The following is a 144,179-nucleotide window of genomic DNA, read 5'->3' on the forward strand; positions in this document are numbered from 1 at the left end:
GTAGAAGTTAGTAGGCTATCTACCACACCTTTGTTGCATCCAGGGCCGGTTTCTGCTATAAGCAATATAAGTGGTGGCTTAAGGCCACAACCACTAGGGGGGCCACATCAGAGCATGGTTGTGCTGGGAGTGTTAACTGTGCCAAAATGCAGTTTTCTATATGCATTTTGGGGAGTTTGACTCCCCTAAAGATTTTCAGCCCTGGATGCAGCATTGATAAGTTTGCGCACCTGTCCTGGATGAAGTATTTCAGCTTTTATGTAGATCAGGGGTCTTCAATGTTTTTACGGCCAAGGACCTATTAGCTGATAGAGAGATCAAGCAGGGACCCGGACCCCATACTGTATATACGTATTTCTTAGAATGCTTTCCATTCTGTCATACAGAAATGTGAATGGTGCTTGCATTGTAGCCTTGCATAGAACCTTAACATTCTGTGCAGCTCAAAACCCAGACATTGTCATTGAAATTGTCAGCCAGCTCTGTGCAGTTAATTTGGAGAAGTAAAAACTCCTGACTAGATACATAACTTAAAAATGCGTGACAATGTAAAATCTATCAAGCCTCAGAATGGTGAAGTAGAGCAATGTGTTCTTCACAGCTTCTTCACAGCTTTCATGACATCTGACAATTCAGCACTAATTTCATTGGCAGCGACTGACTTCCTAGTCCCTGTGTAACATGCAGTTTAACCTGGGACCTGTGTAGCATGCATTGCCTCCATCAGGTGCAGGTGCACATATTGTAGGGGATTTAATGGATCCTCATAGCTGATGTTGGAGCAACAGCTAATGTTCCTGGGGTCCATATAAGAAACATACAAATATCCTATAAAAACATGTAAATACAAAATTACAGTGCATAATAAAAATAATAAAAAATCAAACCCAAGTGAGCGGTGGTGCGTGTGTGTGTGTGTGTGTGTGTGTGTGTGCGTGCGTGCGTGCGTGCGTGCGTGCGTGCGTGTGTGCGTGTGTGTGTGTGAGAGAGAGTGTGTGTGTGTGTGAGAGAGAGAGTGTGAGCCATACTTTCTCATTCAGGCTGCCACTGGTATTGCAGTTGATGCTCAGGGCAGGCTAGACTCAACAGCACCTCTCTCTGGTCACCCAGAGGTACTCAGGCTACATACACTTCAGGCTACATACAGACACACACACACACACACACACATATATACATACACGGATACACACACGGCCACGCTATGGAGACGGTGTGACCACCGTTCAAAAATCAATGACGGTTGCTCTCCACCCTGCTCTCATTCAATACAATGTCTGTAGGTTAGGTTGCTTTAATTTCTCATTCTGATAAGTCTGAAACCGTTTTATCGGTTGAGCATGGCAGTCTCCATTGTTTTTGTTAAAACTAGAGGGCACAAAAATATCAAATTAAGTTTTCAGTAGGCTACTCTCAACACTTTTAAAAACACGCAGCAGAAGAAGGAAAAGTTAACGTTTCTCAGACATATTTGGGTGTGAAGTGTGGTTTACATAGGATATTATGCAAGTAACACTCAAAAGTGTGAACTTGCTACTGTAGGTTCTTCTTTTGACAGTCTTTTTAACACATTAAACTATCAAAATGATTAGGGCTTATCTGTGGATCACTATCATTCATTTTCATATTTCATGATTTTTATTCAGCCACAGCCAAGAGGTGTCCCTGATTTTCATCTCCAGGAGTTCCGGCATGAACTTCAAGCCACTTTCACCCCTGGTTTTGGGGGCCACCAAAAGAAATCTAGCTTAGGGCCACCAGGATCCTAGAACCGGCCCTGGTTGCATCCGCTATGTCGTCAAGCATTCTCGTTGCTGTCTGACCAGCGCGGAAACCTAAAATCAGTAGCGTTTTACCAGAACCTGTGGGTATACCTGAACATGTGAAACTGAACTTGGCCTCATTCCAAAGAAATTCTTACCATCACCATTCAGAAATGCCATGGCTTACACTGTAGTGCAGACTTGGCATACAAGTGCTGTGTCAGGCTTTCCTCAAGATACTGTCAAAGATTTAAAGTTGGGACGTAATTATAAATATTACACTTAAAAAAAAAAAAAAAAAACATCAGACAACACCAGCTAACCATAATGATGACCTGCTCCAAGTCTATGAAAAAAACAATGAAAAAACAACAATGTTTTGGCTCAGAAGGGAACGCAGAATTTGGAACGAGTCATATTTTTCTTTGACTCTATGGGCATTAAACACGTGGGCATTAGAAAAAAGTGGCACATCACTTTTATTTGTAGCATTGAATTGCAAGTGAAAAAGAATTAAAATGTTCTATAAGGTCAACTGATTAAGAAAATGTTGTGCTTGACTGTTCAGCCAACACTTTACTAACTGTAACTATATTGTTTACCTCTAGTAATCATTTTGGTGTGGAATCTGAAATCCACTTGCTTGTTGTAGGCCGTTAACAGTTAAGAATAGATTTAGAATAGTTCAAAGAATTTTCATCAAATATGATTTCTTTGCTGTGGTTCTTTGCTCTGAGACATACCCTGAGCACTTATTTCCAAGTGAACAGGTGGATAATTATGTGAATTGCATAGTAACTGTTCCTTTGTTGCCCTAGGAACAAAAAAACAAAAAAGTGCAACACTGAAGCGCATACGAAACCAAGATGTATACATGCGTGTACATCACAAGCGCAACTCTGTCACACCGTAGCACATAAAAGAAGTCAGAGCTTCCTGGGAGTAACCAGAGAAGAAGTGACTTGCCGGGCAGCACAGTTGTTCAGAGGTACATGGGATGTCTCTGGGTTTTACCATCTCTCTACACAATGATCAACACCTACCACACCAGCGTGGCCCCTCCACCCATTACTCCACGACTCAACAGGATGGACCAGGTCTTCATTCCAGGTCCATCCTATGGACACAGCAAATCTCTCCTCAGGTTTCTGGTTGGGGTAGCGTTGCTCCATTTGGTGCTTTCTGCCGGTGGATTATTCTGGTTGTATCACATTGGAAGGAAGGTAATGATCAAATCTTTTCTGGTTAGAAAATACTTATTGTCAGAGTATAATAAGGCCTATGAAGTCATTTATTCACACCAGCTGTTTTCCCTTTCCCCACCCTGTAAAAAGGTTAATGCGATGCTGATCAGCGGTAGAGTGAATCTAGGAAAACAAGAAATATGTTGTTTTATTTTATTAGAAACCAAAGTGAGAGGAAAAAGCTGTTTCCTAGACATAATTTTTAACCATTGCTTAGAAAGAACCTATTTCATTTTTAGTTAACCACAGTCAGTTACTTAAAAGGCCAAGAGTTACTGTAACAATTTTGCACAAAAGATGTGTATTTCAAAATGGAAATACACATGTTATTAAATGATAGTTAAACTACGATCTTGCTATCATTCAAAGAACAATTCATCTAAGGAAACAAAAAAAGAAAAACCTTTATACTGTAGTGCCTGTAGTTATGAGGAAGCAATAACTTTTTTTCCTCTTTCCTTTTTACAGAAGGACATATTAACCTCAGCTGAAGAGAAACGTATGCAAACATTTACTTACATCTGATATTTTTGCAGTATGCTTCAAGAACACGTGAACAACCTCTGCACACATACAGTGTCTGACTTGTCTGTTCCCTTTCAGCTGCTTTTGTCTCTATGGAAGCGTCTACTCACGATATCATGGCGAGCATGATAGTCAAGCATCCACAAACGTCAAGCGACAATCCACAATGTAAGAATCTATAGATCATACTTGTGAATGAAGCACCCCAATGATAAATAGCCAAAATATAACAAAAACAAAACACACACAAACACGCACACGCACACACACACACACACACACACACACACACACACACACACACACACACACACACACACACACACACCACACACACACACACACACACACACACACACACACACACACACACACACACACACACACAGCAACAGCCTAACTGAGAGTGATGCCTTAAAGTGATGCATTTCCTTTCCTCTCACTATAGCCCCGGGATACCTGTCATGGAACATGGACCAATCGGACCTCAGGGGCATCGGTTTCTCCGACTCCACCTGGGTGGAGGTGAAGCAGTCTGGTGTCTACTACGTCTATGCCAGGGTCAGCTTCTCCAAGGGTTCCAAGTTCTCGCTGGCAAGCAGAATCAAGCTGAGGGACAGTGAAAGTAGCAGCAAGGAGAAGGACATAGTGAAGACCTACTGCAGCATGAGGAGCGACATCCCTAACATGTGTACGGCCTCTGGGGGACATCTGATCCCTCTGAAGGCAGGGAACCAGCTCAGTGTCTGGGTGCAAGACCTCTCCGTGGTGGACTATGAGGAGGAGGCCACAACGTTTGGAATGTACAAGCTATAGGACACATCAAGCATCTATATTGGATCAATTGGAGGCAAACCTAAACCAGAATGTTTAGCTACATATTCTCACAAACACCTCTCACAAACATAGCCACCACGTCGAACAAACGTGAAAATTTCCCACTGTCCACATTTTAAACATGCCACTCTTTGAACCGCATTTATTTCAATTTAACAAAATCTCGCCTCACGCAGAGCAGCCAGTCCTGACAGAGTATTCTGACCATTCTGGCCAGTGCTGAAACGTCAAAATGATCATCAGAGTATCAAGTTACAGAGGGAGGGGGGGGGGGGGGGGAGGGGGGAGAGGAGTTGAGCAGAGTAGAGTATCGAATTACAACAGAGGGGTGTGTGTGTGTGTGTGTGTGTGTGTGTGTGTGTGTGTGTGTGTGTGTGCGTGTGCGTGTGTGTGCGCACGCGTTTTTTTTCCCAAAAATGTTTTTTTTCAAAAAACTTTTTTTTTCTCAAAAAACTTTTTTTTTCTCAAAAAACTTTTTTTTTCTCAAAAAACTTTTTTTCCCTCAAAAAACTATTTTTTCTCAAAAAACTATTTTTTCTCAAAAAACTATTTTTTCTCAAAAAAAGAATTACCCATATTTGGCCATTACACACACCACACTGCCGCAACATGGCGGTGAAGGCCGCACAGCGGCCTGAACTCTAGACTTTCGCGGCCGCAAACTTCTAGTACGATATCGTGGATGGATGTAGGTCATAGAGCAGGGGTGTCGAACTCATTTTGGGGTGAGGGCCGCATTGGATGAAAGGTGACTTGATGAGGGCCGCAACCAGTCGCGGATCGGATGGCATGCACACTCGCGCACATGTTCGCTCTGTTTTTCTTCCTGTCGTCTCAGCCACTGCTATAGCTAGCAGTATAGCAGTATATCATTTTACAAATTGTGTTCATTATTAAGTAAAATAGCTACTTTCATTATTGGTATTACAGTTGCAGTTAGGTACGAGAGATAATATTTGTTTAAAGGAGTAGTTCATCCCCAAAATGCTTTTTTTTTTCTTCTATTACTCACGCCATGGAGACTTGAGTTCAATAATATATTTTTATTTTATTTGTCGCATTACTATGACAAAAATGTGATAATAGTACACTTCGGATGGGGACCCAAATGCATTTCCAAATGCATTTGGGTCCCCATCCGGAGTCCCCATCCGGAATCAATAGGCATGCATTTTTTTAATCAAATTTCTGTTTTAGGAATGAGTCTCCATTGGCTCCATGGCATTTTGGGGGTGAACTACTCCTTTAAGAAGTGCCAATAAGAATAAACCATTTGATAATAGAATAATTCAATTCCTGATAGTCTCTGCTATAATTTGTAAATGGCTAAAAAAATATTATTGATGCAGGACAATAATTATTTTTATTGTATTTTATAATAAAAAGAATAAAAGTAATGAACAATAATGGCATATTCAGAAAATATCTGAATAATAAAACTTTTACATTTTATTATTATTATATTTTTTAAATAAGTTATTTTCTTAACAACATTAATTTCCATGTCTAATATGTGTAATCTTTGAGTACAGTTCGAATATTGTAGGTATGTTCAGGTATCATTCATAGCCAGACCCCCCACCCCATTCCTAGCAATGCTGTCATCTTCAGAGAGAGAGAGAGCTGGTCACTTAACAATCAATCAACTCAATCACGGCCAGCTGGTGGGACAAACCTGCAATTCTTAAAACAATCATAACTCTTGACAGGAATGGGCTAGAGACTTACTTTTTTTTGCTCTACAAGCCTGGGGCCGGATTGAATCATCTCGCGGGCCGGATCCGGCCCGCGGGCCGTATGTTTGCCGTATGTTTGAACCCTCTATGACATAGAGGGTTCACCTCAGCCACCATGGAGAGGATCCAATGCCCTTGTGGATGCCTTGAAATAGGACAGAACCACGGGACTTGTAAAATGGATGGAATGAGCAGTTTTGATGGTTTTGCATCTTTAATGTCAAGAGACTTCATTGTTGAACTATAATTTATTGCAGCAGAATGGGAAGTATACCATCTGGTTGAGGAGTTCTGGATTGTATTTATTGATTTAAATAGACTATATGTAAAATGTGTTATATTTAAACCAAAGCAATGTTTCTTTCCCCTTCTCAGTCACTCTATTTTGAGAGTTTGTCAGAGATAGAGAGACAAAAATTTGAGATGACATTATTGACACTCAAATTATTTATATCGTTAGATTTGTGTAGCACAAAGGGACTTGCAGATGTTTCCGAGACAGACAGGGGCCCCCAAAATCAATCACAGTGGGCATGTAGGTCTTTCCCCTGAAAAAAGTACAAATAAAAAATAAGATAAGTCAGTATTCTGAGTAGACATGTCATTATTTTTGAGCGGTGCTACCCGCTCCTACATCTGGCTTTGTCGGTTTGTCCCGGACTGTGATTGGTCAATAAGTGTCTGTCTGTACTAGGTCACATTGGCCAAGCTTCCCCAGACGGTTTATGAAATGAACTCATAAATAGTTAATCACTTCACACTGGGTGTGATTTTTGATGTACTAAGTAATTATTTTGTGAAAGTTTCTCATTATGATATATTAAAGGGATATTTCACTTTTTTTTAAGAACTTTTGGTCATTTTATAGTCTACTTTATAGTTTTTAAGTTGCTCAATTCAGTATTTAGATATTTGATATTAATTTTATCAGACACGCCCCCTTCCTATAAAAGCCCCTTGTAACTTCAAACAACATTTTAACCATGATAAATTCATAGAAAACACGTCCTTGATGCTTGTGACATAGAAAAAAATAAAAAAATAAAAAACAAAAAACAGTACACAACCAAGGACAACCATGATCTTCACAGGTTGTCAAGTTGCTTCTATGCTAAAATAGATATATTTAATTCACACCACAACTAACAAACTAGCTAGAGCCAATAAACGAATGCCCCATTTTAAACTTTGACAGTGGCAGCAAAAAGTAGTAAAAATAGCCGATCTATAAGCTTGTAGCTTCCATGGTAACGTAATCAGAGGCAGAGCAGCGGTCTGGTATTCAGAACAGTGGCCTGCTTTCAGGAAGTAACAGTCGGCAGAATGCCTTGATTGACCAGTCAGAGTCGAGTATATTGAACAAAGCACTATAATAAAGTAGTAATAATAAGAGAAGCAGAGTGTATGAGAAAAGGGAATTTTCTAAAATAAATGACTTCAAATGTCGAATGCAGATCGCATAAGTCCATTTTCTGTACCGAGTGTGTAACTGATTTTCCTGCACTTTCTTTCTGTCCAAGTTCAATAGGTGCTTCGTTGCCTTCTGGAAGTGCAGTGAGGAACCCGGGTCTGCCCATGGCTTTAACACCCACCAGAGCAGCAGAGAGGTACCCCCGACACCAGGGACACAGACCTTGTGCCTGAGCCCTGCCCACAAACGTGCTTCCCTCAAGTCCTTACAAACCCACAGGAGCCTTGGGAACCCTGCAAACAAGAAGGAACATCACACCCGGTCCCTCATTGTCCACTACACTCCATGATGGTTCTCAAAACCATGCTTTAGAAAACCATTACATGCACCCATGTTTGCCTTCTATCTGTTATGGCTCAAGACTCTGCCAATGGTTTTACCAGGCAAATGAATGTCACATAAAAAGCCTTTAATGTTTGCAAACCCTGAATGCTCTATCAGTGCCATGTTGTTTCTGATGCTGAACTATGGGTTTATCCCAGTAGAACCTGATAATATGAATTTGCGGACTTATTTTGGATGTACTTCCTGTCAGTATCAGACTTCTTTGTCTTCAGAGATGTTGCCTTCCAAAAAGCAGAACATTACATGAGCACAAGGATAGGGCATTGATGAAAACATTTTTTTTGTTATTGATAATTGTTGCGACCGAAGGTCGCAGTTTACCATGAGAACTGTCACAGCTTGTCTCTGTGTGTGTACACATTTTTACAGTCTATGGGTTGGTTCCCTTGACACATCACTGTGACATCACAGGTGATATCACAGGTGACATCACCTATGTAAAAGTCCATATATGGGTATTCCCCAGAATCCCTTCAATGCCCATATATGAAGATCCCTGATGTCATCGATATTCAATATATATCACTGGCCAGATGGCCAAGACATGGCCCATATCTGTGTGGCTGGTTCAGATAGGGATCTCCATATATGGGCATACAATATATTGTATGTCTGACAGAATCCATTTTATGCCCATATATGGAGATCCCTGATGTCATCAATATTAAGCCCATTTCTAACAGGACTTCAAATGGGAATGCCTGCCCATATATGGAGGAAGACAGCCCATATCTGTGCGGCTGGTTCAGACAGGGATCTCCATGTATGGGCACAAAAGGGATGTACTATATACAGTACATGGATCTCCATATATGGGTAACTGATATACATCACTTGCCAGATGGCCAAGACTTGGCACGACATCGCCCTTTAGGGTGAGGTTGCATGTCGCCCTGAGGCGTCTTACTAGTTATATTCTATTACCTAAAGAAAGTGTGATTTTATGTGTCTGTTTTTAAAATGTTGATAAATCAAAGGTGAGTTAACAGTAATGGTGTATCACTACCTCACACTGTTAATGCCAACACGGGTGCCACACCATGACGAGAGTAGATTAATTGAATTGAAATGAATTGAAGTGAGTCTGATGAACATATCTTTAACCAGATACAATCAAACAAAGCCACCAAAAGATAATCCTTACCATGTGATGTCGGTGTCGCCTGCAGTGCCCCTGGAGCTAATGAGGGTGCAGTGTCTTCACTCTGCCCTCTACCAGGCTTATTCAGGCCTGTCCTTGTCTTAGTCCGAGCGTTTCAGGCAAAAATTGTGCACTTTATGAAAGAAGCATGAAATTTGGCACACAGTTAGAACATGCTATATGGAACATTTTTTGCTATAGGGGCATCGCAGATTTGTCTTGGGAAACTCGTGGGAGCCAATCAAAGTTGGGCTCTCATAAACTTTACTATAGAGTAAAATAATGCAAAAAATTAAGTAGCATGTGAGGGGTCAAACTATGTATTCTGAATCCAATGCAAGCATTTGTTTTGCACGAAAAACATTCCTTTCCGAGAAATGGCCGCAACAAAACTATGAAAAGTGATGACTCATCACTAAACCATAGTTTTATAGGGTCCATTTTTAGCCCAAGGAATGTTTTTCCTACAATCAAATGTTTGCATTGGATTCAGAATCCCGAAAAACACCTAGTTTGACCCCTCACATGCTACTTAAAGCATATTTATTTTTTGTATTATTTTACTCTATAGTAAAGTCTATGAGAGCCCAACTTTGATTGGCTCCCACAAGTTTCCCAAGACAAATCTGCGATGCCCCTATAGCCAAAAATGTTCCATATGGCATGTTCTAACTGTGTGCCAAATTTCATGCTTCTTTCATAAAGTGCACGATTCCATCAAAATACTGCCCGAAACGCCTGGACTATCTGTAGTTGCAACTGGTTGGAAAAAGCAATTAAGTTGGATTTAAGCACATTATACCCTCCTATCTTTTTTTATGCATGCTTGAATATACATCAATTTCCCTCTGGTGTCACTTACTTATACAGTCCACCCCTACGAGCATTTGATTATATTTGTAAAAAAAATAAGCACAGGGAGGGAATGACATTATGGCAACATCCGTATACTGTACTCCACAGTAACAAAGGCGGCTCCAGTTTTCAAAGTAAATGTTACCAACACAATGACATTGTGACACAAATATATGCTACAATCAATTTGGGAAAATCTCGATACAATTTAGGGAAGACCCAGATCCAGAATGTCACAAAGAAGAAGAAGAAGAAGAAGAAAAAAAAAAGAAAAAAAAGAATGTTGATCTGTGGGAATAGCACCTTTTTATTGCACTTTATTGTTAGAGCAAAATGTCAATCAGTACAGATGAAGGATTAATTGTTTGACAACAAGTGCAGAGGATCCGGGTTTTAATGTTGTTTGCACTGTAATCTATTACTGAATCATAGGACAGCTATTTGAAGTGCCACATAGATTTTGTGGCAACAGACTGAATTGTAGCTAAAAACAAAACAAAAAATGTAAGTTCTACCACTTTTTCGAGTCACGTGTTCAAATACTGGATTCTGATTGGCTAAATTCCGGAGGTTATGAGAGGACAACTGCCGCAAAGTTGTGTGTCCGAGATCAATGCGCCTCAGTGTACATCCGGGGACTTCAGGAGGTAGTCCCCCAACCAACAAATGAAGGTCGCAGCGGTCCTATGTTTACTAACGTGCGTACTATCGTCGCCGATTTATTTGGATCCAATGCAATCCGCCAACTTTAAAGCCCCTTTTCTCTGAACCTATGCCTTTCTGGAAGCGAACAGCCTCTATTTACGGCCGGAACGGTGCTTTTAACTGACGTTAGCTTAGCTGTAAGCTAGACGCATGGATTAGTATGGAGTTGGCGCCATCTGTTGGTGAGTAGAAGATGTTGTTGGTGGAACTATCTGCTGTCTCGCGGAAGTTTTATAGGCAATAATGATTGTAACTTAAGATCCTTGCAAGTTACAACTATGTGTTTTCTTTCATGTATACGGGAAAAAGTGGTAGAAAAGCTATTTACCACTCGGGGTCGGACATTATGCTCTCATAATGTCCTGAGTGAGTGTGTTATCGGACTCGGCTGCGCCTCGTCCGATAACACCCTCACTGCGGACATTATGAGAGCATAATGTCCTCTCACTCGGGGTAAATTGCTTACTTAAATTTCCTCACAACTACTACTACTATGAAACCACTAGGGGAAGCTAATAGCCATTGAAAATGATACACCTCCAGTGCAATATGAACAAGTACAATCATGTACAATTCATGTTTCATGTCGCTTTAGCAGTTATTTAAGCAATTGATGAATATTGTCTAGTGACAGTCTGAATGTGTACAGTACGAGTATAAATTATCAGTTATTTTTAGTTTAATTTAAATCCTTTAATTTTTTCTCATACCGGTATGTTGTAGCCAGGAAGAACTGAAGCATTTTGTAAGTCAATAGTCAATTTTGTGCACTTTCTTCTTTTAGAAATGTGCTGTAAAAGGTGTTTTTGTTTTTCAAAAGGAAGCACCAGCGATGGCTTCCTAGTAGCTCTGGTCCATCGCTTTCACCTCCCGCATTGCTCCCGGTGAAGCTCTGACAGACCCGTCGGGAAACGCATGGACTCGAGATTGTCGGCCCCGCCGAGCGCTCAATACTAGTGAAAATAAACAAAACCGTTTCACTACTCACCAAACCAAAGGTAGTTTTGCGTTGTTGAAAGTCTATTCTCCGCGGTGGTAAACCTCTCAGCACCCCACCTACTCTGTAAAATACATTATTTTTGTCATGAAATAAAACGCACACACCTCAGGCCACCTAGCGGCCACCGCAGATACAATGGTTCACAACCCGGAAATAAGCGGCGGTCGAGTTCGATGCACTTTATTTCATGCCAAAAATAATGTATTTTACAGAGTAGGTGGGGTGCTGAGGGGTTCACCACCGCGGAGAATAGACTTTCAACAGCGCAAAACGACCTTTGGTTTGGTGAGTAGTGAAACGGTTTTGTTTATTTTCACTAGTATTGAGCGCTCGGCGGGGCCGACAATCTCGAGTCCATGCGTTTCCCGACGGGTCTGTCAGAGCTTCACCGGGAGCAATGCGGGAGGTGAAAGCGATGGACCAGAGCTAGCTTCCTAGTAGGAGATGACTTCGTTTACATATTCTCATTGTAACGACCTGCATATTTTGTCAATACATTTTGACTATAAAAGTTATGTCAATTTTTTTGTATGATGTCATTTATTTTCTTTATTTGGGAGTCAGAAAGTCACCTCTGTGTCGGAATGTCCCTGTGCAAGATATTTTATAGCACCCGGTATTAATAGTTATTAATGGTAATAGTAATTAATGTTAAAGAGTACAAACTTCATATATATGCAAATGTGCAGTAACAAACACCCCTACCACAACTAAAGAGGACTAAATTAAATTATAATTAATATTTCCAAAATCTCCTGTCCTGACAATTCTACAGCAAGTTAAATGTGATTGGATGTGTCATTTAGTCTTTTAAATTAAGTTTTGTATTTTGGTCGACTAAATGTACAGTTGATTTTGTCAACAAAAAAAGGTTTTTGCCTTGATGGTGTCGTAATGGCTGATTTTACACTTGGTTGCATGATGAAAATAGCAGATCAAAAAGTCCACACTCCTATATCTGCTATTTTTAGAGCGTGACATCAGGGCGCAACCGAACGTAAAGTGACTTGTCTTTTACTGGATTTCATACATTTTAGTCATCATAGCTTAGTTTTTAAATAGTTTTCGTTGGTGAAGAAATTAGTCATCAATATTAAACCCATATCTAACAGGACTCCATATGGGAATGCCCATATATGGAGGCCACATCAGCCACATACCACACTAACAGAATCCATATATGGCCAAGACAGATGGCCAAGACAGCCCATATCTGTGTGGCTTGTTCTACACACATGTATGGGCATAAAAGGGATTGCATGTATGATGTCAGATGTCATAGACGTCATAGGACTTTCACATAACAAACAACTGAGAAAGCATGTTTGGGGTCTCACAGCATATCTCCATATTCAGTACATGGATCTCCATGGTACCAGGGGTCTCCATATATGGGTAGCTGGTCCGATATACAGTACATCACTGGCCAGATGGCTGGGCAAGGTCGCTTGTCACCCTTAGGCGTCTTACTGGTATATAACTGTTCCAGCACCATTGCACATAACAGTCCATTAATGCTACTGTATTTTCAACATTTATTTTTTTAATCGATTAGTTAGATTAACTGTTGCACCCCTAATCTCATCCTCTCTGCCCCCATTCACAGCAATTTTCCTGTCTACCAAATGTCTCACTGTTATGGTGAACTTGTATTGATTGAAGGCAGGGTTCTCTCCACACTAAAATAGAGTTGCACGGAAACCATCTTTGCTCGCTAAAAGACTGGTTGATATTGACTCATTGTGCAACCAAGCTCAAGGTAAAGTAGAAGTAGGCTATCTACCACACCTTTGTTGCATCCAGGGCCGGTTTCTGCTATAAGCAATATAAGTGGTGCATGGCTTAAGGCCACAACCACTAGGGGGGCCACATCAGAGCATGGTTGTGCTGGGAGTGTTAGGTATAACTGTGCCAAAATGCAGTTTTCTATATGCATTTTGGGGAGTTTGACTCCCCTAAAGATTTTCAGCCCTGGATGCAGCATTGATAAGTTTGCGCACCTGTCCTGGATGAAGTATTTTAGCTTTTATGTAGATCAGCTAGGGGTCTTCAATGTTTTTACGGCCAAGGACCTATTAGCTGATAGAGAGATCAAGCAGGGACCCGGACCCCATACTGTATATACGTATTTCTTAGAATGCTTTCCATTCTGTCATACAGAAATGTGAATGGTGCTTGCATTGTAGCCTTGCATAGAACCTTAACATTCTGTGCAGCTCACAACCCAGACATTGTCATTGAAATTGTCAGCCAGCTCTGTGCAGTTAATTTGGAGAAGTAAAAACTCCTGACTAGATACATAACTTAAAAATGCGTGACAATGTAAAATCTATCAAGCCTCAGAATGGTGAAGTAGAGCAATGTGTTCTTCACAGCTTCTTCACAGCTTTCATGACATCTGACAATTCAGCACTAATTTCATTGGCAGCGACTGACTTCCTAGTCCCTGTGTAACATGCAGTTTAACCTGGGACCTGTGTAGCATGCATTGCCTCCATCAGGTGCAGGTGCACATATTGTAGGGGATTTAATGGATCCTCATAGCTGATGTTGGAGCAACAGCTAATGTTCCTGGGGTCCATATAAGAAACATACAAATATCCTATAAAAACATGTAAATACAAAATTACAGTGCATAATAAAAATAATAAAAAATCAAACCCAAGTTTGAAGTGAGCGGTGGTGCGTGTGCGTGTGCGTGTGCGTGTTGTGTGTGTGTGTGTGTGTGTGTGTGTGAGAGAGAGAGAGAGAGAGTGTGTGTGTGTGTGAGAGAGAGAGAGTGTGAGCCATACTTTCTCATTCAGGCTGCCACTGGTATTGCAGTTGATGCTCAGGGCAGGCTAGACTCAACAGCACCTCTCTCTGGTCACCCAGAGGTACTCAGGCTACATACACTTCAGGCTACATACAGACACACACACACACACATATATACATACACGGATACACACACGGCCACGCTATGGAGACGGTGTGACCACCGTTCAAAAATCAATGACGGTTGCTCTCCACCCTGCTCTCATTCAATACAATGTCATAGGTTAGGTTGCTTTAATTTCTCATTCTGATAAGTCTGAAACCGTTTTATCGGTTGAGCATGGCAGTCTCCATTGTTTTTGTTAAAACCAGAGGGCACACAAATATCAAATTAAGTTTTCAGTAGGCTACTCTCAACACTTTTAAAAACACGCAGCAGAAGAAGGAAAAGTTAACGTTTCTCAGACATATTTGGGTGTGAAGTGTGGTTTACATAGGATATTATGCAAGTAACACTCAAAAGTGTGAACTTGCTACTGTAGGTTCTTCTTTTGACAGTCTTTTTAACACATTAAACTATCAAAATGATTAGGGCTTATCTGTGGATCACTATCATTCATTTTCATATTTCATGATTTTTATTCAGCCACAGCCAAGAGGTGTCCCTGATTTTCATCTCCAGGAGTTCCGGCATGAACTTCAAGCCACTTTCACCCCTGGTTTTGGGGGCCACCAAAAGAAATCTAGCTTAGGGCCACCAGAATCCTAGAACCGGCCCTGGTTGCATCCGCTATGTCGTCAAGCATTCTCGTTGCTGTCTGACCAGCGCGGAAACCTAAAATCAGTAGCGTTTTACCAGAACCTGTGGGTATACCTGAACATGTGAAACTGAACTTGGCCTCATTCCAAAGAAATTCTTACCATCACCATTCAGAAATGCCATGGCTTACACTGTAGTGCAGACTTGGCATACAAAGTGCTGTGTCAGGCTTTCCTCAAGATACTGTCAAAGATTTAAAGTTTGGACGTAATTAAAAATATTACACTTAAAAAATAAAGAAAAAAACATCAGACAACACCAGCTAACCATAATGATGACCTGCTCCAAGTCTATGAAAAAAACAATGAAAAAACAACAATGTTTTGGCTCAGAAGGGAACGCAGAATTTGGAACGAGTCATATTTTTCTCTGACTCTATGGGCATTAAACACGTGGGCATTAGAAAAAAGTGGCACATCACTTTTATTTGTAGCATTGAATTGCAAATGAAAAAGAATTAAAATGTTCTATAAGGTCAACTGATTAAGAAAATGTTGTGCTTGACTGTTCAGCCAACACTTTACTAACTGTAACTATATTGTTTACCTCTAGTAATCATTTTGGTGTGGAATCTGAAATCCACTTGCTTGTTGTAGGCTGTTAACAGTTATAGATTTAGAATAGTTCAAAGAATTTTCATCAAATATGGTTTCTTTGCTGTGGTTCTTTGCTCTGAGACATACCCTGAGCACTTATTTCCAAGTGAACAGGTGGATAATTCTGTGAATTGCATAGTAACTGTTCCTTTGTTGCCCTAGGAACAAAAAAACAAAAAAGTGCAACGCTGAAGCGCATACGAAACCAAGATGTATACATGCGTGCATGTGCATCACAAGCGCAACTCTGTCACACCATGGCACATAAAAGAGGTCAGAGCTTCCTGGGAGTAACCAGAGAAGAAGTGACTTGCCGGGCAGCACAGTTGTTCAGAGGTACATGGGATGTCTCTGGGTTTCACCATCTCTCTACACAATGATCAACACCTACCACACCAGCGTGGCCCCTCCACCCATTACTCCACGACTCAACAGGATGGACCAGGTCTTCATTCCAGGTCCATCCTATGGACACAGCAAATCTCTCCTCAGGTTTCTGGTTGGGGTAGCGTTGCTCCATTTGGTGCTTTCTGCCGGTGGATTATTCTGGTTGTATCACATTGGAAGGAAGGTAATGATCAAATCTTTTCTGGTTAGAAAATACTTATTGTCAGAGTATAATAAGGCCTATGAAGTCATTTATTCACACCAGCTGTTTTCCCTTTCCCCACCCTGTAAAAAGGTTAATGCGATGCTGGTCAGTGGTAGAGTGAATCTAGGAAAACAAGAAATATGTTGTTTTATTTTATTAGAAACCAAAGTGAGAGGAAAAAGCTGTTTCCTAGACATAATTTTTAACCATTGCTTAGAAAGAACCTATTTCATTTTTAGTTAACCACAGTCAGTTACTTAAAAGGCCAAGAGTTACTGTAACAATTTTGCACAAAAGATGTGTATTTCAAAATGGAAATACACATGTTATTAAATGATAGTTAAACTACGATCTTGCTATCATTCAAAGAACAATTCATCTAAGGAAACAAAAAAAGAAAAACCTTTATACTGTAGTGCCTGTAGTTATGAGGAAGCAATAACTTTTTTTCCTCTTTCCTTTTTACAGAAGGACATATTAACCTCAGCTGAAGAGAAACGTATGCAAACATTTACTTACATCTGATATTTTTGCAGTATGCTTCAAGAACACGTGAAAAACCTCTGCACACATACAGTGTCTGACTTGTCTGTTCCCTTTCAGCTGCTTTTGTCTCTATGGAAGCGTCTACTCACGATATCATGGCGAGCATGATAGTCAAGCATCCACAAACGTCAAGCGACAATCCACAATGTAAGAATCTATAGATCATACTTGTGAATGAAGCACCCCAATGATAAATAGCCAAAATATAACAAAAACAAAACACACACAAACACGCACACGCACACACACACACACACACACACACACACACACACACACACACACACACACACCACACACACACACACACACACACACACACACACACACACACACACACACACACACACACACACACACACACACACACACACACACACACAGCAACAGCCTAACTGAGAGTGATGCCTTAGAGTGATGCATTTTCCTTTTCTCTCACTATAGCCCCGGGATACCTGTCGTGGAACATGTACCAATCGGACCTCAGTGGCATCGGTTTGTCACACTCCACCTGGGTGGAGGTGAAGCAGTCTGGTGTCTACTACGTCTATGCCAGGGTCAGCTTCTCCAAGGGGTCCTCCAAGTCCCCGCTGGCAAGCAGAATCAAGCTGAGGGACAGTGAAAGTAGCAGCCAGGAGAAGGACATAGTGAAGGCCTACTGCAGCCTGAGGAGCGACATCACTAACATGTGTACGGCCTCTGGGGGACATCTGATCCCTCTGAAGGCAGGGAACCAGCTCAGTGTCTGGGTGCAAGACCTCTCCGTGGTGGACTATGAGAAGGAGGCCACAACATTTGGAATGTACAAGCTATAGGACACATACGATACAATACAGTATCGTGGATGGATGTAGGTCATAGAGGTTCACCTCAGCCACCATGGAGAGGATCCAATGCCCTTGTGGATGCGCTGAAATAGGACAGAACCAAGGGACTTGTAAAATGGATGGAATGAGCAGTTTTGATGGATTTGCATCTTTAATGTCAAGAGACTTCATTGTTGAACTATAATTTATTGCAGCAGAATGGGAAGTATACCATCTGGTTGAGGAGTTCTGGATTGTATTTATTGATTTAAATAGAATATGTGCAGTAAAATGTGTTATATTTAAACCAACGCAATGTTTCTTTCCCCTTCTCAGTCACTCTATTTTGAGAGTTTGTCAGAGATAGAGAGACAAAAATTTGAGATGACATTATTGACACTCAAATTATTTATATCGTTAGATTTGTGTAGCACAAAGGGACTTGCAGATGTTTCCGAGACAGACAGGGGCCCTCAAAATCAATAACAGTGGGCATGTAATTCTTTCCCCTGAACAAAGTACAAATAAAAAATCGCACCGGTGCGAAGTGAGCGGTGCAAAGGCGATTTTCATTATGCATGAACCTTAATAGCGTAATCAGACCAGAACCCCTGGTCAGTATATAAAATGTGAAAATTGAGGTTATATTATTCCACTTACAAGACAGAGACATATTATAGAAGAAGTGCAACTGAAGAGAGGGTTATAAAGCAATTAGGCGATAGAGGGAAAACAGACAACTGTGCCTGTTTAGCGTTCAGACAAACAGCCTGGCCATTACACACAACAAACTGATGAGAATAAGCTTTACCGAGAATATGGAACCCAGATGCAGGAAAACTCCTAAATGCCTCATACAAACTGTCTTAAATCCTGGTTGGTGTCGGATCTCTGCCTGTTTAAGGTTCAGACAAACAGCCTGGCCATAATCTGCAAGTGTAATGTAGTGTGGCCGCTGTCTTGAATGAGTTTGTATGCATAGAGCCAAATAAAGCTTATTGAGGTTTATAAAGCAATTAGAAGACAGAGGGAAAACAGACAGGAGGGCAACCCAGCACTTCTTGGCATTGTCCGTCAGTCAAAGTTAGAGTGAAAAGTCTGACCAACCCAATATCCTGGACCTTTCCTAAACCTTAAAGTGATCCCTGGCTATACGACAAATATGCCTTAATACATTATAATTGTCCTCTATAACTACAATGTAAAATTAAAAACACCTTAAATATTTTATTTCTTCTAGAAATAGCTAATCTTTCACTCAACAGGGGAAATGCCTGTCGCAAGTTGATGATGTCATAAATGTCATGTGTGATCTATCCCTATGGAATTTATGGCATGCATGTGCAAATAAAAACAAACGTATACTTCCTATGGTTAATATGAGCATCAAATCAATATTTCAAATGTGTTTTTTGCACATGCATGCCATAAATTCCATAAAGATAGATCACATATGACATTTATGACATCATCAACTTGCGACAGGCATTTCCCCTATTGAGTGAAAGATTAGCTATTTCTAGGAGAAATAAAATATTTAAGGTGTTTTTAATTTTACATTGTAGTTATAGAGGACAATTATAATGTATTAAGGCATATTTGTCGTATTAGCCAGGGATCACTTTAAACTGGCAGATTGAACAACACACAGGATTCGAAACTAATCATAGCCTGCAAGGGTAATGTAGCGTGGTTGCTGTTTCGAATCCTGTGTGGTGTTCAATCTGTTAGTTTAAGGTTTAGGAAAGGTCCAGGATATGAAACAACCTGGCCATTATGCCTTCTATCCTGAGTCGTGTTAGATCTGTGCCTGTTTAGCGTTCAGACAAACAGCCTGGCCATTACACACAACAAACTGATGAGAATAAGCTTTACCGAGAATATGGAAACCAGATGCAGGAAATCTCCTAAATGCCGCATACAAACTGTCTTAAATCCTGGTTGGTGTCGGATCTCTGCCTGTTTAAGGTTCAGACAAACAGCCTTGCCATAATCTGCAAGTGTAATGTAGTGTGGCCACTGTCTTGAATGAGTTTGTATGCATAGAGCCAAATAAAGCTTCTTGAGGGTTATAAAGCAATTAGAAGACAGAGGGAAAACAGACAGGAGGGCAACCCAGCACTTCTTGGCATTGTCCGTCAGTCAAAGTTAGAGAGAAAAGTCTGACCAACCCAATATCCTGGACCTTTCCTAAACCTTAAACTGGCAGATTGAACAACACACAGGATTCGAAACAGTAATTATAGCCTGCAAGGGTAATGTAGCGTGGTTGCTGTTTCGAATCCTGTGTGGTGTTCAATCTGTTAGTTTAAGGTTTAGGAGAGGTCCAGGATATGAAACAACCTGGCCATTACGCCTGGACCTTTCATGAACTTTAAACCGGTCTCAAGTGCAAGTGTAATGGCCAAGACAGATCTAAATTAACATGAACAACACAGCATTTGATTGGTCTGTTCTGTTTGGCTAACACATGTCGTCATGAGAACGGTTTCTGATTGGTTGATTCTAATGTTTAGTTACTCAAATAGCCAATCGATGAAGAACTAGAAGCAGCGCTCTTCCGAGCACTGGTCTCCTCCAGGCCAGGCGTCCTGGTGGTGCTACTGTATAATAGGCCAATGTAAAAAGGGTGGCATATGTTCCTCACCTTAGATCTTTCATGGCAATCGGACGCTGCATGCATGATTTGAAGCATTGTGTTCCAAAAATGTGTTTTGCTAAAGTCTACCTGCTGGTGGCGCTATAACAGGCCAATGTGAAAAAGGTATCATTTGTTCCTTGACCTAGTGGGAATATGTGTGGCAAATTACACGGTAATCGCAAGCTGCGTTGATGATTTGAGGCATTTTGTTCAAAAACGGAGCAATCCTGCAAACTTTGGCAGCCAATATTAGCCAATCAGGGTGGAATATGAAATATCAGACGGATCGGACTTGATCACATGACTATAGAGATACTGTGTACCGATTTGCGTGATCTTTGGATAAAATCTCAAGGAGTAATATCCAAAAATGTGTTTTACATAAGTCGGCCCAAAGGTGGCGCTATAAAAGGCTGATGTGAAAAATGCTGGGCAAAGGTTTATCCTTAGCCTCCAGGGAGTGCGCTTACAAAGTGGTGGAGTTATTGGTAAAACCACAAATCGGCCTGTTATAGCGCCACCATGAGGCTGATTTAAAAAAAATTAAGTGGTATTTCTTCCTCGGCCTAGTGGGAACGTGTTCCTCGATTTCATGATAATTGCACTTTGTGTTTGTGATTCGAGGCATTTTGTTCAAAACTGCTCAATCCTAACAACTTTGGAAGCCAATCTTAGCCAATCATGATGGAATATGCAAAATCAGACAGATCCGTGTCGATCACATGACTGTCGAGATACTGCCTACCGATTTGTAGGATTTTTGGACAAAATCTGTAAGAGTAGTGCACAGAAATGTGTTTTGCGAACATCGGCCACTAGGTGGCGCTAGAAAGGGCCCATTTGAAAAGATGGGCCGTTTCTAGGCAGAGGTTCTAGATTGGCATCCAGGGAATGTGTGTGCTCACTTTGGCAGCGACCGGGCTAGGCCTGTGACGATTGACTTACCTCCCGATTCGATTCGATTTCGATTCATAGGGTGACGATTCGATTGTATCACGATTATTGCGTTTTCCTGCGATTTGCGATTCGAAACACGATTATTGCGATTTTTCCCCAAAAATTACAGCTTTTTTATATTGAAACATTTTAAAACAATTCTAAACAATATAAAACATTAAAAGTTGAATCATATACTTCAAATCAATGCAGCCAAATAAAGTCAGTCAATCTTTCTGACATTTATTTCAGCCAAAGTGCCAGTGGTACAACATTACAACAATATGTTCCTGGTCAAGATGCAGGAAACACAGAACACAAGTTGTCATAAAAAAAAAAAAAAAAAAAATCGCTGTGCTGCAGGCCTACAGCACTGTGCTAGCTTTAGCCATAACATGACATCCTCATGACCTAAAACTGTTCCTTTAGGACCTGTACTTACTCTGACTGAAAGTGGTTATTTCACCTTCAGGTTAATTTCGCCTTTTTTTTTTTATAAATAAAATCGGGAAAATCGATTCTGAACTTTGAAAATCGATTAATTGAATCGCCGGCATTAACATCACGATAATATAGTAAATCGATTTTTTTGCACAGGCCTAGACCGGGCCAACGGCGACTGAGATTAGGTGCACACAAACTGCGAGGACACACGCACGGACGCACGGACGCACGGACGCACGGACGGACGCACGGACACACGGACGGACGGAGGGGAAAACATACTCTCCCCCATGCCTTCGGCTGGTGGAGACAATGAAAGAATCGTCCCGTGCTAATATGTTTTAACTAAATAAACCGGAAGTGAAATATAGGAGCGGTTTGCACCGCTCAAAAATAAGATAAGTCAGTATTCTGAGTAGACATGTCATTATTTTTGAGCGGTGCTACCCGCTCCTACATCTGGCTTTGTCGGTTTGTCCCGGACTGTGATTGGTCAATAAGTGTCTGTCTGTACTAGGTCACATTGGCCAAGCTTCCCCGGACGGTTTATGAAATGAACTCATAAATAGTTAATCACTTCACACTGGGTGTGATTTTTGATGTACTAAGTAATTCTTTTGTGAAAGTTTCTCATTATGATATATTAAAGGGATATTTCACTTATTTTTTTAAGAACTTTGGGTCAGTTTATAGTCTACTTTATAGTTTTTAAGTTGCTCAATTCAGTATTTAGATATTTGATATTAATTTTATCAGACACGCACCCTTCCTATAAAAGCCCCTTGTAACTTCAAACGACATTTTAACCATGATAAATTCATAGAAAACACGTCCTTGATGCTTGTGACATATATATAAAAAAAAAAACAGTACAGGACAACCATGATCTTCACTGGTTTATCCTATCACTGCTATGCTGATGACACTCAACTGTTTTTGTCCTTCCCCCCTTCTGCCACCCAGATGGAAGAACGCATTGCTGCATGTCTGGCCGACATCTCACAGTGGATGTCAGCCCACCACCTTAAGCTGAACCCGGACAAGACGGAGCTACTCTTCTTCCCAGCTAAGTCTTGCCCTAGGCAAGATCTCACTATTTCCATAGATAATACATTGGTGACTTCGGTTCCTACTGCTAGAAACCTTGGTGTGGTCCTGGACAGCCAGCTATCATTCAAGGCACACATTGCATCAGTCACCCGGTCCTGTAGGTTCACACTCTATAACATCCGTAAAATCAGACCTTTCCTCACCCAAGAGGCAGCCCAGCTACTCATCCAGACATCTGTCATATCAAAACTTGACTATTGTAACTCTCTCCTCACTGGTCTCCCGGCATGTGCACTTAAACCTCTCCAACTGATCCAAAATGCTGCGGCACGACTGGTCTTCAACCAGCCTAAGTTCTCACATGTCTCTCCCCTTCTCCGCAGCCTCCACTGGCTCCCGGTTGCGGCCCGCATGGAATACAAAACACTGATGCTGACCTTCAAAGCAGCCAAAGGCATGGCTCCTCCATACCTCCAAAACCTGATCAACCCGTACACCCCCACCCGTGCACTTAGATCAGGCAACACAGGGATGCTGACTGAACCCTCGCTAAAAACCCCAGGGCAAAAATCCACTCGTCCGAGACAGTTTGCCCTCCAGGCCCCCAAGCTGTGGAATAAACTCCCTGTCGCACTTAGAACAACGGACTCACTCGCTAGCTTTCGCCGTGGACTGAAGACTCACCTTTTCAGACTCCACCAAAACCCTTAGCACTACTGGAAAATCAATGTCCATACATGAAGCTAGTTAGCATTTGTTTTTTAGGTTTTTTAGAAACCTTTTTTATTTTGTTTTTCTTTACAGATTATACTGTTTTTCTAGATAGATATTCATTTGCATTTGTTATATTGCTGTTGATGTACTGACATTTGTTTATTATTGTGATATTTGATCTGCTTATTGTAAGTCGCTTTGGATTAAAAGCGTCTGCTAAATGCCTAAACTGTAAACTGTAAACTGTCAAGTTGCTTCTATGCTAAAATAGATATATTTAATTCACACCACAACTAACAAACTAGCTAGAGCCAATAAACGAATGCCCCATTTTAAACTTTGACAGTGGCAGGAAAAAGTAGTAAAAATAGCCGATCTATAAGCTTGTAGCTTCCATGGTAACGTAATCAGAGGCAGAGCAGCGGTCTGGTATTCAGAACAGTGGCCTGCTTTCAGGAAGTAACAGTCGGCAGAATGCCTTGATTGACCAGTCAGAGTCGAGTATATTGAACAAAGCACTATAATAAAGTAGTAATAAGAGAAGCAGAGTGTATGAGAAAAGGGAATTTTCCTGCACTTTCTTTCTGTCCAAGTTTATATTACTGAATCATAGGACAGCTATTTGAAGTGCCACGTAGATTTTGTGGCAACAGACTGAATTGTAGCTAAAAACAAAACAAAAAAGTAAAGTTAAATTTCCTCACAACTACTACTACTATGAAACCACTAGGGGAAGCTATGAGCCATTGAAAATGATACACCTCCAGTGCAATATGAACAAGTACAATCATGTACAATTCATGTTTCATGTCGCTTTAGCAGTTATTTAAGCAATTGATGAATATTGTCTAGTGACAGTCTGAATGTGTACAGTACGAGTATAAATTATCAGTTATTTTTAGTTTAATTTAAATCCTTTCATTTTTTCTCATACCGGTATGTTGTAGCCAGGAAGAACTGAAGCATTTTCTAAGTCAATAGTCAATTTTGTGCAATTTCTTCTTTTAGAAATGTGCTTTAAAAGGTGTTTTTGTTTTTCAAAAGGAAGCACCAGCCATGGCTTCCTAGTAGGAGATGACTTCGTTTACATATTCTGATTGTAACCACCTGCATATTTTGTCAATACATTTTGACTATAAAAGTTATGTCAATTTTTTTGTATGATGTTCTTTATATTCTTTATTTGGGAGTCAGAAAGTCACCTATGTGTCGGAATGTCCCTGTGCAAGACATTTTATAGCACCCGGTATTAATAGTTATTAATGGTAATGGTAGAGTACAAACTTCATATGCAAATGTGCAGTTACAAACACCCCTACCACAAATAAAGAGGACTAAATTAAATTATAATTAATGTTTCCTAAATCTCCTGCCCTGACAATTCTACAGCAAGTTAAATGTGATTGGATGTGTCAGCATGGTAAGAAGTGTTCTTACCATGCTGATTTAGTCTTTTAAATTAAGTTCAATTTAGTTTTCAAAAAAGCATCATATTTTAGTGATCAGAAAAGTTTTGTCTTGTTTTAGTCGACTAAATGATATTTTAGTCTTTTAGTAACTAAATGTACAGTTGATTTTGTCAACAAAAAAAGGTTTTTGCCTTGATGGTGTCGTAATGGCTGATTTTACACTTGGTTGCATGATGAAAATAGCAGATCTAAAAGTCCACACTCCACAACGTATATCTGCTATTTTTAGAGCGTGACATCAGAGCGCAACCGAACGTAAAGTGACTTGTCTTTTACTGGATTTCTTCTCCACCGGTCCCTCCCAAACATTTTAGTCATCATAGCTTAGTTTTTAATTAGTTTTCGTTGGTGAAGAAATTAGTCATCAATATTAAACCCATATCTAACAGGACTTCATATGGGAATGCCCATATATGGAGGCCACATCACCCACATACCACACTAACAGAATCCATTATATGGCCAAGACAGATGGCCAAGACAGCCAATATCTGTGTGGCTTGTTCTACAGACATGTATGGGCATAAAAGGGATTGATGTCAGATGTCATAGACGTCATAGGACTTTCACATAACAAACAACTGAGAAAGCATGTTTGGGGTCTCACAGCATATCTCCATATTCAGTACATGGATCTCCATGGTACCAGGGGTCTCCATATATGGGTAACTGGTCCGATATACAGTACATCACTGGCCAGATGGCTGGGCAAGGTCGCTTGTCGCCCTTAGGCGTCTTACTGGTACAGTATACCAGGTTGAAATGGTTAACTGTTGCAGCAACATTGCACATAACAGTCCATTAATGCTACTGTATTTTCAACATTTATTTCTTTAATCGATTTGTTAGATTAACTATTGCACCCCTAATGTCATCCTCTCTGTCCACATTCACAACAATTTTCCTGTCTACCAAATGTCACACTGTTATGGTGAACTTGTATTGATTGAAGTCAGGGTTCTCTCCACAATAAAATAGAGTTGCATGGAAACCATCTTTGCTCGCCAAAAGACTGGTTGATATTGACTCATTGTGCAACCAAGCTCAAGGTAAAGTAGAAGTAGGCTATCTACCACACCTTTGTTGAATCCAGGGCCGGTTTCTGCTATAAGCAATATAAGTGGTCGCTTAAGGCCACAACTACTAGGGGGGCCACATCAGAGCATGGTTGTGCTGGGAGTGTTAGGTATAACTGTGCCAAAATGCAGTTTTCTATGCATTTTGGGGAGTTTGACTCCCCTAAAGATTTTCGGCCCTGGATGCAGCATTGATAAGTTTGCGCACCTGTCCTGGATGAAGTATTTCAGCTTTTATGTAGGGGTCTTCAATGTTTTTACGGCCAAGGACCTATTAGCTGATAGAGAGATCAAGCAGGGACCCGGACCCCATACTGTATATACGTATTTCTTAGAATGCTTTCCATTCTGTCATACAGAAATGTGAATGGTGCTTGCATTGTAGCCTTGCATAGAACCTTAGCATTCTGTGCAGCTCACAACCCAGACATTGTCATTGAAATTGTCAGCCAGCTCTGTGCAGTTAATTTGGAGTAGTAAAAACTCCTGACTATACATAACTTAAAGATGCGTGACAATAAAATATATCAAGCCTCAGAATGGTGAAGTAGAGCAATGTGTTCTTCACAGCTTCTTCACAGCTTTCATGACATCTGACAATTCAGCACTAATTTCATTGGCAGCGACTGACTTCCTAGTCCCTGTGTAACATGCAGTTTAACCTGTGACCTGTGTAGCATGCATTGCCTCCATCAGGTGCAGGTGCACATATTGTAGGGGATTTAATGGATCCTCATAGCTGATGTTGGTCGGAGCAACAGCTAATGTTCCTGGGGTCCATATAAGAAACATACAAATATCCTATAAAAACATTTAAATACAAAATGACAGTGCATAATAAAAATAATAAAAAATCAAACCCAGGTTTGAAGTGAGCGGTGGTGCGTGTGTGTGTGTGTGTGCGTGTGTGTGTGTGTGTGTGTGTGTGTGTGTGTGTGTGTGTGCGTGTGCGTGTGTGTGCGTGCTTCTCCTCTCTCCAAAACAAAACACTGTGTGTGTGTGTGTGTGTGTGTGTGTGTGTGTGTGTGTGTGTGTGTGCGTGCGTGCGTGCGTGCGTGCGTGCGTGCGTGCGTGCGTGCGTGCGTGCGTGCGTGCGTGCGTGCGTGCGTGCGTGCGTTCGCGCGCGTGTGTGTGTGTGTGTGTGTGTGTGTGAGAGAGAGTGTGAGCCATACTTGCTCATTCAGGCTGCCACTGGTATTGCAGTTGATGCTCAGGGCAGGCTAGACTCAATAGCACCTCTCTCTGGTCACCCAGAGGTACTCAGGCTACATACACTTCAGGCTACATACAGACACACACACACACACACACACACACACACACACATATATACATACACGGATACACACACGGCCACGCTATGGAGACGGTGTAACCACCGTTCAAAAATCAATGACGGTTGCTCTCCACCCTGCTCTCATTCAATACAATGTCTGTGGGTTAGGTTGCTTTAATTTCTCATTCTGATAAGTCTGAAACCGTTTTATCGGTTGAGCATGGCAGTCTCCATTGTTTTTGTTAAAACCAGAGGGCACAAAAATATCAAATTAAGTTTTCAGTAGGCTACTCTCAACACTTTTAAAAACACGCAGCAGAAGAAGGAAAAGTTAGTGTTTCTCAGACATATTTGGGTGTGAAGTGTGGTTTACATAGGATATTATGCAAGTAACACTCAAAAGTGTGAACTTGCTACTGTAGGTTCTTCTTTTGACAGTCTTTTTAACACATTAAACTATCAAAATGATTAGGGCTTATCTGTGGATCACTATCATTCATTTTCATATTTCATGATTTTTATTCAGCCACGGCCAAGAGGTGTCCCTGATTTTCATCTCCAGGAGTTCCGGCATGAACTTCAAGCCACTTTCACCCTTGGTTTTGGGGGCCAAAAGAAATCTAGCTTAGGGCCACCAGAATCCTAGAACCGGCCCTGGTTGCATCCGCTATGTCGTCAAGCATTCTCGTTGCTGTCTGACCAGCGCGGAAACCTAAAATCAGTAGCGTTTTACCAGAACCTGTGGGTATACCTGAACATGTGAAACTGAACTTGGCCTCATTCCAAAGAAATTCTTACCATCACCATTCAGAAATGCCATGGCTTACACTGTAGTGCAGACTTGGCATACAAGTGCTGTGTCAGGCTTTCCTCAAGATACTGTCAAAGATTTAAAGTTGGGACGTAATTAAAAATATTACACTTAAAAAATAAAGAAAAAAACATCAGACAACACCAGCTAACCATAATGATGACCTGCTCCAAGTCTATGAAAAAAATAATGAAAAAACAACAATTGGCTCAGAAGGGAACGCAGAATTTGGAACGAGTCATATTTTTCTCGGACTCTATGGGCATTAAACACGTGGGCATTAGAAAAAAGTGGCACATCACTTTTATTTGTAGCATTGAATTGCAAGTGAAAAAGAATTAAAATGTTCTATAAGGTCAACTGATTAAGAAAATGTTGTGCTTGACTGTTCAGCCAACACTTTACTAACTGTAACTATATTGTTTACCTCTAGTAATCATTTTGGTGTGGAATCTGAAATCCACTTGCTTGTTGTAGGCCGTTAACAGTTAAGAATAGATTTAGAATAGTTCAAAGAATTTTCATCAAATATGGTTTCTTTGCTGTGGTTCTTTGCTCTGAGACATACCCTGAGCACTTATTTCCAAGTGAACAGGTGGATAATTCTGTGAATTGCATAGTAACTGTTCCTTTGTTGCCCTAGGAACAAAAAAACAAAAAAGTGCAACGCTGAAGCGCATACGAAACCAAGATGTATACATGCGTGCATGTGCATCACAAGCGCAACTCTGTCACACCATGGCACATAAAAGAGGTCAGAGCTTCCTGGGAGTAACCAGAGAAGAAGTGACTTGCCGGGCAGCACAGTTGTTCAGAGGTACATGGGATGTCTCTGGGTTTCACCATCTCTCTACACAATGATCAACACCTACCACACCAGCGTGGCCCCTCCACCCATTACTCCACGACTCAACAGGATGGACCAGGTCTTCATTCCAGGTCCATCCTATGGACACAGCAAATCTCTCCTCAGGTTTCTAGTTGGGGTAGCGTTGCTCCATTTGGTGCTTTCTGCCGGTGGATTATTCTGGTTGTATCACATTGGAAGGAAGGTAATGATCAAATCTTTTCTGGTTAGAAAATACTTATTGTCAAAGTATAATAAGTCCTATGAAGTCATTTATTCACACCAGCTGTTTTCCCTTTCCCCACCCTGTAAAAAGGTTAATGCGATGCTGGTCAGCGGTAGAGTGAATCTAGGAAAACAAGAAATATGTTGTTTTATTTTATTAGAAACCAAAGTGAGAGGAAAAAGCTGTTTCCTAGACATAATTTTTAACCATTGCTTAGAAAGAACCTATTTCATTTTTAGTTAACCACAGTCAGTTACTTAAAAGGCCAAGAGTTACTGTAACAATTTTGCACAAAAGATGTGTATTTCAAAATGGAAATACACATGTTATTAAATGATAGTTAAACTACGATCTTGCTATCATTCAAAGAACAATTCATCTAAGGAAACAAAAAAAGAAAAACCTTTATACTGTAGTGCCTGTAGTTATGAGGAAGCAATAACTTTTTTTCCTCTTTCCTTTTTACAGAAGGACATATTAACCTCAGCTGAAGAGAAACGTATGCAAACATTTACTTACATCTGATATTTTTGCAGTATGCTTCAAGAACACGTGAAAAACCTCTGCACACAGTGTCTGACTTGTCTGTTCCCTTTCAGCTGCTTTTGTCTCTATGGAAGCGTCTACTCACGATATCATGGCGAGCATGATAGTCAAGCATCCACAAACGTCAAGCGACAATCCACAATGTAAGAATCTATAGATCATACTTGTGAATGAAGCACCCCAATGATAAATAGCCAAAATATAACAAAAACAAAACACACACAAACACGCACACGCACACACACACACACACACACACACACCACACACACACACACACACACACACACACACACACACACACACACACACACACACACACACACACACACAGCAACAGCCTAACTGAGAGTGATGCCTTAGAGTGATGCATTTTCCTTTTCTCTCACTATAGCCCCGGGATACCTGTCGTGGAACATGTACCAATCGGACCTCAGGGGCATCGGTTTGTCACACTCCACCTGGGTGGAGGTGAAGCAGTCTGGTGTCTACTACGTCTATGCCAGGGTCAGCTTCTCCAAGGGGTCCTCCAAGTCCCCGCTGGCAAGCAGAATCAAGCTGAGGCTGAGGGACAGTGAAAGTAGCAGCCAGGAGAAGGACATAGTGAAGGCCTACTGCAGCCTGAGGAGCGACATCACTAACATGTGTACGGCCTCTGGGGGACATCTGATCCCTCTGAAGGCAGGGAACCAGCTCAGTGTCTGGGTGCAAGACCTCTCCGTGGTGGACTATGAGAAGGAGGCTACAACGTTTGGAATGTACAAGCTATAGGACACATACGATACAATACAGTATCGTGGATGGATGTAGGTCATAGAGGGTTCACCTCAGCCACCATGGAGAGGATCCAATGCCCTTGTGGATGCCTTGAAATAGGACAGAACCACAGGACTTGTAAAATGGATGGAATGAGCAGTTTTGATGGTTTTGCATCTTTAATGTCAAGAGACTTCATTGTTGAACTATAATTTATTGCAGCAGAATGGGAAGTATACCATCTGGTTGAGGAGTTCTGGATTGTATTAATTGATTTAAATAGACTATGTGTAAAATGTGTTATATTTAAACTCTTTCCCCTTCTCAGTCACTCTATTTTGAGAGTTTGTCAGATATAGAGAGACAAAAATTTGAGATGACATTATTGACACTCAAATTATTTATATCGTTAGATTTGTGTAGCACAAAGGGACTTGCAGATGTTTCCGAGACAGACAGGGGCCCCCAAAATCAATCACAGTGGGCATGTAGGTCTTTCCCCTGAACAAAGTACAAATAAAAAATAAGATAAGTCAGTATTCTGAGTAGACATGTCATTATTTTTGAGCGGTGCTACCTGCTCCTACATCTGGCTTTGTCGGTTTGTCCCGGACTGTGATTGGTCAATAAGTGTCTGTCTGTACTAGGTCACATTGGCCAAGCTTCCCCAGACGGTTTATGAAATGAACTCATAAATAGTTAATCACTTCACACTGGGTGTGATTTTTGATGTACTAAGTAATTATTTTGTGAAAGTTTCTCATTATGATATATTAAAGGGATATTTCACTTTTTTTTAAGAACTTTTGGTCATTTTATAGTCTACTTTATAGTTTTTAAGTTGCTCAATTCAGTATTTAGATATTTGATATTAATTTTATCAGACACGCCCCCTTCCTATAAAAGCCCCTTGTAACTTCAAACAACATTTTAACCATGATAAATTCATAGAAAACACGTCCTTGATGCTTGTGACATATAAAAAAATAAAATAAAAAAAACAAAAAACAGTACACAACCAAGGACAACCATGATCTTCACAGGTTGTCAAGTTGCTTCTATGCTAAAATAGATATATTTAATTCACACCACAACTAACAAACTAGCTAGAGCCAATAAACGAATGCCCCATTTTAAACTTTGACAGTGGCAGGAAAAAGTAGTAAAAATAGCCGATCTATAAGCTTGTAGCTTCCATGGTAACGTAATCAGAGGCAGAGCAGCGGTCTGGTATTCAGAACAGTGGCCTGCTTTCAGGAAGTAACAGTCGGCAGAATGCCTTGATTGACCAGTCAGAGTCGAGTATATTGAACAAAGCACTATAATAAAATAGTAATAAGAGAAGCAGAGTGTATGAGAAAATGGAATTTTCTAAAATAAATGACTTCAAATGTCGAATGCAGATTGCGTAAGTCCATTTTCTGTACCGAGTGTGTAACTGATTTTCCTGCACTTTCTTTCTGTCCAAGTTTAATAGGTGCTTCGTTGCCTTCTGGAAGTGCAGTGAGGAACCCGGGTCTGCCCATGGCTTTAAGACCCACCAGAGCAGCAGAGAGGTACCCCCGACACCAGGGACACAGACCTTGTGCCTGAGCCCTGCCCACAAACGTGCTTCCCTCAAGTCCTTACAAACCCACAGGAGCCTTGGGAACCCTGCAAACAAGAAGGAACATCACACCCGGTCCCTCATTGTCCACTACACTCCATGATGGTTCTCAAAACCATGCTTTAAAAACCATTACATGCACCCATGTTTGCCTTCTATCTGTATGGCTCAAGACTCTGCCAATGGTTTTACCAGGCAAATTAATGTCACATAAAAAGCCTTTAATGTTTGCAAACCCTGAATGCTCTATCAGTGCCATGTTGTTTCTGATGCTGAACTATGGGTTTATCCCTGATAATATGAATTTGCGGACTTATTTTGGATGTACTTCCTGTCAGTATCAGACTTCTTTGTCTTCAGAGATGTTGCCTTCCAAAAAGCAGAACATTACATGAGCACAAGGATAGGGCATTGATGAAAACATATTTGTTTTGTTATTGATAATTGTTGCGACCGAAGGTCGCAGTTTACCATGAGAAATGTCACAGCTTGTCTCTGTGTGTGTACACATTTTTACAGTCTATGGGTTGGTTCCCTTGACACATTGTGACATCACAGGTGATATCACAGGTGACATCACCTATGTAAAAGTCCATATATGGGTATTCCCCAGAATCCCTTCTATGCCCATATATGAAGATCTCTGATGTCATCGATATTCAATATATATCACTGGCCAGATGGCCAAGACATGGCCCATATCTGTGTGGCTGGTTCAGATAGGGATCTCCATATATGGGCATACAATATATCGTATGTCTGACAGAATCCATGTTATGCCCATATATGGAGATCCCTGATGTCATCAATATTAAGCCCATTTCTAACAGGACTTCAAATGGGAATGGCTGCCCATATATGGAGGAAGACAGCCCATATCTGTGCGGCTGGTTCAGACAGGGATCTCCATGTACAGTATGGGCACAAAAGGGATGTACTATATACAGTACATGGATCTCCATATATGGGTAACTGATATACATCACTTGCCAGATGGCCAAGAATTGGCACAACATCGCCCTTTAGGGTGAGGTCGCATGTCGCCCTGAGGCGTCTTACTAGGTATATTCTATTACCTAAAGAAAGTGTGATTTTATGTGTCTGTTTTTAAAATGTTAATCAATCAAAGGTGAGTTAACAGTAATGGTGTATCACTACCTCACACTGTTAATGCCAAGTTAACACAGGTGGCACACCATGACAAGAGTAGATTAATTGAATTTAAATGAATTGAAGTGAGTCTGATGAACATATCTTTAACCAACCTTACCATGTGATATCAGTGTCGCCTGCAGTGCCCCTGGAGCTAATGAGGGTGCAGTGTCTTCACTCTGCCCTCTACCAGCCTTATTCAGGCCTGTCCTTGTCTGTAGTTGCAACTGGTTGGAAAAAGCAATTAAGTTGGATTTAAGCACATTATACCCTCCTATCTTTTTTTATGCATGCTTGAATATACATCAATTTCCCTCTGGTGTCACTTACTTATACAGTCCACCCCTACGAGCATTTGATTATATTTGTAAAAAATAAGCACAGGGAGGGAATGACATTATGGCAACATCCGTATACTGTACTCCACAGTAACAAAGGTGGCTCCAGTTTTCAAAGTAAATGTTACCAACACAATGACATTATCCATGGCCAACCAAAATCACAAATATATATCTTTAATGTATCATGGGTTGTCTGCTACAATCAATTTGGGAAAATCTCGATACAATTTAGGGAAGACCCAGATCCAGAATGTCTCAAAGATGAAGAAAAAAAAAAGAATGTTGATCTGTGGGAATAGCACCTTTTTATTGCACTTTATTGTTAGAGCAAAATGTCAATCAATACAGATGAAGGATTCATTGTTTGACAACAAGTGCAGAGGATCCGGGTTTTAATGTTGTTTGCACTGTAATCTATTACTGAATCATAGGACAGCTATTTGAAGTGCCACGTAGATTTTGTGGCAACAGACTGAATTGTAGCTAAAAACAAAACAAAAAAGTAAAGTTAAATTTCCTCACAACTACTACTACTATGAAACCACTAGGGGAAGCTATGAGCCATTGAAAATGATACACCTCCAGTGCAATATGAACAAGTACAATCATGTACAATTCATGTTTCATGTCGCTTTAGCAGTTATTTAAGCAATTGATGAATATTGTCTAGTGACAGTCTGAATGTGTACAGTACGAGTATAAATTATCAGTTAGTTTTAGTTTAATTTAAATCCTTTCATTTTTTCTCATACCGGTATGTTGTAGCCAGGAAGAACTGAAGCATTTTGTAAGTCAATAGTCAATTTTGTGCAATTTCTTCTTTTAGAAATGTGCTTTAAAAGGTGTTTTTGTTTTCCAAAAGGAAGCACCAGCGATGGCTTCCTAGTAGGAGATGACTTCGTTTACATATTCTGATTGTAACCACCTGCATATTTTGTCAATACATTTTGACTATAAAAGTTATGTCAATTTTTTTGTATGATGTTCGTTATATTCTTTATTTGGGAGTCAGAAAGTCACTTATGTGTCGGAATGTCCCTGTGCAAGACATTTTATAGCACCCGGTATTAATAGTTATTAATGGTAATGGTAGAGCACAAACTTCATATATATGCAAGTGTGCAGTGACAAACACCCCTACCACAACTAAAGAGGACTAAATTAAATTACAATTAATGTTTTCTAAATCTCCTGCCCTGACAATTCTACAGCAAGTTAAATGTGATTGGATGTGTCAGCATGGTAAGAAGTGTTCTTACCATGCTGATTTAGTCTTTTAAATTAAGTTCAATTTAGTTTTCAAAAAAGCATCATATTTTAGTGATCAGAAATGTTTTGTCTTGTTTTAGTCGACTAAATTATATTTTAGTCAACTAAATGTACAGTTGATTTTGTCAACAAAAGAAGGTTTTTGCCTTGATGGTGTCGTAATGGCTGATTTTACACTTGGTTGCATGATGAAAATAGCAGATCTAAAAGTCCACACTCCACAACGTAAATCTGCTATTTTTAGAGCGTGACATCAGAGCGCAACCGAACGTAAAGTGACTTGTCTTTTACTGGATTTCATACATTTTAGTCATCATAGCTTAGTTTTTAATTAGTTTTCGTTGGTGAAGAAATTAGTCATCAATATTAAACCCATATCTAACAGGACTTCATATGGGAATGCCCATATATGGAGGCCACATCAGCCACATACCACAAAACAGAATCCATATATCGCCAAGACAGATGGCCAAGACAGCCCATATCTGTGTGGCTTGTTCTATAGACATGTATGGGCATAAAAGGGATTGCATGTATGATGTCAGATGTCATAGACGTCACAGGACTTTCACATAACAAACAACTGAGAAAGCATGTTTGGGGTCTCACAGCATATCTCCATATTCAGTACATGGATCTCCATGGTACCAGGGGTCTCCATATATGGGTAACTGGTCCGATATACAGTACATCACTGGCCAGATGGCTGGGCAAGGTTGCTTGTCGCCCTTAGGCGTCTTACTGGTATATACAGTATACCAGTTTGAAATGGTTAACTGTTAATGCTACTGTATTTTCAACATTTATTTTTTTAATCGATTAGTTAGATTAACTGTTGCACCCCTAATCTCATCCTCTCTGTCCCCATTCACAACAATTTTCCTGTCTACCAAATGTCTCACTGTTATGGTGAACTTGTATTGATTGAAGGCAGGGTTCTCTCCACACTAAAATAGAGTTGCATGGAAACCATCTTTTCTCGCCAAAAGACTGGTTGATATTGACTCATTGTGCAACCAAGCTCAAGGTTAAGTAGAAGTAGGCTACCGTACCTACCACACCTTTGTTGCATCCGTTATGTCGTCAAGCATTCTCGTTGCTGTCTGACCAGCGCGGAAACCTAAAATCAGTAGCGTTTTACCAGAACCTGTGGGTATACCTGAACACGTGAAACTGAACTTGGCTCATTCCAAAGAAATTCGTACCCACATGTAACCACACCATCACCATTCAGACGTACCATGGCTTACACTGTAGTGCAGACTTGGCATACAAGTGCTGTGTCAGGCTTTCCTCAAGATACTGTCAAAGATTTAAAGTTGGGACATAATTAAAAATATTACACTTAAAACATTAAATTCAACATCAGACAACACCAGCTAACCATAATGATGACCTGCTCCAAGTCTATGAAAAAGAAAAACAATGAAAAAACAACAATGTTTTGGCTCAGAAGGGAACGCAGAATTTGGAACGAGTCATAGTTTTCTCTGACTCTATGGGCATTAAACACTTGGGCATTAGAAAAAAGTGGCACATCACTTTTATTTGTAGCATTGAATTGCAAGTGAAAAAGACAATATGCAATTAAATTGTCCTTTAAGGTCAACTGATTAAGAAAATGTTGTGCTTGACTGTTCAGCCAACACTTTACTAACTGTAACTATATTGTTTACCTCTAGTAATCATTTTGGTGTGGACTCTGCAATCCACTTCCTTGTTGTAGACCGTTAACAGTTAAGAATAGATTTAGAATTTTCATCAAATATGGTTTCTTTGCTGTGGTTCTTTGCTCTGAGACATACCCTGAGCACTTATTTCCAAGTGAACAGGTGGATAATTCTGTGAATTGCATAGTAACTGTTCCTTTGTTGCCCTAGGAACAAACAAAAAAAAGGAAAGTGCAAAGCACATACGAAACCAAGATGTATACATGCGTGTACATCACAAGCGCAACTCTGTCACACCGCAGCAACATAAAAGAGGTCAGAGCTTCCTGGGAGTAACCAGAAAAGAAGTGACTAGCCGGGCAGCACAGTTGTTCAGAGGTACATGGGATGTTACGGCTGCTAGGCCTCTCTGGGTTTCACCATCTCTCTACACAATGATCAACACCTACCACACTAGCGTGGCTCCTCCACCCATTCCTCCACGACTCAACAGGATGGACCAGGTCTTCATTCCAGGTCCATCCTATGGACACAGCAAATCTCTCCTCAGGTTTCTGGTTGGGGTAGCGTTGCTCCATTTGGTGCTTTCTGCCGGTGGATTCATCTGGTTGTATCACATTGGAAGGAAGGTAACGATGAAAACTTTTCTGGTTAGAAAATACTTATTGTCAGAGTATAATAAGGCCTATGAAGTCATTTATTCACACCAGCTGTTTTCCCTTTCCCTTTCCCCTTTAGAGTGAATCTAAGAAAACAAGAAATGTGTTGTTTTATTTTATTGGAAACCAAAGTGAGAGGAAAAAGCTGTTTCCTAGACATAATTTGTAACCATTGCTTAGAAAGAACCTATTTCATTTTTAGTTAACCACAGTCAGTTACTTAAAAGGCCAAGAGTTACTGTAACAATTTTGCACAAAAGATGTGTATTTCAAAATGGAAATACACATGTTATTGTTTTAATACATTTTTGATTGAGCTCTTAAAATATCAATGTTGTTATTAGATTGTTGTTATTAGATGTGTTAAATTAAACATATTGTTAAAAAAAAAAAGATCTTGCTATCATTCAAAGAACAATTCATCTAAACAAAAACAGAAAAACCTTTATACTGTATTGCCTGTAGTTATGAGGAAGCAATAACTTTTTTTCCTCTTTCCTTTTTACAGAAGGACATATTAACCTCAGCTGAAGAGAAAGGTATGCAAACATTTACATACATCTGATATTTTTGCAGTATATGTGAAAAACCTCTGCACACACATACTGTACAGTGTCTGACTTGTCTGTTCCCTTTCAGCTGCTTTTGTCTCTATGGAAGCGTCTACTCACGATATCATGGCGAGCATGATAGTCCAGAAGTGGCCACAAACTTCAAGCGACAATCCACAATGTAAGAATCTATAGATCATACTTGTGAATGAAGCACCCCAATGATAAATAGCCAAAATATAACAAAAACAAAACACACACAAACACGCACACACGCACACACACACAGCAACAGCCTAACTGAGAGTGATGCCTTAAAGTGATGCATTTTCCTTTCCTCTCACTATAGCGGGATACCTGTCGTGGAACATGGACCAATCGGACCTCAGGGGCATCGGTTTCTCACACTCCACCTGGGTGGTGGTGAAGCAGCCTGGTGTCTACTACGTCTATGCCAGGGTCAGCTTCTCCAAGGGGTCCAAGCCCTCGCTGGCAAGCAGAATCAAGCTGAGGGACAGTGAAATTAGCAGCCAGGAGAAGGACATAGTGAAGACCTACTGCAGCCTGAGGAGCGACATCCCTAACATGTGTACGGCCTCTGGGGGACATCTGATCCCTCTGAAGGCAGGGAACCAGCTCAGTGTCTGGGTGCAAGACCTCTCCGCGGTGGACTATGAGAAGGAGGCTACAACGTTTGGAATGTACAAGCTATAGGACACATACGATACAATACAGTATCGTGGATGGATGCAGGTCATAGAGGGTTCACCTCAGCCACCATGGAGAGGATCCAATGCCCTTGTGGATGCCTTGAAATAGGACAGAACCAAGGGACTGATGGTTTTGCATCTTTAATGTCAAGAGACTTCATTGTTGAACTATAATTTATTGCAGCCGAATGGGAAGTATACCATCTGGTTGAGGAGTTTTCTGGATTGTATTTATTGATTTAAATAGACTATGTGCAGTAAAATGTGTTATATTTAAACCAAAGCAATGTTTCTTTCCCCTTCTCAGTCACTCTATTTTGAGAGTTTGTCAGAGATAGAGAGACACAAATTTGAGATGACATTATTGACACTCAAATTATTTATATTGTTAGATTTGTGTAGCACAAAGGGACTTGCAGATGTTTCCGAGACAGACAGGGGCCCCCAAAATCAATCAGAGTGGGCATGTAGGTCTTTCCCCTGAACAAAGTACAAATAAAATAAGATTGCCAGTTTCTGCTGACATTCAAATAGAGTTCACTGCTAAACAACCAGGCTTGCCGAGTGCCTGCTACTAGCAAAGCAAGCTATGTCTATACTTTTCAATTGCAATTAAAAATATCTTAAGTACATATTAAGCACATGAGAACATTTCTCATTATTTTGATGAACTAAATCATTATTTCTATAGTCATTATTTTGAGTCAGTATTCTGAGTAGACATGTCATTATTTTTGAACGGTGCTACCCGCTCCTACATCTGGCTTTGTCTGTTTGTCCCGGACTGTGATTGGTCAATAAGTGTCTGTCTGTACTAGGTCACATTGGCCAAGCTTCCCCGGACGGTTTATGAAATGAATTCATAAATAGTTAATCACTTCACACTGGGTGTGATTTTTGATGTACTAAGTAATTATTTTGTGAAGGTTTCTCATTATGATATATTAAAGGGATATTTCACTTTTAAAAAAAAAGAACTTTGGGTCATTTTATTGTCTACTTTATAGTTTTTTAAGTTGCTCAATTCAGTATTTAGATATTTGATATACATTTTATCAGACACGCCCCCTTCCTATACAAACCCATTGTAACTTCAAACAACATTTTAACCATGATAAATTCATAGAAAACACATCCTTGATGCTTGTGACATATGGAAGAAAAAAATAAAAAACAGAACCAGTACAGAACCAAGGACAACCATGATCTTCACAGGTTGTCAACGTCAAGTTGCTTCTGCTAGAATAAATATGTTTAATTCACACCACAATTAACAAACTAGCTAGAGCCAATAAACGAATGCCCCATTTTAAACTTTGACAGTGGCAGGCAAAAGTAGTAAAAATAGCCGATCTATAAGCTTGTAGTCTGCTACTTTTGAAATGTTTGTAATGCATGAACAAAGGCAAAATATCCTAAATGCATTTCTGGCCTCTTGGCATCAAGAAGGGTACAAAGAAAACACCTGCACATTACAGAAAATAGTTGTGCCATTCTATTGCAAGGGTTCCCAAACGTAAAATAACTAATAATAATCATATTTGAACCGTGGACCACCCCCAAACATAATGACATTTGAACTGGGGATCCCCCCACTCTGACTCTGAACTGTAGGCATTGCATTCAGTCCCGACCCCCAGTTTGGGAACCACTGTTTTACTGAATGCAAAGCAACGGTGGAAGTTATGTTAATTTGGCTTGAGATGAAGTTTTGATAACCGCATTCCAAAATGCTGCGCTATGCAAAATGCTCCGATGCCACACAGCCTACTGCTGCGCCTCAGCAGCCATTGTCACAGCATGGAAAGTGTGAATGTTTAATGTACAGCATGGGGCTGAGTGTGGAGGACGCCCGCTCTCACAGGATGTCTGTTTCACTCACTGCTTCCATCCTGTCACAGGGCTCTCGCTAGCAGATCTGCATAACCCACCGAGCCCAGGACATTCTACTTGTGTGTGCATGTGTTCCTGCTCATATACATACAGTATGTGGAGAACACCGTCTTGGTGGATTTTCCAGTAAGAATAAGTGAACAGAGTAAGTGATAATGTGGTGTGGAAGCTGCGTGTTAACAGTGTTATGGAATTGACAGTCTAGTGAGATCTTCATCTGCCACGTGTCTTCTATTACGATGGGACGCTGAAGGAGGAACATGGGAGGTGGAGGCAGGGGGGTACACATTTCCATTCCTAAACCTGCCATTCACACTGCCATTCCTACGGAGGCAGTGACCACCTAAACCAAAGCCTAACACAACCTCAGTAGGAATGGCAGTGGGTAGGAATGGAGAACTGTCCCCGAGGCAGGGTTGGGATGACACGCTGCATGGGGGCATTTTCATCCTTTCATCCTATGTGTGACTGCATGTATGTAACTTTGTATGTAGCATGAGCTGCAATACCCCTGGGTGACCAAGTGGCGCTGTTGAGCAGTACAGGCACACGCGCACACACACTTTTAGTCCCCAAGGAGGAGGGGGGGTGGGTTCCCAAATCCACCGCTCACTTCAAACTGGGATTTCTTTTTTCAGATAGGACAGTGAACAGAGAGACGAAAAAGGTCGGAGAGAGTGGGGTGACATTATACAGGTGGGCCAGGTTCTGTTAAGAGAAGGCCTCATTTATGTGGCATGCGCTCTTAGGGAGCACGCCAGAATTCTCAAGATTCTAACTGAAAACGAGAAGCCATCTGTCCCGTCTGTCAAGACTACAGCTACAGGAGCATTTACAATATTACACTTTTTTTTATTAAAAAGAATTGTCGTCAACATAACATGGAAGTTTGCAGCGTTTAGAAAAGGAAAAACAAAAACAAAAAAGCATTACAATATAAGAATGATACAATTGCATAGAACAATATTTCAAAATGAAAACGCACAATGGCCCGAAGACACACGTCTTCATTTCACTGCCAAGTGCTCAATGAGGCCACCAGGCATTCAAAACGACAGTAAAATAAGACACTTTATGAAAACAATTCAAAGAGCAACAGCAACAATCGTAATCTCATCAAGTAAAAACAAATATCCAATGAGACAATGACATACATCTGTACAGGTAGATGACATGCAGAGCGTCTCTAATGCTGATGACCATACGGTGAATACAGCGGTAGGTACAGTATATTTCCTATAGACCTGGCAAGGCAACTGAAAGATTCCAAGGACTTCCAAGTGTCTCATTTGTAAATACTGATTAGGGATCAGCTTGACCTTTAAGGTTAAATCAATGTGAGCATACCGTAACTGGTCTTTAATCAGTCTCCTATAGCGAGAGGCTTCATTTAAGTACAAGGCAAAGGGGGGGCAGAACCGATGGCTTACCTACGTACGTACAATATGCTGAGGCCACACAGCACGCTCTGGCATATTTTGGTTACGGGGGAGTGTGGGGGGGTACCATAATCAAGATAACATTATTGCAAGTGTTTTTAATAATAATATCCGGCCTACTGTGTGTGACCGACACAGAGGTCAGTCACCAAAGCAGTCACTTTTTGCGTGTCGATAACAGCCCCGCGCTAGTGCTGTGCAGCGAATGCTGACATCAGTGTTAACAGTGCATGCACTTACACCCTGTTAGCACACAGAGCTCTATGTGCCCCTTGAAAAACATTGCATTGTGACAAAAAACAAACGATAAAGCCTTATGAAATGTTAGTCGGAACCCAAGAGATACCCATCACATATCCATGTTATTACTATCTGAAACCCTTTCCCCATCATCATCTAGTCATTTTCACTGACATATTAAAGTGAACCACCAGTTTAACTTTCAATATAACACGCTACTCTAGCTCTTAAATCTCTTGCGAGGCTTGTCAACGATCAGGAGGCACTTGAATAATATTTTCCTCTCCTTTACACAAACAAAGAAATCCATCATTGGATCAGCTACATAGGATCCTGCCAACCAACCGTACAGGGTATGGGTTCAAAACGCAGAGCATGGAATTCAAGTCAGCCTCACTTTAAGGCTAAATTTCACTAGTCAAGCAGCCCCGTCGCCGAACGAAAATACATTTAAAATTATCTTTCAGTTAAAAGAAATGTATTGTTTCCCGTTGCGCCACGAGGTATGAATTAGTCCTTAAATCCACTGGGATATTGTACTTGCACTTGTTCTGCCTCTACAACGTCAGTGGAGCCCAACAAAATCCCAGAAAGTGGAAACAGAAACAAAACACATCTATACACTCAACACAAAGAAATGCTTGGAGGAACAATAAATAAACAATACTTGTTTAAAAACCAAAATAAAGCAAAGCTATACCATTAGTAAATATTAAAATGTTATGTGTACATTTCTTTTGTATGAAAAGTATAAGCAACATCCTCACTTCTGTGTATTCTATACTACATATGATACACATAGTTTTTTAAGTCTTTTCTAGTCTGTTATGCATCCCTGATAGCTTTGGACTATATATATATACAGTATATAGATAGTTAATAGCTAGATTATCACATTTCTAATGCAGTATATTATACTGTAGAAATACTGTACATTCATGCAGATGGTGGACACAGCTTAGAGAGCTGCATTTGGAACTCTGGGACCACAGCTTTGATATCAGCTCAATGAAATTTGTGCTGGCCTATTTTGATAGTCAATGTAACCACTTATGCTTTGTCGCAAGATGAAAAACAAAAACGGACGACCTACATCCTCGCAACCCGTTTCACGTGTAGTGACATGCCCAAAATAGGGACGTCAGGTGGAAAAGTGGTTAAATGTGAAATGTGTCTAGGCCTACAAAAACAGCTCAGAGATTTTTAAGCCTCATGTCTACAATGGTAGAAAGAATGAATGCCAAACACATGCTCGGTATAAAAGCTCGATAAATGTCTGTTTCCCAAATGGATAGCAGTGGGTCCTCTGAATAACAGATGAAACACAATAAAACGACAAAAAAAATGCTGTAACAGTCATGAAGGAAGGGGAAACCACGGCGAGAGCCAAGTTCCTTGGTAAACCAAGTGCATGCAAACAGAAACACCTATGATGGCTTTTATCTCCTTTTGCATTTCCTATCATATGAAAATTGCCTGCACCAGATCCCCCACTGGACATTGTGTACCATAGTCACTTTAGTTCATCATTATTACCACCAGTGTACCATAAATATCTTGTATGACAACTACACTATGTGCTATTTAATCTATTTGTATCCTTTGCTTGGAGCTTTATTACATGCCGCTCTTGTTTTTGCTTATCCTACAGTAACTTACTGAGGTGCCCCTGGAGTGCTTTCCCTTATCTAATAATATAAAGGTCAGGTCTGTTGGTTGAGGGGCAATCACAGTGCCTGGTAGCCATTTGATTGGTCTCTTGATTTGCTGGGACGATTTACGGAAGAGTCAAAACCGCAATGAGTCAAAACCTGCAATGTCCTTCAGTGAGGTTAGATCAGGAAGACAAATTTTACGTCTTGTGACAATGTCGAACAAAGGGTCCAGTATATGAAGCCAGGGAATTGCAAAGCAGTGCGCTGAAGGGAATCCAACTCTGGTATGTCAAGGGACTGAATGGACAGCTGGACACACAACACAGGCTCAAACACAGAAAGACGTGCACGTTCGTACACACACACACACACACACACACGCACGCACGCTTCACAAGCTGGTTTACACAAACATCCCCAACACACACACGGAACAGCCCACATTAGGAGAACGTCGAGTGTAGGAGGCGTGTTCAGTGTGCGGCGTCCTCCCAGGTACAGTCATTCTTCTGTTTGGCCAGTTTCCTGACCACCCTCTCCAGCTCCTTGCGAGACTTCTGCTCCTCCTCCAGGAACTGCTTCATCCACTTGTTTTCCTGCATTGGATGAACGCGACAAGACACGGCTCAACACGACTCACACCCATCGCCTGCCTGCAGTGCATGCCATTGCCACAAACTGGCAGTAAAGACCAACTGGCCTGGCAAGTTAAAGCATGGGCCCACCCCAGACCAAGATATTGATATACAGGACATTCACCTAACACATGCTCTTCACGTATTGCACTGTAATACCCCCCCGCGCCTAATGATGGCACTGAACTGAATATAGAAAACTCCTATGTTCTAGGAGGCATAGGACCTATGACGTACCTTTTTCAATTCATGGACCTCGTCCTTTAAAGCGTACACTGCGTCAACCAGACTTCTATGAAAGGAGAAAAAAAAGAAAAGAGTTCAAAGAGTAAAACCTGGAGGATAACACACTGCACCATCTTTACACCCACAAAGCAAACAAATACTGTAACAAGAAAGACCAACAGCTAGAATCAGAAGAATCTGTACTGAGTATGCTATAGACTGGCATGTTTTCAGGGAATGGTGGAGAACATCGATGACGTACTATACTGAGGATTACTGTATGGCCATTGCCAAATCAGAAGCTGTGGATTAACCACTTTGTGTCCCCCAGGGGTCTTCACCACTTTTTTCCCTCTACACCAAATCTCGCAGAAAATCTACAAGCTCACCACAACGGTTTGTATGCTTGTAGATCGTCTATTTTCACTGAATCTCTCCATGGCCAGAATAGGGATGTTATTAACAAAAAAGTGCATGCCAAGCTAAAAGCAAGTACCGCTGCACAGTGTGTGTAGTAAGGACTCTAGACAACAAGCCAACGAACAGAGTGTTGATATCAAATGATAGGGAACTTTGTTGTAACACTAGCTACAGCCGACTCAAGGTCGTTTCTGCAGGGTGATTCACGCTCCTCATCGCCATAAACAGATCAATACTACAATAGTGTATTACTCTGATGATGGGGCACCAGAGTGCATCTAATTACAGACACTGATCCAGGATCAGTACAAATGGCGCATGCATGTTGCATCCATCAGCATAATCATACGTGCTCTCCAAGGCTCTTACTTTTCCTCAATCACAGTCTGTCCATTGCTCCTCATCTCCTCCACGATGATCTTCTCTTCCTCTGGTAGCAGCACCTGAGGGACGCACTCTTTCCTCACCGCTGCACACACGCACGCGCAAACATGAACAGACAAACACACATACAGACAAAAAGAGTTAGCTTAATTTAGAAAGTAAAACAGTCTGGATTTTTGTACATGCACAGTGGCACACAAATGACAGAAGAGTTAGTTTGATCAATGGCTATGGCTTCCTATCCAAGGGCTGTTGATAACAATAATTAGTGTGGTTCCCCCTGCAGGGCAACCAGACTACAGTTTGTGACACGCACTAACTAGGGCCATACTGTATGTCAAATCGTCCGGCTTCATCGGGAATCGAATCCTTGCCCTAAAAGGTGAGGTCGCAATCCTTGGCCATCTGGCCAGTGATGTATATCGGACCAGTTACCCATATGGAGATCCATGAACTGTATATAGTATATCCCTTTTATGCCCATACATGGAGAACCCTGTCTGAACCAGCCGCACAGATATGGGCTGTCTTCCTCCATATATGGGCATTCCCATATGAAGTCCTGTTATATTTATTATATATTTGTCTCTGGCACAACACACTTTCAGATGAGGGTCCACAAACACATCTTTTTGCGGGTTCTACTTGACATGAAAAAGTTTGAGAACCACTGTTTATACACAAGACGTAACACAGGTAACACACTACCTGCGGTGGTCTGGTGTAGACTGGCCCCGGTGCAGTATGCCTCTATCACTTTGAGGATCTGTGCGTCTTCCTCCAGGGCGGCAGTGCCTGTGGATCACAGCCAAACAGAAGCCAGGGGTTATCCTTCATCTGCATACGTTGGCCACACACACCCACACATATAAACCGAGGGGTATGAATTATCACATAACTGTGGCTTTGGGGGAAGTTTGGGTTAGTATGAAAGACTCAAAACGTTTTGTTGCGTTTTATGTGGTAGTTCCACTCTGCTGCAAATGAGATTAAGCCCTCCACACTAACATAGTACCAACATACCGCCTAACCACCCACCCATCCCCCACACACCCCCTCACCATGACTTTAACTGTCAAGTAGAAACACATCAAGGTTACAACATGGTAATGTTGTATTTAAAGTAAATTTGTGCAATTTTGTTTTTGGTGTCCCATAAACGATGAGGGTCGTGCCTTGGGAAGAGACACGAAAATAACAATTCATTCATATACTACATCTTAAGTATGGCCATACATACATCTGCTTCAGTTTAGTTGTGCTTTTCCTTTTTAGATGAAAATCCTCCGGTTGATTTGAGTTTGAGTACATTTCAAGTTAAAATGTAACAGAGGATTGCAAAAAGATTGACAATTTCTAATATTAAACATATTAGAAGTAGCAGAGTTCACCGTAGTATGATTTGTAATCTCGTTTCACACTTACTCATGATTCTCATCATACTGTATATATACATATGACACATCATCACTGCCATACAACCTACTTTTCCTGAGAAGAACGTCATCGTCAGACGGCTTCCGCTCCTTCTTCCTGTTGCCAGGCAGGAACTTCTTCATGGGCCGCGGGCTCTTGCTGGAGTCCTAGAGGAGTGTGACAGAGAGTGTAACAGCACATAGCTAACCCATACACTGCTGCTGCTGCACCAAACCCAGCAGTGCTGCAGGCCCAGTGGTGGAAAAAGTACTCACATTTTTACCGATTAAGACCCGAGGCTGATTCTACAAATGTCTTCTAAATCCTTCTAAGGTTTTTGAAAAACATGTTTCTATGATCAGTGGTTCTTCATGTCAAGGGCCCCCAAAATGATATGTATTTGGCTGCCGACCCCCATCTCAAAATATTCTGTTCCAGGGACCCCCCAGAAGCAAAGATTTTGGAAAAAAAAAGCGTGGCACTCAGTGATGCACTATGAGCTTGTATGCTATTTTGGAATAGCTCAAGTATAAAATAATGGTTAAAGTGCTTAAAGGATAACAAGGGTTACAACAAGGATTACAACAAGGGTTCACATTTTAGATTGTAATTGGAGAAAAGAAAAAGCGTTAATCTTTTCATTTACTTCATTCTATCGTGTAAGCAATTTTAATTACCTTGATTTCAGTGGTTGGGGGCATGCATGCAAGTGGCTAAATATGTCTTTTTAGACACAATAAGCCGGCAATTTCTTTACAGTAACACTACCTGCCCCCATAAGTCACATCTGCCCATGAAAGATTGTGGTGCATCTTGGGAATGGGCTTATTGTGTCTAAAAAGACACATTTAGCCACCTGCACGCATGCCCCCAACGACTGAAATCAAAGTAATTAAAATGGCTAAAATGATATAAAGGAGTAAATAACACATTCCCCGCCATTTAACAATACCTTCGTACTCTCCCCTGCCTCTGTCTCCATAGATTTCCATGTAATTCATAGTGCACGGATCATGCACACCCATGCCTAGATAATGCACCACCTGTCTGCACATTGCTCACAGCTTTCAAACAAAAAAATCCGAATGGAAATCCGTTAAGGCATTCATGAGATAGCAGCCATTATGTTTTCCTAAAATGTAAACAAAGATGGCTGCCGTGTTTGAAAGATGGGGTTGCTATGGGGGTTAAACATGCAATTTCGCGATTGCTATCATGCCTACTAAAGTTTAAAACATTTTTGAATTTTTTTTTTTTCTTCTCTGGATTATCGGGCCTGGCGGGGAAAGACATTGAAATAATCTCGGGACTATCGGGCCTGGCATGCAATGAGTTAACACTCATCTTTTCTTTTCTCCAATTACAATCTAAAATATGAGCCCTTGCTGTAAAAAAACAAAGTTGTCCTTTAAGTAAAAGTATCAATTTATATGAACTGACTTTATTTTTTTACTTGCGTAGAGAGAGAAATATGAGGTACTCATTATGCAGAATGTCAAGTATAAAAACCTTTTGAAAAAGGAGGCGATTTTTTCAAATGGCAAAAATGTATATAGTGGTTAATGTAAGTTTTGTAATAATAATAATAATCCAAATCTACAAAGTAACTAGTAACTAAAGTTTTTAAATAATTGTTGTTGAATAAATGCATAATATTTGCCCCCGAGATGGAGTAGTCAAAATGCCTCAAAATTGTAATTAAGTAGAGTACTTCAGTAAATGGACTTATTTACTTTCCACCACTGTGCAATCCCCCCACCCACCCCCCACCCTTAAACGAACAAACAAAATATAAAAATGTAATAAAAAAGTACATGAACAAGGCACCAAGCATGTGGGATGGAGGTAACCAAGGCGACCAGGCATTTGGTACTGCATGTGAAAAAAAAAACAGGTCTTTCCTAAGTTTGTGGTATGACATTTGACTCAACTTCCAATCAAAGCCACTTCTTTATTGTGGGCAAAACGCATGTAGGACGATTACACATCTCCATTTAGAAACATTGCCATTCAGAAGATTGACTTCCATTATTCTAAATGGAGGTGTATCACCTAACCTTAACCATAACCCTAACCTCAGTGGGGGTATTTCTGAATGGGGATGTTTCTAAGTGGGGGTGTTTATGTATGCAAGTCTGCCCCGATGTAGGCCGTAGATGATGTGAATGTATCTGTGCTCTGAGAAAAATCATTCTTTACCCTATTGTGTTTAATGAGTAATACGAGTTGTACAGGACTATAACTTAACCATATATGTCTGCTTATGTACCACTGACAACACTTTAGACAAAAAATAAAAATATATAATACAAATAATGACCTAGAGATACAACTACTCTCCTGAAGTGCAATGGATGCAAGTAATGAGAATGATCTAATGCGAAAAAAAATTAATGGATAAAATATCCCTAAAGGCATCCAGGTGCTCTCCCTTAGCATCTCAAGCCACACTATCTCTTAACATAATCTTCGAACGCTAGGGAAAAGTTGAGAACCGGAAGCTATCATCAGCTCTTCAGACCGGAAGGGTATTCAACCAATCACGACTACAGCGTTAAAATATCTTTTAAAATCTTCCATTTTCCTTTCTGCTATGCAGCAAGCTAGATTAAGCTTTGACTCATTTGGTTTCCAGTTGGAATTATTTGACATCACATGTCTGACTTGAGAGACTAGATAAATCAGGGATACGTTCCATGATGCCATTTATGGTCTTGCTTCATCCAATGAATAATTTCAGGTGGTAAAACTCAAACATGCGCTGACGATCATGATGTGCTTTTAGTCACTGGCATTCACTTGTGATCGCCACATACTGACAACAACAGTACAGGAGGTTGGGATATTTCCATGGCTGGCAAAAGGACAAGGCAAGCTTGCACAAACAAATAAGCAGCAATTAGCAAACCCATCCATGTAGCTTTTGTTCAATATGTCATAAAGTCACACGTAGACACTGAATTTACAACAATAAAAAGAGCACTTTACCCATTTTCAACGTTATCTTCATATAATTGGACTTCACTAATGCTTATTATAAGATGGCACCATTTCCATGTACCCACTCTGCCTCTCATTGATGGTTATAGACCTGCCTACCAATGACATTATCGATGAGGATTCCAAGAAGCCAATAGAAACTACAGCATTTCTCTTCCTGGAAAGTTAGCCATTGTTCTTGAATTATAAAAAGAAAAATAGCCAATCCTGCCTACCAATGATGTTGATTGCAGGCAGGTTTCTGAACCGCCAACAGCCCTCCTCTGAGACACAGAGCGAGTAAACAGAAACTTACAATGAGCATTAGAGGGGACCAATTGTATGAAGATTAGTTGAAAATGGGTGAAGTGGTCTTTTATCCACCTAAACCTGACACAGTCATACAACCAAGGGAGCCAATCTACAAGCTCACAAGGCATCGCTATGTGCCGTGTTGTGAACTTGTAGATTGGCTATTTCCGCCGCTCAACACAGGCGTATAACTGTGTCATTTTTCTCAATAACTATAGATAATAATAAACTACTTTCTGCTGAATGCAACACTGAGAGGCTCTGAGTGTATTGGATGAAAAGAGTACAGAACAGGAAACAGAGAAAACAGCAGAATGAGCAGCAGCATGCCACTTACACATACAAGTAAAACACACACACAATGCACATTCACGCTTTCCCCTTCCCACACACAGAGAGAGGAAGAGAGTTGGCTAACCTTACCTTCATGATATAAGACATCCTCTACAGAAGAAAGAATGGAAGAGGAGAGACAGAGAGGAAAGAGAGGGAAGATGTGCATGAGAAATATATGATGTGAAAGAGATGTGACAATGTGAATGGTCATTTATAACCCCCCCCCAACCCCACCAATCCTCATTTAGTGATAAAGAATAGGGAGATAAATTCGTCTAGAACAAGAAATTAAGTATACTAAGGATGGAGAAATGGTTTACAAAAGAACAAGAAAAGAAGAAAGAATAGACCCTTGGGTCTATTCTCATGCAGGTACTGGAAACATGTGTATTAGGTAGAAAAATGGCAACAGGTAAGCAGTACTTTTTGGATAACTGTTGCTAAAGGGCAACTAAATGTATGACTCATGACCCTGACCTATATGTTTCTGAATGCCGCAGCACGCTAATTGTGTCGTGGGACTCTAGTAGGTGATTATTCTGCAAACGTTTTATGTGTGTGTGTGTGTGTGTGTGTGTGTGTGTGGGGGGGGGGGGGGGTGATTTACACAATGCCAGAGCGAGATTAAATATGATGCATTTTACCACTGCTGGTACAGCCTACTGATCAGAGGACATCAGACAAACGCTGCCTTTTAGGTGCGTTTTCCATCGTAATGACAAAGGCACTTGAGTGAGGGATATACTGAACTGGAACAACTCATTGTTGCGCTTATTAACCCCCCCCCCCTCCCCCCCATTGTTGCTCAGACAAAGATAACTCTATAGACAAAGATGACTCTGTAGGTTTGAGCTGCTGTGGATCGAAGGGAAAAGAGAGAAAAGGGTGGTGGGACTTATTGTGGTTCGTCTCCAGGTTGCGTTCTGACTCACTGGTGGTTATGAGCATCTGTGGTTATGAGTGTAATGCTGAGATGGCGTATTGCAGGGCTGCTGGGTGATAGGACTTCAAATCATTATCACGAAACTTTTGCTTCGATTTCGATAAAAAGAAGAAAAAAAAGGGGGGGAAAATCTACAAGCTTGTATGTTGCGGTGCGTTGTGTTACATACAGTATAAATGTATTTATATTTTTTTGAATTGCTATTTTTGTACGCCACCATTGTAAAATAAAGTATAATACAAGTTTACGTGGTTAATAAGATTCCAATCCATTACAAAAATATATTCAAAATGTTCAGTGTCAATTTGTTGTTTGTTATGTGATATGGACATCGAGTTTGCAATATTGGTTAAGATTGGATTATAGTCCAGCCCTGGTGTATTGTATGCTTGTCTTGTCTGGACCCCCGTACCTCTTTGTATCCCAGTGCAGCAGATGGTTTGAGGGGAGGTGCGGGACGCAGGCAGCTGAGGGACCAAGGCTTGCTGATCTTGGGTGGCTCCAGGGGGCCGCGGCTCCCAGCGCTGAAGCTGCCCAGGTGGGACAGGTGAGAGGGGGCACCAACCATGCTCAGAGGCTTGCCCTCCGCAGGCTGCATGCACACACACACACACACACACACACACACACACACACACACACACACACACACACACACACACACACACACACACACACACACACACACACACACACACGATGAGAAGTGTGCGTTAATCATCAGCCCACTGTTTTGACACTGCAGAGTGTGAAATCTGTGAAAAGCCTCCTCACACTTAACCATGTCAAAGTTCACAGTTCTTCACTTGTTTGATGCAGCAGTGAGTTTTCCAAGGCACACAAAAGGGCAAATTAAAATCTCATGGCACAACTGTATCCTTGCTAAATAGGCTCTAAAATATATATTATAAACGTACATTATTTGTTTAGGGAATAGAATAGAATTCTAGAACCATACAAGTGTATAGAATTTTCCTCTGTAATGGGAAATGAGTGCACACAAATTACTGATCTAGTAAATTAATAGATAATTCATAACTTTTTGTACAAAGTAGGTTGGGAGTGGCTTATTGTCGGTATCAGCTGGTAACACGCGGGAGTCTGTCCCCGTTACAATGCGCTAGACCCCTGGGAGATGGACTGCTGAGGTGGAGCGCCACACCTACCATCAGCTCCCAGTACTTGCCGCACAGCTTGCCAAGCCATGCTACTCATACGCCGAGTTGGCGGTGCCCGGAATCGAACCCATGACCTTGTGGTCCAAAGGCGAGAGCTCTACCGACTGAGCTACCCGGGCAGTTGGTACAGTTGTATACAGCTGCATGTTGCAACAATAATGTGCGGTCATCACAAAATCTCAAGGTACACTGTTTGTGAATGACTGTGTTACGTTTTGTCTCCTAACCTTTAAGATGGTGCCCACAGGGCTGCCTCCTTTGGTAAATGGCTGAAGATGTTCCATCCACTCCTGTAACTCCTGGGGGTTACTGCAGAACACTGTGATACGGTCGATCATGGTTCCTGCGAAACGCACACACATGCTTACTTCAACGCTAGCTCACCGTCCTACTCACTTTCCATTCCTCCTACACACTTTTCACTGGGTCTTTGCATCCATATACGACTCAATGCTGACTAATTTGACTGACAGTGCCAACTACACTTTACATTATTATTCCTCAGGGAAACCAACACTAGACCAGACATTTACACTCAACACGGCCTGAATTTCAAGTCGGGGTTGTGGGAATTGTACACATTATATTTGGCACTCATAATGCTTCCTGAACAGATTTACAGCTATGTTATTAATATAATCGTGCCAACGTGAATGCGGAAACACTGGATCATTGTTGACTGCTTTGTATGCGGCCTGTATCTCTACAATGAGCCCCCTCTGCTGTAGCCAATCTAGCCATACAAAGATTTGTGAATCCAATGTTGTAAATGGATGATATGCAAGACAAGAGCCGTCTGCCGTCTGGTCGGAGCAGAGACAAGAGGTAAGAATAAGGCAGGAATCAGCCCTGACTCGATGTGTAAGAGTTACCACAAGGTCAAAATCATAAATGTGTCGCCCAACATGCCACCTCCTCACGTGAGCACACAATCTGAAAATGTTGGAAATTATGAGCAAGAGTTAAGTAGCTTTAAATAACGAGGCCAGAATGACCGTAGTCATTGATACTCAATTACTCATTGCTGAAATAACACCAGTATGAGTTATCTCAGTAAACGTGAAGTCATGAATTAATGGGGGGAGAGAGTTCAAAGCAACACAATAAAAAATTGCCTTTGGTCCTGTGCTTGCGGTTGTCACTTTCCGTGTTTATCTAGTCACAATCTCAGTAATGTCATCAGTATCAATCAAATTTCCTAACACTTCCAACTCATCAAAAGAGGAATTTCTCAGGTCTACTTCAGTGTATGAGGCAAAGTCAAACCTGTGATGTCATAGGCATAGTGGCAGTTCTCCACGTCCTCTGCTTGCCTGGTTACAGTGGCACCTGTCAAAGGCAGTCTTCCCTGAGGAAACGCACAATGAAAAGAGAAGAAATGTGAGACGTGACATGGAAATAAGACACTCAGATCTTGTAATTGCTTCAGGATATGAGGTGAAACTGAGGAGACACCAGCGGTGGAGCTCGACTTTCCTGAATATAATGAAATAATATTCTATACCAAGTCTGGGCGATATTAGGAAAACCTTCGATATCGATATTACTCACGATATTTGTAAAAACAATGGCATTATATAGTTTTTAATGTTTTTCTGCTTTAGGTCCACTGCCTGCCTAACCCAGATCATGAATAGCGTACCCATGCATGCACATTGCACAGTACACATAGAATAAAGAAATGAAATGCCTTATTTTCATTTTCCAACAATGATTTTATTGAAATAACCACACCTGGTTACAGATGGACTGCTTTTATGTATGTGCTACATGCATGTATAGTGTGTCTGTTAATCAATTTGACACATACACCAATACCTTCATTTCAAGCCTTCTTCGTCGATATGTATACCTCGCATGTTGATACCTCGATATAGGTACATTTTCTATATATTGACCAGCCTGATTCTATATCAACTATAATAAACTCAACTATAATATAGTCTAGGTTAAATTGTAAATGGAATTGGTGATATATACACACACAGTATACAAAACAAGAAGGGTTTATTGATAGGAGGATAGTCTGTTATGGTTCTTAACATTTATTTTACTTTTCCAAAATATATTAGTGTTTTATAAAACAGGCTAAATTCTAGGGCATTGTCTCACCTGATAGATGAAGCCACTCATCCTGGGACTGGCAGACAGCATCACCAGCACATTGGGGAAAAGCATCAAGTAGCGCTCCTCTTTTTCCTGTAGGACACGGTCACATGAACACACACGCTAAGTTGGTTTTGCTAACATTTGGGGACATTGAGTTGGTTCAATATCCATATGACAGCAGTCCAAAAATGTGGCTTACAGTATGTCAGTAACGAAAACACTTAAGCACACACACCATTAGTATTAGTAAGCTAAATTAAAGAGGTACAGGCCAGTACACACACCAATGAAACCCCTTGAAACCATTATCTCCAAATGGCACTGTTCTGCAACTGGTCAGTCCAGACCGTTGCAATTTGCCACTATTTGCATTGATGTGGACTGGGCTTAAAGGACATCCTCACCACAAGGCTATTTGCAGATCTGCCAATCTTGGGAAAACGTTTTGAGTACCACGCACACTCGCATGGCACTTTCATGCATGCCGCTGGAATGGCATGCAGGTGGCCGGTTGTTCAAATAATTGGAACAATCTGCATTTTATTCATGATCTATGAACTGTAACTTGGCCAATTTCATGAAGCTTGGACCTGCCAGAATGTGTGTGTCATTGAGGACAAGTTGGGCCACAGCTGAACCTTTGTCTGGTTTTGCCTGACGGCTGTGTTTGTCATGCATATATTAGCAAAACCTGGAGCTGCGGTTACAGTAGCAATATGCTAACTCAAATCCACAAACACACAACAAAATAGTGAAGAGATGGGTAAAACCAGTCACACTTTAAAGACCACCACATTGCAGTGAAACCGGAAATACATTAAGCTTAGAAGCCTAGTCTAGACCACTCAATGTGGTAAGATGTCTTCCCTGTATACTTCTCAGTTTCATTTTGTAAGCGGCAAGCTTCTCTGGCAAATCGATGTTGAATGTTGCAACACTCAAAATAATAACGTCACGCCTGATGCAAATGCACTTCAACAGGCAGGAAACGTAACACAAACTTCCTGATAATATGTGTACAGTCCTTACATGTATAACGCTATTTGTTGCAGCTGTCAAAGTTAGACCAACATTGTTGTAATGAAGCAGTTTTTAGTAATATAAAAGTCACTATTTTCATTTGGCAAAGCAGAACGTACGAAAGCCTCTTTGCACGCTCCTAGATGATTGGCGAGCAAGTTGGGAGAGCACAGACATGCTCACGGACACCAGTCTAAATGAGAACCTCTGTTACTGTAAATGCCTAAATTGTAAAACTATGCCCAAATTTGATTACATTAATTTCTACACATCATGTAATGCTGTTGCATTCTAAGAAGCCAATCTAACTGTTAACTCATTCACTACCATAATAAATACATAAATAATTCAGTCACTGCCAGCTAAAAGCGTTCTTTCAACTAATAACTAGTCACAGAATATTTATCTTCAGTCTGATGGAGCCCCCGATCGTTGGAAAACAGAAAGAAAAGAAAATCTAGAGACCGAACTCCACCGTTCTCTAGACAATGGCCATTGAATATACCCCGTTTCTACCAAAAATCAAGGAAGTAACAGGAAATCAGAGAAAAGCGATTTTTTCCAAATCCAATAACCTGGAAGTGAATCGGGGATTTATGTTTGCGATCACATCATTTTGTGTTTCAATGCGTCACTGAGTGTCAAATGTTGACTCATATGTTAGCGAGGACGCTATCTAGTGAAAACTGAAAGGACGTCAGAGACGTCATTGGCGATCTTGACTTCCAAAAGCTTTTGCTCGCAACGCATGCCATAGTTATTGTAGATCTACAATTTTCAGAGAGCAACACCCGAGCGCAACCAAACATAAAATGACTCACCTCAGAGGCTCCGTTCTGCATGTGGACCTGGGACATGTAGGACACCAGGCCCAGGCTCTTCATGCCGTCTCCCTCCCATCCCCTCACCGGCTCTGACAAGATCTGAAGCTCCAGGTTCTTTCGCTTCCTCAGGTCCTGGCACTGAGTCTGTGCACATACACACACACAGACAGAAGCACACATGGAGTAACTGTTGATACACTACACCAGTGTTTCTCAAACTTTTACATTTCAAGGTCTCCCCTTAAAATCACAAATTGAGGCTGTTGTTGTGGAACAGAAAGCATGGTTCCCCGATTCAAAACTAATTTCCAATTTCCATTATATTTCAATGACAAACTTGGGTTGTTGTTTTTGTGTCCGGCCAATGCAACATAATGTAAGAATGCACCATTCTTACACACAGACACACCTCTAGAAGGTGACCGGCTCTCATCAAGATATAGAAGATGGCTAGCTTGTAGCTTGGATAACCTAATATGAACTGCGATAGATATACAGACATCAAAACAAGTTTTCTAGGCACTGAACACATGAATAGACTTTATTTGCCATTTCAATATTGAGCTCAAAGAGGTTAAGTTCAGGTTCTACTAACATTGCAGCTTCCCTGTACAAGCTGTACTGTAGCTACTGTAGCTAATGTTTAGGAAGTTACTAGATGTCATCATGTGCAGTTTGTGAATGCTTCCAATTCGGCTTTCTTTCCTTTCTTTTCTTTTTCTTTTTGACTTTACATTGCACTCAGAAATATATGAGAAAGCTGAAACATGCTATTGTTAGACAGAACATCGCTCAGGTACCAGGTGGGGGATTCCCCTTAAACAATGCAACAATGTCATGTTCCACCCTACTGTGTGCACTGTAGGAACTTAAGCAGATGATTCACTACAGGAACATTATAGGTGAGTGTCTGGGGTTCCAAGGTCAGTATAGGTTTTCTTTTTGAAACCTGATTGTTCCAGGCTGCTGCCATTTAATCACACCCACAATTGGAACTACATAAATCACCAAGGACAAAGAGAGAAACAGGCTAATAGATTGATTCATGAAAGGTTTTCCAGCCAGGCCGTATGAAAGTGTGAAGCGTTAACCGCAAAGACCATATTATAATAATAAAAACCCAATTAGAAGGTAGTTTTCTGAGCTCATTCCTCACTTGAGACTAGATTGAGTGTGGGTGTTTTATCAGTCAATCTATGCTCGAAACACTTTACTGGTCACGTGAGAGCAACTCTCGAGGGAACCGTGCAACATGCTGTTACGGTTCAATTAGATAACGTTTTCTACTTTTACAAAGACAACATATAAATCACAATATACTGTAAATAAATATATAAATTAACATCTCTCTCTCTCTTGCTCTCAGATAATTACTACATTTTAACCACTTACATTTTAATGCCATACCTGGAGATTGACATAATTAACTTGACCAAGGTCAGTGATGTGCTGCTGCTGATAATGAAGAACAATTCACAGTGCTGGGGCACCCTGGTGGCTCACCTGGTAGAGTGCATGCCATTAACACATCGGGTGCCCCTGGATTGCCCCATTTATCCACTCTTGCTGCCCAGGCCCACCACCATTGTATTGAATCCGGCCCTGCTGCGTCAATGCATGCGTCATGACGTCACTTGGTCACATGAGCGCAGACAGGATGTTATTGTGTAACTTACTGTATGGGCCAGTGTTGATCATAGCTGTTCATTGCCGATCAAAATTTGGACATTTTGCCGCACCACGCCACAGTTTTAGCCATAAAACAAACATCATAGATAAAGGGCGTTAAAGATGGGGAAATGCATTGGAGTATACGGAGAAAAACGGCCGCGCGATGCTCTCAGCGTCGACTCGAAGCAACTAGCGGCTAATGGGCTACATCCAGGCGCAGCCCCAACCAAACGGTGAGATTCAAAGTTAATACTGTAAATACAGTAAACACGTCAACGCGTCGTGGGCCTCCAGAGACATCAAAGAGTTAAAAGCTCAGTCCTTGCACAGCCGGGCCAGGTTCAAATTGCCCTTGCTGCATGTCATTTCATCATCTCTTGCTGCACGTCATTTCATCATCTCTCTCTCCTGCCATTTCCGGTCTCTCTGCACTGTGACTATCAAATAAAGCCTTGAAAATGCCCCCAAAATAGAAAGAAATGCACAGAGCTGGTTCAGAGTGTGGTATCAGACCTACCACAAGGTTCTTGAATGCTGCCGTCGCCTTTAAAATGTCAGTGTAGTCTGGGTGGGCCTCCTGCAGACAAGCGCACATAAACAAGACAATGCGTTAGCTCAAATTTTATACGTTACAGCCTATATCACTGGTTCCCAAACAGTGGGTCAGGACCCATTTTTATGGGTCTCTTCATTTTTTGTTTCCTATTTTTTGTTTTTAATTATTACTATTTCAAAACACAAAAAAAAAAAAAACATTCCCAAAAAAGAAAAAATGTTGTAAAATAATAATAATAATAATAATAATATTCAATGATAATATTCAATGACTCAACGTGGCGTGAAGCAAAATGTGAGCTTGTAGATCTCCAATTTCTCTTTTGGGTCTTGAGCTAAAAGGTTTGGGAACCACTGGCCTATATGACTTCTATATGTTCAGCAGCAACAACTAGCGGTAATAAGAATCCAGAGGAGAAGGGGATGCACACCTCCACGTGTCTCTCCAGCTCCTGCAGCAGAGTGGGGTATTTGTCCAGCCTCATGAAGGGTTTGCTTAGACTTGTTGTCAGTGTCAGGATCCCCGGAACACTGGCTCCCTGGCTCTCCATGAACTTGTCCAGCTCCTCGCTGTTCACACACAAGCACACATGTAATGCTTGTTAGCCCGTGTTTGGAAAAGTCTCTTGAGTACACTGGTGTTCATGTTACTTGTGGTAATTCATCACAGTAAAGCCACATACATGCGAGTAGCATATTGAGAGGCGACCAACTAGGTCTAAGTATAATGGATACTTTGTCTCATTGACTTGTGGGCACTGTCCTCTCGTCATGTTCGTGAGGAGTGTGCGTCACGTTAATGTGAGAATGTGCACTGTATTTTTGAGTCGCTTGAGCAAACTGGTGTTCCTGTTACTTGCCGTAAACGAGTAAAGGCACCTCCACCGTTAATCCAGTAACACTGCAAAAATAACACTGATACTGGGATTGGCTTGATAGGTCTAAGCTGTCAAATACTGTGACTCTTGAGTAAAATCAGAGTATTAGTTTAGCTATTTTAGAGTATTAGTTTAGCCCTATTTGACTTGTATTTGACTAGACTTGTATTTGACTAGACCACAAAGCTGCATTCCATAATATTGAATGTACTACCCGGGAATTCGTACATGGCAGATCCGATCTGATAACTGCTGAGTTGAGACGGGGAAAGCCTGTTTGAGCTGAGGAGCTATTACACTCCCTAGACATTTTCTAATCATTATTGAAGACATATTGCTTTTGAGCACAGCTAAGTCTGGCACCCCAAGACCATAGATTCCGCCTCACCGTTTTCTGCAGTGCATATTTTAACTTGTATTCAATTGCTGCATGTATTTGTTTTATATTTTGCTGTGTCATTGTTTTTCTCTTGCTGTGTTGTATAGCACGTTGGGGCATTTTAGAATGTGCTCTGTAAATAACATTTTAGTTGAGTTGACACTTGGGAGTTGCATGCAATACCTCTTATCAGACCAGAGGATAAACATTTCTCAATAGAAGAGCAGGTGGACAAACTTCAACCACCACAGTTGTGTTAAAATGTATTGTATGAACATACCCGTACAAGGATTGGAGTTTGAGAACAAAATAATGTATGTCACCTTAACTTTTATCTGTCTGAACCCTACCCTTAGTTCCCCTTCTCCTAAATTAGTGTGGGAAACAGTTGTTTGTAACACTTTTATGGCTTTACCTCGCTATGGGACAATTAGGTCACCACAAGTGCATGAGAGGAGGTAGAGGAAGAGGTAATGATATACAGGAAGGAAGTTTACAGTACACCAAAACGAGTGAGTAGGGCAGTTTAATTTTAGTCGCGCTCAATTACCATATTTTGTTGATTTTAAATAGGTCCATAGTGTTCATTTAACCCTGAAAAGGTTTTAGAATATGAAATAGAAAACCGTTCGCCTATTTTGACATGGCCAATGTAGGGAGCCAGGTTGAACGTGGTACTTAACACTGTATTTTACTATGTATTGATTGCCCATATTTCAGTTTCCATGATCTGCATCGTCAAACACAGCCTTTAATTCATACATGGATGATGGGCATTGGGCAACTGGCGGCCCCCACCTTCACTTAATGCGGCCCACAGGTTAATACCGGAATACTAATATATTGTTGCTTTCAGCTGTTACAATTCCCAAACATGACCTGTTTTAATTCCGTCAGTCTATATTAGTATATTTGTATTTAGGTTCATAAAGATTACATGAGTATATAACACATGCGTTTGAAATTAACTCAAAATGTTACATTTCAGGATTCCATTTAAAAAATGACAAAAAATAATTCCAGATTCCAATTCAAAAGAAGCAAAAATAGCCGATCTACAAGCTCAAAACGCATCGCAGCACGATGCGTTTTGAGCTTGTAGATCGGCTATTTTTTCTTCTTTTGTATGAGTTACTAGAATGACAAAATAGGACGTAGCAATACGCAATGTGGCCCTCTGAGGTGAAGGTGGAAATATAGTGGCCCTCTCCATCATCAAAGTTAACCACCCCTGCTTTAGTTGCACCGACATGTATCATTTGCCAGAACGTAATGTAAAGAGAAAGGCTCCTTTCTGCACACAAAAGATGAACACAAGCTTAATGTGAGAATCAGATCTGCCTGTCAACGTTAACCACAACAATACATATCCTGTCAACAGGCAGCTTCCTGTGTGTGGAGTTGCATTTTTAAACTGTAGCAACACTATTTACCCTGACAACTGACAAACTGCCACTGCAATACTAACAGAGATCACATTGGCACCGTGGCTAGGGCTGTCACAATTATTACATAATCGTCTAATCGTGATTATTTGACATTATCGCAATTATTTTGTCATAATCGTCATAATTGTGAATGTTGAAAAATTTCAGAAATAGTGGAAATAGCAGATCTACAAGCTCACAACGCGTCGCATCGCGACGCGTCGTGAGCTTGTAGATCGGCTATTTCCACTATCAATGTTATTTTTTAAGTAGTAAGTTGTCAAATATGTCAGTAATGTATTTGTATATTTAGGTTATGTGTCATATCTACCATATGCAACTTCAAAGCCTAAAAGCCAAACAGAAATGTAATTATCAACGACAAAAACACAATTAAATCGTTAATCGCCAATTATTTGAGTGACAATTAATCGTCATGTAAAATGTCATATCGTGACAGCCCTAACCGTGGCCTTTTACTTTGTTTCCCTATTACTGAGACCTATATATCACATCACTCGACACTAAAGCCAGAGTTGTATCTAGTTGTGCGTGGGTGTTGCACACTGAAAATAGCCAACTTACGAGCTCTTGATGCGCTACAGCTTGTAGATCTGCCATTTTTGGTAGAAGCTTGCAGATCTGCCATTTTCAACAGAAGCAAAGCACTTTGGTTTATCTAAAATCACGCTGGAGAAGCGCCTGAAGTGAAGTATTTGTATATCTATTATTTACTAATGCAAGAACGTTTTGTGAAGTGAAAAATAACATGCAAACAAGATGCACTTTGACATGCAGCCAGGAGGAGCTGGGGATTGAACCGGGAACTCCAAAAAAGCCGCTGCTCTACCTCCATAAAAGTACCAAGTCGCATTGCACAGCCCTGATTATGTGAGAAGGCATATGAAATGGAAAACCTCCTCTTGTGTGCTACATGTGTAAAAGGGCCTACAGGTATGTGCCCACCCTGATTCCCCAGACATTTGCCATAGTTTATATGAGAAACAGAGTACAGATTTGCATTTGCGTTTTTCTTTCTATCTCAATTCCATGTAGACAACCCAATGCGGAAACAAATCTTTTTTTGCACAATTCTCCCGTGGCAAAATCCACATGTGTATGGAATTTAAGCATCTCTTACTGAAGGCCTGCCTCTATTCTTCTGTAATAAAAGTTTAGCTTAAGTTGCTACTTGGCATTTACAGAGAGAAAGCCTGTCACCTAGTGGCTTAATGAAGAACTACACTATAACGGTTGCATCTATATAAACAGAAGCATTCGTTATAGCGAATAAATGAGGGAGGTGGTGGGTCAATATAGAATAAATCAAAGGTAATTAGAAAAATAGCATTAGCTGAAATTAATGAATTAAATTAAATTAAATAAATAAATAAACAAATAAAGCTTCAAATAAGAAAGTGTTCACTTACTCAAAATTAAATAATAAGTCCTCAAAAAGGTTCAACTAAAGGGAGCTCTTGTCCAGGCACTATTGATAATTCCACTTAAATATCCAAAAAAGAAACAAAAGCAATTCAGTCTGTGTGGTGGGGATGGCAAATCCCCCCTTACCACCTCTTGACCTCAGATTCAAGGTCTGTATAATAATCCTCCATAGAACTGTTCATTCATCCAATGGAATAGGGAAATCGAAAAGATCCAATATCCTTCAGTGGTCTTCCGTAGTCTTCATAAGTACTAGCCACTAAACTACAATAATGTCTTCAGGAAAGCAAGAACTTGGGAAAAGCTCCTCTTGCTCATCTGCTGTGTTCCAATCCAAGAGGTTACAACACCAACACCAATGCCATTTTCAAAAGTCCAATGGGGCTATATTCTGTCCGTCCTACATGTTGTCAACTTGTCACATTGTCCAAATTCATTGCTGCCATTGCACTTTTTTTTATAATTTTAGTTTTATTTCTTTTCTTGGTTCTTGAATTTTAGGATTTTGTGGTCATTTATAGGCTGAGAAAGTCCTCTAATCCAGGAAATCACTCTGAACAAATCCACCTATACACTGACACCCGTTTCCAATACCATCCATATTTTTGTGAAAATCTTTAGGAATTCAACTGCTAACTGTTTCTTTGACTCAACAGTGCATGGCTGTAGTGTGTGATAAAGGGGAGAGCCTTATCAGATTAGCTCAATCTGCTTGCTATGTTTCCTCTGTCTTGGCCATATATGGATTCTGCTAGTGTGGTTCTCCTAACAGGGCATCATCTGGGATACGATCCCTTGTATGCCCATATATGGAGATCCCTAACAGAATGAGAATCCCTTTTATGCCCATATATGGAAATCCCTGTTCTGAGTATCTGACATCACTGTGATGTCACCTGTTTACGCCCATATATGGAGATCACTGCTCTGAGTATCTGGCATCTGTGATGTAATCTGTGATGTCACAGTGATGTGTCAGGGGAACCACAGTGTCAGGCGTTACCCAGACGTCTACGGACAAAATGGTAAATGGTGCATTTATATAGCGCTTTCATCCAAAGCGCTTTACATAGATTGTGCATTACATTCACCCATTCACACACATTCATACACCGGTGGCGGAGGAAACCATGCAAGGCACCAACCAACCTACTCACCGGGAGCAATTAGGGGTTCAGAGTCTTGCCCAAGGACTCTTCGACATTAACTCAGGGGGAGCCCGGATTCGAACTGGGAAAACTTTGTGCTCTAATAACGGTTTCTCTACCCCTGAGCTATGCTGCCCCATGCTTTGACGGTTCTGACAGTAAACTGTGACCTACGGTCGCAATTAGATACTCAGGGTGACTCAGTGGGTCAACTAAGTTAATGTCACAGAAACAAACACAAAAGTTACCGGTGCCAGGCAGTAGTCACAATCCCAAAAAAATCTATCCGTACACGAATCATGCTTTAAAGTTTAAATGTATTACCGGTAGTTTCCACCATTTGGAACTTGGAAGTGACGTTTCGAGCATCACTGGCTCGTCATCATCAGACAACTACTTAAGGTCTCAACATAATAATAAACAATTTATAATGTAATTTCCATTCCTTGTTGTCACTGTGCATTAGCACACAGAACATGACATTTGTCCTGTGAGTTTATCCATCTTAACTATTATGCCCGGGAAGCAGTGAGCGGATAAGTCTTGCTCAGGGAAACGTAAGACTGGGGCGAGCTATGGCCGTCAACAACATTGTGGATTTATTCAACTCCCAGCTCAAGGGCCTGTGTTGTATTTCATCCCACCGCTTTTGTCCCATCGTAACAAAGCAAAAATAAATATTATCTAACCGCAAACAATACAGATGTGTGACATATCCTGACTGTACGAGGGCTGACCTGTGATCAGTGAGGATGCAGACGGCTGAGGGGTGGTTGGAGCAGTACGATAGGTACAGAGTTCGGATCTGACAGATGAGGTTTAGATAGCATCCTGCCACACGTTGCAGGCCTTCTGGAACTCTGAAATACCATACACACAGAGAGAGAGAGACGTAGAGAGAAAGAGAAACACACACACACAGATAAGTAGGGGGGCAGTGTCAAGAGAATGAGTAAAAGGATACAACATATGGAGTAGAGCAGTGTTTTCCAATCTTTTGAGCTCGAGACCCAAAAGAGAAATCTTCCAAGTGAAAATATCCAATCTACAAGCTAACAATGCGCTGCTTCGCAACACGTTGCGATTTTCACTTTTTCTTAAAAGTTACATTTGTTGAATTTATGTTTAATTTTTTTTATTTTTTTTTTATTTATATGCTTTTGAAAAAATGTTAGAATTAGTTTTTATGTATATTAAACTGTAAAACATTTTGAAACTCTTTTGAAATAATAATTTGTAAAACAAAACAAAAAAATAGGGGGATTTGTAATCGTCTCGTGACCCACGAAAAAATAAAAAACAGTCCGCAACCCACAAATGTGTCCCGACCCATTGTTTGGGAAGCGGTGTAGTAGAGAATGAAAATGACTTGAACAGTAAAGTCTCGACTCTGCTGTGATTCAATCTGCATTTGGTTCGTTAGAATGTAGAAGCTTGGAATCATATCCGACTGAAATGCTCAATGCCAATTTTCATTTGCTCAGTAACCACAAGGGGTCTGTGAACATTCCCGTTGGTCAGGACGTTAAAGATGCAGTGCCATGATTATTTTCTGCCCTAAAACATGATGATCAGGTATTATGATTATACTAGGAGGAAGATTCTTTCAAAAAAAGTGTACAGAAAGAGTTAAAAATCTGTTTTTATGTGGCCACACCCACCAGTTCATTAGGTAAAAGGGGAGGGGATGATGATACAAATACACTGGGAAGACAACTCTGCACATTATAACCCCACCCGGTAGCCTATTATTAGAATAATGTTAACTTCATAGACACATATACAAAACAGAAAAAGTACAAAACTATGGCACCACCCCTTTAAACAACATGCATATGAACAGAAGGTGCAGGTTCAACTGGACATACTTGGTGCATTCTTCCAGCGCCGTGCACAGGCCCTGTTGGAAGGTGAGGATCTCCTCTAGGTTCCCACACAGACTGCTGCTGTCTGCACTGCTCAGCCTGCACACAAAGCAAGACCAAACAAGCTGATTGCTAGCCACAGAGCTGCCGTCATTTATTCAAATCATATAATCGCTTTATTGTCAAGTATGAGGTCTGCAGTGATTTGGCATGTGGCTAAGCGACACAACCCGACATTAAATGCTTAATGTAAGACTACTGACAAAGCACAACTGTATGTACAACATAAAGTGATGCACGCGTTAACATTTTTACTGTAGCAAATATATCATTTGCGCAATGAGGACTCTGCGTCTCCTCCTTGTCACGTGACCCTTACTTGTCGCTGGCTTGCAGGGGTCGTAGGTAACAATTCAGCACCGTCTGAAGCTCTTTGACGAACTCCCGTTCATGGTCCAAGATGTCCTGTACCACCTAGGAAAAGGTATCAATAATTGTTTAATGCTTTTAAAAACACAGGGTCTAAAAATAACAGGCTGACCATTGAGTGACAAGTTAAAGCAGCACTATGTAACTATCCTCTTCTACCCTGGATTTGAACCCGGTTTCCTACGCAAGAGCTGCTTGGGGGATAAATTGAATCTTCTATTAGATCTAAATTCATGTCAGATCCTGTGTCCAGGTGAGACATGACCTTTGACATGATCTAAATGTCCCAATGGAAGAGCAAGGAGTCAAAATACAACCTCCCCAATTCATGGGTTGCATTTGTAGTCATAAACAGCCATGTTGAATACTAGCACAGGTGTTTAAATTTGTCTGATTGGCATAAAACTAATGTTCTACGCCAATCAGAACACCTGTGTTGGTCCTCAACATGGCCGGTGTAGGACTACAGTACAAATGCAACCCATGAATTGTAAAAGTTATATTGTATTAACATACTGTACTCTACTCCATGCAGATTGGACAACATCTAACTATCTAATCTATCTACTGTAACTATTCATTTACCGAATGTCTGTCTGTCTGATGTCTGTCTGTACTCTGAAGTCAGTACCGATGTCACAGACTGGCCTGGACACGGAACACCATATATGGGCATAAAGTAGAGCCAGACAGACAGAGATAAGAGATCTCAATATAATGTAGGTATACAACGGGTATTGCAAAACTGGAAGTCAATGGTGACTATTCTGCCCAACGGCCACCGGTCTAGTTACATATTATTCATAAAAAAGGTTACATAATGTTGGCATCTATAAATAAGAGCTCCATTATAACTGTCCTGCGTAATGCCTACTCACCACACTGTAGTAGTTCTTGGTGAGCTGAGTTCCTTTGGGAGACACTGGTTTATCTGCAGGGCCAAGAGAGGAACAAGATTATTGACAGCACATAATAGACAATATAAATGCATCAATCGATACTACGAACGTATGATTATCACTGTTCTAGATCAACCATATTACTGTGGAAAGCAAAACGTCCCGAGTGAAGAATTTACAACCGACGGAAGAGTTGTCAGGCACAGATACGAACACAATGGTCAGTAATATAATGGAATACGGAAGCACCCAAGTTATGTAGAGCAGTACTTCCCAAATGTTTTAGCTCAAGACCCAAAAAAGAAATTAGACGTGGCCCGTGAAACCGTGATGTAGAGGTCTAAAGCGGTCACACTTGAATGAAAATGAAATGACAAGTGTCAGCACCCTTAATGCAGCACTCACCGCAGGGCTTGATCTCGCGGACATAGTTGCTGGGGAACCAGCCGGTCTTGCCACCGATCGAGCCCTCCCACCAGCCTCCCTCCTCCTGCCGCGTCACCACGATCAGGTCGGCCTTGTTGAACGACAGCTCGTCTTCGTTGTTCTGCTTGAAGTTGAAGCGTGCCTTCACCACCACCTGCCCGCCACCACCACTGCCGTTCTCAGACATCTCCTGTCGGGCAGAGAGGGAACAGAGGGCGACTTTAATGAGGGCCCTTATCCAGCTCAGTGGCCTTGTGGTTAGAGTGTCCACCCTGAGACTGGGAGGTCGGGGTTCGATCCCCGGCCGGGTCAAACCAAAGACTCTGAAAAATGGGACCCAGTGCCTCCCTGCTTGGCACTCAGCATCAAGGGTTGGATAGGGGTTCCCTGCGACATACTAGCGTCATGTCCAGGGGGTGTACTTGTACGTCAAGCTGCCTCACGCTACAGAAACAGGGGGAGGGCTCCTGCCCTATGGGGCCTCATGGCTCGGCAAGGCTTATTTTAGTTACTTATCCAGAGTAACTCTCAAAGTCTCAAAGATCAGAGAGAATGGCGTGAACCCTTGTCAACAAACAACAGCATCATGTACTGTAATAGAGTGCAAAGCCAAAAAACTATTCAATGCTAAAAAGCACTGCAATTATTGATTTATTTTCTTAGCGGTTAGCCTATAGATCACTCGAAAAGTATTTTATAAAATGTATGATTATTTTTTTATAATCTATTAAATCGATTAGTTCAATTGGGCAACATCAAACCTAGTGGAGTGACAGAAGCACAGACCGACAGAAAGACATTAAATGTGCATGTACTGTTTGTGTGAGAGAACGTACCGCTGGCTTAGATTGTCTGCGCAGAGAGCCTTTGGATTTGGCAGAGGATGGTGTGTGTGAGGAGGTGGAGTGACTAGGAGATGAGGCACCGGACTGCGGACATGATCTCTCAGCACCACAATCTGTGGAGACACACACACAATGATATTTGGCTTGTGAATCACTGACTGCTACTATGAGACAGAGACACATGTACTGTACACAGCAAGGGTTCTCAAACGGTTTCACGTCAAGGTGGACCCCCATCTACAAAATATATTTATTTATTTTTGAACAGTGTAAAATATGGTAAAAGTGGTTAAAATGACTGTGATGCTATGTTAACTTATTATGCTGGGGGACCCCCTGGAACCCACCCAAGGAACCCGGACCCCACTTTGAGAACCACTGCTGTACACACACAAGATTTGAAGCAGTTGCATAATGTTTTACGAGGACGACAGCTTGATGGCCATTCATCTGCGGATGAGCTGCTGTTCTGCTCAGCCCCAGGGACAGTGGGAGCATTAGGGGCTGACACACACACACACACACACACACACACACACACACACACACACACACACACACACACACACACACACACACACACACACACACACACACACACACACACACACACACACACACACACACACACACACACACACACACACACACACACACACACACACACACACACACACACACACACACACAAAAATCGCATCATCTAACACAGTATATAGCACCTTTATCCAAGGCACTTTACAATGATTTTCACACACACATTCATACACCAAAATGATTGTGTGATGCTATCTACTGTATATTAACTACTTTTGGTGGTGACCCACCCGGAACCCCCCCAAGGGGTCGGACACCACTTTGAGAAGCACCAACCTAGACAGCATGACAAAAACATTAAATAACGCATCATCTAACATCCACTGAATACTGCTCTGTGCCAGGCGAGGGCTAGAAGTAGAATACCAAGGACCACTGGTCAAATGCCCATAAAATGACAAATTGCGTAAAATTAAATGATGTGCCACAAACCTAAAGCAGAGGGCTATAAAAAAGGACCAACTACTTGAAATGGCTCTGTTTAAGAAACTCACTCAACCCTACGCCTCTGTTCAGTGCTGTTCAGTGGCTCTGTGAGGAAACACTCATTCATCAGAAAATTGACATGAAATCTGCTGTACCAATATCCGTGCCAACACTCGGCCATTGCAGCAGAGGGGGGCGCTGTATGTACTGTAAGTAAACTAAGTACTATGTATATAGGTATAGGGCCAGGTGCTGCAATGGCAGGTTTGCAAATGGAATGACTGATGGTTCAATATTTGTTACCAGCACTCATTCGCAAACCCTAAGCTGAACACACTCACTCAGACATGACGCTCAGTACAGCGCCTTATACAGTACGTATATGAACACGGTAATGCTATTTACAGGAGGACTATATAAAAAATTACAGTAACCGTCAATCTGTTGTCCAACATTTACATGCAAATTAAGACGGCTCAACAACTTTGCCTATAATCTGAACTGGACCATTAAACAAAGACATTTTACCAGTACATTTTTATCAGTGTATCACCCTTCAGTATCGTTTTCAGTTACAGAGAAGGGTATTTCCACAAACAAAGAGACATCCCAAAATATGTTATTCGAGATGGCCTCCTAGTTAAATGTCTGAAAAATTAAATTACTAATCTGTCATAATATTCAGACAGACCAGAATGTAAACATCAGGATTTTACCCTTCACCACGCTAAACAGCTGCTGCAAGCCTGCAACTGAAAAGGGTACAGCTGCGTGAGCCACCCTACCATCTGGAAGGTACGACTAACTGGACACAGTCCGAGACCAAAAACTAGTAGGGAATCAATGACCACTTTTACAATGCAGTCAAGGACACAGTAGGCACACAGGGCTGCGTTTGCCTGCATGCTCTGCTAGGAAAGCTCAATGGTTCCACATCGCTACTCCCCAGAGGATCCCAAACAAGCCACTTTCTGCCAGCTCCGTGGCCAATGCAGGTTTCTGCAGCTGCAATTGAAAACGCACACAGACGTGCATATAGCGTTTCAACTGTAAAAGCATGACAGCATTTTCTCGCAGAGTCGAATACATGCACACAAACACATTATAGTCACACTAGGGATGGGACGATATGAAAATTTCATATCACGATTATTGTGACAAAATAAATCGTGATTTACGATATCGCGATAATCACAGTCCATTATCCTGGGAGGAACATTTGCCAACAAATAGCCGATCTACAAGCTCATAACGCGTCGCGGGTCGCGACACGTTATGAGCTTGTAGATCGGCTATTTTTTGGCAAAGACATTTGATATAGAGTGAAAAAAAGACTATCATGTATGTATATTATAAGCTCAGCAAATAAAAGGTGAATTTATCCCAGTGCATGATGGAGGGTGATATCACGATAAATAAAATCTCAAAGTGTTTTTTAATTTTATCACAATATACGATAATATCGCTTAACGTCCCACCCCTAAGTCACACACACAGACGAGCGATAACGAAGATGATCCTGCCAGAGTATCACGAGTAAAACACACAGTCACACACACAGAGGCCCATCATTGTCAGTGATCAAATTAGCCGACTTTAACCTGGGGCCACTTCATTTGGAAACACTTCAGGAGCCGGTAGAACAGCTTCAGGACATCTGCAGCTATATTAGACTTGCATACAAAGCAGAGACCATGTGGGTCCACTTCACAAGCAGTGGAATGCAACCTTGACTTCACACAGACTTAAAAGATATAGGCTAGGCTGCCTACATTAGAAAGTGACAGTTATTTTACAACGGCATAGAAATTTAGGAAACACATTATGCAAATAGAACATGCATTTATTGTTTTATTATTTTTTAGACGAAGGAAATGCATAATAACGTGTCATCTATAGCAGTATATCAAACATACAGTGACAAGCCTGAAGGTGGAGCGGGCTGCGTTATGACTAGAAGGATGTTGATTAATTTCCTAGGTTCTGCTGGATGGTGCTGATATATTGCTACTGTGAGGTAAGAACAGGAGGGGGACAGATATCAGCTATTTGTATTTAATGTCCACCCACAACACTGCCAAAGTGTCTCAACTGCTCTCATTGCGCTACACCGTACTATGATGTTTCTGACGGGGAACATGCAGAACAACAAAGGCCAGTTAAAATGGGAATGTGCATGCAAAGTTTCTCAGAAATCAGACGCTGCGTTCATGATTTGAGGCATTTTGTTCAAAACGGGCCCCTCCTGCAAACTTTGGACACCAATCTTAGCCAATATGGAATATGAATCGGAAAGGTCTGACAGATCTGCCATGATCACATGGTAAAGAGATAATGTGTACCGATTTGAATGACGTTTGGCTGTAGGGGAAAAAATCTGTAGGAGTAATGTAAAAAATGTGTATCAAAAATCAGTCTCCTGGTGGCAAAAAAAAACATTTTGGGCAGAGGTTTTTCCTTGGCCTCCAAGGCGTGTGCAATGCATACAAAGTTCCATGCTGTGAGCGGTCCAAAGGCGCCAGAGATTAGCTGCTCACAGACGGACAGACATGTGGACTGACAGGGGTGAAAACATTGTCTTTGGCTTGGTGGAGACAATAATACAGGGTCCAGGGTGGCAAAGAAATAACCTATGCCTCTGTGTGTTTCTCTGTGAAATGTTAACGTCAAGTAACAATGACGCCAAGGCAAGCACGTTGTTTCACGTTATCGAGCATACGGAATGTATGCCTGATGATAATCGGTGATGTTTCACTTTGACTTAATTGTGTAAAAACTTTGCCTTGTCATAACCTTAAAGCCGTTAACTAACATGAAATCGTACTGTAAATGCCCAAGCATAGGGTACTACTAACTGGATATGAATTGTGCGGACACTGGATGCTCTATTATTGACCGTGTGTAAACATGGAAAACAGCGTGACACCAACACACACTAACACGCCAGCTGGCCTTGAGCACCACACGCCGTTTAAATTCACAGGGGTTCCCAGAGCCAAGCCAGCCGGTGAGAAATGACAAGACCATGCGCACACATGCATGCCTCGACATGCGCACGCACGCACACACACACACACACACACAGGGTAGTGAGCAGAACTTTAATCTACAATGCCAGCAGTAGAGGTTTCAGGTTTAAAGTCTGTGAAATGATCACAGCTCGTTTATTAAAGCGGTTACAACCTCTGACAGCAGGGGGTTGAAGCATTTAAAACACAGATCGTACTGTATAGTGAAGTCTATTAAAATGCTGTAGTCGTAGCTTGGGAGAAAAATAATCTTTCCGGCATTCCTTTCTGCCGGTAACGTGACTGACCGACTCGTTCAGAATGAGAGCCCCGGGGCTGCAGACAGATAATGAGAGATCATAATGAGAGAGAGACAAGAAATAGATAGAGAGAGCGCTAGACTGTTTCTCCTACCTTGAGTGGCAAAGTTGACAGCCAGCAAAGTGGTCAGGACCTTGCCAAAATTCTCCCCAGTGTACAAGCACTCTGGTTCAAACCCCTGGAAAATAAAAGCAAAGCAAACTTAAAATCCAACTGCAGTCCCCCCCAAAAACCTGACACACACTCACAGCCAGACAGCCACTGACAAAGACAATTCGGTTGAAATTCACTATTTCTACTGATAGTACAAACAGTGATGTTGTAACCAGAACAGAAGCAGATGTACTGACACACACGTACTGACACACACACACACACACACACACACACACACACACACACACACACACACACACACACACACACACACACACACACACACACACACACACACACACACACACACACACACACACACACACACACACACACACACACACACACACACACACACACACACACACACACACACACACAATCCAGAGATAAAAGCTGTTGAATGACCCATATTCTTCAAACTTCAACAATGAAAACAGTTTCCTACTCATTTGCGATGTGATGCACAAGCACAAGCAAACACACCTTGTCTGTGTCTCTCCCTTGCTCAACCTGCCTCCCCCCCCCCCCCCCCCCCCACACACACACACACAGAGCTTGCTTCACTGTGTCTCAAAGACAGCTATCCTCTTTCTGCCTGTAGATAAGGTTTCACATTTTAAATAAAACATCTTAAAATTTGAGTTTGAGTAGTAAAGCATTACTCATGCATTCTGAATGCCAGTGGTTCTGAAAGTAGGGTCCGGGGACCCCAAGAGGTCCTTCAGGGGGTTCCAAGGGGTCCCCAGCAAAATGCAGAACAATTGAGCATTTAAAAGTAAAAGTGTTAGATCGCAAACATGTTGTAACAATGACATGTACATCTGCTTTTTCCAAAATATTTTCACAAATATTCTCTTATGGGACACAAAATGTTTAAATAGGGGTTCGCCGCAAGATCCATATCAATTTGGGGGTCCTTTTTATACTTCGTATAAAAGTCATCGCGGGGGGGTACCAAATAACCATATTAACAAAGTGAAGGCAAATAATGTGTGAAAAGTATGGACAAAAGTATGGTTTATGTATTGTACACTTGGTATCATGGTGATGGTGACTGGTCAGCATCGTGCAGGAGGAAAACCATTCCATCAACAAACTCAACCCATGGGTTTAACAGGCCAAAACGTTACTATAATTAACTTGGATTAGGAACAGCCACTACAGATGTTCTAGACCGTGGGCAGAGGCTTACAGTTGCAATGACTCACACTGTGTTGTTACTGTACCTCACCGACTCTATAGTTATCTATAAAAACAAGCACAGCACACTCATATATATAGGATATACTCCTGTATAATTTATGACATGTCCAAAAAGCTGAGACCGTTGCTGCTGCTTCCCCTTTCCAGCACAGAAGTGAAAGCGGTATGACTGCTTTCTTTGTGCAGTCACATGACGGACAGGCACTATGTGCATAATTTGGCTGTGGCTAAAAGGAGAGGAGGGAAAAAAGTTTTCTAACCATGATGATCACATCACTGACCAAAAGGATGGGCAGGGCTGAGTGCAGAGCCACAGCAAACCCCTGGATGAAACCGTGTAGTGCCTCTCCAAAGGCCTTCTGCCCCACAAGCTACTGCACTGCCACAAAAAAAAAGCCTAATTATGGACTAGGGGATGGATGGTGGATAAAAAGGACCTCCCAAACATTAAACAGCCAACCAGGCAGAACTACTGAACCACTCGACTTGCAGCTGGCCAGCCTGGATGACTCAATTAGCCATTTAGAGAAACCAAATGATGTGATTCAAGACCCCAAAAAAGAGTCTATTTATAAAGCTCGTGGAGTGAATGTCCAGTGCAGCAGCCACAGGCATACTGGTACAAAGAACAGAACTGAATTTAGTAGTCCCTCCCTCATAATTTGAGACATAAAGCTCTATCTAAAATATATGTCTTTGAATGTCTTGTCTATATGCCTCTGTGAGGATTTTCACAAGCCGCAACAAAGATAAGTCTAACAAATTATTACTGCAGCCAAAATGAGTGCTAGAAGGGAGCTAATAACATTCTCTAAGCTATGGGCTGTTGTGAAAACAGAGGCACTAGTCATACGGACCAACAGTTCCCCTTCTGTCTGTTGGGTGGGGGTGACTGACTGACTGACAGCATGCCTGTTTATGAAGACTAGCCCACTCCACATGGAGGTGTGACAGAAACATATGTCACTACTGGACGGGGAGGGAGAGAGGGGGCGCCTGATCATAACATACACAACACAGCAAGAGTGTTCAACTAAGTAGCCAGGCAGTCAATTTTAAGAAGCTTATAATCTGTATGGATAATAACAGAATAAGAAGGTCAGCTCAAGTCAAAAAGTCAAGATCAACACACGACTTGTAATCATGGAATTAAACACTCATCGTTTTGACGAGTTGAGACAACTTACCTCTACTTTCAAGGACGTGCATCCTCGTAAAAACTCTCTTATATTGGCAATGCAGTCGGCTTCGGCTCTCGGCTCCTGACAGTACTAAACAAACACAGGGAAATGAAATAAATAATAAACATACAGCTCGGCTTACTGTGCCAGATAGTCATCTTAGGCAAAATAATACTCATCAAACGCTCCAAAAGGTCTATGCCGGTGCTATTTCAGTATTAACACAGTAAGAAAAATGGCATCAAGTTAGAATGGTAATCGTCCCGAGCGTTGTAACCTACAGTTCACCAAGTAATAAGTGTGGATTCCTCCTGCGTCTTCTTCATTGCATACATTAGAGCACTGACAGAAGGGGGCGGTCGCACCGAGAAGACAGGCTTTCTGGAGGAAGTGACGAGCATACCGTCAACCCAGACCCCATAGCCCGAAAGGACGGTCACACTTGTGATTGGTTATGTCGGTTGCCAGGCAACCGTTGACGCGGAGGGATGATAACGCTGTCAAGATTGTACAATGAATGACCGAGTTTTACATTACCTGCACAATGTTGCCAGTTAATTTGTATATATTTAATGCATTCTAAATAATGGCTATTCTGTTGTGTGTACCCCCTCCAACTGTATGTTCCCCATTTTCAACTGTTTATGTTTTGAAACTTGCTTTGGCAATGTAAACGTATGTTTTCTCATGCCAATAAAGCTCATTTGAATTGAAAAAAGTGTGTGTCACACTGACATAAGTGGAATATGACAATGTAACATATTTCGTTTGGACAAAACAACATTTTAAAGGTTTAATAACTTTCTAATAGCCTCACCCAGCTTCAACTTCTTCCAAATAAAATAGGCTACATGAGAATATAAGGCAAGCCCATCAACATCCGTCGCCAGGTGATGGCCACTTGTGTGTGTTGGGAGTGGACAATGGAGTGGACACTGACAGGTGCGCGAGATGTTTACCATGGAAACCAGAGGCACAAGCTGCATCTCATATGACGCCAATACCTCTCTAGGATGTCTCCATTCATGTAAGATTTTAGACAAAACAGATACCCAAATAAGGAACATTCCTATCTAGGTGACAGGCCTAGACAAGGGCCTCTAGATAAGATGTGAAGCTTCCTAATGTTAGAGCCGAACGTCCCCACTGTAGTTAGTTGCTCGCGTTGCCTGGCAACCAACTAGCCAATCAACAGCACGAGTGTCCTTCTGGTCAATAGAATCTCTAGACCATTAGTTATTTATCGCTCAACTTCTGTTCAGAGCAAATTTGCCTGCAAAGTAAACTCGATGTTAAAAAAATAAAATAAAAAACGCTTATATCACTTAGGTTTCTTCTAAACAATGTGTGAATATCGACGTAAAGATGTATTTATTCTGCTTATGACGCAAATATGCACTGAATTCCATTTTTGAGGGAGGACGGTGTTATACTGTTCGCACATCTCACATGTCAAGAATGCGGAACATTTGTATTCGCTACAAAGTACATCCAGGAAACATGTCTTCACGATAAAAATATATATATATATTTCACCACGTGCGACTGCACGTTACTGCTACGCCTTATTCTCACACACAATGCAAACCTATTCAAATTGAGAGGCATTGTGAAACGTAGGCCGGTTATGTAGATGTAGATGATTAAAAAGTTAGTATCTTTTCACCAAACCCCTCCCCTCTACGAACGGGCGTCGATCATTAAAATGTTCATGGCAAATGTGTTGCCTAAACGCAACACATGATTATATAACTTTCACTAACATTGATCCACTTACCTTTGGGACAAACCCAGGTACAAGCCGCTCCATAAGCTTGCACAACACGACCCCATCCTTGAGAGATGTTTTCAAAAAGTCCTCCGGATCGGCTATGTTCTTTTTAGGTGAGCCGAGTACTCCTAGTGAGATCAGCCACGTTACCGTCTGCTCCTCTGGATTCATTGCTGCTAATAATTCTTCTCATTTCCTAAACCTAAACATCCATTTCAAAACAGCAGACGGCCTTGTTCCGTGTCAATGTGCGATGCACATCCGCACTTCTGCAAAAAAAAAAAAAAACACGACGACGCGGTTGTAGACACGGATGATCACCCCTACTGGCTACCAGGCACCTTGACAATAGTTATAGATGGGATTATTCGTCTAATATGCCATAAAGTAATTCATACGTTTCTATCAGCTCTATTCTCTCCCCAGCATAAATATACACTTATGTATAGGTTAATCTAATTGTGAGACTGCTGACACATTCACCACATGATCCACCTATTTTAAATAACTTTAGAATATCCACACCTGGGCACAGTGGGCAGTAGGCCTACTGCAGACCTTTAATAGATCAATTGAAATGCCTACATTAGTCAAATATCATTTTCAAATTTAGTTTGGGGTAGTTTCAGTATCCAAAGCTCCTTCAAATATAATCCAACTAATTCAGCAATGCACAGAGGTGCTAATGTTAACAAACATACAGTGTTCTGGGTGGTTAATTTATAAAACAAATAAAGTATGCTTGGTTATTCAACATGAATATTAAATTAAATCACTAATAAAATAAAGAGGTGGCAATCAAAACTACTCCATGTGGTTCATTGAAAATAACCTTTACAACGAGAAGCATAAACTTGGCCAGCATTGCTTGAGAAAATGTTCTGCAGCTCAAACACATTTAGATACCCGTTTATATTTAATATTTTCTTCATACAAAAATATTCACCATGATCACGTAGAGAACAATGTCATTCACAACAACAAATGTCTTGGTAGGATTTAAGTATATATCTTTATTCAAAAGATCATAAATTCCTGTGAACAGAAGCCATTCCTCAGCCCGTGTTTTCTCCAAGAAGCCACTCCTCAGCCTGTGTTCTGTCCATAGCCTGTAAAGTTCCACCAGCAGCAGTATTAACAGACCTACACCAGGAACTGAAGGGAAGAGGGGAAAACACACACACAAAAACACATTTTAAGAAGTCATTGCAAGTTCATTGTTCAATACTCCTAACGCGATTGTGGCATGTTTTGAGAAAACGTACAAACTGCCATATAGCTTTAATCTAACGAAGAATCTAATGGAGAATTCGATTGTCAAGATGCAATGATTTTATTTCCGTTACTTTTTTATCCTGGCATTTCAGATTTCAGCATTGATATTGATAATCGCCTAAGGCATGTCAGTCCAGATATTATCGATATGCAAGTATGCCATTGTACTTAAGGACATACCTCTTGGGTAGCCTCGAATGGTCATTGGAGCATTGTGAAGACATGTCTGGTATGTTGTTAGGGGTCACTCATCACCACAGCAGCCATCCTCATCCTGCAACAAGGAAACCAATGTTAATATGATGCCTCTCTCTCAGTTAGGTACTTTCAAAACATGAAAAGGAAATCCTGTAATCCTTGGTCCGACTGCGCTTTTCGTTTTTCGCGCTTTAACGATTCAGTGTCCAGTTTGGCTGGTTGGATCGGATGATGTTCTTCCAGAGGTCTCCATTATCAGAATTGGCATGCTTGCGGAAACGGTTCGCACTGAGAATTTGCTTTCAAATAAATAGATGCCTTTACTTTTTTAAACATAGAAAAATGCTGGCAAATTCCTTATAAATTACCCTAGACCTTTTCCTACAATAAAAAAAACATTGTTGCCAATTATTTTGTTATAAAACTTGGGTAAGGGTAGGCAAAAAAAGAAAAATCTTCAGCGATGACAAAAAAGGTGGTACAATTTTCATTGTCGACTTGGGAGGTCACTTCTGAGGTAGTTGCAGATACTGACATTTGATGCCATGTTTAAAAAAATGCCAAAATCAGTTGACACGATTTTTTTTTGGGTCCCCTGAAGCACAAGTTGTCTTGAACAGCAGCCTTTGAGTGGAGATTGCAATACAGGACAATGAGAAACTCATTTACAGACGAGAAACAAAGAGGTTTGCTTTGCTTACCAGCAGTTGACTATCAGTTGAGCTGAAAAGACTCTTGCATTTGGTTGTTGTGGTCTTTGGTTTTGTCGTTGCAATCCATCATACTTTGACTTTATGCTGCTGATGGGTCCATTTCCCAGGAAACTACATGATTGGAAAGTTTTAACAGTGACATTTGCCTAAACCCCAAGTAACAGTAGGGACCATAGGGAAGCAGTGGTGTTAGCAGTTAAACTTTGTTTAGGTCAGTTGGACAGTTGATGAGTCTCAATTGGGATCTATATAAAACTTGGTATAAAAGTTTGTAAACTTAGGAATGAATACTTTTACATTCATGTCGTCCTCTTTGGTGTGATGTTCTGTATATTGAACAACGGTGCTCAAGATCTGCCTAAAAACTTTTATTAATATAGGAAACCAGGACGAAGGGCATAGCATGTTTCAACAGCACTAATGGTACAAAAAAACTTACACGTTGAAAACGACACCATTACACGGGCAGGATAAATCAAATTAAAAAACAAGCCTGTACTTTTACACTTTAAGAAACTGGAAAAATTAGGATAAACAGCTAAAAAAAAAAGAAAAATGCTCCATAGATCCACATAATTAGACATGGCTACTTTTGTCATCTTTTCAACTTTTCTTCCCACAATACAGGTTTACTGAGCTCAACGCTTGCTTTGACGTGATTCCCATGTCCATTTCAGTATCTGCTGCGAGCCATTCCACGATCAACTCGATTTCCCCCGCGGCCCCCGCGAGGTGCTCCACGACTTGAGCTGCTGTACGAATCACGAGGAGGGTAGCCTCTCTCGACAGGGGGAGCCGGCCCCCTCTCCTGCCTGCCCATTCGATCACCACGGCTAGGTGGATATGGATCACTCCGACTGCTGGGGTAACTGTCACGGCTGCCATAGCCATCCCGGGAACTGCTTCCATAATCGTCATAACGACTGCTTCCACTGCTCCCACCATAGGATGGTGGGGGGGCCCTTGAGGGTGGGGCGCTGCGAGAGTTACCTGCAGGGTCAATGGGTCAGGTAATTGGAAAGTTTCAATTTACACAATTGCACTGTTAAGTGCCCATTTCCTGTTTGCCAATGTGAGAATTTATGCTGCAAAAAAACTACTGAAATGAAGCCTTCCATCATGCCAACGCTCTGACTGAAATTCAATATGGGAAGTTTAGGTGAGATATGGGCAGTAATTTTATCCAAGCTTACTATGGCAATACAACCCGTTTCAGCATGCCATTGATTTGAGTAGCCATTTTTCCTTTTAGAGCTCCATGTTAGAACCATACGTGGGTTTCAGATGTCTTGATGGTTTTGTGAAGGTTACTCCTTGAGGGAGTGCTCTGTACAAACCCTGTGGTTTCGAGTGGTCAAGAGATGTTTCCAAGGACTTTGAGATTTGAGATTCCATTATGGTTGCCCACTTCCAAGGGCACATTAGGTAGTGTGCATTAGCCATTTAGGATTGCATGACAGTGACAAGAAACTGCAACTCTTTTGATGTGTTGTTTGATTTCAATGAATACGGATTGTCACACGAATTGGGATATATGCTCACATGGGTTTTTCTACTTTTCCAGAAGTTGTAAAAAAAAAAAACGAGACAAAAAAAAAACAATTTAGGAAATAAAATATTCTCCAATCCACGGAACTTAAGGTTAAATGTAATGAATAAATAACTCCAATTTACTTCATTGTAGGTCAGAGATTCTGCAAAACATCTTAGAGCATCATTTAGAGGCTGGCTGAAACACCTTTTCGTCAGGTGGGAGGGGAAAAACAGCCTCTTGTGATTTTGAGTTTGCATTAATAGTGTGCTTTCAGAATGAATTGTACAGCCCTACTTCTCATCACACTAGTATCCCTCATTTCACTGTGGACCACAATCTTACCATAACCCTCATAGGAGTCTCGATAGGAGCCGCCACTGCCGCCACCAGCACCGCCACTTGGACGGTCTACATAGGTTCTGGGTTCCCGGCCTCCTCCTCCTCCTCCATAGCCATCACGGTCACTACATATAAGTGCCAATTGTTACTTTCCATATGTGGCATATCATCTTCAATCATAAGTCATCTTAAATAACACCACAAACCTACCCATATCCTCTGGACATCGAACCATAATCCTCTCTCGAAGTGGAATTGGAGTATTCTCGATAGGAGTTGGAGTAATCCCTGGGAGGAGGGGCAGCATAATCCCGTGATTCCCTGGAGTTGTAGTCACGGCCGGAGGAGTAGCTATCAAAGAAGTTCAACATTTGGACTTTAAAGTTTGAAATAAGGCCAGGCATTTTTTTCAACTACCGGTATATCAGTTTCACAATATTGGGTGAGGTTTTACTTAATCATAAAGGTAGGTTGATATAGGGGATGTGACGATAAATAAATGTTCAATTAGTTCTCTAATCTAACTATTAATTTACCAAATGTCTGTCTGTCTGTATGATGTCTGTCTGTACTCTGACGTCATAGTACCGATGTCACAGACTAGCCTGGACAGTGGACACGGAACTCCATATATTAATACTTCGAATAAGAATAAATTGACTCCAAGCTTATTTTTGTGTAATCATATTGGACTACATATATGGCGATATATCCGTCATAGGCCAATATAGGCTGACCAATAGACTGGTCGATCTCTAGTCCAGAGATTTTTTTTTCCCCTTCATTTTTTCATGTGATGACTTTTAATATTACTTGTCCTACATACCTGTCCTTTGAGCTGTAATGGTCATCTCTTGGTGATGGATAGTCATCCCTCCTCATTGAGTCTCTGCGAGGAGGGGGTGGACCGTAGGGATCTCTGTCCCTGGACATGGGCGCTATAACAAAAAAGGAATCAACACATTTTATTATCATACCAATAAAGACCAATATCTGCCAATTGCAACCAACTGCTCTATGCCTGTTAGTTGCATTGAATAATTTCACTCTCCCACAGCAATAAGGAAAAGAAAAAACACATATTGGTCATTTTTACACTTTGTTCATTTTAAACTGTCAGGGAAGCCCAAAACAAGAGTGAATGCCAGCAGGACAGTATTGCAGCCCATTTTGGCTAATTTTTTGGGGGCGCTACCCACACGTTTAGCTGTGCTGCCCGATGCTTACAAGCTGTGAAACCCGTTGTAAAGGTGACTAATCAACAATAAAAAATATATAAAACGCAATACCAATTGGTATTATTAATACGTAAATTAGTTTCACGTATAATCTAACTTACCTCTGCTCATGGGACCAGAAGGGGCTGACCTCTTGGCTGGGGGACCTCCATTGCGGATTGGGGGTCCTCTTTTCATTGGTGGACCTCGGGATGACCCTCTAAAGGAGGGTTCTACATTCCCTGTGTTATCATAGTAGTCTTTCGAAAGACAAGAAACATGGGCATCAAAAGAATAAACTTAGAAACACGAAGACACAAGCAATAATTCAACAGTTCAAAGTGGATTTTTGTCATCTTTCCAATGGCAAATTCAGTGGCTCAAATACCTCTGGATGGTGGGCCTCCCCTGGGGCCTCCCCTGGACCCCCTGGGTCCTCTGGGTGGACCACGACTGCGGGGAGCGAATTGTGGTAGTCCTCTGTAGTAGGCTCCCTTTTCAAACTGAGGCTTGGTAGCTTGCTCCACCTTGATTGGCTTACCATCAAGGGACTGTAATAACATAATTCAACTTATTATAGAGACAAATCCATAGTGATGCTGAAGTACATATCTGTTGGCATGACTGTTTTCACCGGCAGAAATGATATGATATATGCTGTCAATAAAGAGGTTTATTTTGTTCTGTTAGGTTAGAAGTAGCATAAGCAAGCGAAGGTCAAATCCTCTCTGGTCTAATTCCCCCAAAGGGCGGTTTGGACCCCTCTTTTCCCTCATCTGTGTGTGCCCTTATCTAATCTCTTGACCTGATTGTTTATGTACCTTCCATCATTTTCCACCTTCCATCATTTTCCACTTTCAATAAAAACTTTTGGTCATTTTATTCTAATCAGGATTTTATGAACACCCTGGACAGTTTTTAATTTGCTTGATTCAATATTTAGATATTTGATGTAAATGTTACCAGGCCCTCCAGGCCCAGGGCCTCTACCCACACATAGGGCTGTCACGATATGACATTTTACATGACGATTAATTGTCACTCAAATAATTGGCGATTAACGATTTAATTGTGTTTTTGTCGTTGATAATTACATTTCTGTTTGGCTTTTAGGCTTTGAAGTTGTACATGGTTGATAATATGACGATCATATGACGATCTAATATGACGATCTACAAGCTCACAACGCGCCGCGATGCGACGCGTTGTGAGCTTGTAGATCTGCTATTTCCACTATTTCGGACATTTTTCAACATTCACGATTATGACGATTATGACAAAATAATTGCGATAATGTCAAATAATCACGATTAGACGATTATGTAATAATTGTGACAGCCCTACCCACACACACCCATTGTAACTTCAAACTTCATTTTAACCATGATGGATTCATTAAAAACACCCATTACTTTTTTCTGGTGACTCATATTACCCTCCTAATACGTGAGCAGGCCGTGTTTTTTCAATTACTTTTTTCATTTATTTTTAAATAATTATTTTTTGGCATTTCATTTTTTCCATTTTCCCAAATAATTATTAAAAATAAATGAAAGCAGCTCACGTATTAGGAGGGTAGTATGAGTCACCAGAAAATATAATGGGTGTTTTTAATGAATCCATCATGGTTAAAATGGAGTTTTAAGTTACAATGGGTGTGTATGTGGAGAGAAGCCCTTCCACTGTTTCCCTGTTGAAAGTGGAATATCCCTTTAAGCACATTTGAGTATGTGTATGCTCTCTTTATGGAAATCATTCCATGTCTCCAATCTCCATTGGCGTTTTCCCGGCTTTTCTCAGAAATGAACTCAAAAGGCCAGGATATCAACTCAAAGAGAGACAGAAATAATAGAACATACTATAGATGCATAAATAAATACCATACTTGTTTCTTTTTGTGCCGTCTCAAACCTGACTAGGCCCAGGTTCACAGGATTTTGCTGCTACATAGGTTAGGTTTCTGCGATGGCATTATATGTGATTTATATATTATAATTTGGCAAAATGTCTTTACCTTTCCATTCATTTCACGTGCTGCGTCCTTTGCGTCAGCGGGGCTCTCAAAGGTAACAAAGGCAAAGCCTCTGGACTTGTTTGTTTCACGGTCTTTCATCAGAAGAACTGCAATGACAAAACGCAGCCTGCTATAAAACAGTACTACATACTCTAAACTTAAGGCTTATTTTAATTTATTTGTCCATCCATACCTTCTACGATCCTTCCATATTTGCTGAAATACTGCTCCAGGGCCTTCTCATTGGTCTCAGTGTTCAAGCCCCCAATGAAGAGCTTTCCAGGTCGGTCTGCCTCTGCCATCTGCAAAGGAAAGTGGTCCGCATTATTAACATAAACGTAAAACGTTTATAATGTGTTATGTATACTGGTCGAACTGCATTGCCTGTAGTTTAATACCACTGAAAATTACAAATATGAAAATACAAAATTCTGACAAAAAAAGGTCCTGCACTGTAGTGAATGGGCAAGATGGCGACACAAATGTGTTTGTAGCTACCTAGCTTGTTAGCACAATTTTTTGCGAGCTGCTGCTAGCGACAATAACAACAGCTATAAAACGCGAGCCCTTATCAAACCGTTTGCACTTGCAATTTGTTCACAATTACTTCATGTAAGAATATGAGTGTGTGGTTATCATGCAAATACATGATATATACCTGTGCGAACCAAGAGGTTTTTCCTAGTACAGTTGAAATGAATTGGCGGCCAGAAAACAAGATGCTGCTCCACTGAGTCCACTCTCAGATGATGATGCCTCCTCCTCTTTCTCCTTCTACACTGCCCTCTGCTGCCTTCGCTTCGGCTTCTGACTGTACTGTTTGTTGGTGCCTGGTTGGCAAACCACCGCCACCAACTGGACAGGAGTGTGTGGTACAACATTTCAGTACTTTTTCCACCACTGAAGTAAAAATACTCTGTCCAGAAGTCCAGAATGTCCAGAATGTTCCATGCATTTCACAAGATTTAAAATAATGAAAATATTTGAAAATAGCAGATCTACAAGCTCACAATGCATCGCATCACAAAGTATTGTGAGCTTGTAGAATGACTATTTTCAAATGGCCGAAATGGGCTGAAGTGGGTAATGTTTATTTTGTAATAATTGCTATCGAAGGTCGCAGTTTACCATGAGACATGTCATAGCTTGTCCGTAGACATGTAGATGTGTAAAAATGTGTCATCATGATCATCATGCTCTGATGTCACTGTGATGTCACACAAACACAATCCCTTTTATGCCCATATAAGGAGTTCCTTGATGTCATCAATATTAATGATGCCCTGTTAGAGAGATCCCTGTGATACCAGGGGGAACAAATCCCTTTTATGCCCATATATAGAGATCCATAATGTCTACAGCCCTGCCCCTGATGTCCACATCCCTGATGTCCACATCACTGTGGCCCAGGCTGAGGCGTCTTACTAGTAAAAGCCTCTGAGATGTAGTAGAGTGGACTTGGTAGAAGTAAAAGTACTGAAAAATAAACTAAACTAGCCAATCACAATGCGAAGGTCCCTCCGGGCAGCGAGTTTCTAAATTCTAGGAGAGCAAAGGCAAAACCACGCCCTGGACTCATTTTTGAAGCTTGTGATTGGCTGAACCGGACGTAGGGAGCGCTCCGTTGTAGTCATTTGGACCGCGCGAGGTGCACCAAACGTTGCGTTTATCGTGCGCTTGCCCAGGCCTTACGGCCTGGGCATAAATATAACGATTGCATTCACCACGGCTTCGTAACTCGCGCGGCGCTCCGCCGGCCGCGCGGCCCTGGCCCGCTCTTCGCGGCCACTCGCGCCTGCGGCGCTCGGGGGCGAAGAGCAGGACCAAGGTCCGCTGGCCTTCGCGCCGCTTGCAATGTCGTGGACAATAACTGAATGTCGTTGAAAACGAGCGCTCCTTGCCTGCGCTCTCCTAGAATTTAGAAACTCGCCTCCGGGCAATGGGACGTAGCTGCTTTTCGCTGGTGATCAATGTTGCCATGTCTGCTTGTTATAAGCTACGTTTGGGTTGTTTTTCTGTAAATATTTTGTTGTGTGTTGGGGTTTGTGTGGCTGCTAGCTGCTGCTTATTTGGGCTTGCTTCCTATTGTTGGCTCTCAAACATAATGTTGTTTAACCCAGTGGTTCTCAAATATTTTCATGTCAGCAAGGACCCCCCAAATTATGCATTTGGACACCCATGGACAATATATATATATATATATATATATACCGGTATATATATATTCACACTTTTTCTAGATTTTGTAGAAAATAGCAGTGCTCATGTGGCATAGTGCCCTATGGTTCTCAACCTTTTCCGGCTGTGACCCTTTGAACCTCTGGGCCCCACCCTGACAAGCATTCAGTTTTGTTTAACTCGGTTCCACAGATAAATATTGTTAACGCATCGCGAGTTGTGAGTTTGATGATTAGCTTACTTTCGGTGCAGTAATTGAGACCATAGGTCGCAGTTTACTGTTAGAACCGGCACAGCTTGTCCGTATTCACCCGTACGGGTAACGCCTGCCTGACACTGTGGTTCCCCTGACACATCACTGTGATATCACAGGTGACATCACAGTGATCCCCATATATGGGCATAAACAGGGGACATCACAGTGTGGCTAGTTCAGACAGGGATCTCCATGTATGGGCATAAAAGGGATTGTATGTTGTGATGTCATGGGAACCACTCTATGCCCATTATATGGAGATCCCTGATGTCATCAATATTAAGCCCATATCTAACATGACTTCATATGGGAATGCCCATATATGGACGAAGACAACCCATATCTGTGTGGTTGGTTCAGACCGGGATCTCCATGTATGGGCATAAAAGGGATTGCATGTATGATGTCAGATGTGATAGACGTCATAGGATTTTCACATAACGAATAACTGAAGCATCTTTGAGGTCTCACAGCATATCTCTATATAGTAGGATAGTAGCCTATGGATCTCCATATATGGGTAACTGGTCCGATATACATGGCCAGACGGCCAAGACATGGCGCGTCCTCGCTTGTCGCCCTGAGGCGTCTTACTGGTGATATTTTTAGGTATTAAAAAGGTCATAGATTTGTCCTTTATTCATTAATTAAACAACTTAGACAAATCATAGATTTTATTTTATCATGAAAAAATGCTTTTTTTGTTGGTAATGTGTTTTTAAAACAACATTTTAAATAATAATAATTAAAAACAAAACGTAGGAAACAAAAAATTAAGGGACCCATAAAAATGTGTCCACGACCCACAAATGGGTCCCGAACCAGTATTTGGGAACCAGCGCTCTCATAGACCTGGTTGCTTGTTTCCCTCGCAGAATGTGGCAACTGGCAACAGTGGCTAGCCTGTGACAGACAGTCAGTCAGAGTCAGGAGCCAGGTCAGCACTCAGCACACTGAGCACAGCACAGAAAGCAGAGCTAGAAGGAGGCGGCTAGCAGGCAGCCACGGAGCTAAACAAACGTTGTTTTCTTCTCGTGGAAGAGCGGAAAAGTCGCAGTTAAAAGAGACTACGGAGCCCCGGCGCGGTTCCGTTCCTTCCGAGACACAATGAAGAGAAGGATAGAATCGGGTTTCGTGTTTATATTCCTGTTCTGTGCGTTCAGTTTGTGTTCGGCGTTCTATCTTCCGGGTTTAGCCCCAGTGAGTTTCTGTAAAGAGGGTGAAGGAGGTGACGACTGCCAGGTAAACAAGGAACCGAAAACTGCTTTTTGACTGTACTTTCATTGTGAATTTATCGTGTAGGCAGAATTAACGTTTATGTTGTGTTTTTTGGGCAGTCTTGATCAGCCTTAGTATTAGCTTGACGTTAACGTTGCCTCTTAGGCCCCGACTGGATCGGAGAATTATTAGCTGGTCTACTTGTCAGTGTTGGATAAAGTACTCAAAATAAATTACTTACGTAAAAGTATCAATACTGCAATGTAGAAATACTGTTACAAGTAGAGGTTCAGAATTAAAAATGTAGGCTACTTGAGTAAAAGTGCAAAAGTATTGGCTTCAAAATTTACTTTAAGTACCAAGTGCCATATGCAGAATGTCCCATTTCATTTTCATTTGTATAAATTTGTATACAAATCTTTTGAAAATAGCAGATCTACATTCAAGACCGCATTGTGAGCTTGTAGATCAGCTATTTTCAAATGGCCGAAATATATTATGCTTGAAGTGGTTAATGTATGTTTTGTAATGATACTCAATCTACAAAGTAACTATTAATTAAAGTTTTCAAATAAATGTAAAGGAGTAAAAGTAGTAAAGTACAACATTTAGATCTGAGATGTAGTGTGTAGTGGAGTAAAAGTATTGGAAATTCTAAATACTCAAGTAAAGTACAAATACCTCAAAAGGTGATGTACTTAAGTACATTTACTTAGTTACTTCACACCACTGTTAGCTGGTTTACTTGTCCAACTACTTGGCATCAGGTAACATGCAACAGTATCAGCACGATGCTCAGGGCGCCAATGTTACGTCAGTGTAGAATAGATATCTAATACCTGCAAACAACTGGAATCTATGGCGTTTGAGGGTTGATTTATTTTTATTTTTTTCAATGCACCTTCATGATGCGTTTGTTCCATATGAAGATGCATTGGTATGGTATCCATAGCATCCATAGTGAATTAGAGCACTGCCTTTGCCTCGGATCAAGACTGAGTCATATATGTATTTTATCGAGTCTGACTTTTACTCTCGTAAGGTACTGTACAAAGGAAAAGTCAGACTTGTTAATCTTAACGAAAGGAAAAGTCGGGCTCGATAAAATACATCTTGATCCAAGGCTAGACCTGCCTATACTTTCATATCTATGGCTATTCTATAGGTCACTAAAATGATCTTCCACCTAGGACGGTGTATGAATGGATCTGTAACATGGGTCACAGTACTGGACCAGATAGAACTCAGTTATACATATAACAAAATGGTTATTTGTACCCTACAATAACCAATTAGGCAGGTGCTCCTTTAGTGGAAACTAATGTGATGATTTCCCCCTTTACAGACTTCAATCCAGCTGTTTGTAAATCGCTTGGACTCAGTGGAATCAGTGCTGCCTTACGAGTATGACGTGTAAGTGACGGTAGCTGATCTAATCCTTTTTTTACTTGAATGCCTGCATGTCAGTCAGCAGCTTGAATTCTTGTGAATGTGTTAATAGGTTTGACTTTTGCAAAGATGACAAAGAGAAGAGGCCATCAGAGAACCTCGGGCAGGTGCTATTTGGTGAAAGAATTGAGACTTCACCATACAAGGTGAGAATCATGATGGAATTTATTTCTAATAGTGTTTTTTTATTTGTTTCCAGGTGTCTGTTACTATCCTTGTGTATTCAATATTCTGTGAATATCTCTTCCTTCTATATTTTTCAGTTCAACTTCAATGAGAAAGTGACGTGCAAGGAGGTGTGCACAAAATCGTATAAAAAGGGCGAGGAGGGGGATGCTGCCAAGCTTGAATTTCTCAAGAGAGGAATGCAGTTGAATTACCAGCACCACTGGCAAGTTTCTGTTCTTTGCTTTGGGGCGTGGGACGTGGCTGTGGGTGGGTGTCCTGTAGGTGTGGAATATTTATTCAAATGTCATGTCATTGTCTCGAGCCGGTCATACTAGTATCACTGGCGGTAGTAGTGAAATTTACAATTTAGGAAAAACAAGGATGAACAAGTATCTGCATAGTGTAATTAGCATCTAGCACAACAGCCCAGAAGAACATACATGCACCTTTCACTTATCAAGCAGTTGTTTTTCAAGTTAAACAAGGTGTCATTAGCAACAAAAGAATTCAGACCAGTCTGACAATAAGGTATACCAATCAATTTCAGGATCATTGACAACATGCCGGTGACATGGTGCTATGATGTAGAGGACGGTCAGAAGTACTGTAATCCCGGGTTCCCCATTGGCTGTCTTGTCACCTCAGATGGCCGAGCCAAAGATGCCTGCGTCATCAACGTGAGTCCAATTTCACCTGTCATTCCTAAACTCGTAAAAACCATGTGGTTTAATTAATTTTACATGATGGTAATTGGCCCTGGTGTCTTTATTTTGGGCATATTATAGGAAAAAAAACGACATAATGTATATAAAGCTTTTTTTATGTATTATTATTATTTTTATTTTTATTTTCAAATATAGCTAAAATTGCAGATCTACCAGGTCAAAGCTGTGAGCTTGTGGTTCAGCTATTTTCAATTCAGTAAAATCGGGTGTTAGTGTTTAAATTAAGTGTAGTTTGTTTGCATTACCAGTTTAGTGGAGATTTGGCACCCCGGAATGTATTTAGTTAACCTGTAAATGTTTTGTTTTCAGTCTGAGTTCAATAAGAAGAACACATTCTACGTCTTCAACCACATAGACATCAAGATCACGTACCACAGTGGAGCAAATGAGGGATGGACAGGGGCTCGGCTGGTCGCCGCCACTCTGGAGCCAAAGAGGTTTGTTTAATGATCATGGTAGTCCTATATCATGTTGCTGTCAGGCAGAAACGTCTATATTTCATCTTTTTGTTGTATATTGTATTCTTCGCAAATTAATGCTCCCCTAGTTCGACAGTGTTGCACCAAAGTATCTGCTATTTTCACTATTTTAGAAGTGTGTCTGTGGATTTTGTACATATTTAACCAATGAAAAGTATTAACAACTTTGACTAAATACAGTAATACCTACACTGACTAAATACTTATCGTCACTGACTAAATAATACCTACACTGGATCCTTTGGATCCATTGTTTGTTTTTCCATTTCCTGAAAAGTAATGGTTTTTGGACATACATGATTTCCGGGAAGCTCTCTCCATTCCGACATGTCGCCACTCCGAAATTGACTTCTTATTGTCGGAGTGGCGACACTCCCATAGGGGGTAGGTTTAGGGTTAGGGTTAGAGACAGGGTTAGTGTCGGAATGGTGACATGTCGAAAAGGAGACATGTCGGAGTGGAGAGATGCACTCATGATTTCCACCCGACAGCGACGATGTTATAATGATGTGCTACCATACCGTGAGAGTGGCCTAATCCTTTTTCTGCTTTATCATGTTGCTTTTGGCTGGACAGCACTCGACAAGGCCTAGACTTCTTCATAAGTGTTCCATGCATTCTGTGTGTTTACAGCATCCAACATAAAGATCCGAAAAACCCCAAATGTGACGGAGGCCTTCCCACAGAGCTCCCTGGGGAGTTTGACAGTGATGTGCAGATAACGTACACATACTCTGTCTCCTTCGAGGTAGGTCTCCACAGTAGATGGAAATAACATGTCTAACTACTACACTATCCATTCTCAGCCTGTTGAGCTGTGAAGATATTACAAGTGGGCCCCAAAAGAATTAGCAAAACAACAAAGACTTTAATGATAAAATAACATGAATATATAAAACATAATGTTTAAAAAAATGTCACAGAATTATTTTTCTGTAAAACCTTGGATTTCTTTTTTGATTTTTTTGTTGTTGCTACAGATACTTTAGAACTTAAAGTATACTGTTAGTTCCAAGCTGGAACACAATCGATTGATTGATCTTTAAAATAAACATGCCCGCGGCCCACTCAATGGCTTTGCCCGAACGATTTCAAGATTTTCAAGTGGGCCCTGAATCCCCTAATCCAGAAAAGGTTGAGAACCACTGTACTACAAATGTACATATGGTCCTGAGATATAGGAACAATATTTGACACATCCTCTCTTTCACAGGAAAACAATGACATCAAGTGGGCCTCTCGGTGGGATTACATCTTGGTCTCCATGCCACACACCAACATCCAGTGGTTTAGGTATGAGTGATGCTTTATTCAGATTCCTTTAACCACTTAAACCCTATTTACTCAGTTGACCGATTAATTAACACATGGAGTGTGTGGGAATGGTCTGTATCAGTGTCGCTTCCAACAAAGCCGGTGCATGGATCCATATGTACTGTAAACAGAAATAATATTAATCACATTGTCATATTTCGTATTACTAAAGCAATACAAGATGGGTTTAGCGTTGTCTGTATAAACTCGACACCGACAGCACATTTGGTACCTGTTTACCTTTTTCATAAAAATTTCACAAATAAGTGAAGGTATAAACTTTGCAAGCTACATTTGTTTTGGGCTACAATCATTTACATGATTTAAGAACTGTTAGTGTATGGGAGTTGAACTAAAAATATAATGCGTTGAAAAATGAATATATAAAATGCATTATTGCTGTCAAGAGTTTTGGGTGCACCTAAATGAAAAGGTTAGGCACACCATTGCAACCAACTAAAAATATTATTCTACTCTGGAGCCCTCTTAAATTCTTTTTCCCCTGTATCGTTGCGCCAGAATAGGGATGCAAGGGTTCGTGTGCTTAAGGAAAATGTGGGTCCTTAACTAATGGCTAATGGTATGGTTTGTTTGCAATTTGTTTGTATTTCAGCATCATGAACTCCTTGGTGATTGTCCTCTTTCTGTCTGGAATGGTGGCCATGATCATGCTAAGGACCCTGCATAAGGACATTGCCAGATATAATCAAATTGACCAGGTAATTGCAGATTAACCAATTACATTAGTAAAGATTTGTTGTTGAGGGTGCAAGAAAATATTTGCCACTGAAACTCAGACATTTTCTATTGAAATCTGCGAATATCTAAGGAAAGAACTGCATTGCAATTGGGAAAAAAGGATACTCTGTTACCCTATGTTGCAAGTGGGTGGCAACATAGGCAATTTAGATTTCTATGCAGAATACTCAGAATTGTAAACCTTTGCTAACACTTCACAGGCAGACATTATAAAACTTCCATCAGCACCAGGAAAAACCTCTGTGGCCTACGTATGTACTGTAAGCTTATTGAAAGCCATTTTGTTCACAACCCGTTGTGGTGTTCTGGTCGTATTATGGGTGGATGGTTTCTGGATGGATGGCACATGGTAAAATATGGTGTGGATCACCTTTCTTTCCTCATTTGCGGGACAGACTAAAAAGAAACTTGACCAGCGGTAATTGTTGTTCACACCATATTTTGCAGCCTTCGGCAAAGCAGCGTTGTGACTTGCACCGCTATGCTAGTGTGTGTCAGATTGTATTTGTGAGAGACTTTTTAATAATCACGGCATGGTGATTGGCTGACCACTGTAATAACTGTCTGGTGATTGTTAGGGCTGTCACGATTATGACATTTTACATGATGATTAATTAATTGTCACTCAAATACCAGCGATTAACGATTTAATTGTGTTTTTGTTGTTGACAATGACATTTCTGTTTGGCTTTTAGGCTTTGAAGTTGCACATGGCAATTATGACACAACTTAAATACAAAGAAATGAATGACATATTTGACAACTTTAAACTTTAAAAAGAACATTGATAGTGGAAATAGCCGATCTACAAGCTCACAACACATCGCATTTGAACATATATAAACATTTTTCAACATGTAAACATTTATGACGATTATCAGCAAATAATTGCGATTATGTCAAATAATTGCGAATAGACGATTATGAAATAATTGTGACAGCCCTAGTGATTGCCTGACCTTTCTTAATCATGTAATTAAATCCTAGCGTCCTTATATTCCCCCTATTTTGCAGGAAACATCTGAATATAGCCGCTCTATAAACTCGCAAAGTGCTGTGAGCTTGTACATCTGCTATCTTTGTTAGAAGAGATTTGGAGTAGAGGTTTAAAAAAAAAAAAAAAAAAAAAAAAAAAAAAAAAGAAAGCTGCCCTGGGAGAACCCCGGCCACCTCAGTATTAATTTACTAAGCCCAGAGTGTTTAAGAGATTAAATGTCAAGCGCTTCCCTGATTTGGTCTTGTCTCGTCCCCCTCCAACAATAGGAGGATGCTCAGGAGGAGTCCGGGTGGAAACAAGTGCATGGAGACGTGTTCCGTCCTCCTAGGAAGGGCATGTTGCTGTCTGTGTTTCTGGGACAAGGCACCCAAATCTTCATCATGACTTTCATCACCCTCTGTAAGGATTCTTTTACGGCTGGTTCTGTTTTGGTACACAGTAGTAGCATGCTTATGAATGAAGTGTTGTCTTCTGTACATGCTCCGCACCCAAAATAAAGATTGCTCAACAATGCAAAATCAGGTTGCAAAGTGCTTCACAATCAAAGAAGAAAATGAATTGGTCAAGTCAAATAAATAATAGAATAATTGTAAGGTTTTAGCCACAACGATGCAACAGATGAACAAAGTGATAGAGAGCTTGAAGAAGAACTCCTAGCTGCGTTTTGGCTAATATTGGCCAGAAATCCAAAGATTAATTTGGACTTAGACAGAGTGTCAAGATTGCCAACAGAAATAAGTGCTAGTTACTTTAGCGAATGTAGCATTTTCTATAAACACTGTATATGAATAATATACTTGTTTATTAAAACAGTTTTAACATTCTAGTGTTTTTGCAAATGGCTGCATGCAGTGCATGGTTCCCAAGCAAGCCACGACCAGGGCATTCCAGCACCCTGGAGCTAATACTTGACTGGAGTGCCTAAGAAATGGCACTGTTGTACCTCAGTGATGGCACTAATGACACATTTGTCCTGCATTGCAGTCCTGGCCTGTCTGGGCTTCCTATCCCCAGCCAACAGAGGAGCTCTAATGACTTGTGCTGTGGTCCTCTGGGTTCTGCTGGGAACCCCCGCTGGCTACGTGTCTGCACGCCTATACAAAAGTGAGTATTGCTGATGGACAAAATGTGATGCTGAAAGTCATTGCATAATATAGCTGCAACCAGACTCAACTTGGTGTTCTGAGCCATTGTCATTTTCTGTGCCACTTTCTCTCCTCAGCGTTTGGAGGTGAAAAATGGAAGACCAACGTCCTGTTGACTGCACTCTTGTGTCCTGGGTAGGTTAAGCTGTCCATACTTGATTAGATAACATTAAAGGGAAGGTCCACCCAGCACCCCTACACAGAATCTATGTTGTGCGATTCCAATGATATGAACTTGTCTCCCTACGCTGGAATTCAGAGCATCACACTTTAATGTATTACCCCTTTCACACTCGCTTGAAATCCCTGTAAATTACTGGTATGCTATGGGAACAGGTGCCGATTTATTTTGAATGCTGGTATATTATTTATTGCCAATCTCACATCCGACTACCTTTTCAGATTACCTGCATTTAGTGATTGAAAAGCATCTGTCTAGTCTAGCGGTACATGACAGTGTGTCATGACAGTGCTTACATAAGAGATGTTAGTTCTTTGAACAAAATGTTGCTTTATTTAAAAAAAACTATGTTGGTGTAAGATATTTGCTTGAGCATGAGTTATAGTGCACATGATGATACTTATCTACTAATGAGGCCGGTGTGGGCAATCAGGGCATGACCCTTGGAGAATGTTTTACCAAGAAATGTACTGTTACTCCAGTGGAAAAGGCACTTATGATGTCATCATCAGGTGACTAAGTCACTATGACCTAACCACTCACTCCTTTGGATGCAATACCTCTAACAAATATTCCATGAGCCCACAATTTGGTAACTAATTCAATGGAACAACTCCAAACATCAAAAATTCAGTTCTTAATGCTCTGATTTCCATTACAGGTAGACTCAAACAGTTGTTTGTAGACGTTGACTTAAATGTCCAAGATCAATAGAATATCCCAATGGGCATTTAGTTTTAGGGTGTAAGTTGAGAAATCGTCAGTGAGGATACTATAATCCATTTGAATATTCAGTTACTTGCCCAGAGTACTGAACTGACTCCTTTTCTTTCCCCTCTCTGATTACGCCCTTCTCTCCCATGTCTCCTTTTTCTCCCTCCAAAGTATTGTTTTTGCTGACTTCTTCCTGATGAACCTGATCCTCTGGGTGGAGGGCTCCTCAGCTGCCATCCCCTTTGGCACTCTTGTGGCCATTTTGGCCCTATGGTTTGGAATCTCTGTGCCCCTCACCTTCGTCGGTGCCTACTTTGGATTCAAGAAACCAGTAAGATTGGCCTCCATGCATGTAAAGCAGAGTCTTGTTCAAACACACTAGACATAATAATGCCCAGTTTTGTAATTATGCTACTCAAACTCGTCACCCTCTACCTACTGTACAGTAGAGCTAGACCGATAAATCAGCCTTTACTTTTTTCAGGATATTGGTATTGGAAATTATGTAGTCTGGGATCACTTCACTTTACGAGGTTTGATCCGGTCGGGAGCGGAAACCACTTTACGTCATGTTGTAGTCCGTCTTTGGCCGGAACTATCAACCGGATTCAGTTTTAACCCAAAATATTCCCCTGCTCCCAAGGACATAGTTTTAGGGCCTACCTAATAAACACCTTGATGCGGCGTAGTTTTGCTTTCGAAAAATTCGTTTGGTATGTGATCATTTAGTCCAACTCATAGCGACTGGCAAGACTACACTAGGCTTCTCGAGCATTTTAATAGTGATTGGGGAAACAAACGAGGGGAACTAAATCAAAGCGACGCCGCTTCTTCTAGTGGTTTCCGCGCTTTAGGCGGAAACCAAACGGTCTGTTGTGAACGAACACCAGGCTTTCTCCCGAGAAAGACTGGTAGGCGAGGTTAGAAATTATGCAGCTAATGATTACCACTTTGAACCAGGTGTTTGAAAATGTTTAAATAGGGCTTATTTAGGTAAATAATAAATACTGCTAAATAAAATAAAAGTAAATTTTATGTGTTTCTATCAAAATCTATTTTATTTAGATTAGAAAGCCCTTTGACAAAATATCCTGGAATCAGTCAGACTGTTAATGAGTTGTCACTCTCTTTCCGGGGTCCTTTCACAGGCCATAGAGCAGCCAGTGCGAACCAACCAGATCCCCCGTCAGATTCCCGAGCAGTCGTTCTTCACCAAGCCCATCCCTGGCATCATCATGGGTGGCATTCTGCCCTTTGGCTGCATCTTCATTCAACTATTCTTCATTCTCAATAGCATCTGGTAAGAGCACGGTGACATTGAATCTTCCCCGACAGACAAGGAGTCCCAGAGATCAACAGCCTGAAGGCTGTGACTAATCGGCCTGTTTAGTTTTTTTGATCTTGAAGAACGTTTCAAACCTTTCAGAAAAAACATTTTATTTATGTATTTGAAAATGTCTCGAAGAACATTTCTGTAGAACATTTTAAACAGGATATTTACAGAAACCAACAATGTTTAGGAAACACTGCTGTAATTAGCACTTAGAAGCTTATCTGTGGAGGTCTTGTGTTTGGTTCACAGGTCACACCAGATGTACTACATGTTTGGCTTTCTGTTCCTGGTCTTCATCATTCTGCTCATCACCTGCTCAGAGGCCACCATCCTGCTCTGCTACTTCCACCTATGTGCAGAGGTTAGCACATTGTTCAGGAAATAACACCAGCTAACATACTAATAACTAAGGCACAGTCTAAGCACGGAAGAATACTTGTGCATGTGTTAATGATTCAAGTCAAGATGGGCATTTATATAATTTTCATTTTGACCCCAAAAGGGTTTAATTACTAAGAGTTATAGCCATAATTGGCAAGATATCTTGCTTGGTTGCGCCGTTGATTAGAAATTGATAATCCTCATTGACTTGCATTGCATGGTGAAATAATGAAGTCACCTTTAGCACATACATTAAAGCAAACAAAGCAGATTCTGCCAATTAACTAAACAAAAGGAGACTTTTTTAAATACATGGGATGCCTAACACGTCTGTGAACGTGATAACTATTTCCCCCCCATGAAGTGCCGCAACCCCATTATCACGTTCACAGATGTTAACTGGTTTCCATGGTAACTGATAGCCACGCTGCGGAGGCCGGGAGTGAGCGAAAAAACTCAGGCGACTTCCGGCACCCATTGAATTGTATTCAATGAGAGAGGTTCCAGATTTATTCTTCTGAAGTTTAAAGAAACAGAGATACTTTCTAAAACGGATGAGCATGAGTTCTGGCACATCTTAATCTGCTCGCAAGAAATTGGTATGTTGCAGGAATAGGATCAAGAGATTCCAGGCACACTGAGAACTGTAAAATCGGTGAAATCAGATCCTATACCTCAATTCATCGATTGTGGTTTTATTGATAAAAGTCGCTTTCACTCAGTGCTGCAAGTGTAGTCTGGAATTCCTATAGATCTCATGTCTAAGAAGTCTGATGCTAAGGTGTGTTGCATTGTGTACCATATCCAGGACTACCACTGGTGGTGGCGCTCTTTCCTGACCAGTGGCTTCACGGCGGTATATCTGTTCGTCTACGCTGTCCATTACTTCTTCTCCAAGCTGCAGATCATAGGAGCAGCCAGCACCTTTCTCTATTTTGGCTATACCTTGATCATGGTCCTCATCTTCTTCCTCTTCACAGGTGAGTCCATGTATATACGAAGGAATAGATTATTTCTGTGCTTTAACATAACATGAATATAATTATACAGTCGTGGCTAAACGTATTGGCACCCTTGCATTTGTTTAAAAAAAACACACAACACACAATTGTCTAGATTGCGCACAGTGAAGGAAGATCAAGATCTCTGGAGATGGACTTGGAGCCTTCAGATTGTCCATGTTTGGCTGCAATCTGACCTCTGACCTCCTGACAATCCTCCCCCTTTTTTTGGTCCATGCTCAGTTTGTGATACAAAAGAGCAGAATGAGGGATTTACTCCATTTAAACTGGGTGGATTAGTGGTTACTAAAGATTAAAGTCAACTTGGACTCAACATCGGTACTTGAAATTCAAGTACCTGTACAGTGTATTTAAGTATTTATGCAAATTTCAGTGTAGAATGAGCTAGGATTCTGTATTTATTCTAGTTTATGTTGTGTTTCTCTGCAAACCAAATACTGTATGTTGATGCAAAATATGTTTTCATTTGCCAAGTTCTGGAATATTTTTTAGTTTTTTTCTGTTTTACAAATGCAAGGGTGCCAATACTTTTAGCCACAACTGTACTACAGTTTAGTTTAAGTACAGAGGTGGCACCCAAAAGGTGTAGGCTGAAGCCGAGGCTTATTATGCCTCCCCTATTTGAATGAAAAATAAAATAAAACATAGCATGAAACAAGTGTCAATATCCATGAAGGAGATGATGCCCAAGCCATGAGCACTGATTGGAATCCTGTATGCTTTTGAATGACTCATGTTTAAAACAGAACTCAGAAGATAATGTTGTATAGTATAGTCTGCGGTTAGGTTTGTCGTTAATTATTTGTATGGAATGGCTCTTGAGTCTGCAGGAGTCTAGCCATCTAGAGCGTGTGTCTGTCTGTATGTCCTGAGCGAATCTTTCACATTTTACATTTTATAATGATGTCAGTTGGGGCTCTAATTTTGAGTTGCACACGTCAAGAGGACACACATCATACTGTAGGTGTGAACTCCCAGATCCACATCTGTTTCACTCCGTAGTTTTTTCTTCCTGGTTCACTTCTGAGCCGTCCAACGTAATCCAAAAAAAGTAATGTAATGATTGCTGTGATGCGACCAAAACGGCTGGTCGAGTGAACCAAAACTAACGCTCCCTGCTGTTGCATGAGCCGACTCAGCGCCGTCCGTTTTACAACTACTGGGGGACAGAATAGTAAATAATGTTTCGGGGGAAGCGTCACTCAAAGTGCCTCTGGCAAACCACAGCGCGTCTTTTACGGGACTTGCCTGACTGTCGCTATCTTTCACTAAACGCGTCCCCTCGGAGCTTAGTAGCCCTAGATGGATGCTAATCTATTGGCATCTATAGCGTGTTGGTTGACACAACTGAGCGATGCGGGGGCATCGCGGAAGGCGGACATTCCAGCACTTTGTCATTGCTGTGCCGCTTGTCAGAAAGCAGCCTACTTCATTGAAGTATCTGTAAGTTGAGAAACAAACCAGCTGCATGCCTTTACCACGGAGACTGGGAGGAAGATAAACTATTTCCCTCTGTGTGTGAAACAGGTGTTTCTGTGTGTGAACGAGAAGAGAGGCGGGGCTGTGTGTGTGTGTGTGCGTGTGTGATTGCACAAGGCATGCAACACAAGTTACTGTATTGGGGCAAATGAGTTTCAAAACGGTTGTAAATATTCTTAAGAAAGGTGGCCTACCATGCATTTGTAAGGCTCCTTTCACCATTTCTTGTTATATTGTTTTTTATTCATGGGTCACGAATTGGGCCATATTGGACAGGTAATGGTCCTGTGCAGTATTGCTGTGAGTACTGGGATTGTACTAAAATGAATTGGGAGAGATGAATGTGGCCTTAGATTTGTCGATTCCTTTGCCGCGGTAATGGTATTGAATTTGTCATTTTAGAGGTATTAAAAAGCCTTAAAAAGTATTGAATTCGTACTTGGGAAATGTGCAGATACCCACGCTGTTCATGTTCATATGAATGGCATCCAGGATCCTTGTCCTGTTCCTGTGACATCGGATGCCAGGCAGGATGTAGTCTGCATTATTGTTTGCTTCCTCCTTTACTGGAAGCCACACATCACACCTTTTAAAGCAATAAAGGAGACAGGTCTCCTTTATTGCTTTAAAGGTGTGATGCTCATAATAAAGCACAGGGTCAAATGAGGTTTAAGAGTTCATTTACCACTTGAACCATCAGTCTTGTGAGGAAGTTTGACAAAACTCTTGAGACAAGACCCTTGTGGCGTCCAATGTCTACTATAAATCCTGACAGATTTCCAATTAGTAGGTCCATGCAGCAGTCATTTCTTTGTGGCTTTACACTGAGAAATGCTTGTCATAGGACCAGTGCCAGAGACGTATTAACTGTATTTGTTAGCCTATTTCCCCCAAAGATAATTTTACATAATCTGTTCTAAGCTAAATGCTTAATTTGTGAACTTAAAAAACCCTGACCTACAACACATTTATTTGTGAGAGAGTGTCAGACTGAGAGTCTTATCTAAGTCTTCTGGTGTATGATGTGCATTAGTCACTGTTCTTATTTAAACACTAACAAGTTGAGCAGTTTTTGTGAGTGAAGCTCCTGTCATCCATGCCCCCAATAACCCTCTTTCATAGTCGTTTAGATTTGCTCTTGCCATCGTGATCCAAAATTTAGGTCAACTGGGCCTGCTAGGGGCTTTTAAGTCCGTGAGTCGTGACATCATTTTGTAGTCAGACCTCCAAGCAGATTTATTATCAATATCTGTCCCTCCCTATTTCAACAGATCCAAGACAAACATAACGACTAAAGTATAATTCTACCACTTTCCTTTCAACAACAAAGAAAAATTAGTAAATAGTAAAAATAGTAAAAAGATTCACGGGCGCAGGGGCCTTTTGGCCCCCAAAGTTCTCCTCTGCCTACTAAATGATGTCAGACTTAACAGCCCCATATGCCACAGAGCATGATAGGGTTTGAATTGCTTAATTGCAGTACACCTGTCCTGTATGGAAGCAGATGCATTCATTATGTTTCTACACTCCGTTATTCAGGTGTTTCCTTTCATTTGATAAGCTGATGCTCTCGAATACCTTTTTCCCCCTTCTTATGATGAAAAGACCCAGAATAACCAATGTACTTGTTACCATGGATGATAATAAGCGGCCTATTAAATAGCCTGTATCCCTGGGCTATGGCTGTTATGGCAACTTGCCAGAGCTGACACTTGAAATTTCACTGTGTAACTGTGGGTGCATGTATCCAGCACAACAATGCTATCAAAAGGCTTGGGCTGCACTGCCTTTGATGGCTCCTTCTCTATGATGGAAGAGAAAGAGATGGACACAGGTTGACATGGTAACAGCACTCCTTGGTCCTTTCCAGCCTCACTTGCTTGCACACCCACACAGATGAAGCTTAGACTGTGCAAAGAGATGGTGGCCTCTAGTTTGAGAGCAGTAAGTGTTTATCAGCAGTGTAATTGATGGGTTTGACACACAGCAGTGAAATCGGTACTACTGGCGCTAACTTAGGTTGGCCTGATGAAAAGCAAGTACGCATCACAAGAACAATGAATTTTACTGCATTTTATTTTTTCCATTTTATTGGAAAACATGTTTGTCCAATTAAGATAGTGTCTTGGTAATGCTGTGGTGACAAGATTTGCCCACTGACTAACTTTATCTGGCCCACTGACAGTGTAACATTTGTGAGGATGTCACTATGTGATGACGGTGCTCGGTGTTTAATATCTGGGCGAGTGGGCGACGGCAAAAGCCTGGAGCTTATTGGAGTGCTACCACGTTCTATGCAATTAGCTGGCCTTTTATTTGAGGGCAGTAATTTGGCACACTCAACTAAAGGCTACTCAGCCCACTGTTTTATTGTTGTATTCCGACATGGGCATCACATAGATGTGAAGCTCCAAATTTTGTGACGGCAATATAAAAAAAAAAAAGAATTTCTTAAGACTGGGGCATAAGCAGCCATTGGAAACGATGTCAGAAGATCATCTCAAACGTAGAAATAAATCCAAGGTTCAAGGAACCGATTTTCCATATCTTTTACTCCCAGTTTTGATCTAAATCTACAATCTGCCCCCTTTCCCTTTTTTATTTTAATTCTTCATGAAAAGCCTTCCTTTTTTACCTCCAAACTTTAATGGGAACTTAATTCTGGAGTGAGCTGTGTTTGCTCCCATTGAGCAGTCAGATAGGGCTTTCACACCCAGATGAATCCATCCTCTCCCAGGATTTTTTACCAATTAAAATGTTATCTGCCTGCTCTCTAGAGAGGAGCTCGGGAAAATGTGTTATCTCCAGATCCCCCAGCCTGACAAATTGAAGCCCTGGTGCTTTGGCAGACTTGTGGATTCACTCCCTGTCTAGTGCCAACCTTCTGAAAGGGAATTTACCAGGCTTTTAGCAGATGGAAATTGGTGACACTGTGATGGTGATCCGGCTGCAGTAAGAATTGTTGAGTTATTTTTGGTGTTCATGCCAATGAAGTATGTTTAACCCCTTCCCACAACCATGATCCCCACTCACTACTAGGGGTGGGCGATATGGAAAAATACAATATCACAATATTTTCCCAAGCTGTATCACGATACATGATTTTATCACGATTCCTTTTCACATTGGTTTTTATGGTTATTTTTCAAGTTACTTTACAAAAACTAGACTCTCTGGGTTCCTTTTGGGAGGTCTAATTTGAACTTTACAAGTATGTAACTCTGACAGTATACAAATGAAACCAAATGGACCCTTACGGGTCCATTTGGTTTCATTTGTATACTGTCAGAGTTAAGTGGAGACATTTACATTTTAAAGTTTGAGAGCTACTGATTTAGACCAAAATGCAGGTTTAATTGAATTCTGCAATGAATCTCTGTATGAATTCTGCAATGAATCTCTGTATTAACGATTCAACAGGATTTCTTATAAGGCTCCCTCATTGTATCACGATATATACGATACCTCTGAAAAGGCATATCGTGGAGACATTGTATCGTCTCAACGATAATTATCACCATATCGCCCACCCCTACTCACTACTCTCATTCTCTGTCATGATAATATTTTTTTTATATTCATTTATTTCTGTGTGAGACCAGCACAGCCTTCTTTTTCTTTTTAACCTATTTTTGGCTAACAGGTTTGGCATATTGACATTGCAGATCCCTGAGGGACCCTGGTCAACGAAATATACAGGGTTTAAGTGCTTAACTCTGTACACATTGCAGTAAAACAACCGGATGTTCTAAGCTACTGGTCTCTTACTTTAATTTGGACTTTGTCGATGTGGATGCTGGTCATGATGATCATGTCATTCTTACTTCTTTACAATAGCGCACACAGAATGTAGTTTTAAAACCATCTTGAGTTTATCATTTTTTTCCCCCACCAGATTTCCAATGCTTTTCACCATAGGATCTAAATGTATGCAGAACGAGGTGGTTAACATGAGCCTTATGCCTCATTCACATACAGAAAAGCCAAGCTAATGGTTTGCTTGGTAATTCAATGTATTCTCTATGCAAACCAGCTTTTAAAATGTCCAAGCTGAAAAAAAAGCTTGGAACGTTTTAAAGCTGGTTTGCATAGAGAATACATTGAATTTCCAAGCAAACCATTAGCATGGCTTCTCTCAGTGTGAATGCAGCATTAGAGTTTCACATTTTGTTCTGTGACAAACTACACCTGCATCAACTTTTGCTGAGGTTCAGTGTATTATTTGCATGTGTGCTCAAAATAATCATATGCACAAACAATAGAGGAGCGAAACCACTGTACAGGGTTCTCACAGTCATAACATTTCCAAGAAATATTTAGAAATGTAAAAACAAAAATGAACACAGTTTACCAGGCCTGGAAATAGTTTGGACTTAATCAAATGTTTTGGAAAATGTTTGTGTAATTTTTTTGTTTTGTTTTTGGCTATTGATTTTGTTCCCAAAACATTCTGTGTGATGCCTATGCCTAATGTATACAGGATGTCATATGACACGAATAATAGATCTACAAGCCAACAACACAATGCACATTTGATTATTATGCTGCACCGTGGTAATGTATTAGCTTGCGCGTGACACTTGCGCCGGAGTCTGTCTTGGGTTAGCACACTGGAGTAAGAGCCTCATTATTGCACCATATGATTGCTATATGCCTGTAAATAGCGTAAAATACTTTAGAAAAGTTATGGAAAGGTTGGTAAAACTGTGTAGCAACCCTGACTGTATAATGTCAAACAGCTATTTTACAACCTTTTGTTTAGGTAACTGAACAAATGGCTGGCACAAACCCTTACAGACTACTAGAGCAACGCCTTTAGAGTATAATAAGAGTTAGTATACTTGAAATGCGTTGCTGAATAGACTGTAGGGTAGGCTTTTAATTTGAAGGCATTGGGACTCTGCACTTTTTTGTGGCAAAACAATCATCTTAATGATTTATCTTGTTGAACAAAAGGTGCTAATATCATAAGCCTTTGTTTTGCTTATCCATAATGCAATTTAAAAAATCCTTTGGAAATCTATTGTAGGAACCTGTGATGTCAGGTGGCTCCCTCCCTGTAACACATTTCCATCCCACTAAATGGCCATCTTCTCCTTTCTCCCCAGGTACCATTGGTTTCTTTGCCTGCTTCTGGTTTGTAAATAAAATCTACAGTGTAGTCAAGGTGGACTGAAGCACAGGATACAGGACCCAGTGCCAGCTTCTTCTTTGCACTGGTTCTGGAAGGAAGCGATGTGAGTGGACTCTGACTAAAACATCATTTTATCTCAGAAAAGACCCGGAGAGCCCGTCCTCTTGTTGTGCTTGAAACCTACATTGCCGTCACTTTTTTTCAATAATTTTGTGTACACTTTTGATGATTAATTCACTTTTTGAGTGGCGCCTTGATCATCAGGGTGTGTTCCAAAGATTTGGCTGTCATAGTGCACAACTTGTTTTAGTTGGTTTAACAGGAAAAAGTTGAAATACTTTTATTTTGCTTTTTCTAATGAGAAAATGTACTTTATTTTGCTTTTCTATTCCTGTAAATCTGTTATATTTGTGATATTGTTTTTTGGTTCACAACCTCTGCTGTAATGATTATATATATATGTAAATATATATTGATACTTAACGTAAAGAATGTCACCATTATGAAACTGTCCTTAAAAATGGTTTATGGTTGTGGGCGGTAAAGAGGGGTTATAGATTCTTAACTATGAACAGCCTCTGTTTTAGTTATCTCACAATGTACAGTACAGAATCTCTGTGACCATATTGCTATTATCTCACACCAGGTCCATGTTCTCTATTAAATGACTATTATTTCGATTTACATAGAAAGCCAAGACGTAATCTTGGTTATGAAGCACATCTGTATCATAAAGGATTAGGCTACTACTACTACTACTACCGTATATTGTACATGTAAGTTGATCTCTCAGTGACACGCCCCGCTTGACGAGATTCATGTTCACTTCATGCGTTTGTAGATGAAGTACACACAGTACACAGTTGCACCAGTTAATGTTATTAAAGCGATTTACAGACTGTAACTACAAAAAACACTGCTGCTTTTTTGCTTCTAGCAGTGTGGTGTCATCACCCAAGGTGATAAGATTTTTACTTGTAATAAATACATTTAATCAATTGGAAATTATTTATTTCTTTTTCTTTTCAGCTGCCAGACTGAAACTGTTTACCTATTAAATGCCATTGACTGTCACTGTTCTTCAGTAATATCCAAAGCTCTGACTTAATGTACAATGCCCAACAATATGCCGTTAATATGCAGTCTGTCTCGACTAGGGTACGCTATTGCAAGAAATGGGCTCCATCCTTCTACTTTACTTTTAAATATGGATTCTGCAGACTAGTGGCATCATTCAGTATGAATTAGAAAAAGGGTTGAGTAAAGCACATTCACTTTTAATAATGAATTGTATCATACACTTTGGATGTTTGACAATGGAAAAATTATTCCAAATCACAATATAATTCACAAAAATATGCCATTTGTAAGCATGTATAAAACATTTTTTTCTTATTTAACTATAGTACATATGTTTTTTAAGGAAAAGAAAAACATAGTGGCTTCTGGAATGTTACATGGTTTTCTATTACACTTTTGATTGTCACCTATGCTATATGTCCCTAGTGGTGAGTTAACAAGCTCAGATCATTCCACACAGATATTAAACACTGGTCTTCAGTTATCAGTTTCTTGTAGTTTCATAGGCACCATCTATAAGAGCCACTGTTGGTAAATAACAATTAAAGGTTGGGTTCTCCTGGTGGCCAATTCTATTTTTTTTTATTAAGATTTGTTTTTGGGCTTTTTATGCCTTTATTTGATAGGATAGTAGACTGACAGGAAATGGGGAGAGAGATGGGGAATGACACGTGGCAAAGGTCGTCCGGATCGGGAATCGAACCGGCAACGCCAGCATAGCCTAGTATGTGGTATGCGCCTTGACCACTAGGCCACCAGGCGCCCGTCAATTCTGCTTAATGTTTAGCTGTAGCATCTCTCTCTCTGCCCAACCTGTATTGATGCACAAAACTCAACACTTGAAAATCTACAGGTCTCCCTACTGTCTTGGAAAAGACACTCGAGATCCCATAGCAGCTATTAAGTTACCCTGTTGATACATCACATTTACTTTCTATTAGCACTGAGGCACCGCACTATAAGCGCTAACAGTGTACACAAAATGTATAGTCATTCACAGCAAACATACAATAGTAACAGTATCTACTTCATGGCTTTAAGCAAACTGTATCCATAATAATATGAGGTATCTTCAGAGTTAATGTTTACATATGTTCAGTGGGTTATCACGGCATAGATATTTTAGATATTAGAGATGCTATGGCATGCAGCCCATGTATGAGTAAATTACTCTTGACATCTCTTCAAAGCCAATATGGGTTGTCATCACTTGTTCCCTGTGCATTTGTACTGCTGGTGAGTACAAAGTAATACATTTAGTGTACTTCCACACAGAAAAGTTGTCATTGCTAAGGAGGCTGGAGTACAATGACACAGCACATAAAGGTAAGAAGCAAATTCTGCATGTAGTTACTGTACATTTGTGCGAAAGTGAGAGTGGAGTAGCCTAGCACGGCCAGACTATTTATTTCTTCTAGCTCTGGCAGATTTGTCTGGTTCCCAGGCTAAGGGTAGAGTGCTTTTATGTTGATTTTGCCTTGGAAAAATGGTATAATTAGTAATTACTGCATCAACACTAATGAATAATATTGAATCAAAGCAGAGCTCATTCATTCACTCAAAGGTGCTTTGAAACGGATCAGTGACTGGGATGACAGATTTGCTCAAAATGTTTCAAGACTAGGGTGTGGGCATAACTCATTTGTACACAAGACCCTGAGCTCTTTAGTTGCAGCGGCTGGTTACTTTCACTGACACATGGACAGTGAATGAATCCTGTGGCTTCCAACTGTGTGAATAATGGTGAATGATAAGGAACAACTAGCAAACTAGTGCACATCACCAATTTAGCAGAAACTGGCCAAAAGCTCGACCAAATTTAAAACATGAACCACTCTGATGACATCAAACGATTTCTACCTCAAGCCTATTTATAGTATTGCACTCAGAGACTTACATTAGAATAGATTATAATTTATAATGGAACACCACTCAGACTTAGGCGTGTGAGTAAAGATAACATGTAATACCTTGTCTTGGACCTTATTTTGGTCCCATGGTTCATTAAACCTAGAACCTGAAAGATTCAGATGCCCATTCTGAAACATACCAAAACTGTCATAAGCATAGAAACATACTGAAAAAAATTATATACTGTATGGAACATACATTCTAACATACTGAAACAGTCTTATACTGTTTAGAAACATAAATGATAACATACTGAAACTGTCATACTAAATGGAACATGACTATTTCAGCATGAATGTCCAAAATTGTTGATGTCCAAAATGTTGCTGATTTGTATAGAAAATATACTGAGAAAGCTATTTATAAATAGCATGGTTGTCTTATACAGTAGATCTGACCAAGCAAAAGTATCGTTTGTTTATAAAGGAAGGTCTTGTAAATCCATATTGTCAAAATGGATGAACCATCAAGTATACAGTATATCCTATGATAAGCTATCTTAGCTGTTCAAAAATGTTTCCCCTCAACCTTTGAATGGTACAGGACCACTATGTTGATAACTGAGTGGCCAATACCACCTCTCCTAAAAGCAATGTTAAAACACAGAACCCTGTTTTCAAATGGCATATTAGCTTAGTTGTGACCTTGGTGGATTCAAAGAAATTCTTCAACTGAGTGGAGAACATGAGCAGACTGCGAGGCATTGCTTGTGCTTCACTTGCTGTGGACTATGAGCTCCCTCTCCGAGCTCAGGCTGGTGGAGGTGGTCTCTTTCCGACTGTCCCTGGACCTCCTGTCCATAGTGGGAGAGGAGGAAGTGGTGCCCTCCTCCCAGGTGTGTAATGGGAAGACACGTGCGGCAAGGCTGGGCAGGTTGGGGTGCATTCCGCTGGCACGCCCGTCTGTGGCCGTGAGGCAGCTGTCTACGGCGGAGCTCTGCCTCGGGCGGCGGTGCTTGCAGAATGGCCCGCACAACAAGGCCAAGAATTCCTTCCTCACACTGCGGTGCATGTAGCCATAGATGTATGGGTGTAGGCAGCACTGCAGGAAGAACAGTATGAGGGCGAGGGAGGATAACCAGGTCGGCACCGCAGCACTGGAGTACATAGACACAGTGTTTAATATGCTGTAGGGTCCCATGCTTAGAATATAGGAGGCCATGATCACAAACACCACGCGCGCTGCCTTGCAGTGGTAGTGGAATCGTCGGTGCCTCACTCTGACTGGGTAACCCCCGGCCGAGAGGGCGCCCTCGGGTGGAGCGGCCTGTGGGAGCTGCTGCTGCTGCTGGGGGGTGCTGGGACAGGCTGTCTGGGAGTCCGGCTGGCGGGACTGCGTCTGTATGGGGTGCACCAGGGCGTTCTGCCTCCGAGCAGCCCGGAACACCATCCAGTAGCAGCCGACCATGACAAGCACGGGCACCCAGAAGGAGAAGGTGGACACCACGGTGGAATAGGACAGACTGGACGACCACACCACCGAGCACACGTTGTGGCGGCGGTCGAAGTCAATGGCGCCCCAGCCGTAGAGCGGCGGTGTGCTCTGGAGGAGGCTGACCACCCAGGTGCAGACGATGAGGTTGGTGCCCAGGTGAGGAGTCATGCGGGTGGGATAGGACAGCGGGTGAATGATAGCCAGGTAGCGATCCACGGAGACCACGATGATGGTGTTGACCCCCGCGAAGGCAAAGAGGTGCATGAGCACCACCAGAGCCTGGCAGAGGCGGGCGTCCAAAGGCCAGATGCTCGGCACCGTGGCGGCGATGGTGAAGGGCATGACTAGGACGGTCTGCAGGAGGTCTGCCAGGAGGAGGTTGAGAACAAAGCGGTTGGCCACGTGGAGGAGCTGGGGCTTCCTCTGGAACACCAGGAGGACCACCACGTTCCCAAACAGGGACATGCACACGATCAGCGAGATCAGCGCCATCTTCACCGCGCTGTTGGTGACCGCGGACCACACCGGGGAGCCCGGGTCCCAGGGCACATCACTGAGGTTTGTGCTCACGCCGGGTGCCTGGAAGCTGGGCATGGTTTGGCCTACACGTTGCAGGTGAGAACATGTGTGGCTGCAGCTCCAGAAGAGTGTTCATCTAATCTGTCATACAGTCTTCTCTTAATGACGTGTCAGTCTACCGTCATCTTGAACAAGAAAGGGGGGAAAAACAAGTAGGTTCAGCAGAGGTAAGTTTATGTCAATGTTTGTTTATAGGCTATAGCAGGTCTGAGAGCTCATGTAGATGGCGAACAACAATTTCACTGATTCTTGAAAAGGCCTAGTGGATTTCATCAAACATGCTATTAAAGAAGACAGGCTAATAGCCAGTAAATAGACTATTCTAATCATTGTGCACATAGAAGCACACTCTATTCAAAACGTGCAAATGCACACCTTACCATTTACCATGCCGATTGTTATCACCACTAATTGGCTGATCTTCATCACCCAATTAGAGATTAATCAATAAGCATTTAATCCACAAAGGCATTATTCTTCCTTTACCTATATGTGTAGGCGCTAGAAGGCTAAGTAAACTGGCTATTATTTAAGATTGGCCTACATATGTGCGACAATTATGAATGTTATTCCCACCGAAATTCCATTGATGTTCACTGTCACCATGACATCGATAAATAAACTCGTCTCCATCCATGATCCATGGATTGATTCGACTGCATCGTAAGAAATAATATCTCATCAGGAAATGATATGCTACATTACCGCGAAATTGCCGTTTTCCTTTGGCAAGAACGTGTTTCTTTCTGCTTCATTCGGTGTTTTTGTAGATGATGATGCTTCGGTGTCTGGTGAGCGCTAAGGATTTCCATCGCTTTGCCGTGCTCCCATTTTAGCCGTCGCTCAATGGCAGCCCCCTTCACGGCTCAACTAAGCATATCCATAATGTCTTCACCCAGCGGGGGTCTGTCATTTAGATAAGCATCTCCTTTTGGATTTAGACAGAGATCACTCGCTTTCCTACAGCTCCTCTGATTCTGTCTAGGCTGCAAGGCAGGGGCTGTGTCTGTGTGTCTTCGAGATGTGTAGGACAGACACCTGCACCGAGAGCTCCTCTCCTCCTCAGCTGTGATCAGCTGTTCAGTGTTCAACCCCCTCCCTCGGGGTATGCTTTGTATTGAATGGAATTGGAATGGAAATGGTGAATCTTAAATGGTGGCATTACAGGCTACATGTGTGCATTTTAGGTGTGCTTGTACATTTGCATAAGCGAAGGACACAGTTTTTACATTTTTGAGGGAACAAACACGCGCACACACAAGCACGCACGTTGCATGCAGCACGCACACGCGCGCGCGCACGCACACACACACACACACACACACACACACACACACACACACACACACACACACACACACACACACACACTTGACTATTAGCTTCCCTAATGATAGTAATGAAACAAAACAAATCCTAAAAAAAATGTCTCACAAATCTGTGGCAACAACAGTATCTGTGAGGTTAAAGGGATTGTTCATTCCTAAGCAAATCATTTGATGACCAGGTGTGGTTCCCTATGGAGACACAAAGTGCCTCCTTTGTTCCCTATGGATTCTCCTCACATTATTGATTTAGAAATGTGTAGGAAAAAAGAAAACATAAATTCATGTCTGCAAGCATGAGTAATCAATAGACAAAAAGTCATTTTGGGGTGAACCTTTTAATCCAATCAATGAAATGATTAAGTGATAATATGATCATAGGATGGACATAGCAGATGCATGTTAACCAATTAACTCCCTTTTGTAGGGAGGCAATTAAGTTATCCATTCTGCTCTGCACATCAATGGACTGTCTGATCTGCTCCACAAGCTTTTATACAGATGTCAAAACTTCACACATCCTGCCATTGGCAAGACATATAGATTCCCAGTGGATTGGCATAACATTGAGCTTTAGATCAGCTATTTTTGCATTTTTTATGACTTTCTCTGACTTTGAAGTTTACATCTACCTATGAAGGTGGATTCTGCTTTCATCCATTCTCCATAAAAATTTGAAAGGAAAAAATGCGTTTGCAGGAAAAGAGTATAGTGAAGCCTGAAGCCTATCATATCCATCCCTAAGTAATATTGACCATTCTGATGGCTGAAAACAATTTCTGGTTTGAATTTTGTGATTATATTGAAGTCACTTTACCGCCTAGGAAAACAAAACAAGGAGTGCATATGTACCATAGCTGTGGCTAACATGTGGTGTAATAATTAACACGAGTAATGAGCCCTTATGTTAAGTCTTTTCTGTACCTGGGGCGTCAAAACCTCCTTTGATTTCACTGCATATGAGATTCTAGTGGCCGTAAAGGGATGTGAAGGTGTTCCCCTTATTCTTGATGGTGCATGTGGTACCTTGTTCAAAGGAACACCCGTGGGGCCACTGCATATACAGGATTAGTCTGGGCCTACAGTGTGGCAGTCATGTCCCTCAGGCCATGCCTCTCTGTCTGTCAGTTTTGTCACAGTATCTGTATCTGTCTATATCTGCTGCCCATATGTCTCTCTCTTTCTCATGTGCCATATAGGCACACACGCTGGCAAGCATGCAGGCAGGCATGTACGAACACACACACACACACACACACACACACACACACACACACACACACACACACACACACACACACACACACACACACACACACACACACACACACACACACACACAGTCATTCAAATCTGCTCTCTCTCTCTCTCACACACACACACACCATTCTCACACAAAAGTATTATAAATGTACAGTCAGTAAGTAGGTTGGAGAGGCTTATTGTCGCTATCAGCGGCGAACACAGAGTCTATATCCCTGTTTCAATACGCTAGATCCCTGGAAGATGGATTGCTGAGGTGTGGAGTGCAACACCTACCATCAGCTCCCAGTAGGCTACTTATGGCACAATGTGCCGCACCCAGGATTAGGGTTTCATGACCTTTAAAGTAGGCCTAGTGAGTTTTTATTGAATACTTTATTAACAGGGCTTGTTTCCATTGCGGTCCTGTGTATTCAATTCATCAGGACATTTAAAGACATACAATAATATACTAGTAGACGCCCTAAAGGGCCAAGACGTCTGTTTTGGCCTGGTCTGAGAATGCCCATATATGGACATAATGTGTCAGTCTAACCAGTGTGGTTGCCGCGACACAAGTCACACTTGCAAATGAATTCCGTCCTTGACCCTTTTATGCCCATATATGGAGATCCCTGATGTCATCGAAATAAACATCTGACATCACAATGATGCAAATGAATGGCCAAGACAGAATACATTTGCACTGACCTATTATGACATCATTGTGATGTCAGAAGAGCATGAGTTGTGACAGGTGGACCAACAGACAGAGATGAGCTGGAGAATTTCATACTAAGTAACAACAAGCATCAGAATTTCAGATGTTAAGCTTAGACTTTTCTAGGACCAGTAACAAATTGCAGGTGATTTTTTTATGGTGGTTTTGAAGGAGTGTAAGGAGTCACACTTTTTGATGGCTGTTGGTAGGGCATTCCACATTTTGGTGGCATAGCAGCAGAACAAATTGAATACCGGTATTTGTGCCGAATCTGGGTTGAACAAGGTCAGTGAAGCTCCCTCTGGTGGTGTGCCAGAGGTATTAGGTAGCTCATGGCTGCTGTGTGGAATGACCTCTGCCCTCCCCCCTCCCACACACACACACACACACACACACACACACACACACACACACACACACACACACACACACACACACACACACACACTGTGCAGACTCACTCCACTCTCCACAGCAGTCTGAAAACTGAGGTAAGGAAGATCATTGCAGAGCTAAAATGCTCAAAGGCAATGGATGTTTATGGTTTTTAAACCAATTCCATTGAGACACACATATAGGCACTAACAAAACCTATCACCATGTTAGAAAATTAGCCAAAAAAAAGTTCCATCAGCCTTGAAGGTGGCCACAGTAACACCATCTTAAAATCTCCAAAACATTGGTGGACAACTTTAGGCCGATCAGCATCCTCCCTGTATAGTTGGGTGGGTCATTTCCAGAAGTTTCGTGAAGGTGGAGAGCGGAGGTCCGTTTCTCAGTGGATTTGTCATCTATGAAGAAAGGTTAAAAAACAAATTGAGCTCACATGACCCTCACAAAAGTCTGGAGAAACTATTTTTTTTTTCGCCATATGCAAATCAGACAGCTTAAATATCACTTAACCCCAAAGAAATTGATACAGAAGATTTTTCTATTGATTCTCTGGTACCTCTAGGCATGCTTTAGAACCTACATGGACTGGCTCCTCCTCCAGTGCAAGATTTCATCCACAGGAAGAGAGACACCGGACGTGGCCCTATAGGTCAGACACCAGAGGGGACTGTGAGGTCCATCGTATAGGTAGACCAATTGTGGACATGGACAGAATGTCTCCATCAGCGGAAGCGTGCAATGGAATATCCTCCCAGTCACTCTAAGGGAAAGCCCCACCCTATGTGTACCTTTAAAACACAACTAAAACAATGGTTACAATTGTCCCAAAATGTGAGGTCTTGCATATTTAGATTAGGTATCTGGGGAATATACTGTAGGGATGACCCTGTTTTCCATCACCAGTAGGCTATTGATCAGGGTCATCAGGGGATGACAATAAGACAGATTTAACCTTAAATTCTGTCATTTTATGCATATTTTCCCCAACTCTGAATTTTTTTTTTTTTTTTTGGTTTTTTTTTTCAGATTAATTTGATTTTACCACAATTGATGTCTATCCATCTAAATGTGACACGTTGTAATTTAGATAAGCGTTTGCAACCAGACGTTTTCAGAGTCCACCTCGATCACCCCAGCACTACTTTTCTTCCTTGTATCAGTACCGTTTTTAGAAGCTAGAATGTTATCCAGATACAGTACAATATGGGTTAATTGTGCACATAAAATGTTAAATATGTTAAGATAGTAGTGTTATTATGGCCTGGGCCGCCGGTGTGGTGGTTGGTGCACCCTATAGGCTGCAATTCCAGCCTGGCAGCAGTGTCGTGGGTTTGAAACCCGATACAGATGACCTTTGCTAAGAAGGTACAAAGCCTTGTTTACATTGGAGTCCTTTTGTAGAATACTCAATTATTTGAGAAAATAGCAGACTGGTGTCTGCTATTTTCTGCCTAAATTTTACATAGTAAATTATAGCAATCAAATAACGTTGAACAATCTTTTGTTCAAGTTGCATCCTGCATACTGTAATACCTCTGCAGGTAGGCCTACAAACATTCTGGTTTGGTCTCCAGAGTTTTCACCTATGGTCTATCATGGCTTCTCCCATACATCAAGAGTTCAAGAGCACCACCTAGTGCTAATACAGAAACATTTGTTTGTTTCAGTGCACAACACTACTACTACACTACAGGTAAATACAACTTAAAACTACTACAAATGTGTGCTAAAACATGACATTCTGTATACCAGCATATTAATGTGACACTGTCAGCAAAGACAAATGTAACACTTTTAAAAGAACAGTTGTTACTGCTATTAGTGGGCTAATAGCTATTGGCTATGTTAGCCCACTAAATTGGCTTACGGTGTTAATGAACGTTCATAAAACATACTGTAAATGCAATCATTTCTCACATTGGTAATAGTCAGAAAAAACGAGGATGAGTAAGTGTCTGGGAAATTAAGAATTCCCCAGACACCTTTTGGAATGAAGGGGACATTAGTCTTCTCCCTCACAACCTGTCAGCAACCATGTAAAGTACTGTATACTTGGTGTGTCAGTACTATCTTCAATAATGTACTCACTAAAGAATATACAATTGTGCATGTGACACACACACACAAACACAGGATAAGGGATGGTTGTGGTGGGCATGGAGAGGGCTTTGTAAACAAACAGATAAACAGATTGAGAGCAAGCGTCACACGACCACTGCTCCTGAAAGAGAGCATTTTCATTTCCTCAACTCCTACAATGGCAGTTGTCTCCAGAGCCCAAACAGTTTAGTGAGTAATTACCAGTGTTTTCCTCAGAAGGTGATTACTTTGCCACACTTGGAAACCATTGTCACCGGCCGCGCTTTACACTCCTCAGCCCCACAAAGGGGAGAAGTGCCCGATTGATGACGAGCCCTCTGTGGCCCAGGGAGAATTTAAACGTACTTGTATGAGGCTCTTTCAGGAGATTAACTTGCTATAAGGGCTACCTGCCACGGACACATTCCCTGTATTCATGGTGCAGACACAAAGGACTTTTTTTAAACAGGGGCACAGCTGCATGAAAGCCAATGGTGAATGGGGATAATGGTCACAAAAGACAACAAACCTCAAGTGTAGAAGAAATAAAGTGTCCTTTAAGATGGAGCCATTCACAGCTCTTCTTTTGACCATTGAGGAGCCGGCCACTCTGCCACCTAAGGCCCCAATCTAATTATTTTCGGACAAGACGTGTTGTGGTGCAAACTGGCAAAGAGAGCGCGCCACTCTGGACCAAAGTGCACTTTAATTCAATCGTTCTATTTGACAGATTCCCCCTTTCGAATGGGACGTCGCACACCAGTGAACTGACACAATCAGGAGGCTCCTGGCATGGCAAGACAGCGGGCCTCTTTCCTCAAAGGGACATGCACAGAAACAAACCATAGACCTCTACAGATGTATGGATGTCATGTCTTCTTTAGTAGGATGTCTCATTTCTTGGGTGTTTAACCATGCAATAATAGAAGCCACATTAGTTTTCATTTAGCTTTAAATCCTATAGGCCTATACTTTGTCCCGCAGGGCTCTATACTTGGTCCCCTCCTTTTGTCCCTTGACACCAAATATCTTAGACAAAATGTGCTAATCTACAAGCCCACAACTTGTTGTGATCTGCTATTTTTCGCCAAATGCTCACCCCCAGAATAGGGAAACTGGGGTTTATATGGTTAAAATAGTCCAAGTTGGCCTCAAAAGCAGATTAGACTGCAGCCACAGGGGTCAGACTGTGCACCGTTCATTAAAAATGAGTGTGAGAGAGAGAGAGAGCGAAAGAGAGAGAGGAGGAAAGCGATAGAGGGAGACTGCATGTGTTCCTGCTTGCTTAAATGTGAAAATTGCTCCTGCCATTATTTCAGGGTTATAGATGAGAAAGCGGGAACTGAATGGATTTGCTTTAATATAACAGACATAGGACGCCACATACAGAGAGGCAGGGGGAGGGCCAGACTTCTTTGATTGTGCTCACACAGTGGAAAGCCCATGACAGGTGTGCTTTTGTATGCGCATGTGTATGCGACTCGAGGCTGAGGCAGTGTGTTTTGCGTGCGTGCATGCACACATGTGGACGGGATGCGGTCGTGCACGTGCACTTGCAGCCATAAGGTGTGTGCGTGTGTGTGTGTGTGTGTGTGTGTGTGTGTGTGTGTGTGTGTGTGTGTGTGTGTGTGTGTGTATGTGTGTGTGTGTGTGTGTGTGTGTGTGTGTGTGTGTGTGTGTGTGCGCGCGCGTGTGTGTGCATGCATGTGTGCGTGTGCTCCTGGAGCATGGCTGGGTGTGCCTTAAGCTTCTCTAACTTGTGCTGACACTCCCTGGTGAAAAGAGGGGCCTTCTCACTCTTTATTGGACTGGTCTCATAACAGGCCAGACACCAGTACTGTCCTGCACATGGACGCAGAGCCTAAACTGGGAGACAGAGAGGGGGATACTGGAGAAAATGTTTACACGAAAAGCCCAGTGGCGGGGAATTGAGAGAAACTCAAGTAAGTAGCTTGACTCTTACTACCAGTTGGACAAGGAAGTCTTTAAAATGGTCCTGAAGCTTGGATTGTTGGAAATTAAGATGGTCTGCTTATAGTGGTAATTTGATGTTTCCACAAAGTAGTTTAAAATATATATTTTTGTCAAAATTGATGGAATTTCTATAGTTGTAAGGATGCCAAGGACGTGTCAACCATCCTTTGCAAGACATTCAGGTGTCAGGACTCAACTGTCTAATTTTGACATCAGTGAACTGGACAAAGGTCAGGGGGTCACCTCATCCTAGACTAGTGGACTCTTATAGGGGTTAGTTAGTCCTAAAGTGGTGTCTGGATATCATCTCCTTTGTATTGGCAGTGGTGTTAGCAAAAAGCAAGTCATTTATTAAGGTTTGAGTAAACCAATTTAATATCTATTTTGTTAGAACTTACCTTTTATTGAAAGCAAGCATACTCAAGCTAGATGTAATGCGATGTGTTACCACTAGATGTCAGAATTTGCCTGGTAACTGAGCACCACCCCCCACCAAGAACCTTAGGGGAAAGCTTGTGAGTAGCTTGCCTGCACATGGTGAGACAGCTTCCCCAGGAAGCCTGGGTGACATTTGCCTCACTTAATGACACAAGCTAATTAATCATTAGCGGTCCCAGAGGTATTCCTGTTAGAGAGGCTTTGTCGTGCCTCTCCCCAGTAGGGGGTCTCAGCTTCAACATGTTATGTATGCATAACCGCCTCGTCCCATGCTAAAACATCTTAATTCTCACCCGTTTAGCTACTTTGACTGAACTGCACTAGCTCTTATTCCACCCTTCTCGTATGAAGAGCATTGGCAGACTATTTAACCTTATGGTATACATACTGGTAGAACACAGTGTCCCATAACCATATTAACCCTGTCATCCCTTTTTGCCAAGGTCATGATAGGTGATAATTGGGCAAAAAGGGGGATATTTTGAGATCTACATGGTCACAATGCATCACTTCATGGCACATTGTGAGCTTGTCAATTTGCTATTTTCACTATGCGGCGTATGACAAAGTATATAGGGCTTAAGTGGTTCATCAAGGCCTCCAAATCACATTCAGACATGTTGAATGACTATGCGATTCTGCTCTCTGCTGCTTATTTCATCTAGGCCACAGTACTGTTTACTTGGGACTTGGTTAGTTTTGAAAAGAGTTGTGTGTCAGTCTCTGCGGTCAAACGTCATGGATGAAAGAGAGGATCACTGTCTAACTTCAAACAAAAAAGAATGGTTGTTTTTGTTATTGCAGATCCTCTTGTCGAGCAACAATGGTAATGGTGCAGCTGTATTTGAGCGTGTGTGTGTGTGTATATGAACCCCAGCTAACGGGGCCATTTGGGTTATGACTAATTATCTCTCATGGGGTGAAACCCTCTCTAGATGGTCTTTTCTGAGTCCAAGAAAAATGTGCGAAAGGCTTTTGTGAGACCGAGAGAAAATGAAATCTGCCCCCTGTACGTGTTTCTGCCCCCTATGCATCATTACCACCCCCCCTACTGGGTTCCAGGCTTGTTTAGGAGAGGGCAGCCCTGGTCATCGCGTACTGAAGGCTCCAGGTGATCCACCCAGGTGCCCCCTGCACCCTGGCCTCTTACCAGAGAGGAGCTTTGGGTTGTGTGGGGGCGTGAGGGGGCAGCAGCGGGGCCATCAGGGTCTCTTGGTGATGAGGAGCAGGGCTGCAGGAGGTCTCTCAGAGTGTTAGAGGTTTTGGGACTAGACTCAATGTACCCTAGGGATAGCATGAACTCTGACACCTGCTTGCTAGCCCCAGTTATTTTTGCTGTGACCTGAGAGAGGTGAGGTGTATGAAATATTATCTAGAAGCAGACTGCAGCGCAGCGGCAGAGTTGCAATAAACCTACCAAATTGAACTCGAACCGTACACAGCACATCGACCAGATGTGAACATGTTCAGGACATTTGCCCATTGTTGACCATGGATGCCATTTTGCTCTCATGTCATACTCGGTTTGGGGACGGGGTATTGGCAATCATCGCACCCAACATATTTTTATGTTTTCCATAGGTCAGACTGCTTTGCATGTGCAGCTCCTCTGTTAAAGGTGACATTTGTAGGCCAATACAGGCAGATGAATTATTCCGTTTCATAGTCGTTTCTCCTTATTGGTATGCAAAGGAAGACCGGGTGAGGCTTTAGCTCCCTTGCTCTGCCAGGTGCTATTTCATATCGCTTGGATATACACCGGATCCTTCATTTCCACTCTAATCATGGCAACATAGAGGACCATTGTCATTCTGACACTGGCAAGACTCTACCCATTTAGGCCTAGAATTATTGACTGCTTTAACCAGTGAAAAATAGCAGATATAGATCTACACAGCGCGGATAGAGCTTGTAGATCTGCTATTTTTGAAAAGGTCATGAAAATGTGTGCAAATCTTTGAATATGTATTTTTAAGCGAACATTTGTAACTAAAATTTTGCTTCCGGGGAGGGGTCCCTGGAACTAAATATTTTGAGATGGGGGTCTAGCTGTGGCCAAATACATATCATCTTGGGGGTCCTTCACATGAAAACGTTTGAGCACCACTGACATATTAACATAAGTTTCTTGCACACATTTTCACGATTTTTCAAAAAATAGCAGATCTACAAGCTCTGTATTTCTGCTATTTTTCAATAGTTAACATTCATGGGGGGCCCGCAGTGAATCCTTGTACCCAGGGCCCAGAATTTAGTGTGACGCCCCTGACGCTGGGAATATTAGGTAAACTTGATACCTGATCCATAGCGACAGGAAAGTGTCCTTTTAGCACATGAACCCTGGCTACCATATTCTGGGGCAAACATTCTGCGAAAATAACAGATCCACAAGCTCACAATGTGTGATGTTGCGGCACGTTGTGAGCTTGTAGATCGACTATTTTCGGTGAATAGATTTGGTAAAAAAAAAAGGAGCTGGCCTAGCATAGAGTAGACCCCCAAGGATGTCCGGTAAATGAATTGTATAGGGTTCAAGTAGTTTAAACGGTAACAGCTCAGGTGGACACTAGGGACATCTGGCCACCTCAACGTAAGAGTGGCTATTTCGTACAATGTTTTATTGTTTTATTAAATATTTGAAAAATGGTCTTAAAAGAAAGAAAAGAAAGTATACATGAACATTGCAGGCCTAAACATTCGACAATTAAGGTCTAATATTTCTACAATTGCAACAAATTGCTACAAAACCTGTATATCTGTCATTTTGGGGCATAAGCAAGAAGTTGAAGGATAAAATTACGTCTGATAATGATGTACCGTGCATATTCACTTCATGTATACTTTCTTTTACTTAAGACCATTTTTCATATAGTTTATATTTTTTAACATTTTGGACAAAATAGCCAATTTTACATCGAGGTGCCCACCTGACCAGTATCAGTTAAAACAAACACTGATACATGCTAATCCCAACTGGCAACAACACTTCTGACCCTTATGCCGCCATGATGGAGCATTATGCATGACACCTATTTCCACCATTACATAAATGCAACATTTATTTCCACATGTCCATAAAGATGAGCAGAGAAAACAGAGACATATGGAGAGTTGCTGCACCGTTGCCACATTAGATGGTAAACTGTGAGTGAGAAGTTAGGACTGCCACCATGGTTGCAGATGAGATAAAGGGCCCTATTTTGGTCCTACTGTCCCTAAACTTCTTTGCCTTTTTTTTGGAGCTGTGTGAAGCACAGGCTCCCTATACGTGGCTGTGTGGGTCTGTCTGTCTGTCTGTCTGTGTGTGTGTCTGTGTGTATGTAGCCTGAACTTCCTAAACTTCGGCACGCCACTAGTCCCACAGTTTTGCCACCACACACTCGCGCCATATGTCAAATCGACCGGCTTACTCGGGAATCGTGGGCTATTACTTTTCTAAGAGAAAGGTTCTATAGTTTAATTGATATTAATTTATTAGTGAATTAATTTTCCCCATTGACTTATAATGGGAATTGCAAAAACTCACATTCAATTATTTGTCTCTCGCAAACCATAGGGGCTAGAGTTTCAAGACTTGGAGAGGAGGTTCATAATGATTTCAAGGATTAAATAAAAAATAATTGTGTCATTTGGCCGCATGGTGGCGCCATAACACCCCACTTTACGTTTTGGCCTGTAACTCTTGAACCGTAGGTCGGAAAATTAAAAATATTTTTTCCCTGGATTCCTTGGGTCATGACGCATCTCCCCATATAGGCCACGCCCATTTGCGCCATGATAGATTTTCCGCCATCTTGAATTTTCTCCAAAACACACTTTTTGCTCCTTCTCCTACATATTTTCTTCAAATGTCACAAAAATCGGTACACATGATCCACACACACACACACACCCACACACACACACACACACACACACACACACACACACACAGCTCCACTTCACACGGGTGTGATTTTTTTTTACTATTTTGAAAAACATTTTAAATAGTTCAAATAGCTGATCTACAAGCTCACAACATGCATGGACAAAAATATAGCTCAAAGTCTCTGTCTAGGAACGGGAGAGTGTTTTCTGCTGGTGTTTCAGTCCGAGTGTATCAAAGGGTGCGTTCGGAAATGCACACCGGGTGTGTGCTCAGTGTAGTGAGTGGTTAAACCCAACCCTAATCCTAACCCTAACCTCAGTAAAACTATGCCTAAACCCAACCCTAACCCTAACCCTAACCTCAGTAAAACTATGCCTAAAATTAACCCTAACCCTAACCCTAACCCTAACCAGACCCGGTGCGCATTTCCGAACGCACCCTTTGATATACTCGGACTGAAACACCAGCAGAAAACACTCTCCCGTCTAGGAACACACCGGGGCGTGTCCCTCCTGCGGGAGACCCATCTGCAGGCCTCTAGCACTGGCACCGCCCCTTCCTCCACACCCATCACCACGCACTGTTAATAATACACACACAAACACTCAGACGAATGCCGCACGCACACACAGACACACACACACACACACACACACACACACACACACACACACACACACACACACACACAGTCAAACACACGTATGCCAGGACTCAAAGCACGTTCAGCAGAGGCACAGTGTGCGCAAATCTACCTGCCTCCCTTGCGGTAGAAGCGTTTGTACCCCGGAATTAATTCGGTCAACACCCATTCCCTCTCGGCAGGGGGCCACAGGAAACAGATGAGAGCTAGTCAGGCTGATCAGGAAACACTGAGGCCTGTACCTGTTCCTGCAGTGGATGCGACTCCACAAACTGTGGCGGATTGTTAACAGTGAATCAACATCGTTTTTGTGCCGAAAGTAGTGTTTAGGACTTAAAAGAAGCTGCCACGGAAAGCGATGGCGGTGATAAAGGGAGGGGGGAGGAGAATCACTTGTCGCTCGGTGAAGCTTCCACCCCTCCTGATTCCTGGTAGAGGCAGCCCCCATTCACTGCTACATCTATCAAGCTCGGTGCATGAAATTGTCTTTTCGAGTCAGCAAGTGGTAGATTTGTTGCAGGGCCTTAAGGATAGCTTATTTACTCACTTGTTTATGGCGAATCAAAGTGAGCAAAAAGTTTTTTTTTCTGCTCATCCACCCTCCCCTTTTTTGCAGTTGAAGCCTCTTAGCCGTAGTCCTTTCATGGTGTCAGGGGTGGGGCCAAGTGCTGCATGTGACTCTGTATCTCTGGGAACCCCGCAATTACATCTGGCACAACTCTGCATGAAGTAACGCTTTATAAGCCTTTGTGCATCTCGGCTTTGAAGAGCCGCGGCCTTCTATAAGTTAGCTTTTTGTTGTTGTTCCCCCCGCCGCCCCCCCCATCCCCCTAGCACCCAGCTAGAGACTGGAAACAGAATACGATGTGTCGTCTCCCTCATCACACAAAGCCCCAGTCCATTGGACACACCTTGGACGGCACAAAGGATGAAAAGCACAGCGAGGCTTGGACACGCAGGACCACGCTGCCAACCCAGATAAAGACGCTTCAAAAGTCGAGCGGTAAACAGCGGCTGCCTTCTCCTCCGTAGCTGCCTTCCGTCCTTCCCAGGCCCCAAGAGTGAAATAAATAAATAAATACAAAATAAGAAGAGAAAAATAAAGTCATGGATGCAAAAGAAGTGAAAGACATTTTTGTTTCCTGTATTTTGGACTTTGTGGGGACCGTGACTTTGATAATGTCCTGTCTAATGTTGTGTTAGGGCAAAATAGAGATGCGGGTACATTTCTGTATAAACATGTAGATTAGTGTGTGTACATGTGTGCTTTTGATCAGAACTTAGAATTGACCAAAAAACATCCCAGCTTTGAGCCTGGAAACCCATAAATAAACACAACACTGCCACCCCATCTCAAATCCCCTATTCTCTTCTGCCCTTTGCTCACAGCAGCAAGCCATGGCTGGACTGGTGCCATCCATTTAGCCAGAATAATAGACGCCATTTTGATTCTCCCCATAACCATTCAAAGTATAGGGTAAGTGAGTCTCCCTGTCTCTCCAGCGTTTAGTCTTTAGTAAACAGAAATTGCATTTTCAGCTCAGGATACTAATTTTATCCAATCAGGAGAGAGAAGTGGTGACAGAAATGAGCAGACAAAATTGGAACTGGAACATAGTATATTAGCTGATAAATGGATACTCTCTCCTGATTGCCCCCCCCCCCCCCCCCCCCCTGAAAATCAGAATGTGACACATTGTGAGCTTGTAGATCTGCTATTTCTGAAATTTTTTACAAATCCTGAAGATTTTCACCTAAAATGACGTCCTTACATCTCTATCAAAATAGAGACACCAGGTTGAAAGTGGTTAAAAACAATCACATTTGGCCTATTTCTGGATTTATAAAAAGAGGAAATATAATAATTTTCATGACCACACATTAATGTGCTTTATGGACTTGACTTTTGGCTTGCGCAGGCTACAAAGGAAATTGTATTTTTTTTTACCAGCCCATACAGACTTCAGGTTGACTTAAAAGTGCAACTGAATATCATTCTGTTCTCCTCTCCAATATCTTAACTTCCTGTCAGCATTTTAATACACAAAGCCGTTAAAAAACTGGAGAGGAGATGACCTTTCCCTGGTTGCAGAGCTACCTCCTCCAGCCTCTCTCTCTCTCTCCCTCCCATCGAAACAGATGGCGTTTTATGCTGAGCACAATCAGGACTATTCAGCGTCAGGCTGAGCAAGCCCTCCCCACCTGCGCTCGGCCCCAATCACAACTTAATGAACACGTTGGGAGCAGTCTGTTCCAAATTACTCCCAGTAGGAGCCGGGCCGACAGGTAAGCCCCCCCCCCCAACCCCCCACCCCTTGCCATCTCACAATGTCCCCTTCCCTCCACCTCGAGCCGTTTTTGCACCAATCGCACTGCCCACTCGCCACCGACAAACCCTGGCCCCTGTGCCCAGCCCCTCAACTCCGGCCCTTAATCAAATCAAGATTTGTATCTCAGCGCTGTCAGCATTCCAACCCCAGCTCAGAGAGGCTGCGTGTGCAGCGACAAGCATATAAGTTACATGTGGGGAGATGCGGATTGACAGCTCGATGTGTTTATGCGTTGGAGCTGAACTGCTTCTATTTGATATAGTCAAGAGGGCTGTTTTGCCATGTGGGTATAGGGATACCGGTATGTGCTTTTACTATTTATCGTCTCCCTCTCACCTACGCACACAATTTCACACACTCACAAACACACGTACTCTCTGAAAGGACGTCTCCGGCCTCGCGTAACTGCTCTGGTGTTCTGTGTTAACCACATCAGGCCTATCTCTATGCCTAATCAGCATGTTTCCTCTGCTTCAAAGAGCACCATTTATGCATTTGTGTTCCAATCATTTGCACTCGCAGCTTCATGCAAGGCTTGCGTATGGCACGTAGGCTTCTTTCACTCATGTTTTATTCATGCCGTCAGTGGCATTGAATAAAGAAAGCGGAAATTAGCTATAATGTTTCTTTTCCCTTTTCTATGGCAAAACCACCGGAGCGTCTCTTCTCTGGGTGTGTGCGTACGAAGGCAAGGGACGGTTGTATATCCTGAGCGGTTGACACCAGACGTGTGCTGTGGCCAGGAGCCCCTGACATTCCGATTCACCCTCCGACGTCCCCGGGGACAAAAGAGTGAGACCAGAGCGGCGGCCTGGTCCTGTCCCATCAATCGCCGCAGGACCTCAGGAACCGCAGGGCCAGCTATAGCTGCCCGCCCCCGCGTGGGTGTCCATCACTGCTTTTGACAGGAGCGCTGGCCCGCTGCCGGCTTCCTATGCACTGTCCCTGAGGTCAATCTGCAACTCAATTGGCCCAGCGCTGGCGGGTGATGCTTTCTCCTTCTGCCGCATGTCAAAAAACAGCCAGGACCAACAGAGGAAGTGCAAATATCCTCTAATGGCCTCGATACAGATGGATGTGCCCATGACAATAGGCCACCATGCCTGTGGTTTGGCTTTTTTTGTCGGTTGAGCAACACAGAGGCCACCACAATAACACAACAAAATTATGCATGCAGGACCAAGTACCATTGACATGTTAAAAAGCACAAGCAGTTGCTATTATAATTGAATTAGCTCATTCCAGGGCAGTGAAACCTTTATTAACGTGTCTTCTAAAGGCACTCTGGGGGCATAAGGAAAGCTTTCAAGACAATAGATGGAGCTTGAAAAATAAAGGGAATTAGTGGGTCACCTTTTCTCTGCCCACTCACCATTTAACATAGGGCCATATATCACTCAGTGAATGAATACAGCATGACATGGTTGTTTTTTGGAAGGTGTTGTGGTTTTTCGCGTGTACTTTCACTATAACCACTGATGGTAAAATGGTAAATAGTGCATTTTTATTGCCCCTTTATCCAAAGCTTTACATTCACACACTGACAGCAGAGGAAACCTCGCAAGGCACCAATCTAACCATAAGGAGCAGTTAAGTGTCTTGCTCAAGGACACTTCAACGCAAAGCACCAGGGTTCAAATGGTGACCTGAGCCACTGACACCCACTGGTACACTATTATCAGTCATTCAGCAAGATAGATATTTGGCAATGATCGTTTGATCATTTAAGAATGGCATGTGCTATATGCAAATGATCATAGCAACTCATGAGAATGACAACTTTGAGTTGTTCTTTGTGGAGAATTCCGTGTTTGAACCGTCACTCACACTAAGAACTTTTGGCAACATCAACCGCTGTGTGAGTGACATCACACTTGCCATGGGTGAATGCTGACCTGCTTAAGCAAACACTAGCATCGATGGCATTCGCTCTGATCCGTCTAGGTTTTGACTGGGATGTTTAGTTACGTCCAGGGGTGTCCGATCTCCCTCCGCCTCCATAGGCCGTTCGTTGGAGAGTGACCACTTTGTGTACAGCTGGGGCGTGTTTGGCCAGTAACGTAAAACCAGGAAGCCTTTGAACCTCAACGAAGGCCTCTTCGGGGAGGAGGTTGGGAGTTCACTGTTAGTTTGGAGATCCAAAGCTTTTCTCCTTGGACACACCGGGGCGGGTCAGAGACCAGGAGCTGCCTGGCATCGCGTCTCCAAGCAGCTGGAGGATGAACTGAGAGTCATTGAAGGTGTGTGTCTGCGCGTGTGCCCGCGTGCGTGTATGTCTCAGTGAGAGTGTGTCAAATGTCTGCATGTGAAATATGTGTGTGTGTGTGTGTGTGTGTGTGTGTGTGTGTGTGTATATGTGTCAGTGAGAGTTTGTGGCTGTGTGGCAGTGTGTGCGTACGTGCGTACGTACGCGTGTTTGTGTGTGTGTGTGTTCTCTCGGCATGACCCGTTTGAAGGGTTGGTATCAGTTTCCCTTTGTTTGGGTGGGGCATCAAGCAGAGCAGGGCACCGCAGAAGGCCACCCGGCTTCGACAGTCGGGAACACCGTTCATTTAACACAGCCATAAGCCATGCATGAGGTGTGTATAGCATTGCCACATTAATTTTTACATTTCCTCTAACTGGTGCCAATCTGCCAGCACAAACAGGCGCTGAGTGAGGGGATTACAAAGAGCGACTCCAGCATTTTCAGGGCACGTCCTCCATGTTAACAAGATGGTAGTTAATGGTACAGCTTTTTACGGCGGCGGTCGCATGTATAATTAAGCTGCTGTTGTATTTGTCATAAAAGTCACCGGGGGTGCAGGAAATGTTGCAGGAGCCGCGTTCACTTTGAACAGTGGAAAATTAAGACTGTCAAAACCTCACGATGCTGTTTTGACATCATTCCAATGTTTATGGATTTTCCTGTGTGCGGTTGAGGTGGTGGTATTAAAAAAATCACTTTAAGTGCTTCACCTTGTTTTTGTTGCGGTTGCAAAGGTTGCAATGTTTGCACAATGCAGATTTGCCCTTCTGGGAGGTCTAGCCTCCAGTGCAGCTTCTGTGCCTTCTTGCGTGGCTCCCATAAATTGTCTGCCCGCTAACTAACGCAGCAGTTCCTAGATGTGTAAGCAATGGTCAGTTCACATGATCATTTTGGTCAACTTATACATCGTCTCTGTCAGATGGAGACCTCTGTCCAAAACTGTTTCTTTTCAGGATTAGAAACCACTAAAGCAGCAGATCTACTGTCAAGGGTGTCGCTTACCGAATTCTGGGCCCTGGGTACAAGCCTACAAGGATTCACTGTGGAAGCAAAATTTGAGTTACAAACGTTCGCTTAAAAAATACATATATTCAATTTTCACGACTCTGTGCCGCGCTGTGAGCTTGTATATCTGCTATTTTTCAATAGCTAAAGTATAAAATAATTAAGGCCCCCTCCACCTTGGGCCCTAGTAACTCAGTCCCCCCTCCCCCCCTTTGTGGCGCCCCTGTCTACTGTACAAGCTCGAAACCTTTCACCGTGTTTCGAGCTTGCAGATCTGCTACTTTTGTGTGACTCTGTAGTATGATCAAGTAGGGCATTCATTTACGAAGATTTTACATAAAAAATAAAAATATGGATAAGAGGTTTCTGCCTAACAGCAACAGCATACTTATTTTACTAGACTATTAATGGTGTATCCTACTCTTTAACAATAGACTTTTCCAAGCTGGTTTCATTCCACTGCTATGCCTCACTAGACCGATAACCTCTTACCCCAGATATGATGTGTGGCCATGCACGCAATGAGCCAGGGTGAAACCACTGAACCCTAAGTAGCCTCTCCAGCCGGCCTGTGTGATTTTAGTCTGAAATCCCCAATCCGCAACAGATTTTTTTTACACTTTTCAAGTGTTAAAAGAACACTTGTGATTTTACTGTGTGCTGCTGACAAATTACAGATCAACAACATCAGGGAGCACTGATTCTTTTTTTAGAGAGCGCACCCTGCCTTATATTATTTCGGGGTCAGACGAAGCCGTGTACAAAGGATGAAGTCGCTTACAAGGATTGCAGAAACATAAGGTGGCAGCATGTTGGCAACATGTCAGGAGAACGTCGTGCAGACGTCGCTGCCAGAAGATAAAGCAGATGTATGATATCTATGGAGATGAGCCGAGGTGTCATGCCCAGCCTGTCACCCCCACCCCTCGTCACCTTCCGCTGCACCAGTTCCCTGCCATGCGGAGGACTCTGTATCTATGCTAATATGGGGATCAGTGGACTATCACACTCGTCTCATTTTATCTTATCACTAAGCTCTCTCTCTCTCTCTCTCGCTCTGTCCCCTCTCTATCTCCCCCTCTCTGCATTGCTGCATGCATGCCAGTGGTGTAAAGTAAACTAAGTACATTTACTTAAGTTACAGGTACAATTTTGAGTTATTTGTACTTTACTTGAGTATTTCCAATTTCCAGCACTTTTACTTCTACTCCACTTCATCACGGATCCAAATATTGTACTTTTACTTCACTACATTTATTTGAAAACTTTAGTTACTAGTTACTTTGCAGATACAAATTATATTATTATAAAACATACATAAACCACTTTAGCCCTATTTTATACCTACAAGCTCACAATGCGTCGCTATTTTCAAACATTTTGTACTTTTAGTACATTTTGATGTCAATACTTTCATACTTTTACTCAAGTACATTCTGAATTCTGGACTTTTACTTGTAAGGGTGCCCTCACACCAAAATACCTATGAGAGTGGAATCCGTGTTCCGCCAATGCATTTCAATGATAAGGGAGCGTTTTTTACAGAAATCCTCTGCTGGCATGAAACCACTTCACTCTCATTGAAATGCATCTGCGGGAACGCGGATTCCACTCTCATAGGTATTTTGGTGTGAGGGCACCCTAACGGAGTATTTCTACATTGCAGTATTGATACTTTTATTCGAGTACTTTTTCCACCACTGCTTCACTCATGCCCCCCCCCCCCCCTTTCCGTCTCTCACCTTCACTCTGTTTCACTGCTCTCCTTTGATTTAACAGAGTGACTCTGGAGATTTGGGATGGAGTCAGCCCAGATATGCCACTTTTTACTCTGTTTGCAAGTGACACGTTTTTTTTTTCTTTTTTTTTCTTCTTGTGCTCTCAGTGCAGTGCCTCCTGTATTTAATGCGTGCTTGACAAGACTAGCTGTAACGCTTTATAGTACCGCGTTCTGGACTTGAAATACAATTAAGAAGAGGAACTCAGACAGATTTGAGCTGTGAGTATTTTAGCTCACAAGCTGATCCTAGCGCAGCACAGAAGCTTTTACTCCTCTCCTCTGAAGAACAGTATCAGGGTATCAGGGTGAAGAAGAGTATCATTTATCACCATGTGTGGATTAATCTGTTAAACCCCAGCATATCCCTATCACTGGCAACATTATGGATAAAATCGCAGATCCACAACCTCACGACATATTGGCTTGTAAAGCGCTGTGAGTAGTAGATCTACTAGAAAATACATTAGGAGTAGAGGGGAACGACGTATACAGAATAAATTATATATAACATTTGTTGTAACCCCACACACATATTTTCTGTCAAGATTGGGCGAGTGCATGCAGACAGTAAAATCTGGTCTGATTTAACTACCCCCCCCCCCCCCCCCTCCACACACACACACACACACACACACACACGCACACACACACACACACACACACACACACACACACACACACACCCTGTTTGACCCCCCCCCCCCCCCCCCCCAGCCTCTTTGTCTCCACTGAGCCCCCCAGCTCTCCCTGCAATCACATTATTTCTTATCATGTATTTATTTGTTTAATCCACCCCTCCCCCCACACCACTTGGCAACACTCTGTCTGTCTGTCTGTCTGTCTGGCAAGAGAGACCCCCATTTTCCATCCGACCCCCCCCCCCCCCCTCCTCCTTTTGGTGAATTTCGTCCATAGCCAGCACCCGCCACTTCCCCACCCATGTCCCAGTGCAGGCCCGGCTGCAGCCATAATGGGCGGATGTTGAGCGCGGAGCCCTGAATCTGCATCCGGGGTAGAAGAGACCTCCGCCCCTTCACTCATCTCTCTCTTGCATGCAGGGGTGTCGCACCAAATTCTGGGTCCTGGGTACAAGGATTGAAAAATAGCAGATATACGAGCTTGTAGATCTGCTATTTTTTTAAATCGTGAAAAAGTCCTTGGATATTTCAAATCCTTCTAAGGTTTTTCAAAATATTTTCTATGTTTCTATGTCAGTGGTGCTCAAACCTTTTCACGAGAAGGACCCCCAAAATTATATGTATTTGGCCACGGACCCCCATCTCAAAATATTTAGTTCCAGGGAACTCCCAGAAGCAAAATTTGAGTTGCAAAATTTGAGTTACAAGATTTTCACACATTTTCACGACTTTTCAAAAACAGCAGATCTAGCTAGCTTGTATATCTGCTATTTTTCAATAGTTAAAGCATGAAATAAGGCCCCTCCACCTTGGGCCCTAGTAACTCAGTGCCACTTCCCCCCCTTGTGACGCCCTTGCTTGCATGTGGCCACCACTAGCCAGCCTGTACTATGCAACATATGAATAATAGATACATCATATGCATGAGTATCTTCTTAGAAGAGGAAGGGTGGTGGTTACGTGTGTGTGTGTGTGTGTGGGGGGGGGGGGGGGGGGGGGATTATTAATCCCCTCCTAGGGAACCGGGGCTCTGTGTAAGAGCAGGGACCCTACCACAGTGGTTCTCAAACTTTTCAGGCCGCGACCCCCAAAATAATCATATTTTAACTGGGGACCCCCCACCCTGATGAGCACTTAGAGTTACTTGAGGCATTGCATTACATTTTGTATAACACGGTTCTATTGTGAAAGTATAGCAGATCTACATGCTCACAGCGCCTCGCAACGCAAGGCGTTGTGAGCATGTAGATCGGCTATTTTCACAATTTCTGCCTCTAATATTTGACAATTTGGCCAATGTTGAATTTGTCACTTTAGAAATGTGCATATACACCCTCTATACACTTAAACTTAATGTTGGTTTGTTTACTGTTGAGTGAGAAAACAATGTTGCACATTAAGTCAATTATCTGGGGACCCCCCAAAATAATTTGGGGACCGCCCTGGGGGTCCCGACCCACAGGTTGAGAACCACTGCCCTACTAAACCCTGTTGCTGCAAACTGGACTTTTTCCTCTGGACTGCCACTCAAACTGGTGGGACCAAGCCTGACCAACTCCACCCACCCCTCTGTAACTAATGGGGGGGGGCTGCAATGATCCCAGGAGAGCCCAGTGTGCCTAGTCTCTGAAAATGGCTGGGTTTCATGGCAGCCGAGAATGGCTGTAAATGGTCAGTGAGTGTTGTTGTAATATATTGGAGGTTTGATCTGCACCCTAGTTTTTGTACGGAACTATATTAACCACGTAAGTCCTATTTTATAGCTTTATAGCTTGTATATCTGCTATTTTTCAATAGTTAAGGCACAAAATATGAAGAACATTCATGGGGGGCCCGCAGTGAATCCTTGTACCCAGGGCCCAGAATTTGGTGCGACACCCCTGCTCCCCGTAGTTCAATGGCAGAAGCAAGAGCATGACTGGACTGAATATTCCTCTCTGAAAGCAGGACAGCAAGCCGTATACACGACTGACAGCCCATCAGCACCCTTTGGTTTAAGAGGCAGAGGGTTTGGCTGAGTGTGGAGGGAACAAGGGGGTGGGGGGAGGCTGCCTGGCAGTTGAGGGTGGGCTACTACAACAATTACAATCCTACTGACACAGAGCGTAAAGTCATTTATGCATGTTGGGGGTGGGGAATGTTGCGGTGGGTTATGTGGCTGCATGTTATTTTTTCTTTTATATGAAACACTGGCTACATAATCCTCTTGTTAATCTAAGGGGACACTTTGCCAATTTTCGAAACGTAATCCCATTGTTCCAATGTGAGGAGATCATAATGCAGTACATGTACAGAGGCAAAAATACCCTACGTCTTCTGTGCATTTAGAGCTTGCCTGTGCAAATTACAGAGTGGCACACAGGTATAGAGAATTGCAAAATATTTGCATTTGTTGCAAGGAGAGAAAACAATTCAGCAAAGAATGTTTGCGCTGAGTGCATGTGTGTGTAGTATGTGTGATGATGCATAGAGCAACCTTCTGTCTGTACCACACCCCTCTCTCCCGCCACTAGGTTGCACTGCTGGACTCTGAGCATCCCTCTGCCCAGAAGCCCCCTGACTCCCCCAGTCAATCCTTTAAAAGAGAGCCTCACTACAACAGCCCTCTCATCCAATAGCACACCACTAGACCACTCTCTGACATGTTACGTATACTGTACTCCACCACACTGGCATATATACAGTACTACTGGATATGTGCCCGCTTTAGTCACATTGATATGAATGTGCATAATCCTGTTTGTTTGAAACATGCATGAAATATAAATATAACTGACCCAGATAATAATGTCATACTTGATCTCTAGCATCACTCCTGCATGTGTTTCCAAATGTGTTCATTCTCGCTTTCAGAACATTTACTACAGCATGTGCATGCAGTGGTTGAGATAAAAAAGGGGGAAAAATTATAATTTGCATGCTATTCCCAAGATAAAACTGCAAAAGTATTTGCCTCTGTCCTAATTAAGGGGTTTGTAAAGAGGATCTTAAAATAGAGACTGTGCTTTTGTGTGAATTTGCGTTTTGCTGAGAAATTTGGGTTATAAACAAAATAAACAGAAATAAAAATACAGTTAATGACCATCTACTGTAGCACCCAATGACTAATGACAAGTAAAGCATAGCACATAAAAAAAGATAGTATTGTTTTGTATTGTTTTTAAATGAATTGAGTACAAATAAGGACCCCAATGTAAACAAGCCATAGTGCTTTCTTGGGTTTGAATTCTATTAGTAGACCTTGTATCTGAACTGTGCATGTCCTGTGCTTTTCCTAGGCGTACAGGTTATGAAGTATTCTATCAATCAATCAATCAATCAATCAATCGATAAAGGACTGTAGGTAACTTACCATTTTCAAATATAGCATTCAGTGACTGATTTCACCAAAGCATTACCATTAGGTAGCGAAGCCTTAATTTGTTGACTTAAATAGTATAGGGTGTGAAGTGAATCATACAACAATGCAAAGACAATGTCTTACACAAACTCAGTGGTTCTCAAAGTGGATCCCAGGGACTCTCTATGGTCCTTTAGGAGGGGTTTAATTTGACCCCTACAAGTCTGTGACTCTTGACAGTATACAAATGGAACCAAATTGACCCGTTTAGGTCCATTTGGTTCCATTTGTACACTGTTAGAGTTAAGGGAAGACCTTGAAATGTCAAAGTTTGAGAACCACTGCATTAAGTCCTTCCTAAACCAATCCACTGTGTGTTAACAGGTTCCACTCACAGAGAGGCGGCTGCTCCTCCAGTCCAGCGTCCTGCCTGTTGTCCGTTAGCCTGGAGAACAGCAGCAGCGGCAGGGGTTGTTTTGCTGACACGGAGAGGGCCTGGGTTCTGGAATGTTCTGGGGCTGAATGTTTGGGTCTCTGGGTCTCCAGCATGGGGCTGGGGGGCTGGTGGCGGGGGCTGTGGCACCACACTGTGCATCTGAACTCCAGGCAACCCCTTGAATACCTCTCCCTGGGCAGGAAATTGAAATATTGTGCAGTATTGGCACGCTGGCGGCCATCTATCACAGGGGCCTGCGAGGGGAACTGGGGTAAGAGGAGACCCTCTGTAGATCAGAGATGGGCTGCTGGGCCAGGGTTCAAAGGTAAAGAGGAGAGACCTGGGCTAGGAAAGAGGATAGTGCTCTTTGCAGAGGTCCACGCCCCGACCACTGGCGACCGGCCTCCATCCCCCCTGTGTTCAGTGTGCAGATCGACCCCTGAATGTGTCTACTGCTGCCCCCCATCAAACAGAGCAATCAGTCTCTCCACCGCACCCCACGGAGAGATGTCTGTGCCCTCTGTGACACCTGCAAGCTATCTTCAATGTGTGTCAAAAGACAGGGAGACTTGTGCAAGCCTCCAAGTGCTTTGCTTGTTCATTACAAAGGCCAGAAAATAGAGAAGATCCTGTGCAAAGAGCATTCATCACTATATCTGTGTTGCATAATTAATTGCAATTTGTTCCAAAACATCAACTGTGTCCCATTGTTTGGAACAAACCCTAAAGTTCGTTGGTTGTTAAAATGTATCCTTATAGTTATAATAGTTATTAGCTACTGCAGGACCAAACAAACACTGGTCCATGGTCCACCAAAAGTGAGGAGGATGACATTTCAACGACGTTATTGCATAGCCTACTCTGGTCTAGACGTAAATACGTCCTCCCCGCCATGAAACGAACCTCGCCTGCGTAACAGAGAGGGATGTAGCTTAGGAGGATGACGATCTCACTATGATTACATAAGAAAAAGATCGAGCTGGGATGATGCTGAATCCTGCCACTTTAAAGGTTCACGAACCGCCAGGACGAGTCGAGGTTTGTTATTCATTTCAGCCTGCCGCCCGGTTCTCTTCTGCCACTGCGTCTGCGTGTGACCTCGTTTTGTAAGTTCATCAACTGCGTGACCTCGAGTAGCCTATTATTAACTCTCATTTAACTCTCATGGTGACTAGTTATTATGATTGTAGTTCTGTAATATTGATCGTGCTCATTTTGCAGCCTGTGCCCAGGCAGGAAGTGACATCAACCAAAACTGTAAAAAAAATATGTCGCAGGAGTCAGGACGGTGTCTAGACTGCGTGTTCAGGAGGTTCTTTGAGGAGGACGCCTCGCCTCGCAGCAGCAGGTCCACTGAGTGATGCTGATGCTCTGAGGGATGCAGGGCTTGGATGCGAGGGGAGCAGCAGAGCCACAGACATGCAGCCAGACGCACTGGAGGCTGAGTGAGTCGCTGCTTGCTGGCTGGCTGGCTGGCTGACTGATTGACTGACTGACTGACTGACTGACTGCGCGCAAAATGACACCGCCAAAAGCAATCCTGATAACGGCTTTCTTTTTGCGCGCCAGTGTTATTGCGCCCCGAAAAGATCTGATCTACAAGATCACAAGGCGTCGCGTCGGCTGTTTTCGCGCACGACATTAAGACACCAGTCATGTTGCCATACCTTAGCCTTTTCTGAACTGACGCTGCTGGGCTTCACTTACTTCACTTTCACAGAATTCACACACACACGCCAAGTTCAGACATGGTGCCATAGATACTCCAGTGACGCAGCACACAGATAGCAACTAGCAGCATGTTCCCTGTATTGTTGTGGATGCAAATGTGTTTTCTGTCGCTCTTATCAAGCAGGGCTGCGCTGATGTGCGGTAGAAATAATGGTCAAAATAAAGAACACCGTCGAAGCACCGACTTCAGTGGTATAGAAAGTGTCGGGAGTGATTTCGGTCACCCAGCTGTAATGATGAGGAGGTTACTTCCCCTTGGCTGCCTTGTCCGCGTTTTGTGACGATACATTGGAAAGGATTTGAAGCGCAATACGTCATCAACTTTCTGTTTCTCCGGGTAGAGATTCATTTGAAAGCCTTTTATTATTTTTTTAGGGGGGAATCCTCCCATGCCAGCAGCCCTGTGTGTCATTGTCGCCCTCGATCCTCGCCAGGGACGCTGTGAGCAGACAGGCTGCCCTGCCGTGCGTCTAGACAGCAGAGTAGTGCTGCAGTCAGTCACGTGGTCTTTGTTATTGAACACTCATAAAGGTAGGGTTGTGAGTGGAAGGCTGCGTTTTTGTTTTATCATGCAAAAGGGGACATCTGATCAGCTCTGATGAATTCCAAGATAGTTTGCTTGAATAACTGTCTTTCCAATCATCCATCCATCCATACATCCATCTTCAACCGCTTATCCGGAATCGGGTTGCGGGGGTAACAGTTCCAAAAGAGATTTCCAGTGTTCCCTCCCCTGAGCAAATCAAATGTATCCACTTCCTCCAGGGGGGTCCCGGCCAGTGTGGATGTGCCCTAGAAATAAAATATAAATTGAGGATATATTATGGCTATGGCATGGGCTTGAGAACAACATGTCTCTTTCCTTGTTTTGAAGAAGGAAATAACAAATTACACTGTACCCATTAGGCCTATCCGTTACTAGGCTATTTAGAACTAGCAACTGCACTGCCCTCATCCATTGAGTTCAATGGACAGGTGGTGCCATCTTGGGAGGTTTTCAGCTATTATACTTTCAATGATGTGAGGTCACCTTTCTATTTAGATTGGAGCCTAGTGTGCTACTGCAAAATACCATTAAAAATTCTTTAGCTGTCGATGTGTAAATAATGTAAGTATTCAATCCACCGCACATGTTAAATAATGCATGAACCGGTACAGTAGCATTTCTTTCTACTGTATGCGTTTTGAGGCGTGTGTGCACTGCCCTATAGGATTATGGGAGTATGTAACTCACCCTGCTGTTGCCTGCCTGTCTGGAGTGATATCTTTATTATTCATGGTTGCGTGTAGACAGTGCTTAATCTCTGGGTTGAATACTGTATGGCAGCCTGTGGCTCAGGCCAGGGTGCAAGAGCTGTGACTGGGTAAGCCCTCACTAGCCCATGGGGAGACAATGCTGAGTAAGGGGCTATGGGTGGCAACAGTACCTAAACACCCTAGCCGAGCCTGGCCCTTTGGGGCCAGTTGTACAGTTCATTGCCAACCTTTTCTGGATCAGGGAACAGGCGCTTGAAATTATCGAAAGCGTTCACGGCCCACACATCTGACCACGGGCCAAGGCGGGTCAAGGTTTCAAAGACAAAAAAATACTTGAAGAGAAGACTTCCACACACCCAGTTCAAGCCTGAGGAAGGTGTCACGACTGAAACGTTGCTATAGTAAATTGTTCTCTTGAACTTGCAAGTGGTAACGTGCGGGTCTAATCTTGTGAAGATTCTTCTGCTTATAAAGACGAAATAATAATGTATTCCTTTATTTTACATTATCTTTTAAAAATATGAATATATATTATAAATGAAATTGCAGTGTTTTGCCAATTATTTGGAGGCCCACATGCAATATCCTCACGACCCACCAGTGGGCCACCGGGCCACGGGTCTGGATTGGCTGCGGTAGTAATTAGCCGTGCTAGGCCAGTGAGCGCGGGGCCATATATTCTTCATGGTGAAAGGACCTGGGCAGGGGGTCTATTGGCGGTCAACAGGTGCTGCAGGAGGAAGGCGTCAGGAGCTTGAGCAATCGAAACCAGAGATGGGGCCAAACGACTGTGTCTCCATGGCTCCTGAGGTCAGCTCCTCTCTTCCACCCCTGGGGGTCCCAAAGCGCTGCAAGTTCAAGAACGTTTTCCTCCCTCTGACAGATCTGTGTGTGTGTGTGCGCGCGCGTGTGTGGTTGCGTGTGTGTGTGTCTGTGTGTGTGTGTGTGTGTTTGTGTTTGTGTTGTGTGTGTGTGTGTGTGTGTGTGTGTGTGTGTGTGTGTGTGTGTGTGTGTGTGTGTGTGTGCGTGTGCGTGTGTGCGTGCGTGCGTGCGTGCGTGCGTGTGTGTGTGTGCGCGCGCGTGCGTGCGTGTGTGTGCGTGTGTGTGCAAGTGAGCGCAACCGAGCGCGTGCGTGCACAGGGATGTGTGATAGTGTGTGAGGATGCAGGGGTGTGTGACACAGGGGTGAGGAGGTCAGGGGGCCATGTTTTGAGCTGTTGTAATCATCTGTCTCCCTATATCTAGCTCACCCATGCTCAAAGGCCTCTGGGAAGTCTTTGGCACAGACCCCCATGTGTCTGCTGGCATTACACCGCACACTCTGAGGAGCTTTGATTGCCCATCTGTGAAGACAATGGCCAAAACAAAAAAGGGTCCTAATGTACCCCTTTGTCTTTCGGTTGCCCCGTGTTGTGCGTTTGTTGCGCCGTGTTTCGCTGAGAAATCCTTTTAGAGTATTGTGTGTAAAGGTAACAGCCTTTAAGAGTGTGGAAAAGCATTGTTGCCGACCATGTCACCCCCCCCCCCCCCCCCCCCCTTGCTTCCTGGCTGTTCTGCTTGAACTCCATAATCCTGGTTACAGCCATTACAAATCCTGCTGTCTTGACTTGAGAGCCCAGACAGGAGACGGGCTCTGTAACTTGGTTTCATTTAGCATTCCACCGGCCTTTATGGGCAGGTGTTTGACATTACTGGCACGGCATTTATTGGCAACTTTAAAGGCAACTTTTTTGCTTACCTCTCAATTAGATTGGTGCACGCACACCACGCGCGCGCACACACACGCACACACAAACATGCATGTGTGTACAGTATAGACATGAACACGCACTTGCACTGTACTCACACATTGCATTAATATGTGCAGCAGGCGCACATGCATCATGCCGCTTAAAGACATAAACGCACAGTCAGGCAAACACACATATGCACACCCCCAAGGCAAGGCTTTAATAGGCTCGACTGTACATACATGTACTGTACTGTATGCAAGGAAATGTCACACAGACACACTGTTTAGAAACAGTATAACAGACAGACATAGCCAGTTCAAAACAGCTGTGTCCCTATTTTGGGCATGTAATTATAGGCGGAAGAATGACAGAGAATGACAAGAATAACAGATCTACAAGCTCGGTTATTGTCTCTACTTTCTCTGCGTGACTTTGTCACACAACAAAGTTTAAAATAGGTCATTAATTTATGGGTTGGAAAAAACCCAAAAAGATGAAATACGTTGAGAGAGATACATGGTTTTTGTCCCGACAGCGAAAGGTTTATCTCATTCACCGTAAGGCAGTGGTTCTCATCCTTTTCAGGCCGCAACCCTCAAAATAATCATATTTTAACTGGGGACCCCCCCACCCTGGCGAGCACAAGAATTGAGGCATTACAGTTTGTATAACATGGTGCTATTGTGAAAATAGCAGATCTACATGCTCACAACGCCTCACGTTGCGAGGCATTGTGAGCATGCAGATCAGCTATTTTCACAATTTCTGCCTCTAATATCTGACAATTTGTCCAATGTTTAATTTGTCATTTTAGACGTATAAGAAAGTCCTTAAATTGTCACTTTAGAAATGTGTAGATAACCTCTATACACTTAAACTTTATGTTGGTGTGTTTACTGTTGAGAGAGAAAACAATGTTGCACTTTTCTTTCTTTTTTTACAATTTTATTTATACATTTTCAAGTTTAAAGACAAGACATGCAGTACAATACAATCACACACATATACGATATACCCTTCCCCCTCTGGCCCTCCCTACAATGTTGCACATTAAGTTAATCATCTGGGGAGCCCCCACAATAATTTGGGGACCCTCCTGGGGGTCCCGACCCACAGGTTGAGAACCACTGCCATAAGGCATGATAGGACACTCTCCTTCAGCTGTGATTAGGCTGGGTCACTGTGTGACGTACACGTGATTGGTGGAGGGGATGTGTGCCCCGTAATTACAAGGAGCTCACTGAGGGCCAGTGGCTGTGATGGGCAGCTCTGAAATCAAGGTGCAGCCTGAAGAGCGCGGGCCCCGGCCCCTGTGCCGCGGCAGCCCTCTGCTGTTTGATTGCTGGCAGCTGGGTGAGCCATGTCAAGTGGCAGGCAAGGAAATGTGAAATCCCCGATAAAGTGCAGCAGAGCCCTAAAAAGCCATGAAGCTGCTGTAATGAGGAAAGTGATGGGGTCTGGGGTTTTGGGCGCGCTTAAGCATGGCAGGCGGCATGCAGTTACCTTGCTTGCTCTCAACTACAGTCTGCGGGTGTGCGTGTGTTCGTGTGTGTGTGTGGGGGGGAGAGAGAGAGGGCTAGAAGAGGAGAGGAGAGGTGAAAGCGTTTGTATATTTGACTTTTCTAATCCTGGATTTAGAGGGATCCACCAAAAACCCAACCATGTAAAACCAGTGTTAGGTCAGCTACCCAGATACAGGCGGCCTAAATCCTCCGAGGTCACCGTCAGACCCATACGGACATAAATCACGAATCTACAGTACGCACACAGCCCACGCCTCCCATGTCTTCCCATGCTCTGCCTCTTTGAAAGTCGCATTACGACCCCGCTATTCTCAGAGCCCCGCAATTTTCAAGGCTTTATTTGCCATAAATATCTCCCTGCTTCAGAGCAGCGGAATAATTCCCGATATTAACAGTGGCGTTCCGGTGCAGAATGATTCCCGAGCCGCTGCAGCAGTTAAACGCATTCCTGGTTTTGTGGAGGTCATTATTCCTGCTTCTTAATCACCCCCTCGGCTTTTATAACCTCCCCGAGCCGTATGTGTGGCTGGAGGGAACCACATGTGGGCACAGACCAGGAAGTAGCGGCACCGCCAAGCCCTCCCCTTATCCAAACTAACCACAGCTATACCAACGCCATGTTACCACACTGTAAAACCCCTGGGTGTTCATTTCACTCTGAGAGTGTACAACTGGAGACATTAACACTCACACTTAAAGGAGTAGTTCTCCCCCAAAATTACTTTTTTTCTATTGATTACTCACCTCATGGAGTCTTGAGTTCAATGTGTTTTTGTATTTGTCGCATTCCTAAGACAAAAAATGGATTATAGTAAATGTACCCCCATTGATTCCGGATGGGGACTCAAATTCCATCCGTATTGTTATCAAATTATTGTCTTAGGAGTGCGACAAAAACTCAAAAATATTATTGAGTAATCAATAGAAAAAAAGTTATTTTGGGGGTGAACTACTCCTTTAAATGAACCCTCACAATTATACTGCGTACAAATGGCTTGTAAATATATACAGTATAATTAATTGAATTTTAATATAATTATCAATAGTGCAATGTCATCAATTTTATGAATATTAAATTATCATGGAAATGTGCATCTTAAACATGCATTTGCCACTCATATATCTCTATCTTTCTCTCAACCAAATCACTGCTGAAAACTATACAGTAAAAAGTCAAAACATTTACCCAAATTGACCCTTAAGGGTCCATTTGTACTCTGAGAGAGGAATAGCAAAGATTTAGTTGTATAGAACAAGGCCTTACTTAAAGTTGTACTATGTAACTTTTTTTATAAAACAAATCTTAAAATTCTCCTAACTATTAAATCACAAAAGTTTTAGAAGATCCGCGCCGTGAATTTCAGCCTGTAAAGCCTTCTCTGTATGTAAACTGAGATCCTTGCCGTGGACCGGATCTCGCGCCAAAATTGCGTCATCACACTACCGGCCAATCACAGCGAGGGTTATACAACTGCCGGCCAATCACAGCGCATCTTGAAGTGGGGTCGCTATGGCAGCCATATTTGTTGTCGCCCGTTTGTACCATCCCTTCTCTAGGTAATTTCGCCTACCAGGCAGGGTGAAGGAGTCCGTATCTCTGGAATTACTGAACGCACAGGAACAAGGGACCCCTTAAAAGATAGATCTCAGCGAGGTGGAGGCAGACGCGGGGGTCTGAAGGTACGAAAAACGTCCGAAAGACGCGGACGCGACCGCGGTTTGCTATAGGGCTAATGACCACTAGTTGGGCATCTTACACAGTATGGCTTTAATACCTTTGAAAATTATAATTATGATTTTTCCTGTCTCACTTTTACTACAAAGCCTGCTATTTATGAGAAAGAGCAATGTTCATCAGAGTTGAACAGAAGGCTTCACGGTGGTGTTGGAATATAACTCCCGGTATTGAAAGCAGCCAGCTGCCTGGTGATCAATGGCGTCAGTTCAGAAAAAGCTAAGGTATGGCAACATGACTGGTGTCTTGCAAGCGCGCCTTTGTGCGCGTGCAAGACACCAGTCATGTTGCCATACCTTAGCAACAGGCATGATACATTTATTTTAAGAAGTACAATTTATTTCCCCCCCCCCCATTTCTACGGTTTCTTGGGCTGGATATGGCAGCCTGGAACAGTTGTTCAAGTGCAGCTAAACTTTGCATGTTACTAAACGTGTCACAATTAACAATAATGCATTGCACAAGTGCAGCGGACCTGCGGAACCTGGGAATATACGATTTTGTCAAGATGGGGAGAATAAAAGTGTGGAGGATATAATTATAATTCCTTCTTAAAGTGACCATTTTGTTGCATTTGTAGTTATTTTAATGTAATTTAACAACATAATAAACAGCACAGATAGACAAAGAGACATTAATGGATTTATATTTAAAAGTAACTTTTATTCTCCTCCCTGGACCCAGGGTATGGCAGCTGCATAACCCCTGCCATACCCAATTGACGCCCCTACTGCTGATGGGATAGTAACATATTGTTCTGTGTAGGGTTGTGATGGGGATGCAGGGGTGATGAATGGGACAGACCAAGGCGAGGAGCTGGTGCACCCGGTGGATCGCGGAGAGGAAGCGTTTTCCCCGGACGCGGCTCGCTCTCCATCCATCACCCCGTGCTTACCTCTTCACGGGTTCCGCCGAGGTGCTGCGAATTGGAGAGATGATTGAGAGAGTCGATTAGGCCGCGCGGATGTTTGCCCGGAGAGCCGCGCGAAACCCACTCTGAAGGCGGGCACTCCTTAGCTCCCAACTAACGGTCTATTTAAATCAGCTAGCCTTTTTGCCCCTAGCCTAGCCTGTAGCTGATGGTACGTGTGAAGTGGCTTGTCTGGGGGTGGAGGGGGGGCTTCTCAGGCGGAGGAGACCGCGGTGGAACAGCTGGGCTCCCTCAGACACCAAATAAACGGTGCTCGCCGTGATGGGTGACACGCTGTCAGGGGTGCCGCTTGATGATATAATTTACCTAGGTCACAGCCACGCGTGGTGTTTAAGGGGGAGGAGGACTGGGTGAGGATGACGCTGAGGGTGGGTGGGGGATTGGGGATGATGCATAGAGACCCCTCTGCCTGTTTACCCTATCCCATGATAGCACCCTGCCTGAAGCTACAG

The 144,179-nt window shown here is 42.1% G+C and overlaps 4 protein-coding genes across 6 annotated transcripts; 1 reads left to right on the forward strand and 3 right to left on the reverse strand.

The window, feature by feature from the left end:
- Positions 1-41,639: 41,639 nt before the first annotated feature.
- Positions 41,640-77,302, reverse strand: arhgef6 (Rac/Cdc42 guanine nucleotide exchange factor (GEF) 6; the record flags this gene model as incomplete). 2 transcript variants are annotated; one of them, XM_080745818.1, is made up of 22 exons in its annotated part: positions 41,640-44,312; positions 44,589-44,643; positions 45,366-45,465; positions 46,089-46,175; positions 46,867-46,963; positions 50,511-50,531; positions 51,779-51,958; positions 52,772-52,887; positions 53,811-53,892; positions 54,657-54,743; positions 56,495-56,641; positions 58,686-58,745; positions 59,155-59,293; positions 64,739-64,861; positions 65,870-65,965; positions 66,246-66,340; positions 67,174-67,226; positions 67,600-67,810; positions 68,457-68,578; positions 72,911-72,995; positions 75,367-75,450; positions 77,138-77,302. In XM_080745818.1, 22 exons carry the CDS (start codon positions 77,300-77,302, stop codon positions 44,190-44,192), a joined length of 2,328 nt encoding a protein of 775 aa, XP_080601944.1. In that variant the 3' UTR covers positions 41,640-44,189. The 2 variants fall into 2 exon arrangements, with proteins under 2 accessions (XP_080601944.1, XP_080601945.1); XM_080745819.1 differs by lacking the exon at positions 50,511-50,531.
- A 1,394-nt stretch (positions 77,303-78,696) lies between these two features.
- On the reverse strand, positions 78,697-85,188 carry rbmx (RNA binding motif protein X-linked). The gene is made up of 9 exons (XM_080745775.1): positions 85,080-85,188; positions 84,615-84,723; positions 84,422-84,528; positions 82,796-82,958; positions 82,530-82,667; positions 82,017-82,128; positions 81,401-81,541; positions 81,194-81,315; positions 78,697-80,307 (listed from the first exon to the last, which is right to left on the reverse strand). Exons 2-9 carry the CDS (start codon positions 84,721-84,723, stop codon positions 79,991-79,993), a joined length of 1,209 nt encoding a protein of 402 aa, XP_080601901.1. The 5' UTR covers positions 85,080-85,188; the 3' UTR covers positions 78,697-79,990.
- A 2,610-nt stretch (positions 85,189-87,798) lies between these two features.
- tm9sf5 (transmembrane 9 superfamily protein member 5) lies at positions 87,799-106,304 on the forward strand. 2 transcript variants are annotated; one of them, XM_080745721.1, is made up of 18 exons: positions 87,799-88,097; positions 89,419-89,486; positions 89,575-89,668; positions 89,786-89,913; positions 90,238-90,367; positions 90,725-90,852; positions 91,528-91,642; positions 92,108-92,187; positions 92,822-92,927; positions 93,168-93,218; positions 94,231-94,363; positions 94,949-95,068; positions 95,187-95,244; positions 96,176-96,335; positions 97,153-97,304; positions 97,587-97,698; positions 98,527-98,698; positions 105,328-106,304. In XM_080745721.1, exons 1-18 carry the CDS (start codon positions 87,963-87,965, stop codon positions 105,393-105,395), a joined length of 2,010 nt encoding a protein of 669 aa, XP_080601847.1. In that variant the 5' UTR covers positions 87,799-87,962; the 3' UTR covers positions 105,396-106,304. The 2 variants fall into 2 exon arrangements, with proteins under 2 accessions (XP_080601847.1, XP_080601848.1); XM_080745722.1 differs by lacking the exon at positions 93,168-93,218.
- A 2,754-nt stretch (positions 106,305-109,058) lies between these two features.
- gpr101 (G protein-coupled receptor 101) lies at positions 109,059-110,372 on the reverse strand (the record flags this gene model as incomplete). Its single annotated transcript, XM_080745895.1, has 1 exon — positions 109,059-110,372. One exon carries the CDS (start codon positions 110,370-110,372, stop codon positions 109,059-109,061), a length of 1,314 nt encoding a protein of 437 aa, XP_080602021.1.
- Positions 110,373-144,179: the final 33,807 nt, after the last annotated feature.

The sequence above is a fragment of the Nannobrachium achirus genome (genome assembly GCF_963921795.1).
Source record: "Nannobrachium achirus genome assembly, chromosome: 17".
NCBI classification, from domain to species: domain Eukaryota; kingdom Metazoa; phylum Chordata; class Actinopteri; order Myctophiformes; family Myctophidae; genus Nannobrachium; species Nannobrachium achirus.

What these genes read in the sequence shown, in the direction of transcription:
- tm9sf5 (XM_080745721.1), top strand. Translation starts at nt 87,963, where the DNA reads ATGAAGAGAAGGATAGAATCGGGTTTCGTGTTTATATTCCTGTTCTGT. An exon ending in GATATAATCAAATTGACCAG is followed by an intron (nt 92,928 to 93,167) that starts GTAATTGCAGAT and finishes AACACTTCACAG; the next exon opens with GCAGACATTATAAAACTTCC. An exon ending in ACTTTGGATTCAAGAAACCA is followed by an intron (nt 96,336 to 97,152) that starts GTAAGATTGGCC and finishes GTCCTTTCACAG; the next exon opens with GCCATAGAGCAGCCAGTGCG.
- rbmx (XM_080745775.1), bottom strand. Translation starts at nt 84,723, where the DNA reads ATGGCAGAGGCAGACCGACCTGGAAAGCTCTTCATTGGGGGCTTGAAC. An exon ending in ATATGGAAGGATCGTAGAAG is followed by an intron (nt 84,529 to 84,614) that starts GTATGGATGGAC and finishes TTGTCATTGCAG; the next exon opens with TTCTTCTGATGAAAGACCGT. An exon ending in AGACTCCTATGAGGGTTATG is followed by an intron (nt 80,308 to 81,193) that starts GTAAGATTGTGG and finishes TTGACCCTGCAG; the next exon opens with GTAACTCTCGCAGCGCCCCA.